At 55.3% G+C, this 137,226-nt stretch overlaps 8 protein-coding genes across 11 annotated transcripts; 4 read left to right on the forward strand and 4 right to left on the reverse strand.

Moving 5' to 3' along the window:
• Positions 1–324: 324 nt before the first annotated feature.
• Positions 325–42,527, forward strand: SEZ6L (seizure related 6 homolog like). Of its 2 annotated transcripts, none has more exons than XM_059485401.1 (17): positions 325–526; positions 25,709–26,413; positions 27,031–27,164; positions 31,325–31,517; positions 31,988–32,173; positions 32,888–33,053; positions 33,763–33,929; positions 34,846–35,040; positions 35,111–35,249; positions 37,865–38,061; positions 39,094–39,288; positions 39,505–39,696; positions 39,897–40,091; positions 40,380–40,412; positions 40,534–40,648; positions 40,780–40,882; positions 41,131–42,527. In XM_059485401.1, exons 1-17 carry the CDS (start codon positions 457–459, stop codon positions 41,158–41,160), a joined length of 3,015 nt encoding a protein of 1,004 aa, XP_059341384.1. In that variant the 5' UTR covers positions 325–456; the 3' UTR covers positions 41,161–42,527. The 2 variants fall into 2 exon arrangements, with proteins under 2 accessions (XP_059341384.1, XP_059341385.1); XM_059485402.1 differs by having other exon boundaries at positions 40,537–40,648.
• A 6,680-nt stretch (positions 42,528–49,207) lies between these two features.
• On the forward strand, positions 49,208–55,861 carry ASPHD2 (aspartate beta-hydroxylase domain containing 2). Its single transcript, XM_059485292.1, has 3 exons — positions 49,208–50,087; positions 52,236–52,349; positions 54,441–55,861. The coding sequence occupies exons 1-3, from the start codon at positions 49,208–49,210 to the stop codon at positions 54,548–54,550; spliced, it is 1,104 nt and encodes a 367-aa protein (XP_059341275.1). The 3' UTR covers positions 54,551–55,861.
• Positions 55,862–58,037: 2,176 nt separating this feature from the next.
• HPS4 (HPS4 biogenesis of lysosomal organelles complex 3 subunit 2) lies at positions 58,038–72,785 on the reverse strand. Its single transcript, XM_059485306.1, has 13 exons — positions 72,751–72,785; positions 71,740–71,830; positions 70,968–71,111; positions 69,462–69,569; positions 68,249–68,365; positions 68,051–68,145; positions 66,483–66,555; positions 65,772–65,805; positions 64,717–64,813; positions 63,380–64,250; positions 60,969–61,101; positions 60,604–60,712; positions 58,038–59,081 (listed from the first exon to the last, which is right to left on the reverse strand). Exons 1-13 carry the CDS (start codon positions 72,783–72,785, stop codon positions 58,910–58,912), a joined length of 2,079 nt encoding a protein of 692 aa, XP_059341289.1. The 3' UTR covers positions 58,038–58,909.
• A 128-nt stretch (positions 72,786–72,913) lies between these two features.
• SRRD (SRR1 domain containing) lies at positions 72,914–75,485 on the forward strand. Its single transcript, XM_059485309.1, has 7 exons — positions 72,914–73,050; positions 73,121–73,161; positions 73,241–73,371; positions 73,923–74,021; positions 74,403–74,557; positions 74,785–74,830; positions 75,105–75,485. The coding sequence occupies exons 1-7, from the start codon at positions 72,914–72,916 to the stop codon at positions 75,309–75,311; spliced, it is 816 nt and encodes a 271-aa protein (XP_059341292.1). The 3' UTR covers positions 75,312–75,485.
• Positions 74,850–84,359, reverse strand: TFIP11 (tuftelin interacting protein 11). The gene is made up of 12 exons (XM_059485305.1): positions 84,077–84,359; positions 83,401–83,554; positions 82,599–82,755; positions 82,287–82,414; positions 81,668–81,820; positions 80,497–81,006; positions 79,593–79,699; positions 79,191–79,359; positions 78,752–78,995; positions 78,039–78,181; positions 77,413–77,578; positions 74,850–76,874 (listed from the first exon to the last, which is right to left on the reverse strand). The coding sequence occupies exons 1-12, from the start codon at positions 84,271–84,273 to the stop codon at positions 76,519–76,521; spliced, it is 2,484 nt and encodes an 827-aa protein (XP_059341288.1). The 5' UTR covers positions 84,274–84,359; the 3' UTR covers positions 74,850–76,518.
• A 266-nt stretch (positions 84,360–84,625) lies between these two features.
• TPST2 (tyrosylprotein sulfotransferase 2) lies at positions 84,626–100,605 on the reverse strand. 3 transcript variants are annotated; one of them, XM_059485159.1, is made up of 8 exons: positions 100,539–100,605; positions 98,897–99,044; positions 92,795–92,860; positions 88,687–89,589; positions 87,062–87,260; positions 86,274–86,324; positions 86,110–86,158; positions 84,626–85,140 (listed from the first exon to the last, which is right to left on the reverse strand). In XM_059485159.1, exons 3-7 carry the CDS (start codon positions 92,803–92,805, stop codon positions 86,129–86,131), a joined length of 1,194 nt encoding a protein of 397 aa, XP_059341142.1. In that variant the 5' UTR covers positions 92,806–92,860; positions 98,897–99,044; positions 100,539–100,605; the 3' UTR covers positions 84,626–85,140; positions 86,110–86,128. The 3 variants fall into 3 exon arrangements, with proteins under 3 accessions (XP_059341142.1, XP_059341143.1, XP_059341141.1); XM_059485160.1 differs by lacking the exons at positions 92,795–92,860; positions 98,897–99,044; positions 100,539–100,605 and adding an exon at positions 90,180–90,264; XM_059485158.1 differs by lacking the exons at positions 92,795–92,860; positions 98,897–99,044; positions 100,539–100,605 and having other exon boundaries at positions 88,687–89,916.
• Positions 100,606–101,704: 1,099 nt separating this feature from the next.
• Positions 101,705–105,124, reverse strand: CRYBB1 (crystallin beta B1). Its single transcript, XM_059485263.1, has 5 exons — positions 104,984–105,124; positions 104,127–104,245; positions 102,488–102,620; positions 102,222–102,364; positions 101,705–101,885 (listed from the first exon to the last, which is right to left on the reverse strand). The coding sequence occupies exons 1-5, from the start codon at positions 105,122–105,124 to the stop codon at positions 101,705–101,707; spliced, it is 717 nt and encodes a 238-aa protein (XP_059341246.1).
• Positions 105,125–109,209: 4,085 nt separating this feature from the next.
• CRYBA4 (crystallin beta A4) lies at positions 109,210–110,808 on the forward strand. The gene is made up of 5 exons (XM_059485339.1): positions 109,210–109,248; positions 109,354–109,472; positions 109,648–109,789; positions 109,887–110,029; positions 110,661–110,808. Exons 1-5 carry the CDS (start codon positions 109,210–109,212, stop codon positions 110,806–110,808), a joined length of 591 nt encoding a protein of 196 aa, XP_059341322.1.
• The last annotated feature ends 26,418 nt before the right edge of the window (positions 110,809–137,226 follow it).

Raw genomic sequence — 137,226 nt, forward strand, 5'->3', positions numbered from 1 at the left:
TGGAGACAAGGGGCAGTGAGATGGGACAAGGGCCAGGCTGATGGGGGGCCTGCAGTGGGAGCACTGACCAGAGTGGGGGAGGACCGGGACTCGTGGAGGGGGAAGAAGCCGAGGAGGACGGAGAAAACCGCGGTGCTGCTGCGGGAGCCGTACCGGGGCTGCTCGCTGGGGCCGGGGCGAGCGGGGGGAGCCGCGGGCGGGGCCGGAGCTCTCGGCGCTGCGCGGGGGCCGGAGCGGCCGCCGGCGCCCTCCCCCGCCGCTCGCTCCGCGCTCCCCGCGCTCCCCGCTCCGGTCCGCCCTCCGCCGCGCCCCCGCTCCCTCCGCTCCGCTCGGCTCCGCTCGGCTCCGCTCCGCCGGCAGCGCCCGCCCCCGCCCGGCCCGGCCCCGCTCGGCTCGGGTCGGATCAGATCGCATCGGCTCGGCTCGGCTCGGAGGCTCCGCCGCGCCCGCCGCAGGATGCCGGGGCCCCGCGGGCTCTGCCTGCTCGCCCTGCTGCTGCTGGGCACCCCCGCGGCCCCGCGGCCAGGTAAGCGGGGCGGAGCGGGGCTGCGGGGCTCCCCGGGGCTGCCCGGGGCCCAGCGCCGCCCGGCCCGGGCAGGGGGCACCGCCCGGCGCGGGGGGATGCAGCCGGGACCGGGGAGGGGGCGGTGGGAGCGGGGAGGGCTGCTGGAAGCCACCCCCGATGGGGGGCCCCCCGCTCCTGCTGCTCCCCGGGCCGGGATGAAACTTCTGGCATTGCGGAGAAGCGCAGCGGCACCGGGAGCGGGGCCCGGCGGAGCGCGGGGCTCAGCACCGCGGGGCGGACAGCTCCCGCCGCCGGGAGCGCTCCGGGAGCCGCGTCCGCGCCGGGAACCGAGCGCGATCAGGGGGCCGCGGCCTCCCGGGAGCCGCGCCGGACCCTTCCCCTCCCTCCCGCAGGGAGAGCAGCCCCGTGTGTCCCCAACCCTCCGTGTGTCCCCAGCCCTCCGTGTGTCTCCAGCCCCCGGTGTCCCCAGCCCCCGGTGTCCCTCTAGTCTCCACTCCTATGTCCCTGCTGTGTTCCCGCCCCACGGTCTCGGTCAGGGGGTGTCCGTGGGGGCTGAGTGTTTAGCCAGGGGCTCTCTGTTCGTCCCACGTGTCCCCCGTCCCCACGCAGACCCGCTCCCTCTCCCAGTGCCACGGTGCCAGACCTAAGAACGGACTCCGGGATGCGCTCGCGGGTGACTTGGCAAAGTCACCGCAAACTCGCCTGGGGCTCGGGGACGACTGAAGCGGCGCCTGTGCCCAGCCCCTCGGCAGCGCTGGGATGCCAGGAAGAGGCAGCCGGGTCTGGGTGGGGTTCCCAGTGTGGATTGTTCGTGGGAGAAGGGAGAGGTCGGTGTGTGCCGGCGCTGCAGTGAGCTGGGGCCTGAGGCTGCCCTCCGGGGCTGGCAGGGTGTTTGTAGCAAACACGAGCAGCTCCTGGTGTCAGGAGTGCTGCGCGGTTCTGTCTGCCCTCTCCAGTCCCTGCTCTCGTGGTCAGATTGCGTTAAATGACTTTGACTTTTCCGTCTGAAACCCGGCTCTCCAGACAGGGACTGTGTTACAGAATCCTCCCTTTCTGGGCAGCAGAACAGAGATGGATGTAGAGGGTGGCATTTCTCGCTCACCTGCATGGGTTTGTGCTCTGTGTACGTGCACAAACCTGTGGAGGAATCAGATGTGAAGTCCCTGCCGGTTCTGGCATCCTGTTCCAGCCTGGGGACACACAGGGAGGCACGTTCCTCTGGGGTGTTACACAAACCCAGCTCTGCTCTGGGCTGCTCTGTGTGAGACCAGCAACCATCCTGGGCTCCCTGGGAAGCAAAGCCAGCAAGCACAGGCCCAGCGAGGGCTCTCAGCTCCCTCAGTGCCTCGTGTGCAGAGCCAGGAGGGCTGCCCCAGTCCCACTGGGAGCATCAGCAGGCAGCCCAGCTCCCGGGAACAGGATTTGGCACAATCTGCCATAAATCTCATGGTGGAAGAACACAGCGTGCTGAACTCCTCTTTCCTTGGCAGAGAGAGGGAGCTGATAAATTGTTGACCCTTTACAAGGTTTGGTGAATTATTGCAGTGAAATCCCAACTCCTGCCTACTCAGCCTGGAGCCCGTGGCGACGTGGCAGCTCTGCCCGTGCCTGGGGGGAGCCTTGTCCATCTGTGTGGAGGGGGACAGACAGCCAAAGGCCCAGAGCAGAGAATCCTGCTGTTCTCCAGCTGGGGAGAAGCAGGATCAGACCCTGCTGAGACAGATTGCTGTGCTCCATCTGCTGCTCTTTCTGTTCGTGCATCCAAGAAGAAAACCATCTTCACATGACTTGCACCCATCGGGCGCTTGGCTGGTGGCTTTGGGTGCTCTGCACTGGTGAAGCCATTTAGATCACCAGAGAGGAGGTGTGAAAGCCTCTCCTCTGCTCTCAGCATCCGCTCACACCCACCCACGGGCGCAGAGCAGGCAGCAGAGGCACGTCCCTGCACAGGGACTGGTGCCAGGAGGCTCCGGGCAGCCTGTGCTGGAGCAGCAGCACCCTGAGAATGTGGGCACCAACAGGGGCATCTGTTTGTACCCTGGAATGATGGAGGGGGCAAACTGTTTGTACCCTGGAATGATGCAGGGGGCAAACTATTTGTACCCTGGAATGATGGAGGGGGATTGTGGGCAGCTGAGTGTACACAGGGCAGCACTGCCCATGCAGGGCACTGGGGATGGCAGGGGCACGGCTGAACCCATGGGAGATCCAAAATAGAAATATTTTGGTTTCTAAATGTATTTGGGGAGTCCAATACAGGCTGTGATGAGACCAGCCTGAGGCTGCAGTGCTGGGAGCAGAAATGCAGCTGAGGGTGCTGAACTTGGGCTCCTCCACAATCCCCAAAATCTGCATCCTCCCTTCTCATCTTTGATGCATGGGGACACTCCTGGGGTGGCTGTCACAGCCCAGGAGCAAGGACAGAGATGCCCCTGGCTCTGTGGTGAGCACAGCACCACAGGGGGTGTTTCCAGAGGATCAGGTGTGTCCGGCAGGAAGGAAAACCGAGCGTGAACTCAACAAGTGCGCGGTGAGCTCTCGCGGCAGCACCCCGGGCAACGAGATAACAGCACAGAGCCAGGCTGCCAGCGCAGATAACAGCGATGGGGATTGTCTGATGGAGAGCTATCAAAGGCCATGGCAAATGGCTCCTCTTCCTTCTCTCCTCCTTGGCAGAAAGGACGAGGAGAGCCTGGATCGGGAGTAAATGGAATTAGTCTCTCTCAGCCCTCTGCTTCTCCGGTATTTTTTGCCGTTATGAATATACAAAGATGCCATTTCAAGCGCAGCTTTGTGGATGTCACAGTGTCACAGACATTTCCTTCTGTACATTTTTAACTTCTCCTTCACTGAGGAATGTGGGAGCAGGATTTAGGGCTGAGGAGCCAGGCTGCGCCGAGTCAGCTGAATGTGCTCCCTTGGCATCCAGAACGGCAGCAGAGATCTTGGAATAGCAAAGCATGGAAAAAGGGAAGTGTGTGATCCATCCCTTGCAAGTCAGGTGGTGCTGGGTTCGGAAGTTAATGGGTAATAAGTGATGGATGAGGCAGAGGAGTGCCAGGGCATTTCTGGAAAGGCGATGTGGGCATCAAAATGGGCTGGTGTGAGCATGGTCCATGCTGCCAGCAGGCAGAGATGTTCCCTGGGTATTCCAGGTCAGTGCCGAGTGCTGGGGTGCTTTGTTATCCCATTTTGTACAGACAGTTGTTTTTTTTTAATGAAATAGGCTTTGTCTGATTAAATAACACACAGCTTTTGATGTAGACTACAAGCAGCCTCAGAAATCTGTGTATTTTCCATCCTCTGTCACTGCGATGAGCGCAGCTGCTTCCAGTGGGCTTTGGGATCAAAAAAAACCCCCAAACCAGAGTAACCTTCTGTGAGCAATCCAAAAGTTATTTACTTGATGCGATTTTATTTCCTCAAATATTTGAAAGTGGTTACTGAGCAGTAAAATAGGCTCCAAGGAAATCCTGTTACAAAACACAGGCTCTGTTTTAATTAGCATGACGTGAGCGACACGGCTGGAACCGGGGCTGCCACCGAGTGCATCTTTCAGGAGCTCGGAGATGTCTGTAGGAAACACGGCGTGAGCACCGGCTTTCCAATTTTCCAGTCCATCAGGAAGGATTTGCACTCTTGTCAGGGCTATGAAATTGCTGGATGTGGCGCTGAGAGTTGTGTATGTCTTTAACCACTTGGCTCGCCAGGGTGCTCTGCGAGGTGGGGATGTGCTTGTACCTGTCAGGGGAGGAATAAAGGGACAGTGGCACCCCAACAGCACCCAGCCCTTTGGCCTTGTCAGGGATTCAGCAGGATGAGCACCAGGATGAGCCACACTGGGGACCAAAGGCAGCACCTGACAGGCCCCTTCTGGAGGGCAGAATGTGGGGCCAAAGCCAACGCTGCCAGCACAAACCAGGGGGCAGAGGCAGAGTGAGGAAGGCTGGTGGGGTGAGAGAAGGTTTGGCATCACTCTGGCTCGGCCTGCTGCCCTTCAGCTGCTGCTCAGAGCTGTGTTCCACATCTTTCCAGAGCCCTTCCCAAAAGGAGCTGCTCCACGAGATGGCTTTTCCTGCTGCTGCACGAGTGAGTGCTGCCGGATTGATGGGGTGCAGGGAGCAGATCTGCCTGGTGCAGGTGCCTCAGCTGCTGTCCCTGCAGTGGCAGGGAGCTCAGGAGAAGGGCTCTGCAGCAGGAGGTGCTCAGAGGGGGAAGGTGTCCTTCATTCCTGCCAGCTCCTGGCTGTCTGTCTCCTTTCACAGCTTGTTAACCGACAAGTTGTTAAGGATGTTCTCGCTCTGTCCCACGGGGCCGGCCCTGCTCTATCCACATCCTGCTCCATGCACATCCTGCTCTAGCCACGGATAAAAATACCTGCACAATGCAAAAGGCAGCCAGAGAGAGGAGGGAGAGCCTGCCAGAGGAGCAGCCCTGCAGACACCAAGGTCAGTGAAGGAGGAGGAGGAGGAGGTGCTGCAGGTGCCCGTGGTGCAGCCCAGGGTGAGGCAGCTGTGCCCCTGCAGCCCATGGGGATCCACAGGGGAGCAGAAATCCACATGCAGTCCATGGAGGAGCCCGTGCTGGAGCATGATCCTGGCAGGATTTGTGTGTCCATGCAGAGAGGAACCCACACTGGAGCAGGATCCTGGCAAGATTTGTGCGTCCATGCAGAGGAACCCACACTGGAGCATGATCCTGGCAGGATTTGTGTGTTCATGCAGAGAGGAACCCACACTGGAGCATGATCCTGGCAGGATTTGTGTGTCCATGCACAGAGGAACCCACACTGGAGCAGGATCCTGGCAGGATTTGTGTGTCCATGCACAGAGGAACCCACACTGGAGCATGATCCTGGCAGGATTTGTGTGTCCATGCACAGAGGAACCCACACTGGAGCAGGATCCTGGCAAGATTTGTGTGTCCATGCAGAGAGGAACCCACACTGGAGCAGGATCCTGGCAGGATTTGTGTGTCCATGCACAGAGGAACCCACACTGGAGCACGTTTGCTGGCAAAACATGATCCTGTGGAAGAGATCCAGGCTGGAGCCTGAAGGACTGACTCTATGGGATGGATGAGAAGCCCTTGGAGGACTGCAGCCTGTGGGAAGGACTCAGGGTGGGAAGTTCATGGAGGAATGTCTCTTTGGTGGGCACTCAGGATCCATCCAGTGCCAACCCAGCACATCCACAGGGTCAACTGTGCTGTTGGGAAGATGGGAAACAAATGAATCTCTGCTGCTCAGCTCTGTTACATCTTGGATTTCATCAGTAAGGATTTCCAGAATCAGAGGAGAACCATGAGCTGGGTTGCTGGAGGAGCCAACAGGAATCTGGGGCTGAAGGGCAAAGCTGGGAGCAGGGGATGCTCATCTTCCACCCCAGAGAGGGATGAGCTGTGGGTGCCCTGCAGAGCCCTGGCACTGGCTCAGAACCAAGTGCAAGTGTTGGTTATCTCTGCCTTGATCTACACCCCTGGTCCCTGAGTTTGGGGGATTCTTGAGCAGTGCATATGACCTGGGTCAGCCCCAGGACCCCCCAGAAACCAGGGGATGTCAGGGAGGATCTGCCAGGAGCTGTACAAGTGGAGGCTGTGGCTGGTGGGGAGCTTTCCTCTGGCATTGTGAAGAAGTCACCACTCCTTGTCCTGGTGTCATTGTTGGGTGTCACTGCTGTGAGATAAGGAGGAGCCCTTTGAAGGGTGCTGCAGGGAGGGAGTGTCACACTGCCACAGCTGCACTGAGTTCCAAATTCTGGGCTGGATCCCTGATTCTGCTCCTGGGGAGCGAGCAGGGGCACCTGGATCCAGCTTTCCTGGGTTGGGAACCCTGTGCTGCAGTGCTCTGTCCCACGGTGGCTCAGGGCTGTCCCTACTCAGGGCAGGATGGTGTTCCCAGGGTGCTGAGGAGCTGATTTCCCCTCTCTTCCATCTTTTTGCTTGCTGGAGCTCCCACCAGTGGTGCAGCTGCAGCTGGCCCCGCTCCCAGGGCATGGCCCCGACTCAGACATCTCTTTTATTCCTTTTTCTTCCTTTTCCTTTCTCTGGGAGGAGGCCAAAGCAGCAGCTGACCAGCCCTGAGCACTGCCTGAGCCTGGTGCTCTCCTGATGCACAGAGAGGAGGCTCTGCCTGCATCCCCAGCTCTGCCTCCAGCAGGGGCAAGCACGGATTTGTCCAGAACTTTCTCCCTTTTCCTGGCCCCAGAAAACCATGGACTGCAGTAAATTTCCAACCCCCAGAGGGCCCAGGAGGCTGGGCAGGAGCCTGGCTCTGTGCCTGCTCCATGGGGGTGAGGAGAAGGCACTGGCACCCCAGGACAGATGGCTGCAGCAGGAAGGTGCAAGGAGACTCGATGGAAGCTCAGTGCAAGCTGCTGGCGGTGCAGGAAGGGATGGGATGAGCAGCCTGGACACTCAGCCCCGGCTCCCAAGGCACCATTCCAAGTGCAAAGCTTCAGTCTAGGAAGGAGATTTGGTGCCAAACGCAAAGGCATCCAAAAAACTCGAGCGCGACAGAAGGGATAGCTGTGGGATGGATCCCAGAGCGGCGTCATCTGCTCGGCAAGGAGGATCCTCACTCTCGGCCCCGGCTCTCTCTGTCTTGCACACAGGGCTGGGATGTGCCAAAAGCAGCAGCTGAGGGGGCCAGGAGCACCCCAGGGAGGGTGGCAATGCAGGGGGACCACACCAAACGGGGTCACTCAGGGATGTGCTGCATCCCAAGGGCGAGGGAAGAGCCACAGGGGATGGGGACGGCAGGGAGGAGGTTCAGGAACAGCAAGGGGAAATGAGGGAATGTTCTGGAAAGCAGTCATTTCGGGGCAGCCTCCGAGCCAGTCGGAATGGCTGGAAATATTTAAAATTCAAGAGAGAATCTCCATCTGACGTTTTTGGGTGGATTAATGGAGCATGGCAACATTTTGTGGATGAGATGCTTCATCGCGGGCAGAGTGGTGGCTGGGGGACAGTGCTGAGGACATGGCTGCTGATGTCCCCTCTGCCACCCTGCATCTCCTCCATGTTGATGGGGCTGCACAGGAACGGGGCTTGCATCTCCTGATGCTGATTTAAATGCAATTTCAGTTAAAAAAAAAAAACAGGCTTTTCCTGACAGTCCTGAACTTCCATTTGCAAAGATACCAAGTTCCCTAAACTGACAGACCACTCTGGCATGAGCCCTGAGAGCTCCCAGTGCTCCCAGCACATCCCTGCCCACTGCAGGAGAAGCGGCAAACTCCTTTTTTCTTGGCAAAGTCCTCTTGGACACATCCAACGACATCCTTGGAGAGCTCAGACTATTCCCAGCACTGTCAGGGTTAATCTGTTCTGGTGTAGATTCTGGAGCAAGGCTGCCCAAAGCAGCCACCCAGAGCAAATCCATCCCAAAATCTGGAGCCCCAAGGGAAGGAAAGGCTCCTTTCCAGGGCACACAGCCCCCACCAGACAATGTGTCTCCCTTCACTCCTTATCCATCCCCATTATCCACGCAGCAGTTTTTAAATTGCTGCTGGACACTATATTTACATAAATGTGCGAGCCAATGAGGTCTAAAACCCTGGTGAGCCCTAAATGGTGAATTAGGTGTTTTTCGGAAAGAGGATTTTATCAATTTACTGCGAGTGCAAATCAACGGGAGCAGAATTTACAAACCCATCAGAAAAAGCGAGGTGACAGTTTGGAATTAATCCTCTGCCCCAGGCACAGGATGTACCTCCACAAACATCTCCCAGCATAAATATATTTGAGAAATAGTGGAGGAAAACGTAACTCCCGATGCCTGAGCACGCTGGCGGCGGCGGGAGATGAATGGAGTTAATGTCATCGGGAAGGTGCTGCCGCCTCCTGCTTTATTTTTATCCAAGACTCAGCGCCCAGCCCAGCCTGCACTGAGATATTGCAGTTTGTCTTTGTGCCAGAATTTCCCCCGAAGAAAACCTCCCCGATAATCGCTCTTCCTCATCTAGTCCTTTGTAGAGACAAAATACAAAAGAAAAATAATAATTTCATACTGTTCCTCCGCACCCCTTGCTGCTGGAGTAGTCCTGTGGGGGGTGAGCGTCCCCTCCAGGATGGATGTGGCTGGGGGATGGATTTGGGATAAGAACTGCCACTTTTGGGGCCATTTGGTTGCAGGGATCAGGCACAGAGCGATGCTGCTGGTGCTGTGCTCCTTTCTTGGGGAAACCAAACTCTGGCACCTGCTGGTGCTGCTCCTTCCTTAGGGACCGAGCACAGCACCCTAAAGGCACAGAAACCCCCAATTCCTGCATCTCCCAGCGGGATGGGGATGCTCTGCTGTCCCCCGAGGGGCTCCGAGCTGCCACGGAGATGAAATCAGCGAGGCAACAACCAGTAAAAGCCAAACTTCTCAAGCTTTCTAATCACAAGTAGAAAGGCTCCTTTTCAGCTTTTGTTTCCAGCTCCCGCGGCTGCCAGCGGCAGAGATGGCTTTGTTGTGGAGATGGCTGTGAAGGACACAGGCTGTGTTCCCATTTAGGAATGCATTGAGGCTTTCCTGGAATTCATTAGGAAAGGTAGGGAGGGAAGGGTGTAGCAAAGCAAGGGTCCTTGCTGCTCCCCAGGGGAAGAGATTTTCAGTTTTTCCGCTGCAGAACGTCTTTGGCAAGATGTGAATTTGAGGGTGGTTCCGTTCCTACAGCGGGGCTCATCTGCAGCAATTGGGGATGGGGAAGGGGAAGGGAAAGGGAAAGGGGAAGGGGCCTGCCCTGCAGTTGTTCCCCAGCATCACCAGGTTCTGCTCCCCCTTGGACCCATCCCTGTATTCTGGGCAGCTCTGCTAGAGCTCAGAACGGAATCATGGAATGGTTTGGGTTGGAAAGGGTCTTGAAGTTCATCCAGTCCACCCCCTGCCATGGACTCATCTCATTCCACACCTTCCACTGTCCCAGGTTGCTCCAAGCCCTGTCCAACCTGACCTTGGACAGTTCCAGGGATGAGACAGTCACAACTTCCAGGGCCTCGCCACCCTCACAGGGAACAGTTCCTTCCCAAAATCCCATCCATCCCCGCCCTCTGGCAGTGGGAAACCATTCCCTGTATCCTGTCACTCCATCCTTGACCCCAGCCCCTCTCCAGCTCTCCTGGAGCCCCTTTAGGCACTGGAAGGGGCTCTGAGCTCTCCCTGGAGCCTTCTCCTGTCCAGATGAGCACCCCCAGCTCCCCCAGCCTGGCTCCATGGCAGAGGGGCTCCAGCCCTGCACCCACGGAGTGATTGTGACTCATTGTCCCCCCAAGGGCACAACCTGAATTGAGTCACACATTCACCATCTCCTTCAGTGGCTCAGGTATCCACTCCAGCTTCCATAGGGGAGGGCTGGATTTCTCCACATTTCCATCCACATGCACCAAACCAGCCTCAGGAGGAGAATCTTTGTTAAATTATGCAGTGTTACATCTCTGCTCCAAACCAGAAACCCGAGTGAGCAGCAGGGGCAGGAGCCTGCCCAGAGCCACTCACCTCAAACAGGGGGTCAGCTCTGAAAATTCCTTCCTCGGTCCCCCAGCTACAGCCCAGAGCTTTCTCTCGTGGAAAATCCAGGTTTATGTTGGCATCCTGCTGCTCATAGAAAATCAGGTGTTGTGTTTATCTTGAGCCAGCAGCCTCGGCCTGGGGCCTCCTGCCTCCATCCAGCTGCTGCTCCAAGCAGGCTCTGCTGCCCCTCAGGGCTCCTGCCCAGCACCCAGGGCAGGATGTGACCATGGTTTGGTTGGTGGCACAGCCCAGGAACCCTCCAGCCCCATCCCTGAGTGCTCAGCATCGTGTGTCAAAAAGGCAGTGCTTAAACCCAGATTTATGTCTCAGATGTGCCTGTTTTAATCACACTACACTGCTATCAAAAGGACATTAAAAATTATGATTACCCTCCAGGAGCATAAACAACGGCAGCAGTGACAATCCCCTCGTCCCAGGCGGGTGGCACAGGCGTTTGTGTAATTGGCCAATTCATTACCTGCTGGGGAGAAGAGCCAGGTCCTTCCTCTCACCACATCTCCCCATCACCAGGGCGGGTCAGAAATAACATCAGGAGGAAATCTGCCCAGCCAGGAGCCACAGCAGAGCAAAGAGCTGCCCAAGAATGCTCTGCAGCAGGTTCAGCCTGTCCCCTGAGGCAGAGCTGGGGGTACCAACCACCCTCCAGGGGTGAGATTTAAGGGCTTTCCCTTAGCTCAGCCCAGCTGTGCTTCAGGAACAGCCAGCCCACCCCTTCCATGGGTTTCTGGTGTTGATGTTTAGGGAGTTTTTGGGGGTAGAGGAAGGTGACATTGCCTTACAAGGGTGATGCCTTTCCATCAGCATCCTGGAGCTGTTCCCAAGGTGGAGGTGGTGGCAGCAACGCCCCATGGGCACAGGGGAAGGTGACACAGGAGGAACATTCATTACAGAGCAGCTCACCAAGTCCTCTTTGCTTGTTGATGATCTCCTTTTAGCCTTCTATTCCTCAGTTTTGGGGAATGCAGGGGTTTTGTGGGTGCTGCAGTGGGCACAGAGAGGGGTCTGGGTGTCCCAATCACCATCTGGGCACAGCAGCCCTCAGCCAAGCATTGTCCTCTCTGCTCCCAGTGTTCCTGCACCCCCAGCACAGCCTGTCATTATCCTTTCTGATGGAATTCAGATCAATCAAACAGAATAATGGAGCTGAGGTCAAGGGAGGCTGTTCCTTCCCCGGGGAACAAGGAGCTGCTTTCGTCAGGGAGCCAGCTTAATTGTTCTGAATCTGAGAAATTATGAACATGCCTGGTAATTGTGTGTCCTCCTGTGCTGGGGAGGGAGGAGAGCTTTGGATGGGAGCATGGAGCAGCAGGGCTAAATCAGCTTTGAATCCCCCCCCAAAAAAAAACCCTGGTTTTCAGGGGTTGATGGTGCCACCCATACTGGACTGGGAGGAAACTCTGCCTGAGGATGAGGAGGGATGAAGATGGATGTGGAGGGATGCAGGAGGATGAGGAGGGATGAAGGAGGATGAGGAGGGATGGAGGAGGATGAGGAGAGATGCAGATGGATGAGGAGGGATGAAGGTGGATGCAGATGGATGTAGTTGGATCTGGAAGGATGCAGGAGGACGAGGAGGGATGCAGATGGATGAGGAGGGATGCAGGAGGATGAGGAGGGATGCAGATGGATGAGGAGGGATGGAGGAGCATGAGAAGGGACACAGGAGGATGAGGAAGGATGCAGGAGGATGAGGAGGGATGCAGGAGGATGAGGAGGGATGCAGGAGGATGAGGAGGGATGCAGATGGATGTAGCTGGATCTGGAAGGATGTGGGGGGATGTGGAATGATGCAGGAGGATGAGGAAGGATGCAGATGGATGGAGATGGATGCAGGAGGATGTGGAGAGATGGAGGAGGATGAGGAGGGGTGCAGGAGGATGAGGAAGGATGCCGATAGATGTGGAAGATGCAGATGGATGTGGAGGGATGCAGATGGATCTGGAAGGATGCAGGAGGATGTGGAATGATGCAGGAGGATGAGTAGGGATGCAGGAGGATGTAAAGGTGTCTGGAGCAGCAGCCCCAGCACCCAGGACCAAAGCTGCTCCTCACCATGCAGCAGGACCCTGCCTCTCTCCTGACATTCTGATGGCTAATGAAAACACATTTGCTATCTGTATTAATTAAAATAAAGTGCAGCAGCTCGTCATGAGGCTCTGTGGGAGAAGCTGTACATGGGTTATCATCATCCAGCACAGCATCGTGCAGTGATGGAATTAGTTCTGCCAGGACATCTTTAAAACACAAATCACTGATGGCTGATACAGCTGACAATTAATTCTATAAAAACCAGAGTCACTGGGAATGAGGGGAGGGCTGGGCAGCACCAGCAGCAGCCCAGGAATGGGCTCAGGGTCTGGGACATGGAGGGGGTGAAGCCTGTGCCAGCCCCAAAGTGCTGCTCTGCCCCCAGAACAGCTCTGGTTTTAATGACAAAAATTTTAAACAGTTAAAAAAATTGAATTTCAGCCATGTTTTGTCTGAAAAGGGGTTTGTTTCTGAAGGATGAGCCAGTGCAGGGCACAGCTGAGGGCTGGATGTGCTGGGGGTTGCAGTTCCCACTTGCAGGATGTGCCAGAGGAGCTGCTCTGCTGCCACCCCCTAAAACTGGCCTGACTTGAAAAGGATCCAGCAATGAAATGCAGGATATTGCTAATGAAATGCAGGATATTGCTAATGAAATGCAGGATATTGCTCTTTTAGAAGGAAAACCCAAGGAAAGGAGGGGGTGACAGCCTGGATGGGGCTGGGAGCAGCCTGGCCTGTGCAAGGTGCAAGGGGAGGAGCTGGATGGATTTACGATCCATCCAACCCAAACCGTTCTGGATTCTCTCTCTGATCACACCTGGCACCACTCCAGGCTGTGGAGGAGCATTTGGGAGCCCGGTGTGCCCCATCCTGGGCAGTTCTGAGCTGTGCCAGGGCCCAGGGATGGCAGCAGGGATGGGAATGGGGGATGCTGGGCTGTGCCCCGGCTCCTGGCAGCCTCGGTGATCGATGGAGCCCAATAACCGTGATAAGCAGAGCCATCAGTAACCCTGCCTGGCCCTGCCTTCCCCATTGCCAGCAGCAGGGCCCCTCCCCAGCTGTCAGGAGTCATTAGGCACTGGAGCTGCAGCGTTTCAGAGCAGGCAGCAGGGTCCTTTCAAGGGCACCAGGCAGCAGCAGGTCCTGCACGGTTCCTACGTGGCCAAAAAGGGGAAATTGGGAAATGGCTTTGCTGATAAAGCAGCAGAAGGGATTTCAGAAAAAGGGGTTCTTGCAGTAATTCCACAAGGAGAGGTTGATTTGTCAGAGTTCAGCCCAAATTATGACCGAGCAGACCACAAACTAATTAAGATCCTTAAGGCTGGGATCACAGAACGGGGATGGCGTGTCACACCAGCAAACCAGGTTGTAGTCTCACCCCTGATCCTTTGGGAGCTAGCCCAGAGGGAACATGGAAACACTGAAAAATCTTCTAAAACACCTAAAAATGGTAGTAATAGGAAAGGGAGTGACTGACATCACACAATCAGCAGTGAGCAAATGTGAAATCTGAAGGGAGAAAATGCAAAGAAAATCAAGAAAGAAGATTCCCCCTGCAAGCTGGGACACACCGATCCCAGTGCCTGTCCTGAGCCCTCTCGGTGCCCAGGAGGGATAAACGGGCCCAGCACAGGGGCTGGGAGGTGCAGGGGGTGAGGCACAGCCTGGGGAACCCCCAGACTGATCCATCCCCTCTATGTGATCCCAGCAGCTGCATCCCGTGGTGGGAACAGCCCAGGGGAGGCATGGAGAGAGCAGAAAACTCCGTGTGTGCCCTGTGCCCGGTGTCACCTGTGCCACCCTCACTGCTCTGAGGCACATCTCCACCTTGGCAAAGTGGCCAGGACCTGATGGGCTTCAAATCTTACCTTGAGATGCCCCAGGGCAACTCAAAAACACCAAAATAAAATCTTTTGGGGCATCTCTGGGCAAACCCACAGAGGTGAGCAGCCATGGGCAGCAGAGCTGAGGCCACAGGGGACAAGTGACAGCCCCGAGGTGCTGCCAGCCCCTGCTCCTGTCTCAGAGTCTGGACTGGAGCCACGCTGTGATTCCTGTTACATCCTGTGAAAGAAATATAAAGAGCTGCCAAACAGATTTAGCAGAGGCAGCTCAGCTCTCCCTCAGCTGCTGCAGGGGGAGTGTGATGGTGTTCACAGGGGTTTGAGGATGAGGGAAGAGATGAGGATCTGACTCCATGTTTCAGAAGGCTGATTTATTATTTTATGATATATATTATATTAAAACTATGCTAAAAGAATAGAAGAAAAGGTTTCATCAGAAGGCTGGCTAAGAATAGAAAAGAATGATAACAAAGGCTTGTGGCTCAGGCTCTGTGTCTGAGCCAGCTGACTGTGATTGGCCATTAATTAGAAACAACCAACATGAGACCAATCACAGATGCACCCATTGCATTCCACAGCAGCAGATAATCAATGTTTACATTTTGTTCCTGAGGCTTCTCAGCTTCTCAGGAGGAAAAATCCTAAGGAAAGGGTTTTTCATAAAAGATGTCTGCGACAGGGGAGCTCAGGCAGGAGCTGAATCCTGCAGCTGCCCCAGGCAGGGAGAGCTGGGCTGTGATGCTGCTCTGCTCACCTGCACCTCAAATGTCACATTGTCACCTGGAACATCACATTGTCACCTCGTATTTCCAGTGGAGTGCCAATCCAACCAAACCCAGCTCTGCAGACAGCTGGGACAGCAGGGGAGGTTGGGAATGGTCACATATCCCATGGATGTGACTGCCTGGGAGTGGGAATGTGTTGTGGCCAGACAGGAACAGTCAGTGATTGTAACCAGGCTAAACTTTGTCTCTGCAGATGTTTCAGGGCTGTGTGTCCAGAAAGTGCTTCCCAGTGCCCCCAGAAGCAGGGATTTTGGATGAGCCCACTGCTGCATCCCTGCCAGGGCTCCTGCATCCCTCCTGGGTCCCCTCCATCACCCAGAGGCAGTGCCAGGGCACAGCACCTCTGCCAAGCATCCCTTGGCATTCACATCCTCTGAAAAAAATTCCTTCACCCAGAGTTTTTCTCCTGGGAATCTGAGAAGCCTCAGAGAAAAGGGAAACAATTCTTATCTCATTTGCTTCTCCTGTGTTTTGCTCATGTAAAATGTGTTTGGAGATTGTTTACCCACAGGTGATTGTTTAATTGGATTCTGGTTTGAGTTGGTTTCACTCTTTGGCCAATTGGGGCCAAGCTGTGTCAGGACTCTGGAGAGAGTCAGGAGTTTTTGTTATTATCTTTTTAGCATTCAGTATCCTTTCAATATAATATAATATAATATAATATGATATGATATGATATGATATAATATAATATAATATAATATAATATAATATAATATAATATAATATAATATAATATAATATAATATAATATAATATAATATAATATAATATAATATAATATAATATAATATAATATAATATAATATAATATAATATAATATAATATAATATAATATAATATAATATAATATAATATAATATAATATAATATTTCTGAGGAGATGGAGTCAGATTCATCATTCCTTCCTGCCTGCCATTGTGATCCCTGCAAATACAAGGGCAGGGGACACAGCAAAGCAGAGCCAGCCTGGCAGGACCCCCAGGATTTCCCAGGATTTCCCCTGGCATGGCAGCAGGAGCTGCTCTCCCAGGGCTAACCTGCTCCCAAAGGGTTAATCCCAGCACTCACTTCTCCAGATCTGCTCCGCTGCATCTTAACAGTGATGGGAGATTAATTATTTGAGCTGCAGAGAGCTGACTAGAACGGGGTTTTGTAGCTAAATATACTCTCTCTTTAGGAACCCATTTAATTTTATGCCCTGATGTAGACGGCTGGGCTGGATGATTGGTGAAGAAAGAAGGAGCTTCTCTTCCCCCTCTTCAATTTTGAGCCTGAAAAGCTGCCAAAACACTCGATTTCCTCTCCCCAGGTGGGCCCTGAGCAGTGAACATTCCAGCTGGGGAGCCCAGGAGAGGCACAGGAGGGATTTGCTTCTGCTCCTCCATCCCTCTGGCTGCCCCTGGATCCCTGGAAATGTCCCAGGCCAGGCTGGAAGGAACTTGGAGCAACCTGGGACAGTGGAAGGTGTCCCTGCCCATGGCAGAGGTGGGACTGGATGATCTTTAAAGTTCTTTCCTAATGAACTTCCAAAAAAATGAATTCCCCCTTGAACCCAGCCTGCTAATTCCTTTCAGCTGGGTCTGTCTGCAGATGTGCCTTTCTTACACTTGGTGTCATAAAAACCTGTGATAAACCCAAATTATCACCTGCATCACAGTTCCTCTCTTCCTAATGGCTTTGCTGCCCTGCTCCCTGCTGGTCAGGAATATCAGGATAATTCCTGTTTTCCATGAGCTGGGGACACAGTGGGACAGAGATGCTTCAAATCTCCTGATTCCTCCATAGCTGGAGAACCTCTTCAATTCCTCTTCCTCTGCTGCTGCTCCTCCCACATTCCTTGGGGAAGGAGCTGGGCAATTCCCAGCTGAGCTGGGCTCATCCCTGGGGATTTGGGCCACGCTGGGGGTGATGCTGCAGTGAAATGTCACACAGGGTCTGTGGAGCCTGGGTACCATGGGCAGGTGCCCCTGTCGCAGACGTCTTTTATGAAAATCCTTTCCTTAGGATTTTTCCTCCTGAGAAGCTGGGAGGCCTCAGGAACAAAATGTAAACATTGATTATCTGCTGCTGTGGAATGCAACAGGTGCATCTGTGACTGGTCCATGTTGGTTGTTTCTGATTAATGGCCAATCACAGCGAGCTGGCTCAGACTCTCTGTCCAAGACACAAGCCTTTGTTATCATTCTTTGCTATTCTATTCTTAGCCAGCCTTCTGATGAAATCTTTTAATCTATTCTTTTACTATAGTTTTAATATAATATATATCATAAAATAATAAATCAAGCCTTCTGAAACATGGAGTCAGATCCTCATCTCCTCCCTCATCCTGAGACCCCTGTGACTGCTGTCACATGCCCCAAAGCCACAGGTGAGGAGGTGGCATGGCCAGAACAGACACCTGGGAGCCAAAGTCTCATTGATTCCAGCTCCGTGGAGCAGCAGCGGGGAGGAAAATCCATTTTCCTCCTAGCTCGGAGGAGTGTGTAATTTCCCAGCATTGTCAGGGCTGTGAGGATCGTTGGAGCATTCACAGCTCCTCGGGAGCACCGGCAGAGGGGGGAGAGCTCTGTGAGTTCAATTCCTGAATTCCTTGTGCTGCCCTTGCTCCCCAGCCCAGCCAGCCAGGCACGGGCAGCGTGGGTTCTCCAGTCAGGCACAAACAGGGTGGATTTTCCACTAAAGCAGCTTTCCAGGAGGGTTTGGCTGTTGGAATATTGCTCCCAGATGCAGCAGTGTCCATGTGGAGCCCAAACCCCCTGCTCCCACCTGGACCAGGAGCCTTTCCCATCTCATCCCAGGGCTGGGAGCAAGTGTGGGTGTGGGTGTGTGGTGTCCCCCAGACCATGTCCCAGCTCTGTGTCCCCTGCCAGCACAGCAGGTCCCTGAGCCCCTCAGGGCAGCTGGAGCTGGTGAAAATCCTCCCTCCCATCCCTGGAAGTGCCCAGGGCCAGGCTGGACAGGGCTTGGAGCGACTCAGTTTATTTGTTGGTGACCCTGCCATGGCACAGGGGGTGGATGACGTGATATTTGAGGTCATTTCCAGCTCAAACCACTCCAGAATTTGGTGATTCCATGATTCTCTCCTCTCTGCCCTGCCCAGCAGAGATGGGTTTGCTGCTGGGAGCAGGAGCTGGGTGGGCAGTGGGAGCAGAGCCTGGTCCTTCCTGGCCATGGCTCCTCAAGCTGGGGACCACTGCCAGCATCCTCACTCACCCAGTAATGAGGGGTTTCCATGGCAACCTTATTTGAGCATCTCGAGTGACACAGATGTAAATTTTAAAATGAAATATTCAGACCACAGTCCTGTGAGCATAAATAAACCCCTGCACATGGGCAATTTTTAACAGCATTTTAAAGCAGATCCACAACTCCCCAGGGCCACAGGAGTCTCTGTGGCATTGGGAAATTCATGGGAATAAGAAAGAAAAGCATCCTGACCTCCTTCTGCCCCAGGAATCCCAGCTGCATTCCCAGCCTGAGTGCAGAGCAGCAGCAATTCCACGAGCTGTTGGTCACACCTGTCCTGGGCACAAAGGGACAGCCCAGGAGGGACAGCCAGGTGTCCCCTGGGATGGGAGGAAAGCAGCTCCAAACTTTCTTGGCCTCTGGTGCACTGTCTTCCTGAACAAAACCTGGGCATCTTTTTCCTTCTATGAATTACTCCATGGAACAGTCCAGGTTTTCCCTTTGGAGTCTGGAGGCTCCCAGCATTTCCAGGCTGTCACCTGCACTGGGACAGGCACCTCTCCTTCATCTTCGTGCCAGAGCGGGGAGCAGCTCTCTTTTCTCCCACAACAAGGGGAACATTCAGCAGCAATCCATCCACAGCCCTCCTGTTAAAAACCAGAGCAGGCTCCTGGTGCTAAAGCGATTTCAGCATTTATTGTAAGAAAAAGAAAGGCCTAAAGCAAGGGTGCAGAGAAGGAGCGTTCCCTCGAGGATGCTGCAGCGCTGGAGCTTCTTGATTCACAGATTCAGTGGGTCAGAAGTCCCTTTTTATCCTGTTTTTTGTCCCTTTGGATTGGTTTCTTTTTGGATCCTTCATTTGCGTGAAGGTTTAAAGGTGCTTGATTGGCCCATGACAGTTCTGTCCAGGCTGGCTCGTGGTGCAATTTCCTCAGGTGTGTTATGGTGTGTTGAGTTCCCTGTTTCTTATAAATACCTGTTGGGGTGTTGATGGTGAGAGGAATAGCAGATTTGTCTTTCCAAACAAGCTGTGGGTCTGCTGGTAGATAAAACCAGCACTGGGAGATGAAAGAAACAATGGGAAGGGTTCCACTGATTGATGAATGGAAAAAGATATTTGCCTTTACAAATAAACTTGAGGTTTGCTGGCAAATGAAATTGGGCATTGAAAGATGAAAGAAACAATGGGGAAGAAAAACTCCTAAATTCCATAATAATTAAAAATTAAAAAGGAGGGTTATACATTAGAGGGAAATCTTTGGTATCAGGTGTTTTGGGAAGTCTGTACCTCTCAAGTACCTCGGTCAATGGGGAAAGAGAGAAGGGAAATGTGGCTGGGAAATTGGGATAAAAAATAGGCTGTGTCCTCCAAAAATTGGACAGATCCCAGGGGAATGCCCATGGCCTCTCCCTTTATTGGAATAAAGCCAAAAAGGGCTGCTCTTTTTTGTACATAAACCTCTGATGTTTGTGGATTAATTTTTGTAACAATGGGTCCACAGGATGAGGTGAGATGAGAATTTGGGTCCAAGTTCTCAGAAGGCTGATTTATTATTTTATTATATGATATTATATCTTTTTTATTTATTACATCATATTATATTATTGTTAAAACTATACTAAAGAAAGGGAAGATATACATCAGAAGCCTGGACAAAAATGACAATAAAAACCTGTGGCTGACCAGAGAGTCTTGACACAGGTGGAATGTGATTGGCCATTAATTGAAACCAATTCACATGCTGGGTAAATAATTCTCCAAACCACATTCCAAAGCAGCAAAACAGGGAGAAGCTGAGACTTCCCATCTTCCCAGGAGGAAAAAAAATCCTGGTGACGGATTATAAATAAATTAAAATACCATAGTGACAGCCACTCTTTTAAGCCCCCTTTTACAATATAACAACCCAACCAACAGCACATGCCTAACGATCTATCAGCTGTTTCCCAACAGTTTCTAACCTGTTTTTAACGCTCCCGTCCCCGTCTCGCCTTTGCTGGGAGAGCGGCTCCGGCCCCGGCTGCGCTCCCGGAGCTCCCACGGGCATGACACCCACATCGCATTGCTACGCTTGTATTTGCTTAGAGGGGGAGCTGGCAGGATGCTCTTGAGGAAAATGTGTAGGTTTTTTTTTTTTTTCCTTTCCTGTTGGAAAAAGTCGATGTGCTGGAGCTGTAACTGCAGGAAAAGCTGGGATTCGCTGCTTGGAGGGAGAGGCTGCATCCACCTGCGGGGACGTTTGGGGAATGAAAGATTGTTTCAATTAAGGGTTTTCTGCTCTTCAAGATTCAAGGGCAAAAGCATTTAAAATCTGAAAGCAAACCAATCACAGCCGAATGTTTTGATGGAGACAGCCTGCTTTGTCTCAGTAGTCCCTTCCCACCCAAACCCTCTGTTTTCCTCCCTCAGGGTGAAATGTGTGTTGTACACACTGGAAGTCAACATGAGAAGAGGTGTGAGGGCAGAAGATGCCCAGGGTGCCCCTTCTCAGCCCCCAGCCCCCCAGTGATGAAAGATTACACCAGTGTGACCATGTTCACAGGGGTCTTAGGATGAGGGAAGAGATGAGGATCTTGACTCCATGTTTCACAAGGCTTGATTTATTATTTTATGATATAGATTATATTAAAACTGTACTAAAAGAATAGAAGAAAGGATTTCATCAGGATAGCTAAGAATAGAAAAAGAAAAAATGATAAAGGCTTGTGGCTTGGACTGAGAGTCTGAGCCAGCTGACTGTGATTGGCCATTAATTAGAAACAACCACATGAGACCAATCACAGATGCACCTGTTGCATTCCACAGCAGCAGATAACCATTGTTTACATTTTGTTCCTGAGGCCTCCCAGATTCTCAGGAGGAAAAAATCCTAAAGAAAGGATTTTTCATAAAAGATGTGACACACCAAGACCCGGCCTTGACCTCCCTGATTTATCCAAGATCTGGATGAACTCATTGTGATCCCATTGCTCCACAGAGGTGCATGGCAGCTCCTGCCAACCCTCCTGCATCAACCATGTGGTAATGGGGAATTCCAGGGGCCTAGCCTGCATGCAGATGGTGCTGGGCAGTGCGGGATAAATCCCAGCTCCCCACAAGGCCTTGGATATGATGCCAGCAGCATCTCTGGGCAGGATTACCCCAGCCCATCACCCCTGAATGCACCTGAGCCCGTCACACAGGCAGAGCTGAACACCACCACTAATAGTGCCTGGATCAGCTTTACTCATTTCTGCTACAATCAGATCCTAAACCCTTCTGGACAGTGATTCCTGAGCCAGAGCAATCCTGCTGCCCTCCCTGGAGCGAGCGCTCAGGGCGATACCATCGGCATTAGTAACGGGAGCTGCGATAGAGCTACTCCTGCTTCGGCTCTTTCGGGAGCACAGCAGCGAGACGAGGCCTTTGTGATAATTCCAGCAGCCTTTTATCAGGCATTTGCAGCTCTCTAATTCCTCTAAACCCCTCTGGCTGAGGTATCTTGGCAATCAGATTCTCCTGGTGCCACCGGAGCCGCAGCCGCGTGTTGGCCACGGGACGTGGGCCCGGCTGTGGGTACTGGGGACACTCTCGCATGGGGATGAAGCTTTGGAGCTGGGGAGAGGATTTTGGGGCTGGGGAGGAGATTTTGGGGCTGGGGAGGAGGATTAGGTGCCTCTGTGCTGTTGCTGCTGGGGTGGATGTGTGTTGGTACCCTGCCAACACCCAGTGCGGTGTCTGTGTGAGAGGAGATGCTCCAGGAGCTGCTGCCCTGCCACCCCTCCTGTCCTGCTGTTGGGTCTCTCCTGCTGCTTGCCACAAGTTAAAGCATTAATTCCTTGATCACCTGGTGCCCTGGAGAGCCTGGTGCCACCAGCCCAGCTCTGGGATGGGTCTGTGCCCCTCTGGCAGCTCCCACACACAGCCCAGGCTCGGCACCGGCACTTCCTCCTCGGCTAAGTATAAACTGTGGGGGCTGATGGAGACATCCTCCCTCCCCGGAGCCCAGCTTCCTGCAGGGTTTGCACACACCCAGGCACGGCCCAGAATAGGCCTGGAGACCAGCTGTCCTTCTCTGATAAGGTCACTGTGTGCTCCAAACTGTCCTGGCCCTGCCTGGCCCATCCTGCAGGAGCAGCTGCTGTGCCCACGGGCAGGGCACAGAGCCCCCTGTGCCACCCTCGGGGGCAGCGAGGGCTGCAGGGTCACCACCGAGGTTTCCATGTGTGAAAAACACAAATCACTTGGTTTTTGTTAAATTTTAAATGTTTACTAATAATACAATATTACTAACAATAAATGCTATAATATTATAATACTATTATAATTATAATATTATAATTATTAATATATATAATTGATATTATTGTAATTATATTTTAGTAGTAGTAACATTATTTATTTTTATTTTACTATAATATTTATTATAACAATATAATATAATATAATATAATATAATATAATATAATATAATATAAATAATATTACTACTACTAAAATTATAATATAATATAATATAATATAATATAATATAATATAATATAATATAATATAATATAATATAAATAATATTACTACTACTAAAATAATAATAAAAATAAAAAAATAAAAAGTTTACTACTAATGAAATTGTTATAAAAATAGCAATATCATTAGAGTAATAATAATTTGGATAATTTGGATAGCACAATATGAGACAATAAAAAACAAAGAGTTATGGACGGTCCAGGTACCTTTTTCTGGGCAAAATAAGGCTGAAAAAGGACCCATGTTAACAGAGGATTAACCCTTAAAAACAATAGCCTGTTGCATATTTATACATCTTATACATGATGCATAAATTCCATTCAAACACAGGATTCTGTCTGGTCAGTGTCAACTTCTTCCTCTTAATCCTAATAACTCTTCATGGCCCAGCAAGGCAGGAAGAAGTTAGTTTCTTCTGATAAGAGAGCAATAAATTCTTTCTCTCTGAAAGATTTAGGTGTCCTGTGGCTGCTATCTCAGTGCAAGTCCTTTCTTTAAAAAAAGTATCTTACACAGCATAGTTTTTATTTTAACATTATGTTATAACCTAAAACTATATTTAACATGTTGCTTGAGAAAATTAATACAGCATAACTTTCTAACGTAACACATAGAATATTCTTTTTAATATTTGCAAAAAGCCAATCATAAAATACATTTTTTTCACACATGGGTTTGGAGAAGGCTTTCCAGTGCCAAACTGCCCTTGGAGAGCTCCTGATCAGATACATGACAAACCCCTTGTGCATCTCAATAGTGTTTATTTCCTATTTCCAGATTAGATCAAGGTCAAACGTGACCATTTCTCTTCCAGCAGCTCTGGGTTGATCACTTGTGCAGAGCAGGATGGATTTTGGCAGCTGAGGAGGGTCCTGTGTGGCCACGATCACCCCATGGGCCTTGGAGGTGGTGGAATGGCTGTTGGAATCCACAACAGTGGAAAGGATCTCACCAAATCCCACCCTGGCCCTGCAAACACGGAAACCCACTGCAGTCCTTCCTTAAGGATGGGAATATTCAGTTCTGCTTCCCAAAAGGGCTCCAGGCTCCAGGGCTGTGGGGGCTGTGGGGCAGCACCGAGCTCCATGGGGAGGGAGGTTTGGGGATGGTGATCAATCAGGAGCTGAAATCCACAATCAATTCTCTTTCTGATAATGTGGAATAAGCCCTTATTGATCCCCGATGCCCTGTGCCTGCCCCTCCCCTGCTCCAGCCCTCTCCCCGTCCCTGGAATGCGTTTGCCCTTTACGAAGTGCGGCGTGTTTAGTGGCTCATTAAGGAGTCGCTTTACAGAGTGTTTTATTTCATGCTTTGTTAAGGACAGAATCGAGTAAATGCATCCTGGCAAAGGATCTAATAAGGAATTAGTCAGCTTTCCAAAAGCATAAAATATGGTTTAAAGGCACAATCCATTAAGAATTAGGGTTCACATGACAAATAACCCGGGGATGCAGGGTTGGTGTTTTTTGGGAATGTGTTGGCTTTAAGGACTCGGGATCCTTGACTGTCCTACTGTGAGCTGGTGCCCCAGAATGTCCCAGAATGTCCCACCTTGTCCTACCAGCCAGCGAGCCCCCTCCCTGTGCTTTCTCCCCTGTCTCAGAGCTTCATCCTCTTCCATCATGGACAAAACCTTTTGCTGCAGAGCCCTAAAATTGTCACCCGGGCCATAGGAGAGCAACCACCCACTGCTCCTCCTGGCCTTGGGGTGGGAGAGGAAGAGAAGAACCCTGGACAGCCCTGCAAAACTTCTCAGGGAAGGAGAGCTGCCAGTGGCATGGCCTTGGGGACATTCCACCCCATCAGCTCATGGCAGGGTGCCCATGGAGGCCCCAGGGTGGGATGGAGAGAGAAGCAGAGACACCAAGAAACAACCAGAAGGTGTGGAAGCTCCTGGTGTGAAAGCTTCTGGTCCCCCAGAAGTGTGGGGACACTGAGGCACCCAGCCTTCCTGGGGGATGATTATTCAGAGCTGGCACAAGGTGATGGTTGCAGATGATGTGTGTGAAATGCCTCTTAATGCGCTCAGGGAATGGGTGATGGATTTGCTGAACCACTTGCTAATTAAAGAATTAATGCTTTAACTTGCGGCAAACTGCAGGAGAGGCCAGGAAGCCCTTGGGGAGGTCTGGGACAGGTTTGCTGGTGGCTGCAGCAGGGTGAAATGGCTTGTCCCAGAGACAATGGACCTGCCCAGGCACCAGCAGAGCATCCAAGGACTCTCCTGGACCAATGAGCAGTGTAGGGACTGCCAGAGTTTTGGCAGCTCCATCCTTCAGGCTAATTCAGCTTTTGCCTTTTCCTGTTGAGTTCCTTATCTTTGGTTCTTGTCAGAAACTGCTTCTGTTTTCCAGGAGATGGAGCAAAGTCAGTTTTCAGTGCTGCTCAGTCCCTTTGCACAGGCTGCTTGTGCCCTCCCTCGTTCCCCCTGGGCAGTGGCACCCACAGTGTCCCTGTGTTTCAGGATTCACGCTCAAAAGCTCCATTTTTTCCCCTCCTTTTCATTCCAGTCCTACCTTAATTAGCAGAATTTGAAACAGAAAACATCAAGTTAAATGCAACCCAAGAGTTGTGCTTTTGTTTAAAGTTACTGCTGAGGTGAGCCCAGGTTTATCTGGAGTCTGCTTGGAAAGGAAACCCTGACTGCTGCTCCAGGCTCCATCCCATGGAGAGCTGGTGCTGTGGTGGCCACACATCCTGGCTGCCACCACAGGCGTGCCACAGCAGCTGGAGCTGCTTTAGGGCTCAGTTGTTGCCTGGCCAGCAATGGGGCTGGGGGTTTGCAGACCCCCTGTGCCCACAGAGGGACAGACACCCTTCATTCCATGGGCTCCAAACCCTCCCAGGGGACATGAGGGGGCTGGAATTATGGTCTTTAAGTAGCGTGCATTAAGTGCTTTCCCTGGCAACTGCTGTTTCCATGGAAAGCGTTGACTCTCGGGCGCTCCGAGCTCTTTGCGGCGTCTCACAGAGCTCACGGTGAATTCCAGCCCATGGATCCAGCCCGGTCACCCCACAGCAGGGGATAAATCTGTATTTGTGCAATTACCCCCTGGCCAGAGCTGTGCTGGGTGGCTTTGGTCATTGGCTATTTCCTGCCCATCCCTGTTCCCATAAATGTTGGGTTGGGTTTGCCCAACACGGCGGTGCCTGGAGGTGGGTGTGTTGTGCTGTGGGGGCCGCTCGTTCCTTCTTTGGGAAGTGGTGGGTGTTCCTGCAGCATCCCAGGGGGCTGATTTCACACCAGCAGCACACAAAATATCTAATTTCATGCCCAGCTTTGCCCAAGTCCCACTTCTCCCTGTTTCTTGCAGACAGCGGATCGGGGGCAGCGCTGGTGCCGGCCAGTCCGGACCCTCTGGCTGTGGATGAACCCCTGGAGAAGATGGGCGGTGGAGCTGCAGAGCTGGGGCACAGCACTGGTTTGACTGGTGGAGCTGAGGGTTTTGGGCATGCTGTGGGTCCAGATCCTGGAGCTGGAGAGCAGGGGCAGGGCACTGCCCTCAACCTCCTGCCAGCCCCAGAGGAGACCACACCACTCCTGCCTACGGCCACCGCTGCCCCCAGACCTGATGCCAAACAAACTTCCCCTGTTAAGAAAAAGCCACCAGCTCTGAAGCAAGTGAACACGGGAAGGAAGCACCCAAGGCTGAAGCCCACCCCGGCAGGGCCCCCTGGGACTGCCTCCCCAGCCAGCCCACGGAGCTCCAGGCTGCCCACGGCCGCCCCAGGGCTGCGGGTGCCAGCAGAGGACACGGAGCAGAGCCCCCCCGAGCTGCCGTGGGCGGAGCAGGCCACCACCAGCCACCCCACACTGCAGATCTCCCCTTCCAGCCTGCCCCCAGCCCTCCCTAACAGCACAGAGGATGCTGAAGGGGCTCCCACCGTGGCTCCAGCTGGTGTTATCCCCACCAAGGGTGTGGAGAGGGATGTGCACGCCTCTGTGCCGGAGGAGAGCCAGGAAACCACCACGTCCACCATTGTCACCACCACTGTCACCACCACAGAGCCCACCCCAGGTGAGCTGAACATGGGCATAGGGCTGTGGCACTGGTGGGGAGCACAGCACAACTGTGTTCAGGCAACCCTTCCCAAAATCAGGCTACTGCTCAAGTTTGGGGGGTGCCTAAAATCTTCTGCTCTTCATTCACTTAGTGATTGGAGGGATGAAACACTTGTCCTTGCTGGGAGACCTGGGAGAAGGCTTCAGGAAGAGTTTAGACCTCATTCTAGTTCCTAAAGGGACTTCAAGAGGGCTGGAGAGGGAATTTAGACAAGGCATAGAGTGTCAGGAAAGGGGGAATGGCTTCCCACTGCCAGACGGAAGGGTTAGATGGGATTTTGGGGAGAAATTCTTCCCTGTAAGGGTGGGGAGGCCCTGGCAGAGAGCCAGAGAAGCTGTGGCTGCCCCTGGATCCCTGGAAGCGTTCAAGGCCAGGTTGGATGGAGCTTGGAGCAATCTGGTTCAGTGAAAGGTGTCCCAGCCCATGGCAGGGGTTGCGCTTTAATGTCCCTTCCAACCCAAACCACTCGGTGACTCTGTAACTCCATGGGATCACTGATGGGGCCGGGATTGCTGGGTTTTGGGGTGTGGGAGTGAAATGCCCTCGGTGTGACCCTGTTTGTGTCCCCTCAGTGCTCTGCAGCATGAGCTTCCACGACCCTGAGGGCTACATTGACTCCACGGATTATCCCCCCCTGCCCCTGCACGGGTACCTGCAGTGCACCTACAACGTCACGGTCTACACCGGCTACGGTGTCGAGCTCCAGGTGAGCCCTGCCCTGGGTGTACCCTGCCTTGGGTGTCCTCTGCCCTGGGTGTCCCCTGCCTTGGCTGTCCCCACAGCCAGACCCACTGGGTATTGTATTTGTTGCCCCCAGATGAAGGAAGGAAGGATAAATCTGACTCCACGTTCTCAGAAGGCAAATTTATTATTTTATGATGCTATTAATTAGTAATAATTAATATTATTAATTATTAATTAATATTAAGTAAAGATATTATAATAATTCATATTAATTAATGATATTAATATATGCATTATATTTAAAATATCAAACTATACTATACTATACTAAAGAATCCCGAAAGGATATTTACACAATGCTAAAAAGATAATAATGAAAGCTCCTGACTCTCTCCAGAGTCTCGACACAGCTTGGCCCCAGTTGGCCAATAAGTTAAAACAATTCACATCAGAAACTCAATGAAACAATCACCTGCTGGATAAATGTTACAGACATATTTTATGGAAAATCCTTTTGTTAGGATCTTTTCTCCTGAGAAGCTGAGAAACTTCAGCTTCCCCATGTTTTGCTGCTTTGGAATGTGATTTGGAGAATTGTTTACCCAGCTTGTGAAATTGTTTTTACTTGATGACCAATGATAATCACCTTTGTTGAGGCTGTGAGCAGTCACAAGATTTTATTATCATTCCATTCCTTTCTATTCCTTTCAAGGCTTCTGATAAAATCCTTTCTTCTATTCTTTTAGTATAGTTTTAATATATAATTTTATTTTAATATAATATATATCATAAAATAATATGAAACATGGAGTCAAGATTTTTGTCTCTTCCCTCATCCTAGGACCCCTGCAAACACCACTACAGATAAACAATCTCCAACCAAATTCCAAAGCAGCAAAACACAGGAGAAGCAAAAGAGATAATAACTGTTTTCCTTTTCCTCTGAGGCTTCTCAGCTTCTCAAGAGAAAAATCCTGGGCAAAGGGATTTTTCCAGAGAACGTGAATACCACAACTGGTCACTGCAGCAAATGATGCCAAGCCTTGGGCACCTCTGCCCTGGGCATATTCACCTGATAAAATATCCCTTTCTGGGGAAAAAATAGATCTTTTTTCTGAGGCTTTGTAATAAATGAACTCAATGAGGGAGCTGGAACATCCTGAATGTCAGTGATGATCAAACTCTGTAAATGTCACGCAATTAATTTAACCAAGAGGCGCTGGCAGCAGGTTGTTAAGAGGCACTGGGTGGGATGGGGGCACCAGCTCCCTGCCCTCTGCACCCCCCATTGTCAGGGAGGGGTTTGGGTGGCTCTGAAGGTGCAGGATGCCCAGGAGGGCAGCCCAGGTTCCTTCTCTGGCTGGGGCAGGTGCCCAGTAAATGCCCACCCATCAGAGCAGGGGGTCTAACTAAGCTGATGTGAATATTGCACCGTCAGCTCCCCCAAAACGAGCATCCCTCAGCCTGGTGAGGCTGCAAGCAGGGCTGGGGACTCTGCCCACTCCAAACCCTGTCCAGGTGAAACCAGCCCAGGGTCTCCATGCTGTTTGCAATCTTTTCTTCTCGTGATTTCCCCATATCACCATTTGCATCTAATTTAAATCCCCGCACTTTGTGTAATTAAAAGTGTGCATTAAAAGGAGCAGGAGCTCCAGTGGGGTTGTCCCTGCTCTCCCCATGGTGGGCACAGGCAGGGGCTGGCCCCAAGGCCACCGTGGCTGCCAGACCTGGTGGGAATGTTGCCCTGGGAGCAGCAGTGGTGCAGGCTGAGCATTGGGAGTCTGAGCAGCTCAGCCACTTCTCCACGGCAGTGGAAAAGTAACTGGACACAGCAACTGTCTCCTCAGATCCACAGGGTGCTAAAGAGAGGCTGCTCTGCTGTAAATTCGCCTCTGTCCATAATCCATCAGGTGACACCACTCCTGACCTCGCTCTGTTGCGAGCTGAGGTTTTAATGGAGCATAAAATTGGCCTCTCCACCCACCCCCCCCCAAGCTTTGCATTTTGCTTTGCCGAGGCTGTGGAGCGTTGCAGACAAATTAAATCACAACAGCAGGTCGGGGCTGGTGGAGCATGGCCTCATCTGCAGCTGGCAGTGCCCTGTGCTGCAGGAGGTGAATTCCAAAGGGAAGGCACTGGATAACCCGGGGTGTGGGGTGTGGGGTCCCATCAGAGGGGTTTGGATTGGATTCCCAGCTCCTGTAGCTGCGTCTTACCCTGGAGGTCTCATTAAAGGCTCTGCAGGAGCAGAGAGAATCCCCTGGGACAGGAATGGGACAGCCTGGTGGTGGCAGAAATGCCTGTGGCACTCCAAAACTGCTCCTGCAGGCACTGGGAGCAGTGCAGGAGGACACGGGGACACTTCTTTTGGAGCCAGACCCTCACTCACTGCAGGGAGGACACAAAGCCTGGATGTCAGGCACGGTCTGGGAAAGGCTGGGAGCTGCCCTGGGCTGTGTGAGAGCTCAGGGTCCCTGCTCAGCTCACTGCCCCTCTCTACACCCCTCTCAGCATTCCAGGGAGAGCTGTGTCCCTGCCTGTGCCACGGCAGCCCTGGGAGCTGGGAGCAGCCAGCTCTCCTTGGTGAAATTATATTTATTTTTAAAATTCTTGAATCTTCTTGGCAGGAGATAGAATTTCCCTGAAGAGGTTTTTTTCCCAGTGGGTGAGCCAGGCTGGCAGCCTGACTGGAGGATCCCTGCTGCCTTCCCAAGGCTCTGGAGGAGCTGCTGTGGGTGCAGGCAGCGACTGAAGTCAGAGCCCGTGCTCCCAGCCCCTGGCAGGAGCTCGCACATATGGTCCCTCTCGCAGGGCTGACGCTCCCTGGCACGGGGCCACGGCAGAGTCTGCACTCCCTGCTCACTCCAGGCTCCTCTGGGAATGCCAGCCTGGTGCTGGCACAGGGAATGGCACTTGTGACACCCTGCTCCCCTGGTTCCGCTGAGGTGGAACTGAGTGTGTGTGTGTGTGACACCCAGCACTGATCCCCAGCTTCCTCCCTTCTGCAGGGCTCTGCCTGCTCCAGCTGCTCCCCCAAATCCCCTTCCCAATTTCCCACAGTGATTTGGCTCTGTGTCACCAGCTCTGGAAGGACCCAGCTGGGGAACAGGTTTGGCTTCAAGCAGAACAAAATCTGTTAGAAACACCTTGGAAAAATCTTTGCAGGGATCCAGACCCAGCTGGAGACGCAGAGCTCTGTCTCAGTGGGAGCTGGGGAAATTGCTGGCATCATATGGAGCCCGCTTGGATCCCTGGACTCCAAATAATTCACCCAAATAACACTTAATCAATGCCATTTATTAATAATCAGATCTGAGCCATCCCACCAGCCACAGTGTGTGCTGGCCATGCTGGTGGGGGGCACGTTTTGGGGACAATATCTAAAAAAGAAGAAATGACCCAGGGCAGGCTGGGGGTCAGAGTTGCACATGGCCTGTGCTCCAGAAAATGCTTTTCCCTTCCAGGACCCAGCTGGAAAAATAAGGCAAGATCAGCTCCTTTTGGATTGAAACATGAGCTGGGGTGAACCCAGGCATGCTCTGAACTGGGCTGGGGTGAACCCAGGCATGCTCTGAACCAGACTGGGGATGTTAATCCAGTTTTGCAGCCAGGAACGAGTTTTTCCAGGGATTTCCTTCAGGAGCAGGCTCAGGATGCTGAGGCTGGGGGTGGCTCCATGCAGTGCCCTTGGAGCAGGGCACATCCCAGCCCCGTGTGCCAGGGGGAGGTGGGCACGGCAGTGACAGCAGCCACAAATCCCTGCAGTCACAACATCGTCGGGAGCGCTCCCAATCACGGCTGGGCTGGTGCTAAATATAGAGCCCGGGGCCTCACACACTCAGGGAAACAAATGGTCTGATGAGCATCTTTCTGCTGAAATATGAGCCCATTTATTAAGCTAAATGGACGTGAAATGTAAATGTGAGGTTACTGCTCAGCTATTTCCAAATAATAATTAAAGCCTTTTGGAACTGCTCATTAGATGCACTTGCTGTGTGGCTCCCCGAGCACTCCTCAGTGGGGTGAGGGATTCTGGGGAGGTTTCCTGGTGCATGGGGTGGGTGGTGAGCACCAAAGCCTGAGGAATGCCCTGGTTTTGTGGCAGCACTGTGCTGGTGTGATGATCTGGGTGTGTGTGATGGGCTGGGATGTGACCCTGGGGTCCCCACTCTGTTCCCGCAGGTGAAGAGCGTGAACCTGTCAGATGGGGAGGTGCTGTCCATCCGTGGCGTGGACGGCGATGCCCTGGTGGTCTTGGCCAACCAGACCCTTCTGGTGGAGGGCCAGGTGATCCGCAGCCCCACCAACACCATCTCCGTCTACTTCCGCACCTTCCAGGACGACGTGGTGGGAACCTTCCAGCTCCACTACCAGGGTGGGTAATGGAGGGGGTTTGGGGTCAGTCCCGCTTGGCTGCAGGGTCAAATCAGCAGGCTGTGCCCCCACAGACCAGCCACACTCCTGTTTCACCCTCTGCCCGTGGGTGTTGTGCTCTGGGCAGAGGGTTCAATGTGCCCTGATGTCCCCAACCCCAGTGCTGGCTGCGCCCCTCACACTCATCTTGCCCCGTTTCTGTCCCCATGCAGCAGCTCCTCCTGCACACACTCACACTGCCAGTCTATTTTTTACCTCGAAGAGCTTTAAAAAATAAATGAGTTCCAGCAAATTATTTTTAAAATAGAAACTGGGTCTGGGCAGGAGCAGTAACAGGTGGGGAAGCGGCGGCACTGGGGGGTTGGTGGTGCTCTGTCGCTGCTCTGTGTGACACGTGGGCACATCCAGCACGTCCCCACAGGGTGGCTGGGAGCAGCTGGGCCCTGAGCTCCCAATGTGTGCCTGTTCCAGTGTTTATGCTGAGCTGCAACTTCCCACGGAGGCCTGACTTTGGGGATGTGACGGTGATGGATCTGCACTCGGGTGGCATCGCTCACTTCCACTGCCACCTGGGCTACGAGCTGCAGGGCCCCCGCATGCTGACCTGCATCAACGCTTCCCGGCCACACTGGAGCAGCCCCGAGCCCATCTGCTCAGGTACTGCACATCCCAGCCCCGTGCTGGGAAACTGGGCCCCACTGAGGGAAACATGAGCCCCTGTCTTTGCCTCATGAGATGAATGCGGTCCTGGGATGTACCAGTGGTATTTTTGCCTGATGTCCAGGAGAAATGATGAGGAGGACTCCATCTTATCAGAAGGCTAATTGATTACTTTATTATCCTATATTGTATTACATTGCATCTAAACTGAATCTGCCAAGCACTCAACTGCACTCCCCTGCACAGCATCTCGTGACTGTCAGCTCACAGTCCCAACACACACACCTGGATCCAATTGGTCAGTGAATCAAAACACTCACATCAGAATCCAATTATCAATTCCCTTCAGGTGAATAATCTTCCACAATGCTTTCCCCTTGTGAACAACATAGGAGCAGCAAATGAGATAAGAATTGTTTTTCCTTTCTCTGAGGTTCAGAGAATGTGAAAGCCAGGAATGTTCTTGGGAAGAATTGTGCCTTGCTTTTCCCTGTGAAGAGAAATGTGGCGACAGGGAGGGGGTGAGGGCAGTGCCTCAGGTGGTCAGGCAGCAACAGCAGAATCTGTCCCCTCGTTGCGCAGCAAGTGAAGGGAAATTAAGATTTTGTATCTGTGTGTGAGTATAAATATGTACAGACAGAGCAAAGCAGAGCCCAGGCAAGAGGTTTGTGCCCTGGGAGCACAAATGCCACGTGCCATGCTGTGTTGCAGCTCCCTGTGGAGGGACAGTGCACAATGCCACCATCGGCCGCGTGCTGTCCCCCAGCTACAGCGGGAACCAGTCTGGCAGCATGTACTGCGTCTGGGCCATCGGGGCCCCCCCGGGACAGAAGCTGCACCTGCACTTTGAGAAGCTCCTGCTGACTGAGAAGGACAGGTGAGGCTCCAGGAGCTGTTTCTTCACATCCCTGGGACTGCAGAGAGATCCCAGGGGGCTTCTTCTGCATGGGGTGAGGAGCAGGGCCTATTGCTGGGCACTAAATATAGAAAAAATTGAATTATTTGGCTTGGGAAAGCCCTCTGAGATCACTGGGTTCAATTGTCTCCCAGCACTGCTAAGGCCACCACTAAACCATGTCTCCACATTAACACAGCTGTTAAACCCCTCCAGGGATGGGAACTCCACCACTGCCCCTGGCTGCCTGTTTCAATGCTTATCAGCCCTTTTGGGAAGGAAATTTTCCCTGATATCCTTGATATCCAGTCTAAACCTTCTCTGACACAAGCCATTTCCTCTCATCCTATTCCCTGGGAGCACAGCCCGACCCCTTCAGGCTGTCCCCTTCTGTCAGGGAGCTGTGCAGAGCCACAAGGTCCCCCTGAGCCTCCTTTTGTCCACGCAGAGCCCCTTTCCAGCTGCTCCTGATGGTCCAGCCCCATCCCCAGCTCAATTCCCATCCCTGAACGCACTCCAGCCTCTCCATGGTCAGGTTCTCATGCGGACAGCCTCTTTCGGAGAGAAAACCCCAAAATACACCAAAACCTGGGAGCCCCCAGTTTATCCCAGCTGCTCCAGCTTCCCCCCCTCGTGCCCGGGTGGGACTGAAGGGCACTGTGCTTGTGTCCCACGGCCCTTGTCCCCGCAGGATGGTGGTGTACAGCGGGGACACCAACCGCTCGGCCGTGCTCTACGACTCGCTGCGCGCCGACAGCGTCCCCTTCGAGGGTGTCATCAGTGACGGCTCCTCCATCCGGATTGACTTCCTCGCCGAGGAGCCTGCGGCCGCCACCGCCTTCAACATCCGCTTCGAAGGTGCTGTGTCCCCGTGCTGGGCCCCAGGCTGGTGCCTGGCTCAGCCAGAATGGGGCAAATCCGGTGTTTTGGTGTCTCCCTGACTCCAGCTGTGGGTTGTGGTGGTGTTCACAGGGGTTTTAGGATGAGGGAAGAGATAAGAATGTTGACCCCATGTTTCAGAAGGCTGATTTATTATAATAAATATATATATATTTATTTTTATATATTTACATATATATTTTACATATATTATTTATAATATATGATATATAATATATAATATATAATATATATTTATTATATATAATAAATACAAATATATATAAATATATATTTCTATTATATATTTATTATAAATATATTATATATAACATGTATAGTAAATTATCTATTATATGTTATAATATATAATATATATAATATATATAATATATTATATATATTATATATATTATATATATTATATATTATATATTACAATAAATATTATAAATTAGAAGGCTGCTTTATTATTTTATTATATATAATATATTATAACTATACTAAAAGAATAGAAGAAAGGATTTCATCAGAAGGCTAACTAAGAATAGAAAAGGAATGATAACAAAGGCTTGTGACTGACCGAGACAGTCTGGACAGCTGGGCTGTGATTGGCCATTAATTAGAAACAACCACATGAGAGCAATCACAGATCTACCTGTTCCATTCCACAGCAGCAGATAATCAATGTTTACATTTTGTTCCTGAGGCCTGTGTGGCTCAGAATGGGTAAATTGTTAGTCCTAATTGCCTGTAGAACATTCCCTAGAAGAGGCCATTCATGCAGGCGGGGATGCAGGGCTCAGGTTCTCATGGGGACACCAGCAGGGCCTGGGGAAGCTCAGTGAGAAGGGAGCAGCTCCGTGTCCCTACAGCTAACAGGGATCTCTTCCAGCCTTTGAGCGGGGCCACTGCTACGAGCCCTACATCCAGAACGGGAACTTCACCACCTCTGACCCCACCTACAACTTGGGCACCACCGTGGAGTTCACCTGCGACCCCGGGCACTCCCTGGAGCAGGGCCCTGCTGTCATCGAGTGCATCAACATGCGGGACCCCTACTGGAACGACACGGAGCCGCTGTGCCGAGGTCAGCCCTGCCCCTGGGCACTGACTCCCCTGGGTCCCCGCTGAGCCCTGACACCCCTTTGTCCCCACAGCCACGTGTGGAGGGGAGCTGACGGCTGTGGCCGGGGTGATCCTGTCCCCCAACTGGCCCGAGCCCTACACGGAGGGGGAGGATTGCATCTGGAGGATCCATGTGGGCGAGGAGAAGAGGCTCTTCCTGGACATCCAGCTGTGAGTAGCTCAGGGGCTCAGTGTCTGGGTCTGCCCCAGATGTGCTCCTCTCATTTTGCTGCAGTGTCCTGCTCTGCTCACCTCCACCATGGAATCACAGAATCCCAGAACAGTTTGGGTGGGAGGGACCTTAGAGCTGATCTCCCATGGGCAGGGACACCTCCCACTATCCCAAGTTCCTCCAAGCCCCTTCTGACCCGGCCTTGGACACTTCCAGTGATGGGACTGTTAGTGTTCAGAAACACATAATCACAAAAATGATTATGTCGGTGCTTTGTATTAAGAGCTCTGGGAATCAGGGGTATTTTCCACCCAAATCTGACTCCAACTATACATTCAAGATGAATATGATTTTATATTCTATCATTACATAACTTTCATGTTAATTATTAAACTTATATTGTTCTATTGTATACATAGATTTCAGCCAAGCATAGCCCCCCTTAAATTTCCAACATAGTTTCTCATGATTCTTCTTATGATTATATAATAATTATATTTAATTACTAAACAATCATCACATCTAACAATTATATCATTTATCATACTGCTTATGCAGGTGCAGCGATCTGGGAAAACACAAAGCCTAACATTTTCAGAGTCTATCTTTAACATTTTCCAGGGCTCCACTATCAGGGCAGCCACAGCATATCCAGGCAATCTGTGCTAGGGCCTCACCACCCTCACAGGGATATGCCCTGTTCTCCCCCTCAGAGCTTCCACAATCCCCTTTGATACACTTGGCACCCTGGGCAGGACTGAGTGGTGCTCCCTGAGTTCAAAGCACCATTAAACAACCCACAGCAGCAGTGAATTGCTGCTCCAACAGCTTTGGAATTCTCCACAGGGAGCGCTGCCACAGCAGCACGTGGCCATGTGCTTCTGGAGTGACACCCAGCACGTCAGGAGCTGGGTCATGCAGGGTTAGGAGAGCCTGGAGGCATCCATGGGATGGAAACAGCTCAATCTTTGGGCTGAATGTGAAATACAGGCACCAAGGGAGCAGAGCCACTCAGCAAGCCAGGCTGAACATGCTGGGGTCAGAGGGGAACGGGATCCAATGCCAGGCTGAGAGTTCTTGGCATGGTAATGCTGCTGCTGCAGCAGGAGCCTCCTTTGATGCTATTTTGGGTTTTCAAGAGGAGGATGTGTTTCAAGTAGAGGCTTAGAGTCATAAAGATTTTAAAGCTCCCCATAAAATCCCAAGTGGGAGCTCCCAGCACACCTCTCCCAGCTCTGTGGGTGCTGGGACTGAGCAGAACTGCAGGCCAAGTGATTTGAAGTCATCAGGCATAAATGTCACCGAGAAAATCGTGTTTGACAGAAAGCAGAGATTTACTACAAATGTCAGCTTGCCATGGGGATTAGCTGGGCTCCCTCCAAGAACATTCCTAATAAAATGTTCGGGGATCAGCTCAGGCATCTCCTGTGTGGCTGGGAGCATCCACAGGGAAGGGGAAGAGGTTTGTCCTTGTCCCAGTCCCTCCCGTGTCACTGCTCCCAGCCCTGGGGAGCTTTGCTGGGGTGTGGACAGGACAGGACAGCGAGCAGGGAAGGGGTATCACTGCCCACCCTTGGGTTCAATGTGATTGTTCAACCACTCTGCCAGCCCTGGGCACCCCTCCCGACACCAGAGCTGTGTCGCCTGGCGTGTGCATCCATCCCCTGCATTGTCCTTGGAGCGGGGGGAAAGCAGCGAGCCCCCCCCCCCCCCCCATCCCCTTCTGCTCCAGAGCAGCCGCATTCCCGGGGTGGATGGAGGCTGCAGCCATCCCTGCCCGGTGTCCCCGGCTGTCCCCGCCATCCGCGGGCCGCCACTGCGCTCTGGTGGCCGCGGGGACAAGCGCGGCTCTTGTGGAGTGGCGCTTGCAGGTGCGGGGTCCCGGGAGCCGGAGGGACGGAGGTGACCCGGAGGGAGGTGACCGGGCTGTCCCTTGAGCCCCCCACTGCTGTGTCCTGTCTGGGGCTCCCGGCACACGCTGCTCTCTAACTCGCGGGTTGCTGTTGATGATTGCTGCCCTGACATGTGCAGGATGTCTCTGCTTCGGCCCACGCGGCTGAAGAACGAGTCTGGACTCTTCACTTTTCGGTCTTGAGGTTGTTTATTCATTCTTATCTATAAAATTTTCTTTCTGTCCAGCCAAGATCTGCTCAGCAGGGCAGCCACAGGCACTCTGTGTTGTCCTTTTATACTACAAACTATGTACAACATATTTACACTTAATTCCCAATACCTATCACGCATGTTAGACAGTGCACTTCTACTCTAAACCAATTCCAAAGTGCCAACATCACTGCAGAAAATGGAGAACAAGAAGAAGAAAGAAAGGCCAGACATGCCCAGATTCCTCCATCTTGTCCCCATAACCCCCATAGCAAAAATCCTAAAATCTACATATTCACCCTGTGACAATTTTATTATTACACTATTCAAACCTGTGTGACTTTCAGGTCCTCATACAAAGCTGGTAACTTGCTCCAGGGGTCAAAATCAAATCCGCAGGTGTTTTGGGCTGCATGCCAGGGTCTCCAAGCCCCCCGGCGGGGTCCTTGGCAACTCTGGACACCCAGAGGGATGCACTGAGTTCTGACATCTAACCAAACTCTCCTCTCAGCCTGAACATCACCAACAGCGACATCCTCACCATCTACGACGGGGATGAGCTCTCCTCCCGCATCCTGGGGCAGTACGTGGGCAGCAGTGGCCCCCAGAAGCTCTACTCCTCCAGCCCCGACCTCACCATCCAGTTCCACTCGGACCCTGCTGGGCTCATCTTTGGGAAGGGGCAAGGATTCATCATGAACTACATAGGTATGGGGAGCAGGGTGCTGTTGTGAGGATGTGACACACAGCCAGCCCAGCATGTCCAGGTGCAGGGGCTGGAAGCAGGGAGAGTCACTGTGGCACCAGCACCCCCTTCTTATCCCACCCTGGACCTTCTGCAGGACCCCCAGCCCTCTGTGCCAGTCACTTCTGGGGTGTCCCTGTATGTATCCCCTCCTCCAGGCTGGCAACAAGGCAGGTTTGGTCCCTGTTAGCCCTGGGGGGAAGAAATTGCTGGAAACAGGGATGAAGGATTCCCACAGACACCCTGTCAGGCGGGGGTGGTCACTGAAGCCAGACCCTGGGTGGGCTCCTGAGGTGGATGTCCCCATCTCTGTGCTCCAGAGCAGCTCCTGGAGACATCTGTTCCATTGTCCTTCGGGGCAGCTGTGCCTGCCAGGCTGGGCCTGTGGGTGCCCACGCCATGGACAAGGGCTATGAGGGGCATTCCATCCCCATGGCTGCCTCTCCCCCACCCTGCTCCCCGTGCCAGACTCCTCCAGGCACGTTTTCCTTGCACTGCTGACAGCCCTGGCTACGACAAAGAGAGTGAGCTGCAATGCAGAGCACCCAGAGGCTGCAGGGCCCTCCTCGGTGCTCTGCAACACACGGGGCTGGGGAGGGGAGGGCACAACCCCTCACTGGGAAAACCAGCCTGGGGGAGGCAGGGAACAAATCCTCCCATGAGCAAACCAGCTGTGCAGTGACTGTGGTGCTGGCCTCTCTCCTGCACCCACAGCTGGAGCTGAGCCTGGTGCTCCCAAGTTATCCTGACCCCATTTTCACCAGCCCAGCCCTCTCTCTGCCTATAGGGTCAGGGCTGGGGAGGCTGCAAAGAGCCCCTGTCCCCCACAGCTGCCCTTCCCTGTGCCCAGGGGATGCTGCCTGCAGTCCAGCTGTGCCATTTGTGGGGCTGTGGGGAGGGACAGGATCTTGGGAAGAGCTGTGTGTCCAGCTGGGGTGGCTCTGGGGAGGGCTGTGCCAGGGGTCCTGCTCAGCCAGAATCCCTCTTGGCTGCAGAGGTGTCCCGCAATGACTCCTGCTCTGACCTGCCCGAGATCCAGAACGGCTGGAAGACCACATCACACACAGAGCTGGTGAGAGGGGCCAAGATCACCTACCAGTGTGACCCGGGCTATGACATCGTGGGCAGTGACACCCTCACCTGCCAGTGGGACCTCAGCTGGAGCAGCGACCCCCCCTTCTGTGAAAAGAGTAAGTGCCCACAGGAAGGGGCTGCTGTCCCTGTCCCACAACCTGTGACAGTGCTGGTCTCACTCTGAGGGGCTCCCAGCTGCAAGGGGTTCCTGCTCCAAGGGGCTCCAAGCTCCGAGGTGTCCCCAGCTCTGAGGGGCCCCCAGCTCCAAGATGCCCCCAGCTCTGAGAGGTCCCCACTCCAAGGTGCTCCCCTCAGCCCTGCTCTCTCCCCAGTCATGTACTGCACGGACCCAGGGGAGGTGGAGCACTCCACCCGCCTCATCTCGGACCCGGTGCTGCTGGTGGGCACCACCATCCAGTACACCTGCAACCCTGGCTTCGTGCTGGAGGGCAGCTCCCTGCTCACCTGCTACAGCCGTGAGACCGGCACTCCCATCTGGACCTCACGGCTCCCGCACTGTGTCTGTAAGTCTGGGTGCTCTCTCCTGCTCCCCCTCAGCCCAGCTTCTCTCTGAGGATTTGGGTAGCACTTTCCTGCAGCCAGGGGATGGTGCAGATCCTTTCCTCTGGAAGCAGAGGGAAGTGAGAGCTTGTGTGCTTCCTCACTGCCCCCAGGCTCCTCCTGTCCCTCGGACTCACCCTGGATGTGTTTCATTCCCTTTCAGCTGAGGAGTCGCTGGCCTGTGATAACCCAGGGCTGCCAGAAAATGGGTACCAAATTCTGTACAAGCGCCTCTACCTGCCAGGAGAGTCCCTGACCTTCATGTGCTACGAGGGCTTTGAGCTGATGGGGGAGGTGACCATCAAATGCATCCTGGGCCAGCCATCCCACTGGAGCGGCCCCCTGCCCATCTGCAAAGGTAACAGGGAAGGGGAGGGGGACAAGGGGACAGCCAACACCTCTGTCCCCAGCCCGGGACCATGGTCTGTCTGCAGACTCAGCTGGGAGCAGAACTCAGATGAGCTGGATCTTCTCTGGGTCTGGGCTCTGCTCAGTCCTGGCCACATCTTGCATCACTGGGAGTTCCCAGCATGGTTTGGGACCAAACGGGGTGGGAGATGCCAGGTTTGGGTTTCCCAGCAGGCAACAGCTGCCAGCACCCAGCCAAACCCAGCTACAGACCAGTAACTCTCCAACTCTCTTCCAGTGAACCAAGACAGCTTTGAACACGCTCTGGAAGGTGAGTGATGAGGGTTTCCTGGAGGCACAGCATCCTGGTGGAACCTGGGAGGAGGGGGAGAGGCAGAGAGGGAATCACTCGGTGCCTGCAAATGCCACCACAATAGATCTTGTCCTTTCAGTAGCAGAAGCTGCTGCAGAGACATCGCTTGAGGGGGGAAACATGGCCCTGGCCATCTTCATCCCGGTGCTGATCATCTCCCTGCTGCTGGGAGGAGCGTACATCTATCTCACCAGGTGGGGCTGCAGGGGCTGGCACACAACAGGACCAGCATCGCCCTCCCAGCCACACTCCCTGGGGCGCTGGGAGGAGCTGGGATGGAGGGATGCGGTTCTGGAATCCCCAGTGACCCCGCCTCTCCCCGCAGGTGTCGGTACTACTCCAGCCTCCGCCTGCCCCTCATGTACTCCCACCCCTACAGCCAGATCACGGTAGAAACGGAGTTTGACAACCCGATTTATGAGACAGGGGTGAGTCCTGCCCTGCCTGTCCTCCCTGGGGATATTCCTGAGGGGCTTGGGTGACTGGGCAGCCATGGATGAGTCCAGCCAGGCTCTGTGGGAACAATGGGATGGGAGGCACAGGGGGCTGTGGGGTCCTGGCTGCCAGGGCATCACTGGGAACAAAACAACACCCAGGATCTCTCTTGCTGCCTGGGAATGGGGAGACGATCCTGAAATGCAGCTGCTGCCCTCAACTGGCTTTTCCTTGCTTGCAGGAAACACGAGAATACGAGGTTTCGATATAAGGACAGTGGTAAGAGAGTCTCCAGCAGCGAACTTAATGTGCTCTCATAGAACTTCCTCAGTAACTAATCCAGAGACCACTTGGAGTTTGGTTGGACCCCCGGACCTGCTGTTGTATTTCCTTTTGCCTCTCTATTGAAGATTTTACTGTTTTCTTCACTGTATTTATTCTATTTAAACTGCGATAGGTGTGCTGCCCAGCCCTGGGCACAGGCAGCAGCTGGAGCCGGGGCAGAGCAGGGTCCTGGTGAGGCCAGGGGGGCACCACGGGGGCACTGCTGTGTCCCCTTCCATGGCAGAATGTCCCCCTCCATGGCGGAGCGTCCCTCGGCACTGCCCACACACACGCAGGGGGATTTTTTGCGGTTCTGATGTTGTTAAAAATTAAAGATGTCTCCATTGCAAGAGCCTGCGGTTGATTGCTGGGAGCTGAGGTAGCACAGGGTCCCCCCAAGGGTCCCACCTGCAGCTCCTGAGGGGCTCAGGCGGCACTGGCCCAGGGACTGTCCTCGCTGCAGGGCTCAGGGACAGCCTGGCACACACGAGGTACGTGCTGCTTTCTTTTCCCACTTCGCTTTGGATGTGGAGAGGCAGCCAGCCAGGATCTGGGGTGATGCTCTGTGGAGAAGCACCAACCTGTGGAGAGTGCCACCCTGCCACTGGGAGCAATGGAAGTCACCCTGGAAGCCACCTTGGAGTGAGCAGAGCTCCCAGCTTGTGTTCCTCTGCTCTGTGCCCGTTGTTCCTCTCCAGCAGCACTTCCCATCACCCTGCCAGGATCACCCCGACCCAGCCAAGGGTGGCTCTGTGCCCCTGGCAGCATCTCAGGGTAAGCAGGATGGGCTGGGCTCCCTGGCTCCTGCTGCAGGAGGGGCCCTGGTGGGCTGTGCTGTGCAGGGGATGAAGGTGGAGCTGTTGGGAAGGAGAGGCAGCTGGGATGTGTGGAGGCTTCAGCACAGGAGTGCTGTGGGGAGCAGAACAGACAGAAATCGCCCTCAGCCCCACCCTCACCATCACTCCCTTACTGCATCACCCCTGCCAGAGCCACACAGCAGTGGGGACACAGACCCCAAAGGGCCACCACTGTCCCTGCTGTGTCCCAGCCAGCCCCTGGGAGGGCAGTGAAGCCACCACCACGTCCTTGGCTGCTGGTGTCCTTCTTTTGTCCTTGTAGAACAATGGCGAGCGCAGGAGGCCGGGGGAGCTCGGGGTGGTTTGGTTGGTGCAGCTCTGCAGTGTACAGCTGGGCTTTAGGGGTTTTCCTTTCAAAACAACGAATGTGTGTTTGTAATTTGTAACGGTTAAAAAGGAAAAAAAAAAAAAAAAAGAGGAAAAAAAAAATTGTGCCAAAAAAAATGTACGAAGCATTTCATTTCCCTTCATACATGTCTGTTTTTATAAGAACAATGTGAAAATTGCTGGGATTAAATATTTTTGAACATGATAAAGTAGTTCCGTGGGAAACTCTAGCATTCAGTATAACCTTGATAACAATTGTTCTGTATTTTTAAATGTCTGAAATCAGTTTGCAGATGCTCTGGCTGCAGGCAGGGCAGGGTGAGGGCTGGGTACACTGCATGCCCTGCTGTGGGATGGTGGCCCAAAGCCACTGGCTTGGCTCTGAGTGCCAGGTCCTGCCCTGGTGCAGCCCCACAGTGCCCCCTGCTCCCTTGGGATGGAGGTATCTGAGCCCTGCTGGGACATGAGGTGACCTGGCACGGCCCTGGGGACATCTACCCTCTCTGGGTCACTCCACAGCATTGCCCTTGTCATGCCAGGCCAGCCCAGTGATGTCTCACAGAGTGGGTGGGGGACTGGGTGCTGCGCTGAGGCACTGGGAGTCCACTGGAGACCCTTGGCTCTGTCACAGAGGACATGCAGAAAGTCTTGGGGAGCCCTGGTAGCCCAACCCCGTTGGGCAGGGGGTCTGTGGGGACTCATTCTGCCTGTGCCCTGCTCACCCCTTGGCCGCCCAACAACCTGTGGCTATCACCTGGCAGCTGCCCCACCTGCCCCTGGTGTGCACAGGGCTGCATCCCACACAGAGCAGGCAGGCACAGCTTAGGAGAATCCCGGGGCTGGGTGGGAAAAGTCCCCCCCCTGCTCCCTGGGAGCTGAGCTGCTCCGGTGGGGGAAGAAACGGGCCCCTGCGAGGTTTTCCTCCAGCATCAGGTGTGGGCAGGGCAAGGTCCTGCTCAGGGGAGCCTGAGCACGGCCCTGCCAGCTCAGAGAGCGTGGTGGCAGCACGGTGACTGTCACCTCGCCAAGGAGCAGCGCCACCCCAGCTGGAGCAGCATTCCCTGATGCCAGCAGCCCCAAGTGTCCCTGGCAGCGGGGAGGGACGGGGATGCTCAGCCCATACCCTGGGGAATGCCCGGCCGAGGAAACCCGGGGGCTCCCATCTGTCCCTGCCCCTCCGCACCCACAACAATGCAGCAGCGCTGCCCTCCCCGGGCGTGCTTTTAACCAAGGTTACGCTGTGACATCGATAATGGCTTTGCTCAGCAGCTGCCAGGCTAATGCACAGGGGGCGAGGGAGCCAAGGCTCTGATGCAGAGCATTCCTGGGGGAGGGAGATTGGGTTATTTTTGGACGGAGATTGCAAGAGAATTAAAATGAAGGGGAAAAAAAAAAAAAGCCCTTCATGCTGCCGTTCCTCCTCGGTGACGTAAAGCCGGAGCCAATCTCTGGCCTCAGGCGATGTGCTGCGGATGGAGCTTTGTCTGGGCCCAGCAGCCTCGGCCACATCGGCCTCACCCTCCCTGGGGCAAGGCAGGGGCACAGCGGGGCCGTGTCACGGCAGTCACACGGCTGAGGGACCCTCGAGGTCAGGGATGGAGCAGCAGGGACCCCTTGATTCCTTGCAAGCTGCATTGGAGGCTGGTGAGGCAACAGCATCCCTGGCCAGCCTGTGACAGGCACAGCATCCCTGCCCTCTCCAGGCCAGGCACAGCATCTGTGTTTAAATCGGGCACAGCATCCCTGCCCAGCCCAGGTCAGGCACAGCATCCATGCCTGTTCCAGGTCAGGCACAGCATCCCTGCCCAGCCCAGCCCAGGCACAGCATCCCTGCCCAAATCGGGCACAGCATCCCTGCCCAGCCTGTGTCAGGCACAGCATCCCTTCCCAGCCCAAATTTGGTACAGTATCCCTGCCCAGTCCATGTCAGGCACAGCATCTCTGCCTTCTCCAGATCAGGCACAGCATCCCTGCCCAGCGCAGGCACAGCATCCCTGCCCAACCCGGCCCAGGCACAGCATCCCTGCCCACTCCAGGCCAGGCACAGCATCCCTGCCCAGCTCAGAAGGCTGGGAAAAGCCCTGGGATGCACTTGGCACAGCTCTGCCAGCGACACCCTGGCAGGAGCCCAGTCTGTGGGCAGCCTCCTGGCTCCAGTGGTTCCTTCTCCCTTTTCCTGAGCTGTCCTCCTGGGGCAGACACTGCCAGTGTCCTCCCCTCAGCTGTTGCCAAAAGTCTGCTTGTGTTCTGCCAGGGCTGGGATTTCCTGGAATGTTTATGCTGGAGCTGGGGCAGTGCTCCTGGAGGGGCCTTCCATGTGCTGAGGAATCACAGAATCATGGAGTCATTGGTTTGGGTTGGAAAGGACCTTTAAAGTCATCTTGTTCCAACCCCTTGCCACAGGCAGGGACACTTTCCACCACCCCAGGTTGTTCCAATCCCCATCCAACCTGGCCTTGAACAATTCCAGGGATGGAGGAGCTCCCTGGGCAGCCTGTGCCAGGGCCTCACCACTCCCAGGGAAGAATTTCTTTTCAATATTCTATCTAAACCTATTCTCAGTTTCAAGCCAGTCCTTGTCCTGTCACTCCCCACCCTCTCCAGCTCTCTTGGAGCCTGCAGGAAAGCCAGGCTGATCTGCAGGGGAGAGATGAGTGGTGGAGCTGGGGACCAGGGGCAGGTCCAGAGGCAGCAGAGAGCTCAAAGGCAGTGGCAGGGGAGGAAGGAAGGGAGAGCCCAGAGCGGCGGAGCCTGCGAGTGCCGACAGAGGGATGTGCTGTCTGCTAGGAGCACAGCTGTGCCTGAGCCTGGGGGTCTGGGAAGGAGCAGAGTGGAAAAAACTCCCATTCCTTTCACCCTGCAGCACACAATGCTGCCAGGGCCCTGCAGCAGCACACCGGGCTGGGGAATGTGCTGGTGGGGACACGGGGGAGCAGCAGGAGCAAGCAGGAGGCAGAAAATGTGCCAGGTTGGAAAGCAAGGTGCATTTTAGGACTGCCAAGGATGAAGCTGCTCAGAGGAAGCACAAGCACACCTGAGGGGCTGTGCAGGACAGCTCTGCTTCCACTTCCAGAGCCCTGAGCAGTGCCAGGGGAGGATGCGTGGGCACCGGATGGCAAAATCTGCAAAACAAGGCAGGGCTTTCCTTGTGTCCTGTGGTGGTGACACGTGTCCCACACGGCTCCACGTGGCACGGCCACAGGGCAGGGCAGGGCAGGGCAGCACTACCAGGGCTTTGCCTGGACCCGGGATCTGCTTGGACCCGGGATCTGCCCGCGGGCAGCTCAGCTCAGTCACTCACCTGGAACCTGGGTGATGGAGGAGGAAGGACTGAAACTCTGGATCCCCTGGGGCCCCCAGAACTGACAGCATTGGCTTAGGGGAACAGGAAATGGGTTGGGGAGGAAGAAGGCAAGCAGGAGGACTCAGGGCAGTTTCTTCACTAGCACTAAAGAGTTGTAAAGGGATGCTCCAAGCTGGGAACAGTCTCCCCCCATCCCTGGTGCCGCAGCACACCCTCACATCCTCGCTGAGGCACTCCCTGGCTGCCTGCATCCTGGGCATTGCCTTGCTGGGAGCTCCTGTCCCCTGCATGCCAGATGCATTTATTCTTGGACGCAAGCAACCCCTGCAACCCGAGGGCTGCAGCACAAGGGGCCGGAATCCCCGGAGCCAGTGCTCCCTGTTCCCTGAATGCGTGTGCTCCCGCATCCCCGGAGCCAGAACCCTGCACATCCCGACTGCTGCATCCCTAATAGCCCGTGTCCCTGGAGCCAGTCCCCATTCCCTTGGTGGCTGCATCCCTGCGCGCTCCCACCACTGGGGACCAGCATCCCCAGACTGCTGCAGCTCCCGGCGCCTGAATCCTGGGAGCCGCTGTCCCTGCGCGTCCCGCTGCACCCCCGGTGCCCCCGCACCTCCCGCGCCCCCGCACCCCCGCGTCCCGGGGTGCCCGCGGCCGGGATGGGCGCTCCCTCGGGGATCATCTCCGCCTCCTCCCGAGCGCCGCTCCATGCCCGGGACCCCTCCCGAGTGCCGCAACCCCGCGGCTCCCCCGCCCCTGCGGGCCCCTCCCGGCGGCGCGGGGCGGGAGCGCGGGGCGGGGGCGGGCGCGGCGCGGGGCGGGCGCGGGGGCGGGCGGGCTGTGCGGGGCCGGGGCCGCAGCTGCCGCCCGGCGCGGTCCCGGCGGGGGCGGCGCGGCCCCTCCTGCCCGGGCTGCTGGGAGTTGTGGTCCGCGGCGGGCGGCGGCGGCGGAGCGGAGGGAGCGCGGCCCCGCGCGGCCCCGCACGGCCCGGCGCGGGCGGCAGGTCGGTACCGCAGCGCTCCGCAGCGCATCGCGGGGGGGGGCGCGGGGGCGCGGGGCGGCAGCGGGGCCCGCGGAGGGGGCGCAGACGGAATCCCCCCGTTCCCGGCCGGGGCAGGGGCTCGGCGTCGGGCGGGCCGGGTGGCAGCGCGGCGGCAGGTGCCACCGGGTGATGGGACAGCGGCGCGGCCGTGCCATTGCCACGCCGGGTGATGCGGCCGCAGCGGTGACACCCGCTGACGCCGCCACGCCGGGTGACACTTACTCTGGTGGCACCGGCGGGGTGGCACGCTCGGGAGAGGGTGAAGGGAGCGCCCGCTGCTCCTGTTCCGGAGTGGCAGCGGGCATCCCGCCTCATCCCAAGGCTCCTGCTCCTCATGCTGCTCCCAGAGGCGACACCAGCCGTGCCGAGCCGAGGACATCCCCGCCACGCGTCCCCATCACTGCAGGCCCACGGCCCGGGGACCCTGGCTGGGCTGAGCCGAACCCGCTGCCTCCAGGAGATGCCGTGGCCAGCACGGAGTCACCGAGATGCAACTTTGTGCTGCATCGAAGCCTCTGCCTTCCTTATGTAACACGGCTGCTGCTGGCACGGTGCTCGCCTCCACGTCCTGCACAACTTCGGTGCAACGTGGAATTGATCTCCTCTCCCTGGAATGGCTCTGCCATCATCATTATCTGAGGAGCCTTTTCTGGGATCTCAGGCCGGGAGTGCTGGATGTGACCCGTGTGGGTGCAGGGCCGTGGCTGGGAGGTGACAGCACCCACCGGGTGCCCTGCGCAGCCCCAGCCACAAGGTGTGTGTTGGGAGCAGTGTTGATGTTTGGGGCCCTGCTCCAGCGCTGGCACAGCCCGTCTGGGGGTGGGTTTGGTCAGGTTTGCAGTGGAGTGGCTGTGCTGGAACAGGAGGCAGCTCCTGGGCTGGTCCCACGGATACTGTGCCCAGAGAACCCCAGGGCTCTGCAGCAAGGGGCTCCTGGGCTTTCTGGGGTCAGGCAGGCAGTGTGTCAGCATGGGTGCTTGGATTTCTTGCTGCTCTGATGGTTTCCCCCCGATCTGAGGTGTTGGCTGCATTCCCTGGGGCAGCACTGGGGCTGTGTTTGTGCTGTGCTGCCCTTGCAGGGTGTGACTCTGACCTGGGGACCCCGAGGCTGTCGGACACCCCAGCTCTGTTCCCCTTTGTGTTCCCATCAGCTCTGACCGAGCGTGGCTGCTGTGCCTGATCAGTTCCCTTTGTAGGGCAGGAGCCACCCTGAATAAACATCACCCAGGGCTCTGCTCCTTCCCTGACATGCTCCAGTCCTGCAGGTAGCAGGGGGTTGTCCAGCACGGGGGTTGTGCTGGCTTCGGGGGACGTCCCTGGCACCGACTCTGTGGTTGCACCCTGGGAACGGAGGCCTGGGTGGGAGAAGCGGGAGTGTCTGGAGGGATGCCAGCCGTGGAGATGGAGGAAAGTTATCTTGAGATTCCCGGGAGGCTGTGACATGCCACGTGGACTGCAGATCCTGGGATGGGGCACGCAGGCAGCACGCTACAAGGAAGTAGGGTGGAGGGAGGTTGGGTGTGTGGATGTTCCTCCCTGGGGTGTAGCACTGCCTGAATCCCAGGTCTCCAGCCCTGCAGCAGGGTCAGATCTCATCTGCAGCCCGTCTCCATCACCATTGATAAGGAAATGCACGTTGAGAGGCTGCAGGACCTTGGCAGGAAGGGCTGAGGAGGGTTTGGATGGCTTTCCTGGCTCATAAACCCATCCTGCTACTTAGTGAGTGCCCTTACTAGTGAGCTGGTGAAATCAAACAAGCCAACCTGAGCTGCCCCTGCTGCCACCACCCTGACCTGCTCCTCTTGCCATGTGCTGGCCCTGTGGCCATGTGCTGGCTGAGCTCTGGGCTCTCCCACAGCTTGGTCTGGGGAGGGAGAGTCACTTCAGAGCCATCAGATGGATGGGATAAGCTGATGTGCTGCCAGATAGGGCAGCGAAGTGTGTACTCTCTGTGTATATTCACTTAGCAGCCAGATTTCAGACATGATAAGGCAGCAGCTTAGGAGAGAAACTGAAGGACGAGCAGGAGGGGACATGGTCACTGGGACAGTGGGAGATGGAGTCTGGGTCTGGGCCTTTTATTTGGGTATTTGTGGAAGATGCTGTTGAGAGCACTGGGGGATTTACTCAGCATCCTTGGGCCCCTTATCCACCATCCCCTCCCTGAGGAGCCAGTCCCAGCTCACAGCTCCAGCTGTATCCTGTGCACTGACCCCAGCAGGGACCCCACAGGACAGCCCTCTCCCTAACACCTCTGGGTTTCTCTCCCCAGAACCTCCCTCCAGCACTGCCTTTCAGCATGATGGACCCAAGAACACCAGCGAGGATTCTCCAGCCACGTAGCTGCTGACCCAGGGGTGCTGCCGGGCACCGCTGCCAATGCAGAGCTCAGGGCAGAGCAGGGCAGAGCCGCCGCTCCGCTCGCCCATGGCAGCCCCTTCCCACCGCGCCCTGGCCCGGCTGCATGGTGTGGGTGCCCCTGAGCCCCACGAGCAGTGACCGCCGGGCCCCGCTGCGCGCTCCCAGCACCACCACCATGTCTTTGGAGTGGCTGACGGACTGGAGCTGGTCCCTGGACGGACTCCGGGATTTCATCGCCACAGGCATCCAGTCTTTCCGCGACTGCGACGCCACGGCCCTGGTGGCCGTCGCCTGCCTGCTGGTCCTCTTCGTGTGGTACTGCTACCACGTGGGGCGGGAGCAGCCCCGCGCCTACGCCACGGTGAACGCGCTGATGCAGAGCGCCGAGGCCAACGGGGTGCAGAACGGCTTCGTGTACTGCCAGTCGCCCGAGTGCGTGCGCTGCTCGCACCACGACGGCCTCAACCAGAAACTCTACCACAACCTGCAGGAGTACGCCAAGCGCTACTCCTGGTCCGGCATGGGCAGGATCCACAAGGGCATCCGTGAGCAGGGCCGCTACCTCAACAGCCGGCCCTCCATCCAGAAGCCAGAAGTATTCTTCCTGCCCGACTTGCCCACCACGCCCTACTTCTCGCGGGACGCTCAAAAGCACGACGTGGAGTTGCTGGAGCGCAACTTCCAGACCATCCTGTGCGAGTTTGAGACCCTGTACAAGGCGTTCTCAAACTGCAGCCTCCCGCAAGGATGGAAAATGAACAGCACGCCCAGCGGGGAGTGGTTCACCTTCTACCTGGTGAACCAGGGCATGTGCGTGCCCAGGAACTGCCGGAGATGCCCACGGACGTACCGCTTGCTCGGGAGCCTCCGCACCTGCATTGGCAACAATGTCTTTGGGAACGCCTGCATCTCTGTGCTGAGCCCGGGCACTGTCATCGCCGAGCACTACGGGCCCACCAACATCCGCATCCGCTGCCACCTCGGTGAGTGTCCAGCGCTGTGGGTCATGTGTCAGGAGGGTGGCAGGGTGCAGGAGCCCCAAAAAAGTCTCTGGCACTCTGTGCTCTTGGGGCTCAGACAACTTTGGCCTGAGGAAGGTTTTGGGGGCTTTGATGGTGACAGTCCCTGGGTTCCTGACATCTCCAGCATCTCCAGATCAGCAGCAGGAGGGTTTCACCTCCTCCTCCTGCTAACCCTGGGCTGTGAACTCTTTCTGGTGTGTGATATACCAGCTGCTTTTTCATAGGGGTCTCTGAACAGCCCCCTCTCTGCAGGCAGGTCCCTCTCCCATGCTGGGATGTAGGGCAGCCTGGGGTGCTGCTCCAGGACTGTGTTCTGCCACTGGCAGCTCCCCTCTCCTGGAATCTCGGATGCTCTGCACGGGACACGGGTAGATGGGAGCACAGAGATGCTGCTTTGGGGTTTGCAAAGCTGCGAGTGAGGGCAGGGATGTCCCGGGGTGTCCCCTGTGGTGGGTCAGGTGCTGGGCTGGTGGCACAGTGCTCCCTGCAGGCACGGGGAGAGCCCACATGGCACAGATGGCTGGGCTGGCACAGCACCGGCCGTGCCGGGGGAGGCACCGCATGGGCCCGGCTGGCAAACACCAACCGCGCCTGTTCAGCCAACAGCTCGGGTAAACACACCCAGGCACTGCTGGCCATTTGTGGGGAATTGTTTTCAGAGCTGATCCCAGGAGCTGCCCTTGCTGGTGCCAAGAGGAAACTTGTCACTCACCCCTCTCTCTGGGGCACTGGGGAATGTGCTCCCCTCATGAGGGGCTGGGAGAGGTTCCTGGGAGGAGCCAGTGGGCTCAGGTGATCACACCTGGAGCACACATGCCCTGGGCAGAGGAATGACATGGATCATTTGATTGTCCTTCCACTGGGACTCAGCACTGGGCCAGGGGAACACTGACACCCCCACTTTGGTGCTGGGAACACAATTCTTGCTGTGCCCAGGGCATGGATGTGTTAAGACACAACCTGCCCTTTCAGGCAGCTGGATTGCAAAGCCAGCACAGCCATCAGTGGGGCAAATCACTCCTGAGGATTTACTCCAGGCACAGGCAGCTTCCATGGGCCAGGGCAGCATCCCAGCATATGGGTGGGATGGAAGGGCTGCAGGTTGCTCCCTCCCTGCATACCCCAGCAGCTCAGCTTCCCTGTTCCAGCATCTCCAGCTGAGGCTGTTGTGCAGGGAAATGGCTTTGGATTTTGCAGCCTTTGAAACAGCAGCTTTGTAGTCCCAGCTTTCCCGGGCAGCTGGGAGTCCCTGCTGCGCTGGCTGGGTTTGGCATTGCTCTTGGATCCGTCCTGCTCGTTTGCTGCATCGTTACCGTTCAGGAGCCACGTGAGCCCTGACCCCTTTCTCCACCACGGCCACATCTTCAGGGCAGGATGCCTCTGCAGCAGCTCCAGTGTCCCCAGCACTGCAGGGGTGACAGTCCCGGGGCAGGAGGTGATGGGATCTACCCCTGTCAAACTGCTTTGGTTTGTGCTGATATTTTAGGAAAAGACCCATTTTATTTCTGTGATTGTCCTTCATGTGGCCCTCACAGAGCTGCTTCCCTATGAGCGTTTTGTGACTCCCCCAGACTTCTGTCCTTGCAGCCCCATGGGTCACCCTGAGGCAGCACCTTGGGTGGAGACTGAAGGATGGGGCAGGTCCCTGGGGAGCTTGTGGCAGAGTCACAAATGAGCCCCCATTTTCCAGCCCCAGTACAATTCCTGCTCCCCAAGCCTTGCCTGGGGCAGGGTCATTGCTGCAGGGCTGGAGGAAGGAGTAGGCAGGATTTACCTTTGGTCCTGAAGTTGGAAAATATCCCAGGAGCCTGGCTCCCTGTGCACACCTCGGGGCCATGGGCTCTGGGGACTGGAGAGCTGTTCCAGATATGAAAGTAGTGCCTGCAGTGCTGAGCTTGCTGGGGACAGTGAAAAGGCAGGAGGGAGCAGACAGGGAGTGAGGCAGGGACTGAGCTGCTCCAGGCTTGGGGTTCAGGTCACTCCCTGCAGGGGAGCAGCCCCTCAACAGCAGCGTGGGGCTCACACAGAGCTCAGTTTGCTGCCTGCTGCCCCACTGCAGGGAGCTGGGCAAGACCTGACCCTCCCTGTCCTCTCTCTTTGTGCCTGAAGGTCTGAAGACACCCAGCAACTGCGAGCTGGTGGTGGGGGGCGAGCCCCAGTGTTGGGCTGAGGGCCGGTGCCTGCTCTTCGATGACTCCTTCCTGCACACGGCGTTCCACGAAGGTGAGTTCAGTGTGTGGGGCCTCATGGTGTCCCCTGTGGTGTTGGGGACTGGGGATGAGTCAGGGGGCACCCATGCCCAGTCGCTTCTGCTGCCCCAGTGTGGCTGGGTCCCTATGTCCCGAGGGGCTCAGGGCTCTGGCCTGCCCTAAGTGGGAGCATTCCTGTCCCTGGCATGGCAGGGCTCCCCATTAACTCACTCCCTCTGCCTCAGGGTGCTGGGATATCCTGGCACCCTTTCCTGGCACACCCCTGGAGCCCCTCAGCCAGCCCATGGCTCGCTCCCATCCCGACTTGCTTGTGGGCCCAGCACAGGGCCTGCTGATCCTCTCCCCTCATGGCAGCTCAGTTTCCTTCACCACCAAGCTCTGCAGGGCAGCTCTGGCTGTGGTGCCACGGCCTCCACCTCCTCCTGCCCTCAGAAATCCCTTTTGTCACCCAGGCAGGGAGCAGAGTCCATTGCCAGCCCAGCAAGGCCGAGCCCCGGCCTCCATGCTGCTGAGGGAACAGCACACACAGCCGTGTTCTCAGTCTGACCAAGGGCATTAGGAACTGCCCAAATTCCTTCCTTGCTCTGTCTGCAGCCCTGCTGCAGCTCGGTGCTGGCAGGCCAGCAGGGGAGCAGTCTTGCTGGATTTCTGGATGGTTCCTGCTCCCTCCTGACGGGGCCTGTTCCGCTCCAGCTCTCCCGGATTACCCGGCATTAGTCGCCCGTGGCATGAAAGCATCAGGCAGAGCTGCTCTACACAGGGGAGCATGCAGAGAGAGTGGGAGAACAAAAGCTGTTGCTTCCACATCAGACCTGCTGTGGGATTGGGAAGCACAGCCCCGTGCAGGGCCGGGAAGGCCGGAGTGGCGCAGCAGCCGCTCCCCACACAGATCCAGGACGCAGCTGCACGCAGGCCTTGCCTCAGGAATCCTCAAATCCCAAAGCAGGCCTGGCTGGGAGGAGCATGCCCCATGTCCCTGAGTTCTCAGTAAGCAGGTGGCACTGGGGAGGTGCCTCCCTGCCCTCACTTTGTGTTTCCACCCCTACTTATTGGAATATTACCAATATAGCTGGACGGGATGTGCCTAGGTTCGTCTGGGCCTTGCTGCTTGACCAAAAGGTGGCAACTGTGGTGTTTTCACCTCAGAGACACCTTTGGCTAGCTGGGTGCTGCAGCTGGGCACTTGAGACAAGTCCAGACATACAGGAGCTCAGGTTTACCTCTGATAGAGAAGCTTTAAGGTGAGGATGAAGGAAAGGAGTCGGTTCTGATGGAGATTTCAATCCAGAGCTTTATTCCTGGCCCACAGCCCTCTGAATGCAGCAACAGCTCCAACAGAACTCCCTGAACCACGTTGTTGCTGTTCCTTTTAACTCTGGGGAGAGGGGCAGGGAAGGGGCACAGAGGGCCACCAACCAGGTAGCAGGAGGAAGTCTTAAGGGACAAATGATACCTGGATGGCTCAATGTCCTCCAGGGGGGGAAGGCATCTTTTGAACTCTGCCATTCACTCAGCACCTTCTGGCATGCCAGGACTGACAGACAGCACTCAGCAGGGCTCAAGGTGGAGGAAACGAGAGGTGATTGACACACCTGGGGAAGGACTGGGGTATCACAGACATCTTTTATGAAAAATTCTTTCCTTAGGATTTTTCCTCCTGAGAAGCTGAGAGGCCTCAGGAACAAAATGTAAACAATGGTTATCTGCTGCTGTGGAATGCAACAGGTGGATCTTTGATTTGCCCATGTTGCTTGTTTCTAATTAATGGCCAATCACAGTCAGCTGGCTTGGACAGAGAGTCCGAGCCACAAGCCTTTGTTATGATTCTTTCTTATTCTATTCTTAGCTAGCCCTCTGATGAAATCCTTTCTTCTATGCTTTTAGTATAGTTGTAATATAATATATATATAATGAAATAATAAATCAAGCCTTCTGAAACATGGAGTCTCTTCCCTCATCCTAAGACCCCTGTGAACAGTCACACTGAGGAAACTGAGGCAAACCATGACATCACACCGCAGCACCCCCAGGTGCCCCAGAGGAAGGTTTGCTGGGGTTGCACTGGGGTGTCTCCCTGCCCTCACTGTGTGTTTCCACCCCTCAGGTGCCCCGGAGGAAGGTCCCCGCGTGGTGTTCATGGTGGACCTGTGGCACCCCAACGTGGCGGCGGCCGAGCGCCAAGCCCTCGACTTCATCTTCGCGCCGGGACGATGACGGCGCTGCCCGGCCTGGTGGGTTCAGGGCAGCTCTGCCGGGGCCCTCTCCCGGCTCACGGCCTCGGTGCTCCCTCCCGGGGGTGTTGTAAATGGAAACTGTGACGTGTATCCGCGCCCATCCTCTTCCTCCATCGTTGGCTTCAGGGATTCTTTTGCAAGCGCCGGCGCCTCGGCCCCGCCGGGGCTTGCTGCCCCCCCTGCTCCGTCGTGTTCTGTTGCTAACTGTGTTTTGCGGTGTTCAGAAGTAGAGTAACAAACCCAAGGGTGCTCGTTTGAATGTAATGTAAAAATTTTCCTCGTGGTCATCAAAGGAACAACACACACACACACCATAACAGCCAACCAGCCTGCCCTGCCCGGGATGGATGGACTGATGGACACTGGGGGCTGCCATGGGCACTGTGCTCCCCCCAGGTTGGGTGTGATGGGCTGGGCAGGGCACAGCTCTGCTCACAAAGAACCCTCCCGGGGCTCCTGCTTCCTCCTCCATGTGCCAGCTGGGGCTCCCCAGTCCTCCTGCCCTCAGAAATCCCTTTTGTCACCCAGGCAGGGAGCAGAGTCCATTGCCAGCCCAGCAAGGCAGGAGCCCTGACCTCCACCCTGCTAAGGGAACAGCACACACAGTCGTGCTCTTCAGTCTGACCAAGGGTGTTTGCAATTGCCCAAATCCCTTCCTTGCTCTATCTGCAACCCTCAGTTTTCCCAGCTCCCAGCTAGGAGGCCCTGCAGGGGCAGGGATGCTGTTTGGAAACAGAGAATGGGGGTTTTGTCTGTCTGAAGGAAGAAAGGAGGTCACCATTCCTTCTGCTGCTCCATCTTCTCCTTTCCTCAAGCCAGGGCAGGCACACACTGTGGCAGCTCCCATGGACCTGACACCACAGGACAGATTCCCAAGGGGGGGTTAATTCTGCAGCCTGAGCAATGAGGTCCTGCCCACCCAGGGACCACCACGCTTTTCCTGAAGTCCCCCTGTCTGTTTTGGGGTCTGGGGGCTGGTTTATAACAGCCCCCCAAAGCACAGTGTGTGGTGGATGCTCACAGCTCTGCCTGGGGACCCTCTGCCTCTGTGCCCTGCCCGGGAGGGACCAGCCCTGTCCCCCAACAACTTCTTTACAGACTTTTCAGTGAGTCAATTGCAAGAGGAGGCAGAGATTTCAAATACATCTGAGATATTTTTTACACCCGTCTTGTTACAGACTACCTGAAGTGCATGATTTCTACACGCATTGGCTACCTGGACACAGGCCCTGGGGAAGCAGGCTGGCTCTGTCCAAAGGTTGGTAACATTCATACAGTGGATAAGCAAAGATTATCAATAAACAGTTGTGCTGAAAACAGAATGGGCTTTGCCTGCTGTTATAACAACTCCAGGGTCAAGCAAACAGCAAAGGGTCGGGTCCTGCTTATCTGGTGGGGAGAATGGCCTGGAAAGAGCAGGAGCTGCAGGGTGGGAGGGGGCACAGGCCTGTTTGCCAGGGATACAGTGAGTGTGGCCAGTGCTTGAAAATACCCAGCCCATGGAAACTCTGTCCTGAGCAGTCACAGCCCCCCAGGCCTGGATTTGGCCAGGTTGGATGGGGCCCTGAGCAACCTGGTCTAGTGGGTGAATCCTTGCCTGTGGCAGGGACTTGCAAATGGATATTTGAGGTCCTTTCCAAAGCAAACCATCCTGGGATTCTGTGATGTCAGTGGAGCCCAGGCTGCCAAGGAGCACAGGGAGCATCTCCCACAGCCTGCTGGTGGGGGACACATGTGGATTCCAGCCCTGCTGCCTGGCCCAGTGCAGCAGAGATTGTCCCCAGCCATCCCCAGGAGCAGCTGCAGGCCCAAAGCTCCACACAGAAGCTATCAGCCTTGCCAGAGCATCCACAAACCATTTCAGGAATTCCTTCCAGCTGCCTGCACTGATTCATCAAAGGCAGCAGCTTCCCAGGAGCATCTCCAGAGCAGAGGGTGCTGCTCAAATCCCACTCAGCTGCCTGCAAACCAATGCTTCACACCCTTAAGCACAAAGCCAGCTTGGCAGGGCAGGAATTGCTCCCTATGAGCCCCCCTGGCAGCACTCAGACAGGCCCAGCTGATGGAGCAGATTAAAAATGCCCCATTTTTAAGCATCCTCTCCAGCACAGCCATCGCCCTGCGGGCTAGGAGCTCTCCGTGTGCTGCTCCCTCCTGACCAGCACAGGGCTGGGTGGGCAGGCAGGGGCTGGCTGGGCAGATTCAGCCTGAGCAGCTGAAGGAAGGAGCAGAGCCAGCCCAGCTGTTCCTGGCTGGCAGACGGCTCAGCAGATTGCAGAGCAGGATCCCTGACGGCAGCAGGCAGGAGCATCCATCCGCTCTGTGCTTGGCTGCTCTGCCAAATCCCCCTCCTGTCCCTCTCGGGCTTCTCCGTCCACTTCTCTGTGTTTCCTGCTAGAGCACACAGCCACTTCCCAAGCACTCAGGCAGGATCTAAGTGGATCTCCCCGAGGAGCAGAGCAGGCTGGAGCTGCTCCTGGTGCTCCAAGGCTTCCTCTCCTGGGAACTGCAGAGGGAACCCAGATCTGCTGAGGGACAGGCAGAGCAGCATCTCCCAGAGAAGTCCCTTGGCTCAGCTGAGCAGGGATCCCAGAGCACACAACCCTCATCCCTCCTGCCTTCTCCCACCCTGATATTTTTCCTTGTGATGTTTCCTGTGCTGCCTCCATAACCAGAGCAGTGGAAGTGTGCAGGGAGGTCACCAGGGAAGCAGCACCTTACCTTGTGCCATCTTTCACATGGGTGGAACTGAAACAGGAGGTTGCCAGGGTGGCTCCAGCTCAGGCTTCCCAGGGAGTTTTCACTCCTACACTGCCAACAGGCTCCTGACAGTCCTTCCATGGCCAGGATGGGAGCAGTGCCACATGACTCTGCTCCTGCTGAAACACCTCCTCAGCTGCCAGGGCTGCCAGCCAGGTGGCATCTGTGCCCAACCACCCCTGAGCAACCAGCTGGCTCGTCCTCTGGAGTCCTTTGAACTTCCCAGCAATGTCTGAGGAGCAGCCCTGGGATGACAGAGCAACCTTGGGAATGGTCTGTGCTGGAGTGGGAGCAGAAGCTGTGGCAGTGGTGACCTTCCCATGCCCAGCTCTGATTCAGCACCTCCCCACGTTCATGTCTCTGCTCACCATCTCTTGGTGACCCCAGTCACACATCTATCCACCAGGAACCTTCCAAGCAGCTGCTCTGCAGGACTGATTGAACCAACAGGCTCTGCCTGTTCCACCCCAGCACTGCAGGAACCACCCCTGGAGGAGGTAAACAGGGAACAGCTCCCACGACCCAGCCCATCAGGAACCACAAACATGACAACAACGTGACTCTGGCTGCTGGGATGAGCCTTGGAGACTCCTTTATTTCCACAGTCACACTCAGGGGTGTGTCTGCACCAGCAGCAGGGTCCAAACACAGCTATCCATCCCTCAGTGTAAGCAGCCACCACCACAGGTCCCCCTGGCCACCACGGATTGGGGACACTGTCAGAGCAGGAAGGGGACAGCAGCTGAGGGGGTACAAAACCTCTTTGGTCCCACCAGCTAAGAGGCAACTTTGGGGTCTGCAAAGTGTGGGCAAATAGAGCAGTAAGAGCAGTGAAGTGAGGTCCTGCAGGAGGAGGGAGGGAGCACAGGCTGAGGGACACTCACACCACCATCACCATCACCCAGCCCCTGGGAGGCTGCACATCCATGTGGGCACAATGAGGGCAGGGCTGGGCTGGACCATCACCGACCAGGGAGGTGTGGAGGGACAGGACATCCCTCCAGAGTCACCTGTGGTGTAAAAACCTCCTGGGAGCACCCAGAGGGGGATTGTGAGCTCTGCAGCTCTTGTTCTGCTCCCGTGTGACAACAGGCAGGCACTGCTAAGCAAGGTAAGGCATAACGTCATGGAAGGATCATTGCCATGGATTAAGGGACAGAAATAAAGCCAAAGTCTGACCAGGGCAAGGGCAGGCACACACAGTGGCTGACTGACATGTTTGAAAGGCAGCAGTGCCTGGGGGCTGTGTAACTCAGAGCAAGGTGAGGTTTTACCTCAGATCAAGGCACGTGGGGAGTCTGCAGAGCACCAAGGAGTCCCTGTAAAGTCCATGTAAACCAAGAGCCCCAAGATGCTGCATTCTGTCCTCAGTCTTTGGTAAATGCTGTCAGTGACACCTGCACCAGCCCAAAATGTGCTTCAGGAGAGGGCAAGGAGTGTCCCTTCCTCAGGGCCAGGCAGGCTGGAGACCCCAGAGAGGCAGGGCAGTGCCTCCTGCCTCTCTAGGCACAAACAGCTGAGATTTTCCTTCCTGGAGATGAACATTGACAGGGCTGAGCTGTTGTCTGAGCACAGCAGCTCACAGCAGGTTCACCCCATGCTTCAGCAGCTTCTGCTTGGCCTTGCTGGGCAGGCTGAAGGCGCTGTCATGAGGGTTGGGGACGCCTGAGTTGCGCAGGGGAGCTCCCAGCTGCTGGAAGTAGGTCTCCTGGACAGGATTCCTGCAGGCATACACGGCTGTGGAGGCGTTCCTGGAGGGGCAGGGAAAGGCAGAGGTCAGACTGACACCTTTGGGCAAGATTCACAGCTGGGCACTGGGATCCCAGGTTTTGAGAGGGATTTTCATGTGTTTCAGCATGGGAATATGGAGCTGAACAGGCACCAAACTCCTGAAGGCCACAGGGAACCAGACCCAGCTTCTAAAGGGTCCTGGCATCCTTAAAAGGGACAATGGGATATGACAGAATCATTTAGTTTGGGGAAGACCTCCAAGACCATCAAGTCCAACCTGTGACTGAGTCCAGCTCAGTGCTCTGGACTGGGTGACAAGGTGGGGATTGGTCCCAGGTTGGACATGATGCTCTGGGAGAGCTTTTCCAAACTTAATGATTCTGGGATTCTGTGTTTGGCCACACTCCAAAGATTCCCCTTGCTGCCAGCCCAGCCCAGCACACCACGAGTCTGGAACACTCCTTGTGCCTGACATTCCTCCTCTGCCACTGCTGCTGGCCACAGCCAAATCCCAGCACAGCACCTTGCAGCAGGAACCACTCCTCTCACAGGTGTGATGAGGCTCAGACAAGAGTCAGATTCACTCACCACCAAAGCTGTGATTAAAAACATTAATTAAGACTAAGAATCCCCCCTCCCAGGGTATACCCTGCAGGAGGGCTGGCAGGGAGCAAAGCCAAGGACCCTGGATTCCTCCTCGAAGGAGGAAAGCAGCAACTGCTATGTTTGCTGACACCCTTCTGTGACAACTCTCCATAAAAGAAAGCAGTTTTAGTCATCTTGTTACTCAGGCTGATTCACACATGGAGTTGCTTTTTTCGGGGTAACAGGGAACATGCCAGCTTAGCCAGTCAGTTTAGGATTGGATTTAAGCAGCCAGCAAAGCTCTGAAGTGTGTGATTCACATTCCCTTGGCAAGCAGTGCCAGAGTTACTGTGTAATTCCCAGGAGCATCTTTATTTCATCATGTTTTGGACAAACAAGCAGGACCAGGTGGGTGGAATCTGTGCACTCCCAGCTCAGCTGAGGAAAGGGGTGTCCACTTCAGCCATGGCCTGGGAAAGGGTTCTGGATGTCAGGAAAATCTCTGGGTTTTGGGAAGGGCTCTGGCTGGGATAAGACCATCCTTCCTGGAGCATTACAATTGAGTTTGCCATGCACATCACAGAGTGTTTCCAACCCAACAAGCCGTGCAAGAAAACAATATCTAGGTTGCCAATTCTGGGCGCCTCTGGCTCCCTGCCGAGACACAAATTTATTAGGAACAGCTAAATTTAAAACTGTGTCTTAGAACCTCACAGTGCCAGGAACTGGCAATTGTGTGAGTGTTGCATCTTAATCCAAGCCATGGCACCACTCAGCTGTGCCCTCAGCCCACCCTCCTGGTGCCACTGCAGCCTCTCAACACCCAGGAACCCATAATCAAAGGAAATCCAGGGAATAAAGCAATGTGACTGGTCCTGGGGTGTGGTAACAAAACCCAGCCAGCTTTGGAAAGGGGTTGTGCCCTTCTGGGACAGGAGGGTTGTGAGCAGCCCTTACCTGATGATGACTTCTGAGGCCGTGGGGAGCTGGCTGAAGTCAGAGTGGATGAGGGTGGCTGCTCTCAGGAAGTGCCGGTCCAGGGGCCCGGGGGTGTGGGGCAAGTTGGCTAAATAACAGGAGAGAGGGGTGTTAAAAACCCACTCTGCAGTGTGCCCCTGTTCACTGAGCAGGAAAAGGCTCTGGAGCTCACCATACACAGCTGCAGAACACAGCTGGGGACACCCCCAATCCCAACAGACAAAGATCCCACAACAGGGCCTTTGATCTGGCTTAGAAATGTTGTCTGAGGCTTCAGAAAAGGCTCCCATAAACCCCATTCTCCTCATTGCTCCCTCCTGCAGGCCCAGAGGATGAAGGCTCACCTGTGAGGACGTTCTGGACACGGTCATAGTGTGTGAAGCTGTAGTTTGTCCTGGCTGAGGCTGAAGAGTCCTTGGGCAGGGTCTCCCTCAGGTGAACCTCAAGGCCATTTAGGGAGGCCAGGCTGCTGTGGTACTGCAGGCAGAGGGAAAGGAAAAGCTCAGAGCCTCACCTGGGCTTCAAGGAGGTTCTGGAAGGAGTTCAGGTGACAGAAGGACCGGACCCTTCCTCGCTCTGCTGTCCAGGCTCCCACCTAAAATGGCTCGGAAATTTTGGATGGAACAGACAAGTCACAGAGCTCCCAAGGGAGGGAACAGAAAAGTCACAGAGATCTCAAGGCAGTGATGGGGTTCTGGGCAACCTGGTCCAGTGGGAGCTGTCCCTGCCCATGGCAGGGGTTGGAACAGGATGGGCTTTAAGGTCCCTCCCAACCCAAACCAGTCTGGGGTTCTATGACTCAGAAAAGGGCCCTCCAACCTGACAATCACCCTTTAAGCCACCTGATGCTACTAATTACAGGAAAATGCAAGGCCCCATTAATTTACCATCAACCATGACTCTCCAGGGCTCATTTCACATGATTTACAGCCCCAGCAAGGGACATTCCTCTGCTTACACCGGGCAGCACAAACACACACAATAAAGCACTGAATGAATGCCAAGCTGCTATTCTGGATGGATTTTCAGTAGTCCAGAGGCCCTGGTCATGCTGAGGCTCCCTGGGCACAGGCAGGGCATAGGCAGGGGTCCCCCACCACTCCTGGGAAGATTAACTCCATAATCCTCACCCTGCCAATGAGCTTTTCCCTACTGGGGAGAGGATCAAGCCTTTGTTCAGCAGGATGGCAGTGCCTGGCCTATCCTTGACCCCTGTCATGGCACAGATTTTCCTTTTCGTGCAGTGAAATGAAGGGATAAGACCTAAAGAGCAGCAGGAGGTGAGGCCAAGAGCCTCCCACTCCACAGGGAAAGTCTGGGATGGAATCCACCCTCCCAGAGGTTCACAGCTGCACAAGCAGCATATTTTACCCTTCTTTGGTGCCATTTGGGGGCCTCAAAGCATTCAAAAAACACATTAATAGTAACTAAGCTTTGACATCCCTGAGAGTGGAGGATCATTTTTAACCTACAGATAAACAAAGGGACAGACAAGCTGAGGTTGTGCCTCAAATCCACCAGCAGCAGAGCCCAGCTGCTCCTCCTCGTGGGACAATGGGGCATGCAGGGCCCCTCTCCTCAGGGATAACACACCTGCACCCATGGGAGGGTGTAGCAGAAGAGCCCAGGCACAGCTGAATTCCAAGGGAATTGAAAACAAGGGAATGTGAGATGGAAGCAGGATGTCTGGGAAAAGAGGAGCCTAAATGGAATGAGAGCTTGTCAGTGCCAGGGCAAGACATCAGGGAAGATGAACTGTGCAATCCCTGTGCAATAGGGATTCCTCTCTCCAGCCTGACAATTCCCACCTGCCTGTGTCCCCCCTGCTGTTCCAGACAAGCAGAAAGGGGACAAAGTGCCACGTCTGGTGCAAAGGGCCCTGCCTGCACCTCAGGGCTCAGCTGATCTGGCAGCAATCCCAAGGCAGGCACATCAGCCCTGCTGTGCAGAGCAGACATTCCCCAGCTCCCAGGTGTCCCACAGCTCCGAGGGGAAGGAGCAACCTTGAGGCTCTGCATTAGTCTGAGCTTCCCTCCACCTTCCAGTCTGGCTGGGGAAGGAAATTAGGTTGTTCCTATGGCAACTGGCATATCAAACAGGGCTCTGCAGCTTTGACTCAGCTCCTGGTAGGGAGGCAGAGGCCAGGCAGCAGCTCTGCAGCTGATGCTTCACAGGAAACACGGGGGGCCAGCACATCCTGCCCCTGCAGGGTGGGAGCGGGAGGGAGTCTGGGCACCCAAATCCCACCACAGGGAGATTAGGGATTGCTCTGGTGTTACCCAGGTGCAGTGCCCACACGGCATCATGGCATCCCTGTCCCCAGCCCCAGGGAGCAGCCTGGAGGCTCCCACAGCCAAGGGAACCCCTCTGGGTCCTGCTGCCAACCACGTCTGCGGTGCTCCCTGAGGGAGAGGCGATGACACACAGGCTGGGGCTTTAACACACCCAAAAACCACGGAACCCACGGGGATCCCCAGCGAATCCCAGCTCCAGCAGAGGCCCCTGGCAGCCCGCGGGTGTCTGTCACACCCCCACGCTCTGCTCCGAGCCCGGCAGTGCCAGACAACAGCAGCAGCACCGGGAGCCGCCTGTGAGACACGGCTGGCCCCGCTCCGCTCCGCCAGCTCCCACGCAGCCTGCCGAGCCTGCCACAGCTCCCAGCAGGTGATGGAGGCACCAGGAGCACGATTCAGCACTGCCTGCTCAGCTGTGAGCCCCGTGCCCCCCAGCAGCGGGGCAGAGCGTTCCCACTCACCACGTCCTGCACGGCGCCGCGGTCGCAGCTCAGCCGCTCCTCAGCCAGCAGCGACAGCACCAAGCCCTGGATGCAGTGAACGTAGAGGCTCAGCTGGGCTGGCTCGCCCCCTGTGCCACCCAGCCTGTCCCTGCTGCCTGGACACGGCCTGTCCACTGCAGGGGCATTGGGCAGAGCCTCCTGGAGCTCTGGGAGCAGTGGCTGCCTCCTGTTGTGGAGCTGTGTGTGTCCAGCAGGGCCTGGACAGTCCAAGCCCCAGCCGTGGTCACCAGCTGTGCTGTCACTTCCCCCAGACACACGGTCCTGGCTTGCAGTCCATGGCTTGTCCTCCTCACTGGATTTTCTCAGCTCCTGGGCAGGAGAGGGAACAGCTGGGCTGTGGCTGACTGAAAGGGAATTTTGGGAAGCACAGTGACCAACGTCAGAATCCACAGGGGATTCCCCCTTGTCCTGGCTCTCCTGCTCGCAGGAGTAAGGGTTGGGAAAGGAAAAACCTTCCAGGTATGGACCTGTAGTCCAAGTACATTCAGTCTGGAGTGAGGAAGGGCTTGGGAGCTGCTCTGCGTCGCTCTCTGAGGGGAAGGATATTTTCCTGCTGAGCTCTGAGCTTTCACTGCTTGCTTCACTCAGGTTTGCAGCTGAAGAATCCCTTGTGCCGGCTCCCATTCCAGAAAAGTCCATCAGAGGACTTGCAGGGCTGCTTAGCTGCACAGCATCTCCAGGGGCAGATGTTTCTGATGCGTCCTTATGGGACTTCTGCACCGAGATTCCATCCAGGGCTTGGTTTTCACGAGCTCCTGTTGATTCTGGAACTGCCTGGGAGCAGAGAGCACTGTCCTCTCCTTTGGGGCCTGCTGGGGACATGGGTGACCTAGAGGGAGATGAAAAGTGGATGAAACACTGAGCAGGATCTGTGTGGAGTTATCCCATGGCTGCTAACCCCACTGGCTCCTGGCACTGATCAATGGCTGATCACTGATCAATGGCTGATCCACCCCTGCTACAAGGAGACCTGGGAAAAGGATGGGCCGAGGTCTGACACAGGTGAAAAGCCTGGGAATCTCACCCTGCAGGCTCCTGGGAATGTCCCTGCCTTGTCCACAAAGCTGTGAGCTGAGGGCCAAGAGCTCCCAGCTGCTCTGGGGAAGCAGCTCTGCTCCAGGCTGCTCCCAGCAGGAATATGGATATGGAATTCTGCCCAGCCTGAGGGGCTCAGGCAGCTCCAAAGGCAGTGACAGAGCCTGAGTTAGCTCCAGGGAGAACAGTGACAATGGCAACAGGGACACAATGTGAGCTCCTGCTGTGAATCCTGCCCCTGGGTCAGGCTGGTCTCCTACCTGGCCATCCACTCCACGGGGAAGTCCTGGAGAGCAGAGACCTCCTCTGCAGTGAGGAACACGGGCAGCACTCGGACACCCGGCGGCAGCAGAGGCTCTGCAAGAGCAGGGGAGGATTCAACAAACATGGTCCAGCTTAAAACCACAATCCAAACTGTCACAGACATGTTTTATAAAAAATCCTTTTGACAGGATTTTTCATAAAATATGAATTATGAAATATTTTTCGGAAAACTCTTTTGACAGGATTTTTTTTCCTGAGAAGCTGGAGGCCTCAGAAATTAAATGTAAACATTGATTATCTGCTGCTGTGAAATGCAACAGGTGCATCTGTGATTGGTTCATGTGAGTTTTTTCTACTTGATGACCAATCAGAGGTCCAGCTGTGATGGAATTCTGGTCAGTCACAAAACTTTATTATCATTCTTTTCTATTCCTTTCTAGCCTTCTGATGAAATCCTTTCTTCTATTCTTTTAGTATAGTTCTAGTACACCATTTTTTCTTAATTATATATCATAAAATAATAAATCAGCCTTCTGAAACATGGAGTCAAGATTCTCATCTCTTCCCTTATTCTGGGACCCCCGCAAACACCACCACACCAAACTCCATGATCCTGCATCCCAACTGAGCTGGGCAGCCTGTTCCCAGCATTTTCCCATCCCTCCATGCCTGACACAGTTAAATTTCCCCTCAGTGTCTCCATCCTGGCAGATCATCCCCACACTGATGCTGAGAGAGAGGGGATGGCTGGAGGTTTGGACTGCAAGCACCAGCCATCTGTTGTCAGGGGCTGGCAGTGGCCAAGTGGCCACATGAGGAACTGGAACTAAGGCTGGGAATCTGCAGAATCTGGAATCAAACCCAAAAGAGCAAACCCCAGCAGAAGGAGCTGGTTCTGATCACACAGCACAGGCTGGCTGGTGGCAGCAACACCCTCTGGGATATTCTGGAGCTCCTCCAGCACCCAGCACAGCTTGGGTGTGAATCCCAGAGAGCCAGCCCGTGCTCCCATGCAGGGAAGGCAGCCCAAAGGATGCAGCTGGATGCTCACCAGGCTCCTGCAGCTCCTCAGCTCCAGGCTCACTCTGCAACAAAAGCCAAAAATCAGCTCTGTGCATGGATCAGGGACACCAGGACACCTCTGTCACCCTCCCAGTCCCCCAAGGCTGCAGCAGACCCCACACCACCCTCCCTAGCAAACTCTGGGACTGTTTGGTGCTGGGAAGTGTTTTGGTCCTTAGGGAGCTCTCAAAGCCAAGGGGAGCTTCCCAAGAACCAAAATACACCTAAAATTCAGGACAGAGCCCAGATTTATCATCACCACCTGCTCAGGGAACAGAAATTCCCTTCATTCAAGCAGAAGAAAAGCAAAGGTTGCCTTTATATCTGCATACTGATGGCTTTTATAGAACATCTTGATCACATACATACTAATTTTTGACAAGTTTTAAAGCAAATGAAAACTGCTGTTTGTCAGAGACTCATTTGGTGGATTTCCCAGTAAATACCAAAACTTGTGTAAAAAGCCAGTCAAAACACCACATAAATGAGAACTCATGAATTCAGTAAGACTGAAAAAAGAAAGCTAATTCCTAGTGCAGAAATATTGGAACCTTTTTAAATCATGAGTAATAAAAGCTTTAAGCATCATCACCAATATTTGTCCTTCCCCATGGTGACACATGCCAGATCTGTGTGACAAGAGCTCCCACAGCACATCCTCACGGGAATCTGCTTTCAGGGAATGTGCTCAGTGCCATACCTGGCCTGGGGACTGGCTGCCCTGCAGGAGGACTTTGGCAGTGAGTGGAGGTGGCAGCTGGGTGCTCACAATCCTGAAAGGACAAAGCAAAGTCAGACAAGCACAGAATGGTTTGGCTTGAGAGGGAACTTCCAGATCATCAGCTCAGACAACTCTGATGGCATTTGGTGACAAAATGTCTCTACCAGACAGAACCAGAGGCACAGTGTGACACACCCTGGTGCAGGACAAGGCTCCCAAGTCCCTCCTCAAGTCAAATGCTCAGGTCCCTTCACTCTCAGGTGCTGCAGTGACTCACTCCAGTGTCCTGCCTGCAGCTATGAGGTCACTCCCTGGCAGATGCTCTCCCTGTGGCACATTTCCAGTGCCTGTAAAAGGTGTCACTGGAAAAGCTCATGCCAATGAAAAATGGCACTCGAGCGCTGCTGCCAAGGAATTCTCGGAATTCCCCACCTCCTGTCTTTCAGGGCCACCTTGGAGGCTTTCCTTGAAGTCATTCAGTCATCTTTGATTGAAGGAAGCTGGAATTTCTCATGGGGAATCCTGACTCATCCCCCTGTGCACCTCCTGTCAGTACAGACAGTGGTGCTGGGCAGCAGGTCAGACAAACCCAGGGACACATGGACACACCTGCACTGAACTGCACACCTGTAGAGGGAACACTGCTGGGAGAGCACAACATCCACTCATCTCCCTTTTCCTGGGTGACTTCTCCCTAAAAAGCCTCAGAAATTCACTCCTCACACCCTGCTGAGTATCAAAAACCAGCAGATTTCTACTAAAACCCAAATCATGAACTCCTTCATGGTGATGAGCACAGATAACCTTGGAGAGACTCCAAGGGCCTGGAGTGGCAGGACAGTGAGGCAATGGACTCAAACTGCCACAGGGCAGGGTTAGATGGGATATTGGGAAGGAATTCCTCCCATGAGGGTGGTGAGTGTCACTACAGGACACGAAAAAACACAAGCGCACGCCGCTGTTCTCAAGGTGAAGGAAAAAAGGGAAGTTTAATTTCTGACTCTAACATTTATAGTTTTCCAAGAGTGACAGTGGATTGGAGGGTGACAGTGCCACCTCTCCAATGACACTGGTCAAACCAACAGCCCATCAACTTCCTCCTCCTCCATAAAGGAGTGCAAAACAATGAGTTATTTACAGAAAAGTGTGTGAGAAAGTTCACTGCAAGAATGTCAACATCAGAAGGCTTAGAAAATCTTAAAAAAACAGGGTGACACTGTGAGGCCTTGGCATAGGATGCCCAGAGAAGCTGGGGCTGCCCTTGAATCCCTGGAAGCGTCCAAGGCCAGGTTGGATAGGGCTGGAGCAACCTGGGCTAGTGGAAAGTGGGGGTGGAACAGGATGGGATTTAAGATCCCTTCCAATCCAAGCCATTCCATGATCCCACAATTCCACAAACCACTCAGTCTCAGTGAACACAGACAAGCCAAGCACTGCCTGGCCTGAAGCTCTTGAACAACCAAGAGCAGCCCTGGATGCACTCCAGGATCCAAGCCCTGGAAAGGGGTGGATTTAACCCTCCAGGGAACAAACCTCTGGTTACTTACAAGCCTTTGTAGAGGATGCAGCCTGCCAGGACATGGGGAGAGCGCTGGCATGTTTGCAGGATGAGAGCTGCCTTCAACAGAAGCAGGGGATCCACCTGGGCAGGGAGAAGCAGTGAGGCCACAGAACCCTGGGAAAGCTCCAAACAGCAAATAAACAAACACAGTGGCTCTGGGGCACTGCACAGGACAGGCTCTTACCTTGGTTTTGTCCAGATGCCAGAGAGAATTGAAAATCCTGTGGAGGTCACTGGTGTTTTTTTGGATGTGCTCAATGTACCTGTCCCACGCCCTGCTCAGCTCCTCCTGGGAAAATGTCTGTGGGTGACAAAACCCCCACAAACACTGTCACTGCAAAGGGTCTATGCACTTGGGATGGGAGGTGCAATCCACAAATAAGGTGGATAGGTATAGGTCAGGGAAGATAAGGTCAGGGAAAGGTGGGAGGCAATACTGAGGGGAAACTCTTTAGGGTGAACATCTGGGAAAGGTTCAGCAGAGCCCCACAGGGCCTTGGAGCAATGGTGGGGATGACCTGCTCACTTTTCTAGGTCCCACTTCTTGGGACCCTTGGCAGGAGGAAGGCAACACTGCAGAGCTGGGACACCACGGGAAGTGTTTGAACCTCCCCAAAACCACCGTGTCCCCAGTGCCTCATTACCAGGTCCCTCATCATCACGTCCCAGTCTCTTGTTACCATGTCCCCTTGTTACCATGTCTCCAGTCCCTCGCTACAATGTCCCAGTCTCGTTATTGTGTCCCCACATCCCCAGTCCCTGGTTACCGCGTCCCAGTCTCTCCTTACCGTGTCCTCATGTCCCCAGTCCCTGGGTACAGTGTCCCAGTCCCTTGTTACTGTGTCCCCATGTCTCCAGTCCCTCACTGCAATGTCCCAGTCTCTTGTTATTGTATCCCAGTCCCTCATTACCATGTCCCAGTCTCTCCTTACCATGTCCCCATGCCCTCAGTCCCTCATTACCATGTCCCAGTCTCTTGTTACAGTGTCCCCATGTCCTCAGTCCCTTGTTATCATGTCCCAGTCACTTGTCACCCTGTCCCCATGTCCCCAGTCCCTCGTTACCATGTTCCAGTCCTTCATTACCATGTCCCAGTCTCTTTTTACCATGTCCCAGTCCTTGGTTACTGTGTCCCAGTCTCTTGTCACCCTGTCCCCACGCCCCCAGTCCCTGGTTACCATGTCCCAGTCCCTGGTTATCGTGTCCCAGTCCCTGATTACCATGTCCCAGTCCCTTGTCCCCCTGTCCCCAGTCCCAGTCCCTGGTTACAATGTCCCAGTCCCTCATTACAAGGTCCCAGTCCGTGGTTACCAAGTCCCAGTCCCTTGTCCCCCTGTCCCCAGTCCCTGGTTACAATGTCCCAGTCCCTTGTCCCCCTGTCCCCAGTCCCCGGTTACCGTGTATGCCCCACGCACGGGGCCGTGGTAGAAGGTGAAGAGGCCGATGAGCTGCTCCAGGAGGCGCCGGCAGCTCACGTCAGCCAGCTCCACAGCACAGCCCAGGACCTGCAGCACACACAGCAGGGCATGCAGGGGCTTGTCAGACAGAACTCGGGCACGACAAGTGAGAACAGCTCTCATCACTTTCACACAAGGACAGGCAGCTCTGTGCAGGCAGACACCCCTCGGAATCACAGTGACAGGAAAAGGAAATGCAAACATACCCACACAAGAGCCCTGGCACAGACAGGATAAATAAATATCAGAGATGCAGAGCTTCAGACACACTCCCTTCCCACGTTAGATGACCTAACTTGGTGCTTTAATAGCTAAGAACATTTTCCTGAAAATAAGCACTTCAAAACATTCTAATTAACTCATTATTTATATTATGATGATGCTCCATCTAGTTTTTGAGTTGCTGAAACAGAAGCGGCAGTGCCAGTTAAATGGGGCTGGCTGGCCTCAGCCCAGTTCCCAAGGGATGGTTTGGGACACTTTTATCACAACTGCCACACGCTGCTCTTTATATTCTAAATGCCTGTGGACACTGACAAAGCTCTGGGGATGCTGAGGGTGAGAAGGAAAGAACAATCAGACTATCAAACAGTGACTGTGTCCTTAAAAACTGCAGCATATGGAATCCTGTTTATCCCCCATCCCTGGAAGTGTCCAGGGCCAGGTTGGACTGGGCTCCCCATGTCCTGGCAGGCTGCATCCTCTACAAAGGCTTGTAAGTAACCAGAGGTTTGTTCCCTGGAGGGTTAAATCCACCCCTTTCCAGGGCTTGGATCCTGGAGTGCATCCAGGGCTGCTCTTGGTTGTTCAAGAGCTTCAGGCCAGGCAGTTCCTGGCTGTCTGTGTTCACTGAGACTGAGTGGTTTGTGGAATTGTGGGATCATGGAATGGCTTGGATTGGAAGGGATCTTAAATCCCATCCTGTTCTACCCCCTGCCATGGGCAGGGACACTTTCCACTAGCCCAGGTTGCTCCAAACCTCATCCAGCCTGGGCTTGGACTGTGTCCTTACAAACTGCAGCACGTGGAATCCTGTTATCCCCCATTCCTGGAAGTGTCCAAGACCAGGCTGGACTGGGATAGTGAAAGGTGTCCCTGCCCATAGCAGGGGGTGGAACTGGATGAGCTTTAAGGTCCCTTCCAACCCAAACCAGTCTGGGATTTTGGGATTCTCTTTCCAGCCAGGAACATCATAAGAAATCCCTTTGGGTGTGGGCACAAAGATGAGGTATTTGAAATTTTTCTGCAGGATTCTGAAGTGACTGCCAGGCTTCAGAAAACAGAATTTAAATTATGAATGAAATGAAATTTGTGCACGGCAAGGACCCTCCCCAGCTCTCCCTGGGTGCAGCCCACACCCTGAATAATAAACCCTCACTGACTGATGCCATCCTTCAGCCCCTGGCTGTTTTCACTCTGTGACCGCTCTGGGGCTCCTGAACTCACCCACAGAAAGTCTCCATCCACCACCACGGCAAACTTGAGCTTCCTGAGGCGGACCAGGCTGGGAGGGGCCCCGGAGATCTCGGTGAGGCAGCGAACAACCCCGGCCATCTGCCCACACAGCAGCTCCTGCTGCTCTGGGATGGTCTGCCAGGGAGAAAAGACTTTAATTTCCCATTAAAAGAACTCAGAAAAAAAGAAAAAAAAAAAAAAAAAACCACTGCTGTTTTTAGGTGTAAATAAAAAGTAATTATCATTTCAACTCAATTTGCAGAAAGGTTTGTCAGGAATTTGCACAGGCTGCCCAGTGCAGTGGTAGGGTCACCATTCCTGCAAGTGTTCAGAAAATGTGTGGGTGTGACACTTGGGGACAAGGTTTAGTGGCACTGGGTTCATGGCTGGACTTGATATTATTCCAACCTTAACAACTCTGGGATTCTATAAATCAATCACAGTAGAACAGGCAAATTTCTGGGAGAAAAATAATTGGGTTGCATTTTCCAGGCAGCACAAGGGCCTGGGGCTTATGGAGAGAAACTTTCATCCCTGGTGTGTGTTTGTTCATGTCACCAGGACAGAGCTGGATTGTGCTGTCCTGTGCCCTGAGAGCCCAGCCCTGCTCCACCTGGAGCTAATTGATAATTGGGATTTCTTAAAAAAATTCTTAAAACTTTTTTGACTATTAAATAAGGATTAATCCAAACCACCCGGAAGCCTGACCCCTCCCAATCCAGACTGATCAGCAACCCTTTACAGGTAATAAAGCAGACATTACCTGGGGAGGGTAAAAATAACAGATGCCAGCACTTGTAGGATCCCCTTCCTCCTTCACTTTTGAGCCATCATAAAGGAAAAAGTAATTCCACCTGAAAAACATTGGCAGAAATGATTGTGTATTTGAAAACTGTTACCCTTCTCTCTCTCCTGTCTATTTGTACAGAAAAGCAACAAAAAGTTTTGCAAATGGAGAGATGTGATTCTTTGCACAATCACACTGAGTTTACACCCAAAAGCAGCACCAAAATGTCCCTCATTACTAAATTTGACCACTTCTGTGGGTTTAAAATAGGTTCTACAACTCCAACCCTCAGATATGTGGAAGGAGAACTGGAAATAAAGTGAATTTGTGGGACATTGCACCCTCAGCACACGGGACAATGATAATTAAGAGAGTACAATAATTATTATAATTATCGAGAATTATTATCCACGTGCATCCCAAGCAGCTCCCGGGTGCTGCTTGCACCGAATAAGCAGGAGACAGCAGGGTCCCTCTGACGATGTGATATCATCCTGCTCAGAATTTCTTGAACGCACATATTCAGAACACTCTCCATCCTGTCCTGTCACTCAGCACAAGCTCGGAACAAGTTTCGTGCAGGAGTTTCCCCGTAGGACCAGCCCAGGTCTGGAACGAGTTTGGTGCGGGGGTTTCCCCATAGGACCAGCCCGGGTCTGGAACGAGCTTGGTGCGGGAGTTTTCCCGTAGGACCAGCCCGGGTCTGGAACGAGCTTGGTGCGGGAGTTTTCCCGTAGGACCAGCCCGGGTCTGGAGCACAGGATCGCTCAGAGCTGGCACCGAGGAAGCCGCGCAGCTTCCTCGGTGCCAGGATCCGAGGCTGGATCCGCTCCCGGCCCGCCCCTCCACGGCCCGGGACGGAGCTGCTGAGCCCCGGGAGCCGCCAGACCTCACCCACCACCGGGGGCAGAACCAGCGAAGGGCCGGAGGTGCTTCCCGGGGCACCGGCACGGGATGCGGCGGGCGGGGAGCGGGGACGGGGCTCACCATGGCGCGGGGCCGGGCGCGGCGGGCCGGGCCATGGCTGCGGGGCTGCGGCGGCCCGGGGATGCTCCGCGCCGTTCCGGGATGCTCCGGGATCCCCCCGCTCGCTCCCGCCGCCGGTTCCGGGAGCGCCCCCGGTCCCGTGACCGCGCACGTGACCGCGCGCATGGCGGCGCTGGCGGGAGGGCGGCGAGCGGGGCGCGCCCGGCGGCGGCGGGGCAAGAAGGAGGAGGATGATGAGGAGGAGGAAGGGGAAGGCGGCCCCGGAATAGAAGCGGTGCTGCGGCGGCTGCGAGAGGCGCGGTGAGTGCCCGGCCCCGCTCCGTGCGTTCTCCCCCTACCGGGCCCCGCTAACGCCGCTCTCTCCCCGCAGGGACGATCTGCTGAGCTCCGGCTTCTGGGCGGCGAGCGCCGGTGAGTGCGGGGAGCGGGGGGTGCGGGACAGCGGGGACAGCGAGCCCCGGCCCCTCCGCGCTGACCCCGCCGCCCGCAGGAGCCGTGCGGGCCCCGCTGAGCTCGGAGCCGCCCGCCCGCTGCGTGTGCTACGGGCTGGGCCGCTTCGGGCGCTGCCCCATCGCCCGCTACCAGCTCGCCTTCCTGCTGCTGCTGCTGGACGAGCTGAGGGTGAGCACCGGCACCGGGGGGAGCAGCGGGGCAGAGTAGAAATTCTGCTGAGATGGAGTAGAAATTCTCCAGAGTAGAAATCCGTTTTGATTTAGGTGAAATGTACGTCTTAGAGTCTGTGGTTAGGAAACATAGCTATGTAACCTGACTGCAAAGCCTGGGCTCAGAGAAACTGCTTCAGTGAAGTACAGAGATAAGGCGGGAGACAGAGGGTGATAAAGAGAGACAGAGAGACTGCTGTGAGAGCAGGTCAACCTGACCTAGCAATTCTTTTTGATAAAGAAGAACTAGCTGCAGATGCCACGCGAAATTCGTAAAAATGAATATGTATGAACCTACTGTGAAATTGTATGTCTATATATTTGAGAGGGGGATAAAAAGGGACCTGAAGTTCCTAGAAGTACGCATATCTTTTAAGGAGAGTAATCTCCACATGCGTCCGGCGCTGTAATAATATACCGGCTTAACAACTTTCCCAAAGTTGTGGAGTTTTTGGTTATCTCCTTAAAGTTTTTGGTTATCCCCGCAAAGCAATGCCGCTGTCCCCGCAGGTGCTGCCCGCACGCTGTGCACTGTTCGACCCGGCCTTCTCAGCGCGGGAGGCGGCGGCGCTGCGAGCGCTGGGGCTGTGCCTGCTCCCCGAGAATGAGGTGAGGACACCCCCGGGTCACAGCGTGAGCGCTGGGGCTGTGCCTGCTCCCCGAGAATGAGGTGAGGGCACCCCCGGGTCACAGCGTGAGCGCTGGAGCTGTGCCTGCTCCCCGAGAATGAGGTGAGGGCACCCCCGGGTCACAGCGTGAGCGCTGGAGCTGTGCCTGCTCCCCGAGAATGAGGTGAGGGCACCCCCGGGTCACAGCGTGAGCGCTGGAGCTGTGCCTGCTCCCCGAGAATGAGGTGAGGGCACCCCCGGGTCACAGTGTGAGCGCTGGAGCTGTGCCTGCTCCCCGAGAATGAGGTGAGGACACCCCCGGGTCACAATGCGGGACCCGTGCATGGGGCTCGGCTGTGATGGGCTCGGTGTTCCCGGGCAGGAGGGGAAGCACGGCATCGAGGGTGTGACCACGCTGTTCTACATGGTGCACTGCGGGAAGGCCCTGTACAACAACCTGCTGTGGAGCAACTGGAGCCCAGCGGCGCTCTCCAAGCTGGTCATCATCGGGAACAGCTTCCGAGGGATCGAGGAGAGGTCTGGGCACAGCCTGGACAGGCTCTAGTGCCTCCCACCCTGCTTTCCTCTTCTCTGTCCCCCTACTTTATTGCCTCTAACAGAAAATTCCCTGTTTTGTGCATTTTTGCTGCCATAGTTTTCAGTCATGAGCCCTTTCCCCTCTCCTCTGTCCCACCCTCATGCAGAAAACCTGTCTAAATCCACAGGAATGTTGTGTCTAACATGAACATCTTGTGTTATTACAGATTGCTGTCCAGAATCTTGGAGAGAGATTATTCTTACATAGCAAAGGTGAGGCAACAGTTTAACATTATCATTCCATGTTGACAACACCTTTTAATGAGAAAGGAAATTAACTGCCATTGGAAAGAGGGGGTTATTTTCAAAAGCTTTTTCCTAGACACTGTAATATAAAAGCTAATCACTGTAGGATTGTTGAACTTCTGCAGAACATCCTGCACACAGGGGCTGAGGGTAATGCAACACCATTCTCCTCCTCACTGGCTCAGCTCTGCAGGAAGGGGCTGCTGCATTGTCTGTAACTTTTTCCCCAAATGATCTTTAGGTCTTGAAAGGAGTGGAGGAAGTGGCACTCCCCAGTCACCCACGCTACCTGGACACCTTCAATGACACCTCTGTGCACTGGTTTCCCTTGGATAAACTGCAGGAGCTCTCCCCTGAGGTCTGGGACTTTGTGGAAGAGCCAATGTACCAAGATTGTGAGGACCTGGAGATCATCAGGAAGGGGGAGGAAGCTACTGCCAAGTCCTGACCATCCCTGTGGTGGCAGGGCTGGGATCCACATCTCTTCCCATGGAAGCTTCTGTGCAGCTAAGATGGAGCTCAAGTAGCAACTGTGGCATCAGGCTCTGTCCAAAGTGGCAGCACCTGAATGCTGAGGTGATGGGACATTTTTGTATTTTATTTAATAAAAAAGTGAAGCTGAGCTTTGATTTACACTCACTGAACTCCGGCAAACTAATTCCACCAAAACCTGCCTTGGGAGCCATTCACACTGCAGTGACTGCTCTGATTCCCTCCCCTTCCATAATTCAAAGGCTTTGCATGTCCTACACACATTGCAAAGCATCAGGAAGGGGAAATTATCAGAGGGGTTTGTATTGGGAGGTGTTGGGGTCTGGTTCCCAGTGCACACTTGGAAGTCCCAGCTGTCATTGCTGCTGAGATCAGCTCTTGATCAGTCCTGAGAACAGCCAGGTTGCTGCCTTCAGAAAAAAAAGCCTTCGTGTTCCTTCCCTCACCTCTGTGCCCTTAACCACTGCAGTCCCACAGCAAAGAGAGTTGGGACAGGTCCTGGCTGTGTGCAACAAAGAGGAGCCCACTGTGTGAGGGATGCTGTGGGGACAGTAACTCACTGCCAGCACAAACTGTGACATCTGTCACAGCTAGAGACTCAGGGGACTCAGCTAGGCCAGCCCTCACTGAGCAGAGAATGTGATCCCTCCTAACCTGCTGGTAAACCTCTGTCCCAGGAGGCAATTACAAATGTCAGCACTGCTTGTTCTCCCTTAGGCTGGCTTCCTGGGTTGGCAAGTCTGGCCTTCCACCCTCTTACCACTGCCTGAACAGCTCTTCCAATAAAAGCACCCTGGCACCCAGCTCCAGTGTCACTATTTACAAACCTGGAACTTTATTCTAAGGGTCACCCAGGGGCTGTTCCTGGGTGGTGACTCACTCCCCAGCAGGGCCTAACTTGGCCATGTCTATGAGGCTCTGCAGCGAGGTGGGCACCCAGATCTTCTCTTGCAGAGGCCTCACTTGGCCATTTCAATGAGGCTCTGCAGCAAGATGGCACCCAGATGGTCTCTCCTTGCACAGAGGCCTCACTTGGCCATGTTTATGAGGCTCTGCAGCGAGGTGGGCACCCAGATCTCTTGCACAGAGGCCTCACTTGGCCATGTCTCTGAGGCTCTGCAGCAAGGTGGGCACCCAGGGTGGTCTCCCCTTGCACAGAGGCCTCACTTGGCCATGTCAATGAGGCTCTGCAGCGAGGTGGGCACCCAGGTCTTCTCCCCTTGCACGAACACCACGCCCCTGTCGATGTAGATGACGATCCTGCCGAAGGTGTAGAGCTGCTTGCCCTCGTGCCTCTTGCCGATGACGGGCATGAAGACGATGTTGTGCTCCTCGGCCTTGGTCTGGATGAGGTCCTTGAAGTTCATGGGCACGGAGCCGGCGGCGGCGCCGATGCCGCGCTGGGCCATGTTCTCGGCCTCGCGCCGCTCCTGCATGGCCTCGTACTGGAAGTCCTTGCGCCGCTCCGTGTGCGTCAGGTACGCGATGTTCTCCCGGGCACCCGGCTGCATGTACCCACCTGGGGGAGAGAATGGGGAGAAAACCATCCTGAGCTGCTCACCTCCATCCAGGACATGAATTGGAGTGTGGTGGTCAAGTGTGGGCTCAGAAAGGGAGCTCTCAGTTTGGAAAAGAGGGCAGATTTCAGGTGCTGCTCCCTCAGGCACGCCCTTCTCTTTTACACCATGTAACTCCCAACTATCACTTTTAGGTTGTAGGGAGAATCATGTGGAAGGGAACTGCTGGCTCCCTTCACCTCACCATAAAGAAAAAAGCACCCAGTAATGACAGCTTTAGAAGTCAAGCCCTAAAGGATGATGTCTGACTGACAGGGCAAGGCTGGAAGAGGATCAGTTGTTCAGTGGCCCAGGAAGCCACCAAAAATCTGCTTCATTGCAGTCCACAACTATTGAGCAGCACCTCAGAGTTGTTCTTTAAGGACAGAGCAAGGCAGAGCCCACTGACTTTTACTCATGTGAGTTCCTGCCATGCTGCCCCAATCAGCCTCCCAGTGCTGCCAGCCCAGAGCAGCAGAGCCACCCCCACGAGCCACCTACCCACGCTGGAGGACACAGCCCTGTTCATGATGTCAAGGGCTTCGTTGAACTTGTCTTTGATGGAGGGATGTGCCAGCACCTGGTCTGAGAACATGGACTTCCAGCCCAGGTACCACTTGGTGATCTCTTCGTAGTTGGGGCTGTTACTGAGCCAAGAGCAGAGCACCTGCAGAGCATGGGACAGGTCAAAGGCAGCACAGGGACATCTATGCAGGAGAGGCCCCTCTGCCACAGAATCCCAGAGTCATTTGACATGGAAAAGACTCCACGAGTATCGAGTCCTATGTGTGACCAATCACCCCCTTGTCAGAGCACTGAGTCCCACATCCAGGCATTCCTTGGACACCTCCAGAGATGGGAACACCACCATCTCCCTGGGCAGCCCCCTCCAGTGCCTGAAGACCCTTTTGATGAGGAAATTCCTCCTGATGTCAAACTTAAATCTCTGCTAGCATAATTTACCACTTGGTTTATTACTGTCCGTAAAAGGAGGAACTGTGGCAATGACTACTGAGCTATGAGTGGGAACCAGCCCAGCTCAGCACCAGGGTAGCAATTCCTGGACAGGAATCACTAAAACACTCCCCAGTTAATCAAACCTCTTTCCTCAGCCCTCAGTGTCTCACCTGCAGCCACTTTGGGAAGAAATGTTTCTCCAGCAGCCCAACGAGGCTGGAGACAGAAATCATCCCCTCCCAGTCGATCACCCAGTAAAAAGCATCCATGTGCTGCTGGTGAGGGTTGATGATGAGCTCATTCAGACACATTCCTGGGAAAGGAGAGGACAGTTAGAAATGAGCCTCACACTGTTTTATCAGTGCCCTGACCTCTTTCACCACCAACACACAGAACTTGAGCAGCACCTTCTTGTTATCCTAAAGGACAGTGGGGATCTTTGGCTGATCCTGCCACAAAGTGGTGCATTTCCACTCCCAGGGATTACAATTTGCAGCCAGAGATGAGAAACGGAAAGCACTTGACTATTTTTTAACCTTTGAGCCACTTTGCCTTACAAAACTCATGGTGAAACATTAAAACAGACCAAGGAATTCAAGAGTAACAGAGAGACATCTTACAGGCCGGTCCTACCTGACAGCTCTCAGATATTCCTACCAGCTGGAGATGGATGATTTATAAAAAAATAAGACAGAAAACCTAGAGAATAACCAGAGTAAGTCATTGTATTTTTCTAATCTTTCTGCTTCTGCTCAGAAAATCAGAGGCACGCTTGGTCTAATTTCAGTAACAACAATCTCTGATGCAACACTGGCACCCACATTAGCAAGGATCTTTCCTTTCGGGGGGAAGGCACCACTGCCAGCACTGTCTATTGTCTCACCGAGTTTAGGCACGATGTTCTTGACCATGAAAGCCTCCCAGGAGCCAGGAGTGAACACATCCTTCCAGGGCTGGAGGATGAGCTTGGCAGAGGAGTCGCTGGGGTGCCACTTCTGCAGGGCATTGGCCAGCTTGTTGCGGATGGGCGAGTAGAGCGGCTCCAGGCGCGCCTGCATCAGCGGCAGCCAGGGGTGGATCCACGAGTGGATTGGCACAGTGTCCGTCAGAGGGTTCCAGCTCTCCACCTTGGGGCACAACAGCAAAGATTAACTCAATCCAGCCACCAGCAGCAAGTTTTTATGAAGCATAAAGAGCTCTGATGCAACCCCCGACTCCTCAGTTCATCAGCAGAGGTTGCACACTGGTGTTTGGGAGTTCCAGCTGGAATTCAAACACTGGTTCAGAGCGTGGCTTTGCTCTCCCCTGCCCTCTTCTCTCACCTCCTTCTGCAGCTTGGGGAAGATGAGCTGATCCAGAATGTTATCCAGTATCCACACAGGGACAACGTTCACCCAGCTATCCAAGAAATCCACCATGGATCCACAGTTCCTCGGCTGCCACCGCGCCACGATGTTCCTGACATATGGCATCCAGATCTCCCACATCAGTCTGCCAAGAAACCCCAAATAAATCAAAGTGAAGCTCAAAGCTACAGCCTGGGCCTAAATAAACTAAATGGGAGCAGTTAGTTAAAGCTGCTTATTTTCTATAGCTGCAAACTGGATTTTAACAGGCCCAGCAAGGGAATCCTCAGGAAAAGCTCCCATGTGTCTGCTCTTTTCTATCCCTGAGGAAGCAGCACAGGAAGATGATGCACAAAGTACAAATCATTTGTTCCTTACCTGTGGAAAGCATCTGTTGACAGGTCCTGCCCACTGTGGGATAACAGCTGATCATTTTCCAGAAGGCTCTTCCACTTGGCTATGATCTCTGTGCCATATGTACAGTCCTGGGAATGACAGGGCACAAATGGTCTGTATCCCTTCCCATTAATTCCAGCTGGGATCTGCACAGAGCAGGCTGAGGGTGTGCTGTGCACAGCCAGCCTTTTCACCTCCTCTCAGGGCAAGCCAGGAGCTTGCAGTCTTAATTCCAGAATCCCACAATCATTGAAGTTGGAAAAGAACTCCCAGACCACTGAGCCCAACCTGTGCCCCTCCCCACCTTGTCACCAGCCCAGAGCAGTGAGTGCCACATCTGTAATTTCTTAAATGACTTTTAGTAAAGTCCTGCCAGAGAAAAATCCCACCTTACAGTATTAACACACCTGCAGGGAGAGGACAGTCTGAACTTTTCCAGGTGTACAGAGAGATCCAGACTCTATTCCAGCCTAAATGGCACTGAGGACAGACTGTGCATCTCTGATACCTGACAGAGAAACCTCTCCTGCTTTTGCTAAAAAACAACAGCTAGAGATTTGTTTTTCACCAAATTTTTCATCCCAACACTCATAAAAGAGATTGGTTTTAACCTTACAAACTCCTAAATTTTTACCCAGCAAATGTCTGAGAGTGGGGACAGTAGAGAGTTTGATTTTGTCTCTTTTCTTTTTCTCCAGACTGATCAGGAATTTAGAATCCCAGAACCCCAGATTGGTTTGGATTTGCAGGGACCTTAAAGTTCATCATGAGATGAGCTACTTGCCATGGGCAGGATCACCTCCCACTAGACCACACTTGGGACAAGGTAACAAAGATGACTGGAGCCATCAAGTGAGAGCTGCAGATAACTCAAACCAACACACACCTTGAGGGGATCCCAGTTCTTGAAGTATTCCTTCATGAGAGGATAAACTATGGCCACTGCCAGGTCCACCCTGTCTGACATCCTGTACTCCTCGTAGTACTTGTCCTGCAGGGTCTCAAAGATCTTTGCACACTCATCCAGGGTCAGAGGGTTCTCACAGCCCGGCTGCATCCGCCTCTCACACTCCTCCACCATGTCCAGCACCTTGCTGAGGTTGCTGATGGCCTTCTCCTCGTGGGACAGCACCTCAGCCATCTTCTGGATCTCGTGGCTGAGGTTGACCACCATGTCCCTCTCGTACTGCAGCTGCCGGTCGCTCTGGATGATCTCCTGCTCCGTGATGTCGATGAGCAGCTGCAGGTTGTGCTCCAGCTCGGGCAGGGCAAAGCCCTGGGGCTTGGAGTCCTTGCCCAGGGGCTGCTGGGGGCTGTCATCAGGGATGTTGTGCTTGTGGCTGATCTGGCTGTAGCTGTAATAAACCTTCTGCTCCCGGCCCGTCATGTCGATCACCTGCCAGCACACAGAACGAATTCTCTAACAAAAAACTCTCAGCTTCAAAAAATGAGAAAATCCCTGACTCCAAATTGAAATCTGGAGATTTCCAAGGACCTTAATTACCCCAGGAGGCTGCTAACATACACTGTGTGAGAACAAGGGGATTGCCTCCACAATGGCCTTCTCCAGACACAACAAGTCAGAACAAATAAGAGACAATCTCCTCACCTCATCCCAGTTTCACGGAATGATTCTACAAGCAGTGATCTTGCCATTAGTTACTGCACTTAGAACTTCCATAATTTTACAAAGATACTTTAATATCAGATTCATATTATTGAGTTCCCTTACTGTCCCTTTGAGGTAGAAGATGGTTCAAACAATCCCAAAAAGGACAACTGTGCTTTCAGAAGAGGGTGAGTGTTGATTATGACAAATGTGAAACAATTAAACTTAAATTGCAATTAACCCTCTACATATACTGACATTTAATCTAATTTGTCACCACATCCATGTGACACAGAGCTGTTACATGTTTCAGGGATAAGCTCCATGAGGCTGCACAGGTAGTTCCTAGGACTGGCTTTACTGAAGTTACCGGTGCCTAAAATGTGCTGCTGACACCAAAGGGCCCAAACTGTTACTCAGGGGTCACCTCTTGGCTTATCAACCTCACCTTGACCTGAGACAGCTCCTTCTGAGGGGCTGCAAGCTGCTTGCTGATCCTGCCCTTGGCTTTCAGCTCTTCCACTGTCTTGTAGCTGTACTTGGGCTTTTTCTTGCCTCCATTCGGGTCCTTCCGCCACTGGCTGAGCTCCTTCTGAAATTCCTGGACAAAAATAGTAGAGTTGAGGTGGCTGCTCTTTGTCACACCTCAAATCTGCCTCTTTTTACAGGAAAATAACCACCAGATCAATGAGGAATGTGTACAGGAAATAAATGGGAAGTGGAATAGCTCATGCCAAGCCAGCCTGGATGCTGTGGGCCAGTCACCCACCCTATGGATTAAATGAACAGGATGTTTCTGATCTTTTTTTAAATTTAAACAAAAGACAAAGATTATTTATGTGGGGGACTCCTCAAAAGAGGGATTCCAGCAAAGCTACTGAAATAGAGTGAGCCAGAAACAACAAAGAACATTATAGAGACAAGGAAGATCTGCCTAAACAAAATCAATGTGCTCTGTTTGGCTTCATCTAAAATGAGCCCAAACAGTTTTCTCTGACACAGAAATTAAGAAAACTGAATTTTGCACACACAGCACAGCAGGGAAACAGCAAGAACCCCAGAAATACCTCCTCAGCTTCCTCTTCTGAGTCCACCACAGGGAAGTCCTGCAAGGACTGCGTGGTCCTCTCGGAGCCGTAAGCGCCCACAGCACCTTTGCCTTTCCTCTGCTTGGCCTCGATGGGGTTGATGATTCCTGGCAGGATGGGAATGGAGTCAGCAGGAGCAGTTTGTGTGCTGCGAGAGAGCTGAACAGCCAGGCTTTCCCTGTGAGTTACCAGATCAGCACCAACACCCTCCCTGGCACTTCTTTAAGGAATCCAACCTCTCCCCCAAATCTCCAGTTAATAATTATAAACCACCAAACACACTGACAGTACCTTGAGCATTCTTCCCCAGACCCCTTCCAGGGACATATCCCATCTTCTGGAGAAGCTTCTGCCCAATTCCTTTAGTGTGTCTCTCCCAGCTGCCAAAATCCACAAAGGACTTGGAGCCTCCTACGAAGCCTTTCTGGCTGGGCTTGAAATTTCCACCCTGTCAAAAACAAACACAGGCTTCAAATAACCAAAGTGTGCAAAACTCCCCTCAGAAGGTTCTTCCCACACCGCCCAGCTCACTGGAACCTTGCTTGTGCATCCATGAAGCACCTGTGGAGATCCCTGAAATTCCTCAGATGGGAAAGGAAAATCCTGAAAAAACTCTGGCTGACAACCTGACAGTTCTCAGGATCCACCACCAGATTTAGCTGAAGCTGATTCCTGATTCTTTCAGGTTTTAATTGAAAATAAGAGTTTGAGTTTTAATCTGTAACATGCCTGGACTTGTCTGTTCTGTGAAAGTAGAAAAATAAAGTCTCTGAAAGGCAGGAAACCACAGGAATTCTCTCCTTTAAACCTCCACTGGCCAAAGGGAATATTGAGAAAAATGAAAAGACTGATTCATAAGGACACACAGTTATTATATAAATGTACAGTTGTACCAATGATTTATTATCCTGATTTTTGTTTTATCAATGATACAAAATCCAGAGCAAACACTTCCCTTAATGACACATTTGAGTCTCTGGTTTAATTATTCCTCCGTTTTTTTTGTACTCTATTACAGCTTCACTGCCCTCAACCACAAGCCTGAATTTCATAAACATAAACCAGAGAACAGTAAATTTCCTGGAGAACTCACTGTCTTTAACTTCTTGGGCACAAACTCCTTGGGAATCTCCTCCTGCTTCACAGGCTTCTCATCATCATCCGAGTCCTCATCCGAGAGCTCCTCGGCCGCCGCCTTCCTCAGCCCAGCGCTCACGAAGCTCACGGGGGCCGAGTAATCCCTGGAGCTGCAAAACGAGAGGGAATTCTGCTCATTCCTGCAGGAGCCTGGGGGCTGCCGTGCCTTACACCCCCCAAAAACCGCGATATTAAAGGCTGTCAAGCTGTTTAACCTTGCTTTTGCCAGGCAATCCCCATCCTCCCGCCAGCGCTGCAGGGAGAGAGCACAGGGAAAATCTCTACAGGTGAGGGGGTCCCGAGGGCAGCCCGGGTGGGTGTTCACAGTCTGGAAAGGCCCAGGGAACGGGGGGAAAGCTCCAGGGAATGGGGGGGGAGCTCCAAGGAACGGGGGAAAAGCTCCAGGGAATGATGGAGCTCCAGGGGACGGGGAAGATCCAGGGAACGGGGGGAATCTCCAGAGAATAGGGAGGATTCAGGCAACGAGGGGAAGCTCCAGGGAACGGAGGGAAGCTCCAAGGAACGGGGGAGTTCCAGGGAATAGGGGAGCTCCAGGGAACGGGGGAGTTCCAGGGAACGGAGGGAAGCTCCAGGGGTCCCTGAGCGGGCCGAGGGTCCCAGCCCGGCCGTACCGCTTCCCTCCGAAGCTGGGCCGCTCCTCGTCCGAGTCGCGCTCGGCCCACACGCCGTAGGTCGCCTCCTCCTTGGTCTGGCGGTGTCGCTGCCGGTGCGGGTTGAATTCGTTCTGCAGGTCCCAGTCCGACACCTCGAAGCTCTCCATCTCCACGCCATCGTCTCCGTCCGTGCCGTACAGGTGCGACATCGACATGGTGGCACCGCCGCGATGCCCCGGCCCGCTCAGGGACCACAAATCCCCTCGGGAACTCCTGACCCAAGACCCCCGGCTCCCTCAGGAATTCCCGACCCGGAACCCCCGGCCCCGCTCACGAACCCCAGCACCGGCCCCGGCCGCGCCGCCACAGCGGATGCGCCCCATTCACTTCCGCAGCGCGCAAGCCCCGCCCCAAACCACAGAGTTGTCAGGAGCGGCGCAGCCGCGCCGGTAGCGCCGCCTTGTGGCCCGGCGGTGTACAGGAGGCGGAGCCCGCGCGATTAATAATTAAAATATTAAATATCAAATCAACACTTTAATGGTGTCCAACACCGTTGATGGGGGGGGGGGGAGGGGGGCATATATTAACTCTGCAATAGCCTCTGCAGGGTCGGGGATGGGTTAGGGCGGAGGGCACACGCACCACAAAGGCTCTGCAGGGCCAGGGGGCAGTTCCTGACCCTGGGAGTGGGGAACAGCAGGACCGGGGCGGCTCTTCCCGATCCCAGGAATACGGAACAGCGGGGATGGGAGGGCTGTTCCCCACACCGGGAACGGGGAACAGATCACGAGACACAAACGCGATGTACAGAGTCCTCCAGCCACGGCACATGTAATGTCCTGCCATGCCGTTCCCCCACCAGCCCGGGTTTCCACAGCTGCATTCCCCACAGAGCGCTGGGACCGGCCGGGGACGTTCCCGCCGTGGAGCGCGTTTGGCCTTTGCAAATAAATGCAAATACATTCCTGGAGCGCAGTCATTTGGCAACAGTAGGAGCAAGCAATATGCTTGGAGAACAGATTTCCACGGGCCCACTGCACACTTCGTCCTTCTTGGGCAAACAACAGGCCATTGGCAGCGTTCTGGAAGAGACAAAACACACAACCTCAGGGGCAGGGTACCCTCAGGAGCAGGATCCCCTTGGGAAAGATATCCTCGGGAAAAGGATCCCCTTAGGGAAGGATCCCCTCAGGAGCAGGATCTCCTCAGGGGCAGAATTTCCTCTGGGGAAGGATCCTCTCAGGACCAGGATTTCCTCAGGGGCAGAACCTCCTCAGGGAAGGATCTCCTCTGGTAAGAGGATCCCCTCAGGAATAAGATCCCCTTGGGAGCAGGATCCTCTTAGGAACAGGATCTCCTCAAGAATAGGATCCCCTCAGACCAGGATCCCCTTGGGATCAGGATCCCCTCAGACTAGCACAGCAAGGCCTGACTGAAGGTTTAAAATGCCCAGAAAGGAGCCAATTCTCAGCCCAGGACAAGGGAACACACAATTCCTGATCTTCCCTCAGTGCTTCTGATCTTTTTCTAGCCCAGCCATCTGCTTGTACACAGAAAGTTGCTCTTAAAGGATCAGTTTTAGTGCCAAGAATGGTATTTTATGCTTTAGCATGGAGGAAGAACATTCAACACATCAACAGTTGTCTCTGGAGCAGCAGCCCAAGGCAGCAGCTTTGTTTTCCATCATGTTTTCCTTTGTTTTCTATCCCCTTCCTCAGGTCCATGGCACGTCTTTGGAGGCAGCTGGGGAGCAGCTCAGCTCATCCACACATTCCATGTGTCCCTGCTGCCCGCGGGGACGGGCTGCAATAGCCCTCCCAGGCGGCTGAGTTTCATTTTGCAGCTTTAATCCCGTTCCCAGAGCTCAGGAAAAGAATTCCTTACAAATGGTCCCACTCAGCAGCATTGTGTGGGAAGATCTGAGGCGACTATGAGGGATCTCTGTGAGGGAACCCCTGCTGATCCACAGAAATCACACAAACCAAGTGCTGGTCCTGGAGCAACACAGGAAGATTTGCCCAAATTCCAAAATTAAGTAAACAGGGTCTTACCTGGAAATCATTAATTTTCTTAGTGAGAAGATGATGTGTTCTGAGTCACCTGGAAGAGCCCCAGAAGAGAAGGGTCAGCTCTGAGCCAGCATTCCCCAGGGAAGGCAGCAGTGACCAGGTACCCTGGTGTGTCCCAAACCCCCAAACCCTCAGGGTGCTCTTACCTGCAGGTGACCTTTGAGATTGGCCGGTGTTTTATAATCTCCCTTTAAAACCTGTGGGAAAGAGAACCTGGAGTGACCTCCTGGGGCAGTGGAATCACCTCTGGGTCACTGCTGTCAGCCATTCCCAGCCTTCCAGGGAAAAAGCTGCACCTTGAGTGCTCTGTCCTGCTCTCTCCAAAACAGACATAGAGGGGCTGGAGCGTGTCCAGAGAAGGGCACAGATCTGGAGAAGGGGCTGGAGCAGCTGAGGGAGCTGGGAAGGGGCTCAGCCTGGGGAAAAGGAGGCTCAGGGGGGACCTTGTGGCTCTGCACAACTCCCTGAGAGGAGGGGACAGCCTGGAAGGGGTCAGGCTTTGCTCCCAGGGAACAGGGACAGGAGGGGAGGAAACTGCAACAAACTGTGCCAGGGGAGGCTCAGGTTGGACACCAGGAGGAATTTCCTCATGGAAAGGGTGCTCAGGGACTGGAAGGGAGGTTTGGAGTCCCCATCCCTGGAGGTGTCCACGGAACATGCTCCATGTGGCACTCAGTGCCCAGGTGGGGAGGACTTGATGGTTCTGGGAGGCCTTTCCCAACCTGAGTGACTCTGGAATTCTGTGATTCTGTGATTCTGTTTTTCCTGTGTGAATCTATTCCCCTCTGTTCCATCCCAACCCGGCTCAGGAGCTTCCCTTGCTCCGGAGGGCTCGGTGAGCTTCCCTTGCTTCCCAGCCTGGCTCAGGAGCTTCCCTTGCTCCGGAGGGCTCGGTGAGCCCCTGGCCTGTCCCCTGCATGGCAGTGCCACTCACCCTGTGCGTGTTGTTGACAACCAGGGGGTCGGGGTGGCCGTAGTTGGGGGGGTTGGCGTAGGGGTCGTAGCCCAGCCTGGCCAGCATGGGGGCGATGTGGGCCATGTCCTGCAGCACATCCCCCGGGATGTGCCCGATCCATTTGGATAACGCCTCCATGTTCACCGGCTTGATCACCTGGTCTGTTGACCTCTCTATCCTGGGGAAAATAAAGGAAAAAAAAAACAAAACACACAATGGTTGGATTTCATGCATGTGCTGGGCTCACACACAGCTCGTTGCCACCTCCACAGAGAACCACAGGATGGAATCTTAAGTCCATCTTAAATCCCATCCTGTTCTACTCCCTCCCATGGGCAGGGACACCTTCCACTATCCCAGGTTGCTCCAAATCCTGTCCCATCTGGCCTTGGGCACTTCCTTGAGTGGGGTAGCCACGGTTTCTGTCCCTCACAGCCCTGCTCTGGGGAAGCAGACCCTGGCAAGGGGTTCCACAGCCCCAGAGGCTAGATCCTTCTGTTTACAATCATGGAATCATTGAGGCTGGAAAAACCCTCTAAGACAAGTGAGTCCAACCATTTCCTCAGCACTCCTAAGGCCACCACTAACCCATGTCCCCAGCTGCCACATCCACACAGCTTTTAAATTCCTTCAGGGATGATGACTCTACCACCATTCTGTTCTAATGCTTAATTACCCTTTCAGGGAAGGAATTTCCCTTTTTATCCAACCTAAACTTCCTCTGGCACAACTTGAGGCTGCTTCCTCTTTTCTTACAGGAGAGATCTATCCTTCAGTGGGATAGAGGGTTTCACCTTGACACCTTTGCTTATCAGAGGAAAACTATATAAGATGTGTGGGCTGTAGCACAGATACACCTGGTGACCCCTATGAATATTCAAAACCTGATCTAAGCAACCTGGACCAATTTACTCTGAGCAAACAGGGAAGTAGAGCTGGCTGCAGTCCCAGGGCATCCTGGAAAACTGGAGCAGCTGCACATCCCCCCGTGGCTCCTGTGCCCTCACCACCAGGGCACCATCAACTGATACAGAGACTTGGATAATTCCCTTACACGGCTGATTAAATTTTGCTAAGCCTGACTTAAGCCTCCATTTAGAAAAGAAACAGCATTAAAAGAGGAAGAGAAAGTGGGAGAAGGCAAACACCCCCTACACATGGAAAGGGCAGGAGGGAGTGCTGGGTGTGCCTCCACTGGGCAGGTATTGCTTTTATTCTGCAATACCAACCCCAGACCTGGCAAGAACTGCAACTCATCATCATTAGCAGCACAACTAATCACACCAAGGAGCCATCTGAGGACGGGTGGAGAAAGAGACATTAAAGAGCTCACGTTTCAGAGCAAGCAGTTCTTTGCAAATTAAAGACTGAAATAATTTCTGCAGTGTCAAGAGAGATTAAACAGTCACCTGCTCCTGAAATCCTTGCTTGACAAGCTGTTCTGTGGAGTACAACAGATTGGGAGCATTAAAGCCACTCAGGAACACAAACCCCACTGCAGTACAATGTGCTGTCAAAATCACACACAAACACCAACAACGGGGCTCTGTCCTATTTTAGCCTGGTTGGTGCAACGAAAAGCTGAGGAAAGAGCCGAGACTCACTTGGAAAGGGACACCCCACCGGGCTTCCCGATGAGCTCCTCGTGGTGCAGCACCGAGTCGCTCCAGGAGATGTCCAGGAACCTCATGATGTTCTGCATGGACTGCTCGGGGTGCAGCACCAGCTGCTCGTAGTAGACGGGCAGGCAGCGGGCGCGGCCGATCTCCAGGCACTGGGAGTACATCACCTCGATGGCCTTGTTCCACTTGGTCAGGCAGTCCCGGTAGCTGTTCAGGTCGAAGCCGGCGATGGTCACCTTGCGCGTGATCATGGAGTGCACCGAGGCGCGCCCGTCCCGCACCATCAGCAGGAACTTGGAGTTGGGGAACAGCCGGGACAGGTACACGGAGGATTTCAGCGTGAAGGGGTCCTTGTTGCACAGGTACCTGGCGGGCTCGCCGTGCTTGGCGATCACTTCCAGGATGAAGGCCTGCATGGCCGCGTCCAGCACCTGGTCCGTCACCCCCGCCTCGTCCAGCCGCATCTTCTCGCGGCCGGACTTGGACCAGGCCTGGCGCATGGCCAGCACGCGGGGGATGATGCGGGTCTCCTCCCCGCAGCGCACCTCGGGGTGGGCGTCCAGCATGGCCCTCATCAGCGTGGTGCCGCTGCGGGGGACGCCGCCGATGAAGATCAAGGGCATGTCCTTGCTGTAGCGGTACTCCACGTGGTTGGCGTCCACCATCACCAGCTCCTCGTTCTCCGGCCTCATCAGCCTGTGCCTCCTCTCGCTCAGGACCTGCTGGCACTCCAGGACTTGCTGCCCGAGGTGCAGGGTCACCATCAGGGCCGCCACCGAGCCCAGCAGCAGCAGCACCCTGCGCGTGGTGACCCGCATCCTGCTCTCCTGGGCACAGGCTGGGGGCTTCAGCTCTCTGCTAGTGAGTGTCCAACCCCACGGGCATCTGCAAGAGAACAGCACTGTCAGAGCAGCCATGGGATGCTGACACCATCCCAGATTTCATCACCTCCTTCACTTATCAGCACCTCATTTCATTTATCAGCACCTCCCAGGCTTGGTGCCCTACACCCAGCAGGTAATTAAAGTCTGCCTCAGTGCACACCCAGAGAGAGAATTTCTGCATTGTGCTCCCAGAAACACAGGTTTGCAGCTGGAGCAAAGCTCCAGGAACGTTTTGGAGAGGAGGGGCACTGTATATCCAGAGACTCCTTAAAACAAAATCTTCACAGAGAGCCTGCTCCATCCCAGATGAAGCCCAAACCCAAGCTGAGGTTATTCCTCCCAAACCCAAGTCAGCACTCCAGCACTGCTCACCTCCCAGCCACCTGCATCCTCCCTACATTTTGTTTAGTTTAACCCTACGGTCACAGGGGAGGGGGAAGCTGAAATAAGAGAAAAACAAAAGCCTCTCATGCCAGCTTTAAGGGTCTGAGTCAGGAGAAACCGTTAGAATGAAACACGGAGAGATTCAACCATCTGAGAGTGAACAGCCACACGCAGCGTTCACCACCCTGCCCTGCCTCGGGAACTGACCTGACAGAGAAATCCGTGAAACTTCATCTGGCACCGAGACTTTTCGGGGTTTTCCACGGCTCGGCAGGACATCCAGCAGGAAGGCTGCAACCTCTGCAAGTGCCCAGCTCAGCTGCGTGCCCGGAGGGACTCCCGGGAATGCTGGCACCGCTTCCCACCCCCTCCCCCCGTCCGCCCCAGTTGCGAGTGCAGGTTTTGCAATCCTCCCCTGGGCTCACCCCGGGATTTCCAGTTCTTTGTGATTATGTGGCTGGGGCAGGAGCTGAATGGAGTGGAAGGAACGGGCCGTCCATGGATTCTGTTTTGCTGACAGGCCAAAGAGCTGCTCCAGAAAAGAGTTTCCCCCCACAGCGAAGGAATACATTGTGCAGCAGCCCATGCGGAGCAGGGAGCAGGCAGGAGAGAGCCTGGAGCTGGGCAGCTTTCCTGCTCCTCCTGCCAGGCGCTCAGGGACTCCTCTGCTCCCCACTTCCAGTCCCTGACATCCCACTCCACCATCCTGGACTCCACTCTCCCTTGTTGTGGGAGGGCATCCTCTCTGCCAGCCCAGGGATGCCCTCCCACAACCCAGCAGCACAACAACATCACCACCAAAAGTATTTTTGTGGTTCTTTACTCCCTGGTCCACCCCGACCAGCTGCTTGGTAACATACATGAAGCTAAACAGCCTCAGCTGCACCCCTAGGTATGAGATAAAGTGGGTGGATTTGTTGGGATGTAGATCAGAGGGACATCCAACAGATCTGGCATTTTTGCAGCGCCAAGCAGAGTCAGGGCCATTAACAAGACAAGTGCTGCTCCTTCCTGCTTTCTTCATCTGTTTCTGTCATGTAAATATATTCAAATATTCACCCCAAAATAATTGCAAATGCCACAAGACCCATTTCAATGGATGGCAGAGGAGCAGGCAGGATTTAGGGCCAACTGGAATAATTAGGGCAGTGTAGACCAAGACAAGCTAATTAGCAGCAAAGGCTGTACCATGAAAGGAGGGTGGAGCACAGAAGTGCTCTGTTCTCCAGGAGAACCAGCTGACAGGGAGCAGTTCCCACCGAGATGCTCCAGCAGCTCCAGAGGGAACAAAGGGACTCTCATATTGTGTTCCATGGGGCTGCCAGCTGTGCCAGGGGAGGTTCAGGTCGGACATCAGGGGGAATTTCCTCATGGAGAGAGAGGTCAGGCCCTGGGAGGGGCTGCCCAGGCAGGTGGTAGAGTGTGATAGTTGTTGTCTATCTACCTAGTGCCTGGGGGAGTTCTTTGCTGTCTAAGGCAGTGCAGTGGTGCCCCAGAGAGTTTGTGTTCACTGCTGGTCATGACACTCTTGGGTCAGTGACTCGTGCTGGGCTTCAATTTTCTGCTTTTCCTCTGCTTTTGTTCCCTTGTTCTTACAGTAAGCTCTTCAGTGAACAGTGCCCAGATAGGATAAAGGGCTGCTGTTCAAATAAAACCAGCAGTTTATAGAATTTTAATTTCCAGCATAATTAAAACACTCCCATGTAAGGCAGAAACGCTGCTCGGAGCTCTTGCTGTGATCTGGGACAGAATTTTGTTTTTGTTGTTGTCATAGACTTAACCATAGGATTTGTTCCCTGTCTGTTTAGGCCATCTTAGCCAAATTGCCCGTTTAAATAAATTTTGCAACAGAACATCAATGAGTGCTTAAGTCCTGAGGTTTCTTTTTGAAGCTCTTTTTGAAGCTAATAAAGTGCACTGTTACAGGCTATATACTCCCAAGAGAAAGACTTCATTTGAGACAAGGTGAAACTTCAAGGCAAATACAGATGTGTAGATGGCACAATGAGACAGAGCTGGTTCTCAGCTCTTTTGTGAGATTCCCCACCGAGAATTTCCTAAAATTTATGGGCCTCATTAGTCTGTGAGGGAAGATGGATGGGTCATTTCCTCCCCAGCAGGCATTGTGCTGGAATCAGGGTGTAATTAGGTTCCAGAGACAACACCCTTTCAAATGCCCAAGCTGGCTCTGAGAGCTTCCCACTTGAGCAGGATTAGGGAGCTCTCAGAGCCTACTCTGGCAGGGAATGGTGACATGGGAGCAGAAAGCAAAGCACCAGCAGCAATCCAGGGCTGAAACCCCTGAGTACAGCTTGGACACAGCAGGACAGGGATGTCACACAGGGGCAGGGGCACGTCCCTGGCCAGCATCAGGGGGCTAAGGCTGCCTCCAAAGAAGAAGCAGTGGAGGAAGCCATGTTGTGGCAGTTTTGTGTTCCCCTTGGGATGCCTTTTGCAGTGTGCCTGGAGCTTGGGGCTTTGTGGTTTTCAAAACCCCAACCCTAGGTGTAACCCTAACCCTAAGCAGAGCACTAAATCAGCTTGTAAGTCTGGCACCCAGAGTGTGGGGGAGAATGGGGACCAGTGGGGACGTTGATAGCAGAGTGACAAGAGCTCCTGCAGGCAGCAAGTCTTCTGTATTCCCATGCTGATGGGACTTGAGCATGAAGAAGGCTGACACTGTGTCGTGCCAGCTTGTGAAAGCAGCACAGGATCAATGTGGCACCAGTGGTGGTGTGGACAGATGTGCAGCATCATGAGACAGATGTGCAGCAGCCACCCAGCCTCCCAGGGGAATCACACATCCAGCAGCTTGCTCTTACCTTTTCCCCATACGGTCATGGTGCTTCTAGTTGAGCTTCATGCTGAACCCCTGGCCACCAAAACACCTGATGGGGAAGAGAAGCCACCGTGCTGATTTGTTTATTTAGCACACACATCCACTCCCCTCCTCAGCACCTTCCCCTCCTCCCCACAGCCTCCCCTGAGCCCCAGGGAAAGGTGTTCCTGCTGGAGCTGGTGGCCCCAGCTAATGGCAGCTCTGGCAGCTGGACTTGGCACACCTGCCCTGCCACACCAGCACTGTTCACAGAGCACAGCCAAGCCAGGATACACAGGGGGAAGCAGCAGGGCTGCTGCTCTTTTAGGAAATGCAGCCTGCTGGAAAGAGAGAGGCCTCAGGGGGACCTTAGCAGCCTGGATGTTTAAAGCCCAGGGGATGACAATCCAGCTGGGCACAATTCCAGCACACACTGGCCGCCACAACAGCCTTGACCAGAGGAAGCAGCTCCAGACTCGCCTGCTGCAAATGCTGAAATCAGGCACAGGTCAGACTATGACCAGAGCCCCCAAATCAGTGACAGTGAAAGGAGATAGAGCCCAGAGGACCTGCAGGCCTGGCAGGACCTCCTGGCTCCAGCCCCAAGAACAAAGCTCTCTCCAGCCTCACCACCAGCCAAGGCAGCAGCACTAGCTCCGCACAACATGGAAATCCCACCAGGCTGGGAACCAAACCTCTGGTCACTGGGTTTCCCACAAGGACTGCTCCATGCCAGGGAGCACAGCAGCCTTGGCTGGAGCCATCCTGCAAGCACAGAGCATCCTGGAGACAGTCTGGGACACGGAGCTGCAGCAGAGCACCCCAAGGGGCCAGGAGCTGGCGGATCACCAGATGTCACTCTGCTCCCAGGATCACAGCATGGACATGGGACCATCTTGGGATCACTGCTGCTGGGACATTCCCAGTCAGCTCCCCCTGGCTGTGCAGCAGGTCCTGGCCTTGCAGGATGTTCCTGAGAACATTTCCAGGAGTGACACTAATGGCTATTCCAGTCTCCTCTCGTGCCATTGAGTGTCACTGTCCCCTCCGCCTCAGCATTAAAGAGAAACCAGAGGGAAACTCCACCCAGCAGGAACTCTACAAGGGCTTATCCGCAGCGCAGGCGCTTCCCTGTGAGGCTTCCTGCTCAGCCTGGCCTCCATGGACTACAGGATTCCAGCTCCAGACCAGGCTGCAGCTCCACAGAGCAGCAGCTGCATCCCTGGATGTGCTTCTGCAGTGCCCTGAGTGCTGAGGTGCAGGGACAGAGATGGTCCAACAGCCCACCCAACTCATCTGCTCCAGAAACAGCTCCAGATCCTGCCCAGGCACAGACACACGGACAGACACACAGACGCACTTGTTTGTGACTTCCTTCCTGATGCTGTGCAGGGCGTCACCACCAGCTGGGCTCCAACCACAGCTCTGACCGAAACCCAACCAAAACCCCTGAATCAAACCCCTGACCTTGGCACCTGCACTGGGAACGGGTAAAAACCACCCCCGGAGCAGCCCCAGAGTCAGCACAGCACCCTCAGCAGGGAGGAAACACCATTTGTTAAAGTGTAACAAACAACTACAGAAACAGTTTCTATGAGAAGCCCCGTATGATCTAAAGCTGCATTTTTCTTTAAACCATTCCCAGAAATGAGTGTCATTAAGTGCAGCCTCCCCAAAAGATGTAGGTGTGGCCTGGAAAATTTGAGCTCAGTTTGCTGGTGCTTCATAAAAGGATGAGGATCTGCAGACGCCCCTGTGGCGGAACAGCAGCAGAAACTGTGGTCAGCAAGAAATGTCCCAACATATCCAGCTCACATCTTTACAAATCAGCAATATTTAATTACTGAATTGATAGTCTCCAGTTCATTTACAAAAATAAACACAGCTTGCCTGAGGGCCGCTGCTTCATCCCAACCTGAGCTCAGTCCAATGCTGACACTGCTGATGAGAGCTTTGCTCCTCCTGGATGCTGCTGCTGGCAATTTCCAAACACTTCCCAAGTATCTCTCTTAGCAGGACTGGAATGCAGTGAGCATGGAGCATGGGGCATGGAGCATGGGGCCAGCCCCAGTCTCCACCAGGAGCACACAGAGGCACCACAGGGGTGGCTGTGGTCACTGAGTGCAGCGTCAGCCCTGTTGCACAACCCACAGCTCGTGCTCCTCCACCCTAGCACTGCCCAGACTGGGATTGATCCCATGGGACAGTGGGGACAGAGTCCAACCCACCCACCCCAGTGGTGGGACAGGGGCTCTGTACCCATCTCTGCTGCAGGTGTGCCATGGCTCTAAGCCTTGGAGGGAAGATATGAAAATTAAACTGCTGCAGCACTCAAAACAAAATCCCACAACAAAAAGAAGCTGCTGTCAGCCACCACGTGGCAAGAACAGCACTACTGAGAGCAGGACGGGTTTGGTGACTAAAACTGAAGCTGCACTGCAGGTCATGAACCCAGGGCATCCACTGGAACAGAGGCCAATTCCAGTGAAAACACAACCAATCCCAACTAAAGCACCTGGGTCTGGAGCACTTTGGAGTTCTGTGTCCCTTGGAAAATCCCCAAACAGCACTGACAGCCCTGTGGTTTACACTTGCACCACTGCCATCATCCCAGGGAAAAATAACAGTCAAAAGAGTTCAGGGATGAGTGTTCAAGCAGCCACCTCAGCACCCAAACCACACAGAGGCTGCTCCAGCTGCATCTCAGCACCCAACAGGCTCAGGGGACAAAGGGGAATTTATTCTCACTGCTGAGTACCAAGAAAAATAAACCAGCAGAACCTGCTGCCCTGAGGATTAAGGCAGTGTGTGCCAGTTTCAAAACTTTCTGGCTCAGAAAAGTCTGCCAGGTGAGAGCCCTGAGCCACACCAATCATTCCAGCTGAGCATCCCAAAGAGCCCAGCCAGGGATGGGGCACTGTGTGCCAGCCAGCTCCAACAGGCTCTAAATCACATCAGCAAAGGATCCACAGACATTTCACAGCACAAACAGACTGCTGGTTTATCGCCTCAAGGCTGTTATGATTAGCAAAACATTTTATTATCCTGCTCAGCAGTACAGTGTTCCTCAAACAATAAAAATCCCACCAATTTACAGTAACTCCCCTCCGCCCATCCCTCGTTCCAAGCAGGGCGACAGCATTTTATCATCAGGAGGTGGAAACCTCAGCACTCACCCTGCCAGCCTTGCAGGGACACTGCCTTCAGCTCAGAGTGGCAGATTAATTATGGAATGCCCATGATTATGGAATGCCCATGATTATGGAATGCCCAAGGAGGAAGCTGCTGGCAGGACACAGGGATGGAGGCACCTCCCCACTCCCCAGCACCTGGCACCGTGTGCCCGCACCGCAGCAAGGCTCAGGCACGTCAGACAGCTTGTGCTGAAACAGGACACGAGTTCTGCACTTCAGAGGGAGCTCTTGACTTTTAATTAACCCACAGAGCTTCACCTTTCCTTAATTATTCTGCAGTTGTTGCCTCAGGGGGACAAAGGCAAAGCCAGCACAGGTCCACTGACAGTGACACTCCCACGTTGGCTCCCCTTGTGCCCTGACCAGTGACTCCACTGTCCTGCTGGAGGAAGGAGCTCTAGGAAAGCACTGAGCTCTCCCCCAACTCCTCTTGCCCAGGGAAGCTGTGGTTGCCCCATCCCTGGAAGTGTCCAAGGCCAGGCTGGATGGAGCTCTGAGCAACCTGGTCTAGTGGAAGGTGTCGCTGCGTGCAGAAGGGGGTGGAACTAGAATATCTTTAAGATCCCTTCCAACCCAAACCATTCCGTGATTCTGTGATTCCTCTCCATGTCTTTGATCAGATCCCTCCAACTCTCAGCCCTTGTCCAGGGTATGTCCTGGGGATCCACATGGGAGAGGGGCACTGGGCAAGGGGTGTTGAGGGTTGCAGCCCCCCTGTTCACTCACCACACTTCATGCAAACACAGCTCTTTCCTCACAAAACTGCACAAATATTCCCTTGCAGGCATGTGGGTGGTCAGAGCCTGCCATACAACAGGGAGGAAGAGAAGTCAGAGGAACTGCTAGAAAAAACACCAAGTATCTTCAAAAAATATTTTCCCAATCCACACGCCAAACCCTAAGTCTCAACAAGCTCCATTCTTGCATGCACAAAGATCAGGATCTGCAAATAAAAAATTGTTTCTGCAAGACAAACCCCAAAACCTCAAATTTGCTTAAGAAACAAAATCAAAGTGTTTTATTTCCCCATGCAGCAGCAGCAGCAGCCCTGGAAGCACTGCCTGAGGGCAGGGCAGGGCAGCAAGGATGGAGGTGCCACTGCTCACCCTGCAGGCAGGGATGGGAGAGGGGACACTGCTCCCCATCTTCCCCAGCTCCTCTGCTCATTCTTGTCCTGTTTCCTGCAGCTCCCTCAGGAGCACAGAACCAAGCACAGACCAGCCCCAGGATCTCCAGCAGTGCCCAGCCATGCTCAGCACAATGGATGCCATAAAGGCAAACATTTGGCATCTCCACAAAGCCAGAAACTTTGGGAAGCACCAGCATCCACTTCAGCCATGTGTGTTTGTGGCCTCCCACTCCCACCCCAGCGAGGATGGGCAGTGACCACTTCCAGGCCCTGGCACGGGTGAAGCCCTTGTGAAACCACCGGTGGAAGAAACGGAACCGGCGCCTTCCGAGCCTGCGCCGCTGCTGCCTCATCAGCCAAAGGACCCAGAACACACATCCGAGCTCCTTCCTGTCTGCACAGCCCAGCTGGAGCCCTGCTCCTCCTCTGCTGCCATTGCATTTGCAAACACTGGGCCACCAAGGCCTGTGCCCGTGCCCTGAGTGCCACCCGGCCACGCTGGCTCACAGCCAGCTGTGAGCACAGCTGCCCGAGGGGGTGGCTGTTGTCTCACCCCCACTGCAGCTCAGCCACTGCTGGCAACAGCTGCTCACACCACAGGATCCCTCCCAGCACCGAGCAGGAACAGAAGTGCTGGAAAAGCTTCCCCAGCACAGCAGCCTGAGGCTCCAGAGCCAAAATGCCCGTAGCCATTCCTCCGTGGAGAAGCACCTGCATGCTTCAGCCCCTGCAGAGCCCTCAGTCTCACTCTGGGGTCACTGCCTGGGAATGCACAGTGGGAAGCAGCTGCTTGCTTCACTTCCGAACGCTGCGTGTTGAGCAACCCCCGCTGTTGCTCTTGTTTGATGTCCCTGGGAGGGGACAAGGGGCTCCTGTGGCAGGGCCACCCTCCTGCCACACCGTGAGGCACCACAGCACGGACTGGGGACCAAAAGGGGGGAAAAAAGGCATCATTTACCTTGAGAAGGGGAATCTTTGAGAGAATTCCTGCAGGAATTCTGGAGGCAGACAGGGCTTGGAAAACAGAGTGAACCAAAGCAGGCAGCCAACACCAGGGCTAGCTTCTCCCGGGTTCTGTGTGCCCGCTGCCTGTGGAATCTGGAGGGAAACGTGCTCAGCCAAGGCATGAGGCTGAGGCTCCTCAAGGCATCACAAATTCATCACAAGGCACATCTGCATGGTGCCAAATAAAACCACCTGCTGGGGGTTTGTTTTCTCTCTCCAAAAATCTTCTTGACAGTCCCCGCATTTTAACAGCGCTCCTGCCATCCCACACATCCCCAAAGGCTCAGCGTACCCAGAATGCAAACTGCCTTTGGAAAAATCTTAAAATAGCCACAGAAATTACTAATACCGTTTGTAAAAAGGCAGAGACAGCAGTGGCATGAGCCTGACCATGCTGGTGAGCCCACCACTGTCCGGCAGAGACCCCAGGCCTCAGCCTGCCACATCCCCCCACAATGAAGCCCCCCAATGCCAGCTGCTGTGGGCGATGCTGGGGAGGACTCACACAGTGCCCAGTTCAGCTGCTGTCCCTCAAATTCCAGGCTGACTCCACACAGACCCTGGGCTCCCCTCGGGCTCTGCAGCACAGCTGCTCCTGTGGTGCCACATGCAGCAGCCTCGGGGCACCAGCTGCCGCCGGCATGTGATGGCAAACCCCACTCGCAGGCGCCCGCGCTGGCACTTGACAGCTCCCCACGAGCAGCCTGCAGCATCCCCACAAAGCACACAGCAAATCTGGAAACCTGTTGGCACCAATCATTGGGATCTCCCCACTCACCGTTGCTCGGTGCCTGAGCAGGAGGGAGCAGCACGGCTGTGCTGAGGGAGGACTCTCCTCCTGAAACCGAGTCCAAGCAGCCAGCAGGGCCTGGCACAGGGAGGCGTCTGAAGGGGTTTCAAGCTGTGAGATGACTTTTGGACAGAGCCTGAGCACACAAACAAACACAGAGAGGGACAGAGCAAAGGCCTCTGTGATGCAAACCATCCCCTGCCTGCCCAGGAGGGCAGCCCAGCTCATGCTGCTAGCCCCAGTGCCAGCAACTCCAGCCATGAGTCCCAAGGAACTTGAGCTGGACAAAGGGTGGATGTCACATCCCTGCCACACAGGGCACAGTAACAGATGGGCACTGCCAGGAGAGTGCCAGTGCTTTGTGTGGGCTGCAAGGTGCCAACGCAGCTGCTCAGAAGCCCATCTGCACCCCTGCCAAGGGACCCACATCCCACAGCCACCCCGACCTACATGCTGCCAACACCTCTCAAGCCTCAGCAGAGGCTGATGCTCCCCAAGACCCGCAGGTGCAGCCTCCCACTGGGCACCCACCCTGCCCAGGCCACCACGCTCATCCTGCTATAGATGGGCAGTCCCAACCCTGGCCGAGCTCTGGACACCTGGACAGACAGACAGCCCCAACCCATGGGTGCCTCTGGGTATGGCAGTGCTCAGGTTATGGGGGCACAGCTTGGTGCTGGGCTGCCAGAGGGGTGCCATGGGAGGGGGGAGAGGGCACCTTGTACCAAAGAGCAGAATGGGAGGACAAAGGTACGAGGAAAACCCTGCACTGAGCACCCTGTCCCACCTGCTGTGCATCCTGCACTGTGTTCTGTGCACTGAGCACCCTGTGGGCACCTCAGCAACCCTGCACTGTGCTGAGCACCCTGCACCCAGCACCACGGTCTGAACTGAGCACTGAGCACCCTGCACTGAGCACCCCGCACCGAGCATCCTGTACTGGGCACCCCGCACGGAGCACCCAGCACCGAGCATCCTGTCCTGGGCATCCAGCACCGAGCATCCTGTCCTGCCTGGGCATCCCGCACCGAGCATCCTGTCCTGGGCATCCAGCACCGAGCATCCTGTCCTGCCTGGGCATCCCGCACCGAGCGTCCTGTCCTGCCTGGGCATCCCGCACCGAGCATCCTGTCCTGGGCACCCAGCACCGAGCATCCTGTCCTGCCTGGGCATCCTGCACCGAGCATCCTGTCCTGGGCACCCAGCACCGAGCATCCTGTCCTGGGCATCCAGCACTGCTCTGAGCACTCTGCACCGAACACCGAGCACCGAGCACCACTGTGTGTCCCCAGCACCGAAAACCCCGCACCGCTCCGTGTCCCCAGCACCGCACACCCCGCACCGCTCCGATCACGCATCCCCGCCCGGTGTCCCCAGCCCCGCGCACCGCGCACGCCCCGCACTGCGCACCGAGCATCCCCCGCCGCTCCGCGCCCCGTTGGCTTCGCCCGCGCCGCCCACCGAGCCCGGAGCCGCTACCAGGCAGCGCCCGCCGGTCCCGGGCGCCGCCCGCCCGCTGTCACCTGCCCGCCGGCGCGGCTGTGGGCACAAGCGGCGGGGGCACACGCGGTTCCCGGACCGGGTCGCTCCCCCCGGTGCCGCTCCCCCCCCCCCCCCCCGCCGCACTCACCGGGGCCGCCGCCGGCCCGGAGCGGCGCGAGACGCGGCGACGTCACGCGCACGCGGGGCCGGGATCCCCGCCCGCCGCTCCGCGCGTGCGCCGCGCGCGCCGGGCACCGGGCGGCACCGAGCCCGGCACCGAGCCCCAACACGTGTCTCTGCCCCCTGCCCGTCCCCCTGCCGGTACCGGCACGGGTGGACCCGCAGCCCTCCCCGCCAGTTACCGGGAGCGCTCCGCACCGCGCTGCCCGCGGCCTCACCGTTATCCCCGGTCCCCGCCCCTGTCCCGGTGCTGCCTGTGTGCAGCGCCCCGCCGTCACTGCTGTCGCTGTAATTAATCACTAATTAGCGGCGTGGGAGCGCAGGGGAATGCCACCCGAGGTGCTGCACCGGGAGGCAACGGGATGGGAAGGGGGAATGAGGCCGCGAAGAAATGCCCGGGGGGGAGGGACAGCGTCCGAGGGGGGAAAAAACTCCTTGAAAGTGAATCGGTCATTGATTGACTGCGATATCGGCTGTTAATTAGTGCCCAGGTGGATCCCGCGGGCAGGGACCCAGGACCCCTCGCAGCCCCCCGAACCCGCGGGTGTGGATAGAGCCAGGAGCCCACCCTGACTCCATGGACAGAGCCGGGAGCCCGTCCTGATTCCATGGACAGAGCCGAGAGCCTGCCCTGATTCCGTGGACAGAGCTGGGAACCCGCTCTGATTCCATGGACAGAGCCCACAGCTCGCTCTGATTCCATGGACAGAGGCAGGAACCTGCCCTGACTCCGCGGCTCTCGGGGCACCCCGAGTCCCCCAAGTGAGAAGGTCCCCACCACCGCTGCTGGGGTCAGGCTGCAGACCCTTTGCCACCCTCTTCCCCCGCACCAAGGCTCTCCTGTGTCCCAGCCCCAGCACGGGGAGCTCCTGCACGACACCAATTCCCTGGCAAAACCCCCTTCCCCCGTGTCCCACCCCGCTCCAGCGCAAGGCTGGCCCATCCCGAGCAAGCGATTCATGCACCACGGACCCCCGAGCAGTTCTAATCTTCTGGTTTTTTTTTAATTTGCCTCACAAGGTAGAGTACATCCAGGGAATGTGCAATGTACAAGGAAAGTGCTGGGCAGGCGAGCGCGAGGGGAGGCGGGGGTGCCCCACGGGGCCCGGGACTCGTAGCTAGCAGGCAGCACGCTCAGTCGGAGGGCGCGTCGGGGGTGACAAAGGTGCCCTTCTGGTCCCACTGCATGTCCCGGATGCGGCGGATGGACTGGATCTGGGGCTGGAAGGCAGACCACTCGTTCCAGTGTCGGAAGTCTCCGGTCTCAAAGAGGTACTGGTAGCCTCTGTAGCCAGGGTACTGGTACCCGACCCAACTGTGGGGAAAGAAAACACAGGGCACCTGAGCGGGGTCAGCCACTCCAGGCAGCAGCCACACGGCTGGTGGGTGTTCAGGGGGGCTGGCATGGCCTCCCTGTGCTGGCCACCAACCTCTGGGGGACAGGGCACACCACTAGAAACATCCACACCACCCAAAACAGCCACACCACTAGAAACAGCCACACCATCCAAAACAGCCAATGCTAACCAAAACCGCCACACCACCAGAAACAGCCATGCCACCACTTTCTGGCTGCCTGAGAGCCCACGGCAGCTGGTTAGGGAGGATAGGGAGCCTGGCATGAGGCAGCTGCCACTGCAGCCCAGCTTACGTTCCACTGGGCACCTGCACGCTGCCCACGCGGTCGCAGAAGCCATAAGCCCAGAGGCTGGGCACGTCGTCCTCCTGGATTTCCATCTTGTTGCCCTTGAAGTCAGCAGACTCGTAGAGGGAGATTTTGTGGTCCTCAGCCTCCTGGGGATGACAGAGGGAGGGTGCTGGGCAGTGTGGCCGAATCCCTGGGGCTTTGCTGCAGTGAGGCATTGAGCACACAGCCCTGGGCAGATCCCACCAGGCTCTCTGCTCCCCAGCACTCACCATTTTGATGGGACGCATGGACATGAAGCAGTCGCTCCGGTAGCTGCTGGACCAGGTGTCCCAGCGAGGGTACTCGCCCTTCTCCAGGATGAACATCTCCCCACGCATGTTGGCCTGCTCGTAGGCCACCCAGCTGGGGAGAGAGGTGGGCAAATAGAGGGTCAGGTGCCACCCAGCAGTTCCCCTCCTGCTCAGCCAGCTTGTAGGACAGTGGAGGGGTCTCAAAAAACATTGTGGCCCCACCACCCTGCTCCCACCTCTCTCCCAGCCCAGGCACTGCAGCCTGTGCAGAGCCAGTGCTGATCCATGGGCTCCTGGCTGGAAGCTCACTGGTGTGTGAGTGTCCAAACCTGCAGCAGGCACCAGCACTCACAGTGCTCCTCTTCCTCAGCTGGGGAGCATCAGGACCCCTGCACAGCTGGTGACCCCACAGAGTCAGCTCAGGACTCTTCTGTCCCTCCTGCCTGGGCTGTGTAATCCTGGCACCCCGCACGCCTCACTGCTCCAGTGCCAGCCAGCGCTGGCACCCATCCCACTGCTGGGTGTGGGGCTCACCCAGCTGCAATGTCACCTCCTCAGCAGAGCCACGAGGTGCTGAATGCTGGGAATGTCATGGGTGTGGGGCTCCAGAAGCCCCCAGCACCACAACAGTCCTGCATTTGCTGCTTTCGCTTTCCCTGCAGCACAGCTCTTCCTGCAGATGCCAGCAGGGGTTTTCCTGCTGGCAGGAGATGTGTTCAGGTACCCCAGGCTGCATAGCCTCAAGCTGCCTGCTAAAGCTCAGCTTTGTTGTTTTGCTTTCATCTTCCTCTAAGCACATTTTTGGGTGCAGAGTTCCATCAGTGACTCTCAAGAAGCTTCTAAGGACCCCTATAACACCCAAGATCTCTGTCCTCCCAATTTCACCCTTTCTGCACCTTCCCAGGTATCATATCTGAGCTCCTTCCAGGCTGCTCCATCCCCCATTTGTTTCAAGAAGAGTTGGATATTCTGGATTCCTAATAAAAAAGTCATAGGTGCTGCATGGTGTCATTCCAGGTCACCCTCCCAGACCCTCAGGGATGCTGTCAGGACAAGCCATGCACGTCCTGTGCATCCTCCCCACAGCTCTACCAGCCCCCCTGCATTCCTGGCCACGCTGTTTCCAGCCAGGCACGGCACGGTGGGATGCTCTTTCAACATGGAGATCATCTGTCTGCCCAGTTATCTGCTTTGGGGATCGTTTTTGTCCCTGCCTGTGTCAACAGTTCCCACGGCTTTGCGACCTGCCCGGCCCCCTGTTGCTGCTCAGCTGCCTGGGTGCAGGCAAGTGCTTGTCCCCGCCTGTCCCTGTTGCCTGCTCCATCCTGGCCCAAGGATCCCACCTCATTTCACCTTGACTTCTCTAAAATCTGCAGGTCCATTGTGTTCCATGCACAGCTCCAGGTGGCTGAAATGATGGACACCTCTGGTCCCCTTTTCTTTGCATGTGGCCCTGGCCTCCTTCCCACCCATCCTGGTAATCCTGTCGTCCTCAAAGGAGATCCAGGATGCCTGCTGTGCTCCTGTGCTCAGGGAAAGGTCCCTGAACATCACATTGTTCCCACCCACCAGGAACATCCTCAGGGTCACAGCCCCCTCCATGGCTGGGGTCACTTACGGTCCGGAGGTGACAATGACACTGCGCACCCGGTCGAAGCCACGGTCAGCCAGGTTCAGGCACTCGGCGGTGAACTCCATCTGCCTGCCCTGGAAGTTCTCCTGGTCGAAGACAACAATCTGGGGGTGCAAGGAGAGGGTTGGATGAGCACAGGCACGCTCAGGGAGGGCAGGCTGGTGCTGGGTGACCAGTGCCTGAGCCTTCTGCTCCATGTGTCCCCCTCAGCTCTCCAAGCCTTCCTGTGGTTTCTCCGATGTGGTGCCTGCCCGTGCTGAGCTGGGCTCTGTGCATGGGCATGCCCCAACAGCTGTTCCTGCTCCAAGATGGCCTCATCTGCCCCTGGTTTTGCTGCTGCTGGTGCCCACAGTGGTGGGAAGGAGCTGCTTCTCCAGGTGCTCTGTCTGCACCTTGGCCTTCTCAGCCTGGCACGGTGTCACCAGAGCCCTCGCATCACTCGCCCTCCCGTGCCAGCCCTGCTGCAGTGCCTCAGTGGCATGCTGGCATCACTGTGGCATTTCAGCGCTGGCCTTGTCACCCCTAGTGTCCCCTCCACCTCCCCACAGGACCCCTGCATGCAGGAGGTGACCAGAGGGAGCAGGTGACAGCAGCCAGCCCTGACACCACAACCCAGGGGAGAGCACTTCCCAAGCCTGTAGTCCCCAGCAAGCTGTCCTGGCCAAGGCACCTTCAGGCTGTTCCTCCTGCAGCATCTGCCCAAATCCCGTGCCTGCTGTGGGACAGAGCAGGGATGGCATCACCCACACTGCCACAGTCCTTCCCCCTGGAACAATGTCCTCCTGCCCTTGTCCCTCAGCCCAGACCGTGTCCCTGCACACGAGGGGAGCCACAGGGCTTACCCTGAAGGCTTCTGGGGAGGGCTCCTCGCCCTTGCTGTTTGCGACAGGAGCAGGGTCGAGGGATGGGGTTGGAGCAGGAGCTGCCTTCTCCTTGTCATCCGCAGCCTGGCCGGGAGCAGCGGGTTTTGTGGTCTCAGACATCGCGGTGGTGGGCTCAAGTCTGTGACAGGGCACCAGCAGCAGGTTAGAGGGAGGAATGGATGTGGGCACCCACAACCCGCCCCAGGAAGGGTAATATCTGGATGGGGTGGGTGGGCAGGGCCAGGAGAGGAGATGCTGGAAGGTTCTCCAGCAGGCACAGGCAAGGATCCTGCCTTCACCAAGGGGATCACAGGAGGTCCTGGAGTCCACACTCTCCTCCTGTGGCCAGGAGAGCCCTGAGCATGGTCCTGGAGTGCCCGGGCATGGGGCCTGATGCTGTGCCGGGCACCGGGGCCATCCCGCACGGGGAGCACCTGGGAGCCCGGGGGGCACCGGGACGGCATGTGAGGGGTGGGAAGGGGACAGCCCTGGTCTGCTGAAGCCCTGCAGCTGGCACCTGCTGTGGCCCCACAGGTGAGTGTCAGCAGCAGCTCCCCGGGAGTGGAGGGCAGTGGGATGTGCTCCCAGACGTGACCACCACAGCGGTGACCACGGCTTAGACCCTGAGTTTCCCTCTCCCCACCTCGGGTCCTCTGCAGCCCGGTGTCCAGGGACTTTGTCCTCTTACCTGGGCAGCTGCTGCTTCTTGTTGGAGTGAGCGGGCTTGTGTTTCGGGGCGCCGCGAGGCCCCCACTTTATAGCCTGGCAAGGGCAGACCCCCGGGCGGGCTCACAAAGGAACTGCCAGCTCATCAGTGTCTGCGCGGCCGCCCAGTCATCACATCCTGCAAAGCGCTGGGCGAGCTGGAAGCCTCTCCCCGGCCCCGTGCCCAGCCGCTGAACCCAGCACTTTCCTTTGTGCCCCCGGCACAACAGAAGACCTGACCGTGCCACTTTGCATCGCGCCCGGCACCCGCTGCCCCGCGTGCGGCCGCCCCGGCAGGGCATATATAGCCCTGGCATGGCCCGGCCGGCACCGGCACCGGCTCAGCAACAGGAACACCTGCCCTGCCCAGCGGCCCGGGCCCGCAGGGACACCCCGCTGCCAGCCCCGCTGTGTCCGGTGCTCCCCTCCAAACACTGAACCTCTCAGATGCTTTGAGCATCACCCCGTGCCCACAGTGCTGCCCTGGAGATGCCAGGAAGCGAGACCTGAGTGTTCCGAAATGCTTCAGGAGTCAGGATTTTTCCAAGCGATGTGTAATCGAAGCTGACATTTTCTGAACCACCTGAGCGCCTGAAACAGTGTTTGTTCTCTCTTGGGAACATCCCTGCTAGCTGGCAGGGTTCTTCCTTTGCTTTTTAGCCCATTTTCCCCGTGCTGTGGTGGCCCTGTACCACCCCTGGTTCTGCCACCATCACATTCATGGTTTTGGGGCATCAGCTCTGTCTGACTGGTGCAGGACGGCTGTGGGGTGGCTGGTTAGGGATGCATTGGCACCAGTCTCTGCAGCAGCTCTGGTGCCACATCTCCCCCACTCTCTGGACCTTCCCCTGAGTCCCTCTGAGCCTCTGATCATTTTTTTGCACCTCCACACCCCTGTCCAGCACCCCCAGCTTCCCGCAGCATCCAGCACCAGCAGTGCCTCACTGGGGAGTGTACGGGCACAGGGCTCAGAGCCCCGTGTGCTGCCCTCCTCTTTTGTTCCTCTCATGTGTCACCCAGCAGTGGTGGGATCCAGCTGCACCCTCTGGGCCATTGCACAAAATCCCCGACAAAAAGAATGTATTGATCCCTTCTTTTCCCGAGGTTTTTCAGGAGGTGTCCTGTGCCCGTGACAGAGCTGGGTGTGGGGTCTGCTGCCCCATCACCCTGGGCACTGGCTCAGTCTGGTTCTCACCTTGATACTGAGCAGTGTTTTATGATTCATGATCTCAATTTGTGCTCATTTCCATGGTTTTTATCCAGATTTCTAATTTAATCTGCCCTCTCTTCCCCCCAGAGCCAGCACGGGTGCTCTCCCTGTGCTGCCTCCCCTGTGCCTCCTGGGCATTAATCAGCAAGTCTCACCCACCCTCTGCTCCTGACTCTGCTTCCTCTCCCAGTCCCCAGCACCTTTGAACCTGGGTGTTGGAAAACCAGCTCAGAGGGGTTTAGCTCTTCTCCTGAAGGCTGCTTTGCTCCTTACTGAGCATTCAGCATCCCTGTGGGCTTCCCTGAGTCGGGGCTGTGGCAGGGATCAATCCTTGGCTATTCCTGAGCCCCCCAGACACAAAATCTCTGCCCTGCCATGGACCCTGTGCCCTCACTGCACCATCCCTCCCTGGCACAGAGATGCACAGCTCCAGCACAGCCCTGGCAGCAGATGGACAGAGCTGGCACAGTGTGGCCACAGAGGGCACGGGCAAAAGGGTTTGCTCTGCCCTGGTGAGTGCCACTGCCTGTGGATCTCCTGCTGCTGCATCCCTGCCTGGCACTGAGTGCCACCATGGGGGCTCCAGTGACTGTGTCACACTGCCAGGACACGGCGTGGACAGTGAGTGAGTGGTGGTCACTGTGCTGGTGGCCAGCACAAGCTGAGTTTAGCTCAGGCCACAGCGAGAGGCCAGGGACAAATTGTGCCAGTGCCAAGAGGGCTTTTGCTGGGGTTGCAGGTGGCAGGGACAGCCCGTGCATCTCTGCTGTGCCCTGGGGCAGCCCGTTGTGCTGAGCGTCCCCAGCTGCCCTGCTCTGCCTCCCCCAGGGTGCCCGGGGCTCACAGGGCTGCTGCAGCTGCATGAAGGGGATTCTGGCTCAGCCTCCTGGCAGTTTTCTAGCAAATTCTGTCCCAAAACACAGCACTCCCTGTGGACATGGGTTTTCCCATTGGGCTCAAGAGCCTCCATTGCCTGCTGCCTGCTCTGAGGGGCAGGCTGGGTGGGTGCCTCTGCCCAGCCTTTGTGGAGCCCTGGCAGCACCCCAGGATGATTTGTGAGGTGTGTGGGTCACTGTAAGGTGTTTTGGTCCCCAGAATGTGGTGACAGCAGAATATTTCCAGCACACAGAGGCAGGAGGTTGCTGCAGCTCTTCCCAAGCCATGAGCTGCACCTCCAGCCCCTCCCGTGCCTTTTATACCCCCACCACCACTTTCCATGCCCCTGCTCCCCACTTCTTTTGGTGTCCATGGCTCTTGTGTGCCCAACCTGCAACGAGCCACCCTGGATTTAGGGTAGAGCTGCTCTGCCTGTGCAGGGAGAACAAGTGGAGACGTGTCCTTCCTCCCACTTCCCAGAAAGGGGTGAGGAAACCTCCCCACACCCCCAGAGCAGGCAGCGCTGCCTGCGGGCAGGGGGAGCGCTGCCAGAGCTGGGACACAGCCCCAGCCCAGCCCCATGCCAGGGAGGGCACATGGCAGGATACTGGCAGGGCCTGGGGGCGATGCCCCAGCCCTGGAGCTGTGGGGTGGGGGTCAGAGCCCGTGCCTGGTGGGCCAGCTCCATGTCCCGGCTCATCAGCGTCTCTGACACGGCGCCTTTGTTCTGGCCAGTCCCTCCTCCCCGCCATGTGCTGAGTTAGGGGTTTCAGTAATGCTCCCCTGGGCTCCGTCTCTATCTGGAGGCTATAAAAACCCAGCTGGAGGCTGCTGGACATGTCACCTCCCTGGGCACCAGTGCCTCACCCCAGGTAAGCTTTGGAGCCTGGGGCAGCTGCCCCGTGCCCATGGCAGGGCCTGGGAGTGAGCAGCTGTGGGAACAGTGGAGGAACATCCCAGATCCAGGGCTAGAGCTCTCCTTGGCATTGGGAGCTGTGGTGGGAGTTGGGGGACTGGGGGCTGTCCCTGTCTGTGGCAGTGGCAGGTGTTGATGCTCACTGTGGGCACAGCTGACTCTGCAGCGCTCCCAGCTCAGCACTGCCCTGCCAGCACCGGGGCTTTGGCTCAGGGATCTGCCAGTGGGAGGAGGAGTTTCCCTGGGCACGGGCAGGGACGTCTGCCAGGGCCAGGTGCCCACTGGGCCAGGTGCCCGCTGCTCCACATGGCCCTGGTGGCAGCTCCAGCTGGGCAGGGAGAGCCACAGAGCTATTCATCTGCTCCAGCATGGAGCAACCCTCTTGTTGTCCCCCAGAGTGCTGTGAAAGGGGGACAACAAGGGCTCCTGAGGTCATTTTCATCTGGGCACAGAGGCAGCTTGAACTGTGCCCTTCCCCTGTGCTCTGGCAGAGCCACCATGAGTCACCGCTGCAAGAAATCCTCCGGCCTCTGGAAGGTACAGGAGCCTGGGCAGGACCAGCACCATGCCCTGTGAACCTCTGGGAATGGGGCCGCAATATTTGCACCCCCAGAGCCCCCTGACTCCCTCCATCCCCCCCAGATGGTGGTGTGGGATGAGCCTTTTTTCCAGGGCAAGAAGCACGAGTTCACCACCGACTGCTACAGCACCCCCGAGCACGGCTTCAGCACCGTGCGCTCCTGCAAGATCGAGAGCGGGGCGTGAGTGGGGGTCCCGGGGCACTGCCAACCCCCGGTGCTGCGGGACCCCACGGATGGCAGGGGGGTTGGAGCAGTGCCTTTTGCTACCCGAGCTGCCTCCCGTGGGCACCGCTGGGCACCGGCTGTGAGCGGGGCGGTGGGCGCGCCGGGGGTCTCACCCCTCCCGCCCCGGCAGGTGGGCAGGCTTCGAGCACTGCGGCTTCCAGGGGCAGCAGTTCGTGCTGGAGCGCGGCGAGTACCCGTGCTGGGAGGCGTGGAGCGGCAGCAACGCCTACCACGTGGAGAGGATGTGTTCATTCCGCCCCATCGCCTGTGCCGTGAGTGTCCCCGCCCCGGCTGCCCCCGCGGGGCGACCCCCGGAGCCCACCCCTGGCCACGGCGGCAGTGCCAAAGCCGTGCCCGTCTCGGCCGCAGGACCACGGACGGAGCAGGTTGATGCTCTTTGAGGAGGAGAACTTCCAGGGCAAGCGTGCTGAGATGAGCGATGACTGCCCCTCGCTGCCCGCCCTGGGATGGGGCAGCAGCACCGTGGGCTCCTTCCTTGTCCGCTCCGGAGCGTGAGTACCCGGGGCGCGCAGAGGGGCCGAGGGTGCTCTAGCAGCCGGCCGAGGGTGCTCTGGCAGCAGGGCTGAGGGTGCTCTGGCAGCAGGGGTGAGGATGCTCTGGCAGTGGGGCCGAGGATGCTCTGACAGGGAGGCTGAGGATGCTCTGACAGCGGGGATGAGGATGTGCAGGCAGTGGGGCCAGGGATGCTCTGGCAGTGGGGCTGAGGATGCTCTGGAAGCAGGGACGAGGATGCTCTGGCTGGGGGGCTGAGGATGCTGTGACAGTGGGGCCGACGATGCTCTGTCAATGGGGCCGAGGGTGCTGTGACAGCAGGGCTGAGGATGCTCAGGCAGTGGGGCCGAGGATGCTCCAGCTGAGGGGCTGAGGATGCTCAGGCAATGGGGCGGAGGATGCTGTGACAGTGGGGCCGAGGATGCTGTGACAGTGGGGCCGAGGCTGCTCCAGCTGAGGGGCCGAGGATGCTCTGGCAGTGGGGCCGAGGCTGCTCCAGCTGAGGGGCCGAGGATGTTCTGGCAGCAGGGCCGAGGATGCTCAGGCAGTGGGGCCGAGGATGCTCCGGCAGCTGCGGGGGCTCCGTGGTGCCACCAGCCCCGGTCACCGTCGCTCTCTGCTCTGTCGCAGGTGGGTCTGCTCGCAGTACCCGGGCTACCGGGGCTTCCAGTACCTGCTGGAGAGCGACAGCCCCGCGGGCGAGTACAAGCACGTGCGGGAGTGGGGGTCCCACGCGCAGACGGGCCAGGTGCAGTCCATCCGCAGGGTCCAGCAGTGACCGCGCTGCCGGAGCCCCCCCGCCCGGGCCCCATCTGTCCCCTGAGCGGGGACAAAGCTCAATAAAGGCTCACTTGTCCAAGGCGGCGCTGGCAGTTGGGGATGAGGGCCATGGGGGTGCGCGGCCGGGAGTGATGCCACTCCCGGGGCAGGGATGAGGTGGAGGGGAATTTTTCTGCCCAGGTGCAGGGGCTCTGCAGGACCCCCGCATCCCACCACCCCACAGACACCATCTGCTCTTCCAGCACCTGCCAGGAGCTGAAAGGAGCTGCAGGATCAAGCGAGTGTGCACCTATCCCTGCATCCATGCAGACCCATCCCAGCACTCTCACCCATCTGTACACACCCCTGCACCCATCCCAGCACCCATCCCTCACTCCCACACACCCAGTGTGCAGCCAAAGCTGGAAATACAGCCGGGAAAGGCTGCTCTGGAAAAAAAAAAAAATCCTCATTTCAGAAGAGCTCTGGAGGAAATGTTTGATGTGGTGAAAATGTCCCATGCATGACATTTGCAGCAGCAAGGCCACCAGCGGAGGGAATGCTGCCCAGCAAGGGATTCTCTCCGCAGGAAATCACAATTAAAAAGCCTAAATAGAAGAAGAAACAAAAAGTTGTGGGATGGGCTGAATGAAACCATCCTGCGCCCCAGGGCAAACCCATCCGGGGCCGGCAGCCAGGGAGACCCGAGGAGCAGAGCGGAGCTTCTGTCACCCCCCGTCCTGGGTACCCCCTGTCCCTGCTCAGCACAGAGCCCTGGGGGGACGCGGGCTCCGGGAGCGGGGCCAGCACATGGCCGGGCACGGTGGGCAGCTGGCGGCGAGACCAGGGGTCCCCGGGGAGCCGGCGGGGACTGGAGAACAATGCGGGAGCCCAGCAGCTGCAGAGCGCTGCGGAGGGGCTGTCACAACCCCCGGACGGGAGGGGAGCTGTCCTTGGACACGGCTGTGTCCCCAAGCCGGGCTGCTCCGTGTGCCATCCGTCCCCACCTCATCCTGCCACCACGTCCCCAGGGCTCCGACAACCCTTATCCCCTTGTCCCGCGTCCCCTGGGTCACACCCGAGCCGTCACGGCAAACGATGCCTGGCAGAGAGTGACAGCGGCATTTGCAGCGACAAAAGAGTCCCCAGGGTCTCCCGCAGCGGGAGCGATGCGGGGAAAAGGTGGCTCGGCCGCATTTCCAGCATTAAAATTTCATGCGAGTTGCAGCATCCTCCTGCGCCGTAGGTAGGGCCGGGGGGGCCGGGGGCTGCTGGAGGAGGAGTTTGCTCGGCCGCCTCTTCCTCGGGGATGCTCTGGGAAAGCTCCAGCACAAAGGAGCTGCGCGGCGGGCAGGAGCCAGCGGAACGGGAGCCCCCCAGCCCCAGCCCGGCCCCCCGGGAGCAGGTAACGCACCGCGGGCGCGGCTCCGCTCCCTGCGGGCCGGGATGGGGTCTGGGGAGCAGGTAACGCACCGCGGGCACGGCTCCGCTCCCTGCGCACCGGGATAGGGTCTGGGGGCTCGGTGGGGCCGCCCCCACCTCCGGGATGGAGCGGGGGCGATGTCACCCCGGGATTCGGGGGGTCCTGCGGGTGTCGCTTCGGGAGGTGGGGGGCAGGCGGATGAGGCTGCTGCCTCCCCTCCACGCCCCCAAAAATACCCCTATTCTCAATATAATTTTCCCTGGTTGTAAATAACCCCAGGAGAGTCCCCTCCCGGCAGGATCTCGTCCTTCCCTGGGGGGAACAGCCGGGGCCCCCTCCCTTTGTTAGGGCAGGAGCAGCCGCGCATCCCGCTCCGTGTTCCCGGCACATCCCGGCCCGGCGGGCGATCCCAGTAATCCCGGTGATCCCGGTGATCCCGGTCCTGAGGCCCTCCCCTCGGACACCGACTGCAGCCCCCTCTCCAAATCAGAGCTAACTGCTGCACTGCTGGTTTGTATTTTTTTTTTTTTTTTTTTTCAGAATCCTCATCAAGAATAGGGCTCCTGCCAGGTAAATGGATTCTTGCCTGATTTTCAATGCTCCTGGGAGGTTTTGTAGCCAAAAATGCTGGCTTAGTGCTTTGTCTCGAAGCCCCCATTTTCTCCTACAGCTGATGGTCCCAGGCGGGGGTTAGAGGCGAGGCAGGGCCAGCAGCCCCAGGGCACAGCCCAGCCCTTCCCTCCCCTCCGCAGATGTTAACCTGGCAGATGCTCTTCTTGCGGAGCCATTTTCTCTCCCTCATTGTCTCGCAGCCTTTTGTGTGTGCGGGTAGGTCCTGCCCTGCGAGCCGAGAGGAGCCCAGAAATAATCGGATTTTCAGGCTTTGCGGGCTTGCAAGGAGCCTTTCACACGCTGACGCCCCTTTTCTGCCAGGGCTGCAGACAAAGGCAGCAGTGCCTGGCACCCCTGCAGCAGCACCGGAGCCTGGGCTGTGCTGGATGGCAGTGAGGGTCGGGCAGAGCTGGCAGGGCACAGGGCCGGGGTCTTTGCCCACCCTGATCTGGCGGCTCAGGGTGCCCGGATGCCACATCCCAGAGATCATCTCTCTGGGATCTGTTGTGCCCTCATCTCCCTGCTCCTGCCCGCAGTCGAGCTTCTGCTCCTCTTCCTCCCTCTCTCCTCACTCGAGGAGGGGGTTTAGCCCCATTTAATTCGGGTGTCCAGCCCCAGGGCCACTGTATGTGCCACCCACGAGTGTGGAAGAGGCAGCTCAAGCCCACGCCCAAGACGAGTCTGCCCAAAAGTGTTTTTCCCTCCCTGTCCCTTGGGATGTTCATTCCCAGGCCGCAGAGGCCATCCTGCCCCAGCACAGGCGCCTCCCGCCCAGATCCAGCTGGGGATCCATGTGCCAGATGCTCGGTGCCATCTCACAGCCCATTCCCGCTGCTCCCACCGCAGCTGGGCTGCAAACACCACCAGGACGTGCTGTCCCCACGGCAGGGACTGTCCTGCCGGCGCTGTGGTGACAGCGAGCTGTGAGAAGCAGGAGCGGCTCCAGCTGAACTGCAGAGTCATCACAGCCCCGATCCCCCGGGACCTGCTGCTGTCCTGGTCTGCCCGGGCAGGCAGGGCAGGGCAGGGCACAGCCACGGGCTGGATGCTGGCACTGGCCACATGTCCCCAAGTCCCCGAGGAGATGGAGCAGCACCCACCACAGCACTTCTGTGATAACCAGTTGCCCCAGTTTAACCAGTGCCTGTGGAACCACAGGGTCCCAGACTCAGTTTGCCCCACGGCAGGGGCAGAGGTGGCAGCAGAAGTGGCAGTGGCAGTGGCAATCAGTCCCTGATTACCTCACTGGAGGCAGGGACAGTTTGGGGCATTGCCACCATTTCTGGTGTGGTGGTTCCAATGTCCCCCCCTGTGCCTGGCTCAGCTCCTTCACCCTTCAAGGGGACAGGGACAGGAAGGTCTGTGCCCAACCCTCCTGCCAGGCTCCTGGCTGGGCCCTGCCTGAGGACGGTGCCCTGTTTCTCTCCTTTTGCTGCGTTGGTTGTTTCTTTTGCAGCTGCTAATGACTGACCTGAGGTCTGTTCACACAGTCCCCTCGCTGCCCCACAGAGCCACGTGGAACAGGGGACATTGCACAGCACTCCTGTAGCTGGTGACCACAGGTAGGACTCTGGGGAGGGGACACAAGCAATGGCAGCCCTGTGTTCTTCCACTCCTTCATTAGAAGGGAGGTGCTGGGCAGTCAGGATCATCCTTCCTCCTCAGGCCCCCATCTCCTGGAGGGTTCTCCCCAGGCCCCAGGGGGGTGCAGGGGTTCACACCATCCCCAGGGCCCCCTGCATGAGAGGATGTGTCCCCCTTGTGTGCCCAGCAGTGGGGAGGGGGTGGCTGCCACAGCCCAGGGTCTCACAGCATCTCTGCTCCTCAGTGTCACCACCCTGGGGTCATGGCCCAGCTCCTGTCTGGCCAGACTGACCATGTCCAGAGGGGAGCCAGGCTCAGGAGCTGCCATTACCACCAGGACACGATGCCAGAGCCGGGCTGGCCCCAGCAGAGCACCCTGGTACCCTCTGCTGTGGCGTGGAGCCACCAGCCCGGCCACTGCGGGGGACATGGCCCAGGAGATGGCTCTGGTGACACCTGAGGACACGGGGCTGAGCATGCACACGGTTCTCCTGCAAGGTGCTGAGGTGTCCCTGCCTCCCACTGCTGCCCCCAGGCCTGTCCCCTGCCCTGAGCACAGAGCAGGAGGAGGGAGAAGGAAAAGGGAGTGGGGGCAGAGCTGTGCCAGCTCCTCATGGTGACACGACGGGCACAGAGCCCACAGGGGCTCTGTTTGTCCCCACTGACCCTGCCCTTCCCTCTGGCTTTCTGGAACACCTGGTGTGTGGAGCCTGGGCAGTGAATCCTGCTGCCATGGCCTCTGCAGTGCCCTGTAAGGGTGGGACCCTGTCCTTACCAAGCAGCCACTCGGGCCCGTGTCCCCACACAGGGACAAGGACAGGGTGCAGTGGGCTGGGGGCACACACAGCTCATGGCAGGTATTACAGCCTTGAAGTCCAAACTGGAAAAGTGTCTCTTGGGGACCAGAGGAGCTCGTGCTGTGGGAGGAGGCGACCCAGAGGCACACAGGGCAGAGGCTTTCCTGAGTGCCCCATCCCAGCCCTGTTTCCTGGGGCACAGTGCAGCCCTTGGAGCATTGCTCAGCCCCATGGAGAGGCAGCTCCTGATGGGGAGGGGGTAAAATGTGGGTCACCTTTGCTCCATGGTGGCTTTCCCTGCTGGACCTGCACGTGCAGTGGGAGCTGGGGCAGCCCTGGAGCAGCTCCTGTGCTCTCTGCTGCAGCCTTACCCCAGATACCAGCAGTGATTCTTTCACCCTTCCTCCTCTGCTTCTTGAGCTCCTTTGGGGTCCTTTAGGCACTGCTGGGGCTGTGTTCTCCATGCATCCTGTCTCTCACCTTTCCCAGCACCAGGGGTGGGAAGCCCATGTTGTGAGGGGCCTCTGGTACCTCCCTGGCAGGGATCAGAGGGGCAGGAGCGTGCTGAGCTTTTCATTCAGGGACAGGTTCTGCTACACCAGCTAAACCCTCCACTAACACCTCCCCAAATACCAGCACCCAAAACCGCCTCCTGCTCTTGTGAGCCAGAGCCCTGCTGCTGGCAGGCCTGGCTCTGCATGCTGCCAATATTAACCTACTAACCTGCTGGGCCCCCTGTGCCCTCCCTGGGACTGCCACAGCCCCTGGCACACGGACTAACCCACTAACCAGCCCAGCGCATGCCCTACTAACCCACAGCAGCCCTGCCTCGTGCCCACTAACCACGGCAGCAGCACTGCCTTTAAAGGGGAACAGAAAAGCTGGGAAAAGGGTTTGGAGGTGTCAGTGCCAGGCTGCACAGGCAGGGACAGGCAGGGACAGCCCTGGAGAGAGGACTGGCTACCCAGGAGTGGTGTTGGCAGCTCCAGCATGTGCAGGCAGCTCCAGTTCTGGGCAGGGAAGGGGACTGCTGGTCCCTGGGCAGGAGAAGGGAGCAGCATCCCCTGCTCTGGGCAGGAAAGGGAAGCAGCAGCCCCTTCCCCAGGCAGCAAAGGGAAGCAGCAGCCCTTGGCCCGAGCAGCCCTCGGCAGCACGAGGAGAGGAGAGGAGAGGAGAGGAGAGGAGAGGAGAGGAGAGGAGAGGAGAGGAGAGGAGAGGAGAGGAGAGGAGAGGAGAGGAGAGGAGAGGAGAGGAGAGGAGAGGAGAGGAGAGGAGAGGAGAGGAGAGGAGAGGAGAGGAGAGGAGAGGAGAGGAGAGGAGAGGAGAGGAGAGGAGAGGAGAGGAGAGGAGAGGAGAGGAGAGGAGAGGAGAGGAGAGGGTTTCTCCCCACATGCCCTGCCCAGCTCTGCCTGTGGAGCCTGTTGCTGACTAGGAGCCTAAAACGGTTTTATCAGCAGAAGCTTTTCAGTTCCTTTTTAAGCCAGTAGATCTCTGTTACTAACACATTCCTGAACTGAATTAAACAAACTAACCATTGCTGCTTTTCTCTTCATTTCTCCTGCAGTGTGTGTGTCCTCTAAGGCAGACCAGCGCCCTGCTTCTGTTACTAACCTGTTCTTCTGTTCCCACTGTACTAATCCTCCCTGACTGTTTCTCTCTTGCTACTAACAACTCTCTTTGCACTTTGCCTCTCGGGTGCTGTTTGCCATGACAAGTGACAGTGGCTCCTCCTGGACTTACTCACCTGCAGCACTCGATTTTCCGTGCTGCTGAGCGTCCCTGGCTCCCGTTTGGTACCATGGCAAAGAAGAGAGATGCTCGGCCTGGGGCACTTTGAATATTTCTCTCTTGGCCTGTTTTCCAACAAATTTCACGTGGCACAATGAGGAGAAGAGGCTGAGTGGCAATAGGACAGTCCAAAGCCATTAATGGCTGTAGAGACCCAGCAAACCCAGTTTGCAAAGAGATTCAGCCACAGAGCAAAGCTGTTGCCATGAGCCTGAGCTCGGGGCTCTCCTGAGGCCCCAGGTCACCTGTCATGGGCAATGTTCTCGTGCAGCTCCCAGCCTTGGTGCTCCTGGGCTCCTCTCTTTTCCCCCACTGTGTCTCTCCACAGTTTCTCTTGTGCCTGGTGCATGTGGAAGCCTCTGCTGGCAGCGTGGCCCTGACTAACCCAGCTCTGTGTCACCGTCCCACTGCGGGCTCCCCTGGGCCCAGACAGGGACAGGGGTGGGCAGTGGGCGTCACAGGGGATGGGGGCACAGCCTGGCCTTTGCTTTCTGTCCAGATGAGCATCCCCAGCCTCTGCAGGGACCCTGCCAGGGTGAAGGATCGAGGCCCTGGCTCGCTGCTGGGGGTTTGGCACATGGCAAGGCACTGATGGCATTCAGGGTGCCATGACCAGGGGGACAGAGCCCAGCTGTCCCTGTGTGCTAGCAGAGCTGTCCTTGTGCTGCTGGCTTATCTGGGAAGACATCCCAGACCGTGGCTGTTGTGGGGTCACAGCAGCTCTGTCAGGGGGCAGATCCAAACAGGGCCCAGCTCTGGCTGCTCTCTCTTGGCTTTGCCCTGTGCTCTCTCTCTTGTGGCCACGGCTTCCCCAGACCTGCTGTGACTGGCTGATGTCACTGTCACCGAAGGCAGACCCAGAGAGGTCTCCTGGGTGGCCCCATGACACTGCCACCTCCCCGGCTAGGCACTAAACCCAGCTTTAGCTGGGGGGTCTCTCTCCAGCTGTTGGGGTCCCCTTCCCACCCAGCTCTGTGTCTGTCCAGCCTCCACCTTACCCCACTAATCCCCCAATGCCACCAGGATGGGGTTTAGGGCTGATGGAAGGGGGAGACAGGGGCAGAGTGGGGAGCACAGGGCAGGAATGGGACAGGAGGACAAGCCAGGGTAGGCCCAGGGTGGGCAGATCAGGGCTCCTGCACAGGACAGGAGCACCACCAGACCCCCCTTTCTGCTCCAGAGCAGCCCCTCTATGCACAGGGGGACTCCCCAGGCTGGTGACCCAGGGGAGCTGTGGGACCATGAGTCACCTCGATGGCAGAGGATGCAGCTGGCAAGTGTCACCCTGCACAGTGAGGACAGGCCACCAGCGCCCATGGGTGGCTGCTCCCCCTCAGAGCAGGGCAGGAGGGCAAAGAGGCTCCACCAAACAGCCAGGTCACTCCTTTGCCCTGCTCCTGCACCTCAGGGCTCCCTGTCCCTGCTCCCCAGTCCCCGTGGCTGGCAGGAGTTGATCTGTCTGTCTGTCCATCCCTCTCTGCTGTGTGGAGAGGGGCGGGATGTGCAGCCCCCCTTCCAGCTGTGATGGTGACGTGTGGCCAGGGCAGCCCGGCAGTGACAGGGGCAGAGTGGCAGCCCTGGGGACACTGTCCTGCCCTGGCTGCTCAGGGCTGCCCCTGCTCTGCGGGCACAGCCACGCTGGCCGGGCACTGGCCACGAGTCCCATAGGTCACCACAGCCCCGAGGATGTCCCCAGAGCCCCGAGGATGCCCCCAGAGCCCCGAGGATGTCCCCACTGCCTGTAAAGTCTACTGTGAACATGGCAAGTGTGCAACCACCTCGCTGTCGTTGTTTTCTGTCTCTGTGCAGTGTGGGGGGCTGAGGGACCCTGTGAGGCCGGGCTGGGGGTCCCCAGCTCTCATTGGGGGGGGGGTCAGGACAGGCTGTTCTCGGGGGACCGGGGCCACCGGGGGTGTGGTGGGATTGGAGGGGCCCGGGGTGGGCGGAAGGGAGAAGGAGGGTGGGAGAAGGAGGGTGGGAGAAGGAGGGTGGGAGAAGGAGGGTGGGCACACCTGGGCATCCCCGGGCACCTCCGAGCACCCCTGGGCACTCCCGGGCAGCCCGGCTGGTGGCTCTGGGGGCTCGGTGCCATCACCCATTGCGGGGAGCGGGGCGGGCACGGAGCCCCCGAGCCGGGGCAGCGCTGCGGGGGCTGCGGGGGCTCTCGGCGGTACCGGGCCGGGCTCGGAGGGGGCGGCAGGTGGAGCTAGTGCTCCAGCAAAGCCCGGCGGCCCCGCTGATTCCCTGGAAGTGCCCGAGGACAGGATGGATGGGGCTTGGAGCGACCTGCGGTAGTGGAAGGTGTCGCTGCCCACGGGCGGGAAATGGAAGGATTCAGGTTCCCTCTCGCCTTCTTCCATCACAAACCATCCCACGGGTCTGCGATTCCACACACAGAGAGCAGAACGCGGCTTCTGCCCGCCTTTCTGCGGAGGGGGAGCCTGCACACCCCCGGCTCTGGGGAGGGGTCCCGGCTCCATCCCCTCCCGGACGAGCTGCCGCGTTTATTATCCGGCATTCTGCGGTGTCACAGCGAGAGCCCTCAGCCCGTGCTGACACGAAAAATTCGTTCATTTGCATCAAATTGCGATTCTGTGGGATGGATCCGGGGCGTTTTGGGGAGAGGCTGCGAGCGCGGGGCTCTGCCACAGAGGGGCCCTGCGAGAAGGGCTTTGCCGGAGGGATCGGGAATGCCCCAATCACCTTTCCCAAATGCCCCAATCACCTTTCCATATACCCCAATCACCTTTCCATATACCCCAATCACCTTTCCATATACCCCAATCACCTTTCCCAAATGCCCCAATCACCTTTCCATATACCCCAGTCACCTTTCCATATACCCCAATCACCTTTCCCAAATGCCCCAATCACCTTTCCATATACCCCAATCACCTTTCCATATACCCCAATCACCTTTCCCAAATGCCCCAATCACCTTTCCATATACCCCAGTCACCTTTCCATATACCCCAATCACCTTTCCATATACCCCAGTCACCTTTCCCAAATGCCCCAATCACCTTTCCATATACCCCAATCACCTTTCCATATACCCCAATCACCTTTCCCAAATGCCCCAATCACCTTTCCATATACCCCAATCACCTTTCCCCGTTGCCCCAGCGCTGCTCCCGGCCGTGCAGCTGCCGAGGGAAGCAGGCATGGGATTCAGCCCAGGCAGCAGCTCCACGTCCACATCTCTGCCCAAGTCACTGCCCTGCACGGGATCAGCATCTCTGTTCCCACTTCTGCAAATAGGGCATTAAAAACCCCACAGATCTTCCCCTCCCTTTCAACCGGCAGGCGCATGCAGCAGTTCTCACAGTCACACCCTTATCCAGATTTTTATATCGTGGAGCTGTATCCCGGGAAGCATCATGTGTTTGCTGTCCCCAGCCCCTCACAGGGACACAGCTGGGCTTTGTGCCACCTTAAATGGGAAAAGCCTCTAACTGTGGGCATCCCCCTGCAGCAACTCCCCTTGTCCCGGGCACTCAGCGTGCCTGCCCACCCTGGGCAAGGAAAATCTCCCTTAACCCCATCCTGCCCACCGTCTGCAGTCCCCTTTTCCCCCAGCTAGCTCTGTCCATTCCATATCTTGCAGCGAGCAGAGCCAAGAGCCACACGTGGAATACTGAGTGAGGCTGGAGCTGAAGGCAGGACATCCTGGCACATCTTGAAGCAATTAAAGTATCACTTACAGAGCTCTGGTCCTTCCCTCTTCCACCCTGCAGAACAAGGCAGGGGCTGGGGCTTGGTTGGGCACCAGGATAAAGCTTTCAGCTGGCAGAAAGCAGGTTTAGGTTGAGTGTCAGGGAAAAATTCTTCCCTGTGGGGGTGGTGGGGCCCTGGTTGTGGCTGCTCCATCCCTGGAGTGTCCAAGGCCGGGCTGGACAGGGCTTGGAGCAACCTGGGATAGTGGGAGGTGTCCCTGCCCATGGCACGGGTGGCACTGGATGGGCTTTAAGTTGTCCAACCCAAACCATTCTGTGATTCCATGTCATGCCAAGAGGTCCCAGATCCTGATTTCTCTGGGATCAACCATGTTTGGGCTCTTCCTTCCTCTGGGAGCAGCTCCAGGCCCGTGCAGCCACACTCTCATTAATATGTGGGATTGTGAGGCGATCCATAATTAGATGCTAACTGAGTTTTCTCTAAGTTGGGTGAGGGAAGGTCACCAAGGTAGGACTGGAGTCAGCTTATTGTTATTATCAATCAATAACCTATTTATTTTCCAACATTCCTATTAACCTCTGCGAGCCACTCGCTGTTTCCCTATGAAAGGGCTGTGCTGCTGCTTTGCTGACTGGACAACTCTGATTGAAAATGGAGCAGTGACCCGACCCCAAAAGCAGAATCCAATTAAAATCATTTTCATTTGTAGATTAATATCTTTTAACATGTTCTACATCCCTTGCTTCAGCATTTCACACAGGAGCTGCTGCCTCGTTACACCAGCGCCCGTATCAGCGGTGCCATAAGAAAATAATTACAATTAATTAGACACGGAGACAATTAGGACTGTCCTTTTCCGGGGCTGGGGGACAGTGCCCAGCTGTGGTGTGGCACTGCCGTGGTGGCAGTGATTTGTGGCTGGTGGGACAGGGCTGTGCTTGGGGCAAGGAGGGGACAAGGAAATGTCGGTGTCTGGCTCCTTGTGCCCTGTCCAAGCACAGGGAAGGAGGGTGGGTCAGGGTCCCTGGTGGTCCAAACTGTGCTGATGGAAGAGGTCCCCAATCATGGGGTTCATCACATCGTGGTGGGTCCCATCCTTGTCCCCTCCCTGGTGCTGGGCACTGCTGAGCGCAGGAATTGCCGGACCCAGCTCGGTCTCAAGGTAAAGTCTATTATTAATAACGTGACTTTGATAATAAAAAGATGAAAATTAGGTTTATGGTTTGCCGACTGCCCTTTCCACGCTGTAATCATCCCTCATCCATATTCATGAGCCTCTCATTAGTAACCACTGCTTACAAGGCGGCTAAACAGCCCAACCCTTCAGCAGCCACCATCTCCTTAACTGCTTAACTTGCTCGCTGATTACCAACATCAAATTAACTCTGCAGAACGGATCTAATAAGCTTCCCGGTGGCTTCAAACCTCCTTGAAAATTGCTCTGATGTCTCCATGGGGCCCTATTAAAAAAAAATCCTTCCCCTGTGAGTGTAACAGGCAAAGCATCGGGGGCGCTGCCGGTGCCCAGCCCTGCTCGGTGCCCCGGGGCCGCTTCCCCGGAGCTCCCGCAGTGCCCGGCGGGGCAGCCCCGCTCCGTGCGGTGCCCCTGCACCGGGAACAGCTTTTGGAAATGACGAGCTGCTCGCCCTGATCCTTCGTTAAACACTCCAAGACTTAATTTCTCTGTTTGGTAGCTCGGGGGTTGTGTAACAAAAGAATAAATAAGAACGACCTTTCCATTTAATTACGTTTTTTTTTTTTTTAGATGTGGGAAATGCCTCGGCTCTCTGGCAGGGGGTGTGTGGAGCTCTGGTGATGTTTAGGAGTGAAGGGACCAAGCTGGTGATGCTGGCTCTGGTCTGGGCCAGGTTTGGGGACAGCCCAGGGTGGTGGGGACAGTGCAGGGGACAAGCCATGGGTTGGGGATGGCACTTGGCACAGAGCACGGGGGTGGCTCCCTGGCAATGAACTTTGAGCGTTTCAGCAGCGGCCATGTGGAGGAACGCCAGGGAGCCTTCATCCCTCATTGCCATGGCAACCGTGCACAGGGATGGAGAGCTGAGGGGCCTGGGGGATGCAGCCCTCGTGGTACACAGACCTCCATCGGGGGCGGCTGCTGAGACACCCCAAAACCCCTTCTGGCTGCACCCTTGGGGATGTCAAAGGCCTCCACCAGCAGATCCAGCCCATGTGGGGCTCAGAACGCCCTGGGTGCAGCCAGGTGGGATGGGAGATCCACCCTTGGCTGCATCCCCTTCTCCTGGGGGAGCTGTGCCAGGTGCCAGGCTGAGCCCCTGTGCCATGCCCCCTCACCCCCTGCCCTGCCTGGCGCTGATGGAGAGAGCTGCAAATTCCCACATCCAGCCCGTATTTCCTGCCTGCTGGAGAGAGCATCCTGCAGCAGGCACAGACAGGGAGATTTAGTGGGCAGGAGGTGGAGAATTTGTGTTTGAGCTCCCTGCTTGGTGCCCCCAGGGGCTGGGGGCTGGAGGAGGCAGCTGCTGGCACTGTGGCTCCTAAGTGAAGGACAGGGATCCTCCAGTGGGTCCTGAGCTCTGGAACCCAACCTTGGGGTGCTCACCAGAGCCAGCAGTGTCCCCCTGCATGGTTAGAGGGGTCAGGGACCAGGCTGTGTGCCCATTTCCTGCCCCAGGCTGGGCAGGGGATCCTGTGGCCCTGCTGCACAAAATTCCAGACCTATACCATCCATGTCCCACACCATCCCAGCCCTGCAGAAAATCCCAATCCTACACCATCCCAGCTCTACACCATCCCTGTTCCACATTATCCTGGTCCCACACCATCCCTGTCCTGCACCATCCCAGCCCTACAACGTCCCAACCCTGCACCATTCCTGTCCCACACCATCCCTGTCCAGCATTATCCCTTCCCACATTATACCTGTCCCACAATTATCCCTTTTCTGCACTATCCCAGCCCTACACCATCCCTATCCCACATTATCCCTGTCCCACACCATCCCTGTCCCACATTATCCCAGCCCTACACCATCCCTGTCCCACATTATCCCTGCCCCTGTAAGGCACACAGGCTGGGTCAGGGACACAAGTTCAGCAAATGAGGAAGGAGATCTTCATCCTCCTGCCCAGCCAGGAGAGCCCTTCCCAGCTGGCCCCAGCCCAGCTCAGAGCTGGGGCACCTTGGCAAGGCAGAATTCCCCACCCTGATCCCTCACTTTCACTCCACATCCCTCACCCACCACCCAATCCCTGCATATTCTCCCCAGATTCAGGCTGATATTAATAATGGCTTATTTCAAGCTTTCAGCCCACTTTTCTCTGAAGAAAATATTTATCCTGAGCTACATTTTCCATTTCTTTTCAATTACCCAGTGTGGATCACCGCCCCACAACTCTCCTCTTTAGCCACGAACACAAATCCTATTGCCTTCCCTCTTTCTGTGTATTTGCCCTTTGATTTAAGCTGCATTTTCTCCTGTTTTCATCAGTTCTGGCCCTCTCCTGCTGTATATCTCCCTGTTTATCTACTTTCCAAAGGCCTCCCCCTATTTCTCTGGCCTGGATCAATACAGCTGCAGAACCAACTGGCAGCTCCTTGCTGCTGCTGCCTGTAGTTTTTCTTAGGGGACTTGTCCAGTATTTCTTGTTAAGCTTCTGTCTCAGCTTGTTCCATTTCTCATTAGGTTTTAGCACTGGCATTGTAGTATTTCTTGCATTTCCATGCTGCCCAGTGGATCTCTTGGAATTCTTAATGTTGAGGCTTAAAGCCTCCTCTTTAGTGGGCTCCTGGGGTCCTCCCCAGCAGGCTGGAAGTGCTGAGCAGTGAGACACTTGGATTTTCAGGTGGAGAAAAGAATTCCTCTGGCTCCAAGCCACTTGGATTTTCTTTTCAGGTGGGGAAAAGAATTCCTCTGGCTCCAAGCTGGAGCCAGGAGCTTTTCTTACCAAAGAGGTGATGGGGATTTATTTACATTTTACAGTGTTTTTACCTGAGGCTGTTGTGGGTGGCAGTGCCAGAGGGTGGGGTAAGGATGGGATGGCTGGAAGGGCAGAGTGTGGCAGCTCCCCTCAGCTCCCTCTGTGCCCCCAAAGCCCAAATCCCTTCATCCCTGCCCACCAGCACACATCCTGCCTATTCCAAAGGTTTTTTTTGTTTTTTTTTTTCCCACCATCCCTCCCAGAATTTTCCTTCCAAGAGAAAAGCTGCTGCTAAAGCCCAGCCCAGCTTTGCAGCTGTCAGGAGCCAGCAGATGTATTGCTCTCATGGCTGCATCCCTGAGTATTAAACACGACGTGCAGCCGCCACCACGCAATATTTCCTGGGATGCCACAGCTCTGCAGGAGCCAGGCACTGTCCTTTAAAATCAAACCAATTTTTCCTGTCTCCTCCACAGAATAGTTTTATTTATCCACACTCCACCAGCTGTTACTGCAGGTTAACCAAAGGTTGTAAAAACACTTTTTAAACATCCTTTAACTTTGTGTGGTTTGCTCATCTCGGATTGAGGGTTTTTTCTTTATCAGGTTGGGGTAAAATAGGGAAATCTGGCCCTGCCCTTCCCTGCCCTGCAGAGTGCTCTGACCCTGGAGCTTGGAGCCTTCTTGGGGCTGTGGAGCTGCTCCACATTGTCTGGGAGGGATGGAGATACCAGGGATGGGGATTGAGGGATGAAGATTGCAAGGATGGGGATTGCAGGGATGGGGATTGAGGGATGGAGATTGCAGGGATGGGGATTGCAGGGATGGAGATTGCAGGGATGGGGATTGAGGGATGGAGATTGCAGGGATGGGGATTGAGGGATGGAGATTGCAGGGATGGGGATTGCAGGGATGGGGATTGCAGGGATGGGGATTGAGGGATGGAAATTGAGGGATGGGGATTGAGGGATGGGGAAATGAGGGGTGGAGATTGAGGGATGGGGAAATGAGGGGTGGAGATTGCAGGGATGGAGATAGCAGGGATGGGGATTGCAGGGATGGAGATTATGGGGATGGAGATTGAGGGATGGAGATTCCAGAGGTAGGGATTGAGGAATGGGGATTGCAGCAATGAAGATTGAGGGATGGAGATTCCAGGGATGGGGATTGAGAGATGGGGAAATGAGGGATGGAAATTGAGGGATGGGAATTGCAGGGGTGGAAATTGAGGGATGGAGATACCAGGGATGGGTATTGTGGGATGGAGATTGTGGGATGGGGATTGTGGGATGGGGATTGTGGGATGGGGATTGAGGGATGGGGATTGCAGGGATGAGGACTGCAGGGATGGATGTTGTGTGGTGGTTCACTCCTTGCACACCTCTGAATGCCATTTCTGTGCAGTGATTCCCTCATCCAGTAGGGGAAGGTGATGCTGATGGATGAAATCCAATCTCCTCTTCAATCTGATCGGGATAATTCACCATGAGCTCAGCAAAAGGGAATTATTACTATTATTATTATTATTATTATTATTATTATTATTATTATTATTATTATTATTATTATTATTATTATTATCATCATCAAATAAAAGTGAAATAAAGCTGCTTGAGAGCTGCTCTGTGATGGACCATCCACATCAATCAGGGGGAAACACATCACTGGAGCTCCTGCTCAGGTGTCCAGAGCTGCCCAGACCCTCGTTAGCTCCCTGTTAATGGGGACAGCGATGGCACCCTGGGGGATGTGGAGGGGAGCACAACTCTGGGGACAGCTCAGCGAGGTGGGCAGGGGGACAAGGGGGACAATGGGGACAGGAGGCATCTGACCCACTCCAAGGAGCCATGGAGCATCCTGGTGTTTGCACTCCTCTCCAATCCCAGGGCTGACAGAGATGTATTTTTAGCTGCTGCAGCACAATTAAGTCTTCTCGTTAGTCTCAGGAGGAGAGGGAGGCTGTTGGTTTACTTGCAAATGCTTGAGGTAATTCTCTAATGGCTCCTCCACCATTACACAGACTCTGTTTTCCATCTCTTATCATATGTAATCCCTAATGATTCCTCCGTTATGTCCTGTTTTATTAAAGCACCATTGAACTATAGCCTATTGATTTAGATTTCACAGACAATTGAAATTTAAATTGACTCCAAATTGAATGTCTCCATGCAATCTGTGTTCTGCACTAAAGATAGATAAAATGCTTCTATTTTTGATAACAACTTATAGCGGAGGCACATTTTAATTTCAGGAAGCGCAGAAGGGCGTCAGGATTTCCATGACAATGGCAGGTGGCCAGGTGGCAGCAGGTCCCTGACCCCTCTGGGCTCCTTCTGTCCCCTGGGGCTCGGGGGGAGCAGCGGGGCAGCGTGCACGTGGTCATTTGTGGTGGATTTGGAGAAAAAAATGGGACTTAATGCCTTGAAGGCTGTGGCTGGGGAATTCCTGGAGGGCTCTTGATTTCCTGAGCACCAGCTGAGCCCCCTGTGCTGGCTGCCCCAGGTTCAGTGGGTGCTTGGCCCTGGGATGCTTTTATAAACCACAGAACTGTGGAATCCCACACTGCTCTGGGTTGGAAGGGATCCTGAATCCCATCTCTGCCAGTGATGAATTCAGAAATTTCTGAATTCCACTTCTTCCAGTGCTGCTGAGGGATGTCAGGGGATGCCCCAGCTCCTGTCCCCAGGCAGGGACTGTGGGGATCACCCTTGCTGGCAGGGCTGTACCCATCATGCAATAAACAGAATGATCCCTGCTGGCACTGAGGTTGGCTCTAACACAGAGGAGGAGGCAGATGAGCAGAGCTGGTGGCAGAACCCTTGGTTATTTACACCAGAGCTCCTGGGAGGGAGAGGAGCAGGGTCTGGAGCTGCAGGGGTGGCCACACTCACCCTGAGCTCCGAGGGGACACCCAGAGATGGGTACAGGGAGTGAAAATTCATGGGCACAGGTCTGGGCACAGCTCCTGGCAATGAACTCCTGCCCCAACCAGCTGCACCCCCAGAGCTGGATTAACCCTTAATTAGGTGAATAAAACCTGGAAGACATTTGGGCTCTGGTGGGATTTTCCCCTCTGGTGCTGTGTCAGTTCTGCTCTGTGGGAATCCCAGTGGGATTCCTGAGAGTGTCCTCTGGATTGATGATCCTCTTGAGTCCCTTCCAACTCCTGATATCAGGAAAAAATTATTCCCTGTGAGCAAGGTGAGACCCTGGCAGAAGGTGCCCAGAGAAGCTGTGGCTGCCCCTGGATCCCTGGAAGTGGCCAAGGCCAGGCTGGATGGGATTTGGAACAATCTGGAACAGTGGAAGGTGTCCTTGACCATGGCTTGAAGGCCAGTCCCATCACTGCTCTTGGGGTCCCTGATTTTTCCTGAGGCAGAAACCTCTATAAGTTCTGCCATTCACAAAATGTTCCTGTTTCTCGCTCTAATTAATTAATTAATAATTGATCTTTCAGCTTGCCCTGGCTTCAGGGGTGTTCTCACTGGATTTGTTTGAGGGAGGCTCTTACTGTGCTACCACATCACTGTGGCATCAGCAACTGGGGGTGAAGTGTCCCCTTAAATTTGGATTTTGGGGAGCTGGGGGCTCATCCCATCTGCTGGGGGTCCCTCAGACCTAAAAGATGGGGTGGGTGAAATCCTTTTGGCGAATAACCTGCCCTGAGTCTGCTGAAATTGGTGCCAGGCCATTCCAGGATTTCCCAGCCATCGGGGCTGTGTGTGGGACCAATTCATACTGTAGGGGTGAAGAGCTGAAAAAACCCTAAAAAAACCCTAAAAAACCCTAAAAAAAACCCAAAAAACCCTAAAAAACCCCCCAAAACCCTAAAAAAAACCCCTAAAGATCCTGCTGGCATTGGTGCTGCCCACCTGGAAGGACAAAACCCCCCCAAACCCCTCTGCTGAAACCCACCTGCCTCTGAAACCCACCTGCATTCCTACAGCCAGAGCTGTCACCCAGTTTCTCAGGGCGCCGTGGTTTTCTCTGAATGATAGACAGTAATTAAAACTCAGCTAATAACCTCCTCACTCCTGACATTTCTACAGGGGTTTTCTTCACCATTATCTACATATAGATTAAAAATTGTAATTGGACCAGAGATAGGGTTAGAAAAATCCACCCCCTTTCCCACTGATCGTTCGCTGCTGAGTGACACTTGGAAATTTTATTTAATCTGAGGAAAATTGAGTTGAACTCCAGTAAAAGTTGAGTTAACGTGAAGTACCTGCGTTGGGTAGGAAATGCACTTGGCTGAGAGATGAAAAATAAAGGTGGGAAAGGGGGTGGAGCAGAAACAGGGATCACATTGATGTTTCCATACAAAAAAAAGTGAAAAAAAAAGGAAAAAATTGATTATGTTGGTAGCACCAGATGATTTAAAGATTCATTGGAAGCAACCAAAAAAAGTTTAAAAATGGAAGAATCAATGATGTTGGCAGCACCAGGTGCTTAAAGATTCATTGTGAGCAACCAAAAAAAAAAAAAAAATGGAAGAATCGATGATGTTGGCAGCACCAGGGGCTTTAAAGATCCATTGGAAACAACCAGGCAAGCTGAGAATTAATCCAGCCTCACCCAGCAATTCCCAAACTCTTGTCCCATGGTTGATGTTTTCCTGGAATGCCCAGCTGCCCACTGGGCATCCCAGGAAAGCAAAGATCCTGTGAATTCCCTGCATCTTGGTACCCATCCCAACCCCACAATGACTGCAGACACTTAATTATGACCTCAATAATTATCATACCACGGAATTAGTAATGGGATAATGACAGCATTTATTGGAAGCGGTGACATATTAACTAAGCGGGGCATTATTAATTGCAATGGTGAATTATTCTCATTGCCACTATTTCAATTCTTGTTTTGTCACTATTACATTTATGACAGCAATAATTACATCTCTAAAATACTCATTATTGGGAGATATACAGAATAAGTCTGGATAAATGCAGCAATTAAGGGATAATGCTCCTGGTGGGGAGTTGAGGAGCAAGAAATGGCTTTTTAGGCTGGTTTTAAGGGCTCTCCTGATGGAGATGACCTTTCACAGGATGAAGGCTTGGCACAGGGAAGCATCACATTGCCCCAAGACCCCAGGGAGGCCTGAGCTCATGGAGATGTTGGAGCTGGGATGTCTGGGGGTGTTTCCAGGATCAGAGGTGCCAGGGGTGCCACTCTGGGGGTCCCTGTGAGCTGGGGTGTCACAGACACATTCTGTGAAAAATCCTTTCCTTGGGATTTTTTCTCATGAGAAGCTGGGAGGCCTCAGGAACAAAATGTAAACATTGATTATCTGCTGCTGTGGAATGCAACAGGTGCATCTGGGATTGGCCTCATGTGGTTGTTTATAATTAATGGCAAATCACAGCCCAGCTGTCTCAGACTCTCTGGTCAGTCACAAGATTTTATCATTCCACTCTTTGCTTGCAAGCTTTCTGATGAAATACTTTCTTATATTCTTTTAGTATGGTTTTAATGTAATATATAAAATAAAATAATAAATCGAGCCTTCTGAAACATGGAGTCAGGTCCTCATCCCTTCCCTCAACCTGAGCCCCCTGTGAACACGGTCACACTGGGGTGCCCGGGAAAGGCGACTGAGGTCATCAAACCCAACCATCAGCCCAGACTCACCACTCAACAAGGTGACCACATCCAAAACATTTTCTGAACACTTCAGGGATGGGGGCACCACCACCCCCTTGCAATGCCTGACCACTTTTCCATGAAGAAATTCTTCCTGAGGCTCTTCCCTCTTCTCCTGTTGTTTGTTGCTTGGGAGAAAAGCCCGACCCCAACGTGGCTCCAACTCCTTTCCAGGGAGTTGTAGAGAGCAAAAAGTTCTCCTCCCTACAGTCCAGATCTCGACCCAATTCCTTCTCCTGTGCTCACCTCCAGGAGCCAGAACAAGGCTGTTTATCCCAGAAAGTGCTGTCCCCTCTTTCTCCAGCCTCATCCTGTTCTTTCCCTATTCCCAGCAATCCTCAGCTGGCTCCACTGTAAATCAAAGGCGACTCTGACCAAGGGGAGGGAATGCTGAGGAGGACTCCATGGATATCAGAAATCTAATTATACTGTAATTATATATACTTTAATGATATAATTATATATTTAAATTTATAAATTTATAAAATATATTAAAATTTATTTATATATAAAATAAAACGAAATGAAACGAAATGAAATGAAATGAAATGAAATAAAATATGATTGATATGATATGATATGATATGATATTACATGATTATATGAAATAAAAATATAATATAATATAATATAATATAATAAAATATAATATAATATAATATAATATAATATAATATAATATAATATATATTTTAAATATATATACTACAATTATAATATACTTTATTATACTATACTCTATACATTTCATCTAAAACTGCATCTGCCAAGCACTCACTCTGCACACACCTGCTCACACTCTGCACTGAATCTTGTGACTGTCACCCGACACACACACACACACACACACACACACACACACACACACACACACTCCTGGCCCTGACAGGCCAAGGAAACAAACCACCATCACTTTGGATAAACAATCTCTAGATTGCATTCTGCTTTTGCACAAACTCTGATGTTCAGAGAATGCGGATCTCAGAAACCCTCGGGAAGAATTGCCTTGCTTTTCCCTGTGAATAGAAACATGCCGACACGCTCCATCCTGCTCTGGGGGTCGCGGCCACCCTCGGCATCCCTCGCTGCTCTCCGTGTCCCGGGTGTCGCGGCGGTGTCGCGGCGTGTCCCCACACGGTGTCCCTCTTCGCCCGCGGCACGGCCCCGCCAGCGCCGCCATCCATCGAGGCCGCGGAGCCCGCGCCGCTCCTCCCGCGCACAGCGAGGGCAGAGCGGGCTCTTCAGGAGCGCCACTTTGTTGTCGGTACAAAGGAGTTGGGCTGTTAACACGTGTAAGGTAATGGGATCCCCCTCCCGGCTGCTGCCTGACGGATTACGCACCCCATTCATCTAAATTATGTCACGGGCGGCGAGCGAGTGGCTTCGTCTGCCCAAAGCCGCGGCCGGGGTGGCAGCGGGGACGCGCTCCGGAGCTCTCGGTCACCGCGGGACAGCCCTGTCTGTCCCCACCGGCCTGCCCGGCACCTTCCGCAGCCACATCTGGAGCTGGGAGGCAGCTCCTGAGCCTCCCCCAGCGTGGAGGGAGCTGAATTCCATCAAACCTGATCCCCTGGAGCCTGACACCTGCAGAAATGAGGCCCCAGTTAGCAGCAGGACTTGTACCCAGAGGTGGTTTGGGCACCTTGAGGCTGTGCAGGAGGGCTGGATCTGCCTGGGGAGGCTGCAAATTCCAGGAAAAACATTAAAAGCGGGATCACATCCAGCTAGAGGACCCCCTGCCCAGCAGAAGGATGGGAACACCAGGGGATATTTGGGCACAGCACCCAGGGGGTGGACAAGGGGAGGAAGAGCAGCAGGTGATGCTCAGGGTGTGCTGGACTGCAGGGCAGCACCCGCTGCTGCTTGGGGGATCCTTGCTGGTTTAATCCGCAGTTATTTCCCTTCTTTCCATCTGCTGGCTTCCCTGACAATCGTTAACGTGCGAATGGACTGATTTTCATGGTAATATGCTAAACAAATGCCTCTCTCAGTCAGATCGGGATTGCATCCCCCAAGCAGCCCTCGGGGCGCAGGGCGGGTGCCAGACCCCAAAAAGTGCTGCTGGTGTGGGGTGGGCAGGGTGGGGGGCGTGGGTCCTGCCCTGGCTCTGGCACAGAGTGGTTTTCCAGGTGTCCCAGGATCTTCTAGAAGAGCTGGAGAGTGGCATGGGCAGGTAGTGATAGGAAAAGAGGGGATGGTTTTAAACTAAAAGAGGAGAGATTTAGATTTGGTGTTGGGAAGAAGTTCAGAGGGCAGTGAGGGCACAGGGCGCCCAGAGAAGCTGTGGCTGCCCCATCCCTGGAAGTGCCCAAAGCTGGACAGAGCTTGGAGTAAATTGATCCATTGCAAGTGAAGAATTTCTTCTCCTTCTTAGTGGAGAATTTCTGCCTCTCGCCCACGTCAGCTCCCAGCTGCACAGAATCCCCAGGGATCACACCAGCGACAGCAAATTGGGTCCATCCCTGCTCACACATTCCACGCTGGGGCTCACCCAAAGGAAGAATCAAACTGGCTTATTTTAGAGATGAAGAAAGGAAGGAGAGGAGGGAGAGAACCCAATTTTCCTCCCAATTTGGTGCCACGCTGACGCCTGGAGATGGTGTCTAATTTGACAAGGCCGTTGGTCCTGCAGTGATGGTGTTTGACTAATGACAGGATGAACTCTCTGTCGGTGCTGCCTGCACTGGAATAGCCCTGGGCAATCACCCAGCCACATGTTCCAAATGTGGCAAAGGAAATTGTCTAATAAAGCGATAAAGTGAGGGACTCACTAAATGATTTGTCTTTTAACTATTGTAATGGATTTTTTTTTTCCTTAACATTGTTTTATGTTGGAATGCAAAAAATTATTACAAGTAATTAGAGTCATTTTGATTCGAACCTCTGCTTGGGCTCGACATATTTTGCATACTTCCACCCCATATAACAAGTCAGCTCATAAAAATGCAGGCAGCTCGGAGCGTGGCGGCTCAGGCGAGAGCCAGGGTTGTCTAAAACACCATCAGATCCTTTGCCTCAGCGAGGGGAGGGAGAGGGGGGATGCAGCACCATGTAAATTTATTTTCTCTCATTAGGGAGCAAGGAAGAAGCGAGTTCTGCATGGCCATAGAGCTGCAGCATCACCGCTCCTCTGGCACTGGCACAGCTCCCACTGCGGCTCCCTGGGCACCCACACCCCCAGGAGCCACCCTGGGAGGGGAAGGTTGGGTGTTCCATCCTGATCCTTCAGCATCCAGACACAGAGAGGTTCTGAGCAGGGATTTGTCCACCCTGGTTTGAGCACAAAACCTTTGGAGCACCTTGGAGGTGCTTGACAGGCATCCTCTCCCCTCTTTTTCTTCCCATGGACTCATCAGCATTTTAATAACGTGATAATGGATGGAATCACACGTGGCACAGATGCCCATCAGCCTGGCACACACAGCACCATTGGCCAGCCAGGAGTGTTCTGCTGGGGAAGAGGGAGAGCTGGGGAGCCAGAGTGAATTTCTGGAGGCAGCATCAGCCTCTTCAGGAGGAGTTTGGCACAGGGCAGCTAGCAGGAACAGGTTGGTTCTGCCCCAGCAGCCAGGTTTGTGCTGTTCCCTGTGCTCCACTTCCCGCCTGGCTCTGGCACAGCTCCGTGCCCTGCCCTGCTGCTTAACATTGCCTAGACTAGCCTGGATCCCTGGGACTGTGCCAGGGAGATGGTGCCATCCAGCTGGGTCCAAACCCTGCTTAGATCCCTGGGACTGTGCCAGAGAGGAAACAGTGCCATCCAGTGGGTCAGACCCTGCCCGGATCCACAGGATTGTCCCAGAGAGGAGATGGTGCCATCCAGCTGGGTCTAAACCCTGCCTGGATTGTACCAGAGAGGAGATGGTGCCATCCAGCTGGGTCCAAACCTTGCTTGGATCCCCAGAACTGTGCCAGGGAGGGGATGGTGCCATCCAGCTGGATCCAAACCCCACCAGGACTGTGCCAGAGGGGAGATGGTGCCCTCCAGCTGGGTCCAAACCCTGCTTGGATCCCCAGGATTGTCCCAGAGAGGAGATGGTGCCAATCAGCTGGCTCCAAACCCTGCCAGGACCGTGCCAGGGAGGTCCTGAGCCCTGCCTGTCCCCCAGGAGGGAGCAGGGCACGCCGACAGCGCCGTGGATCTGCTCCCCTCAATCAGATGGGATCTCTTCCCCGCCGCCCTGTGTATCTCACCCTGTACACAGCATCTCAATACCAGATCTTATTCTTTCTATTTGTCTTGTTTGAAAGCCCCTGTGTAAGAGAGACAATTTTTTAACTGGAAGATGGATTGCCTGGAGCTGTGCGACAGCAGGGACAGGAGGCAGGGGATGATGGATAACGTACAAATGATTAGAGGACAGGCCGCACAAATTCACATGGAGGAAAAAAACCTTCCTGGCAATGTCACGGCTCCCTCCCCTCTGGTCAGCGCTGGCACCAGCCCCTGGCAGTGCCCACAGCTCCTGTTTTGCAGAGCTGGGGGGTCTGGCACAAAGCCTGCAGGGCTGCAGGGCTGTACCAGGTGCTGCAGGATCCCTCCAGCCTCACAGTGGGGCACAGACAGCTCTGCCAGGGCTTCATCCCCACCTCAGCCCGTTCCCAGGGCAGCCTCAGGCTGAGAGGATGATGAGGGACAGAGAGAGGGACACCTTTGCTGCCCAACCACATCTCTGCCATGGTACTTGCCAAAGACAGGAGGTGCCACATGTCACCAGCACAAGGGTGGAGCTCCCCCTCCATCTGCTCACCCAATGCAGATGCTAGCACCTCTATCGCGCCTCTGCTCAGCTATTTTTCAACTTAAAGGGCTAATAATGCCTTAATAAAACTCTTTAATTGCAGAAAATGTCCTTTATTAAGCATAATCACCATATGGTTGTAAAGTACTTATGGCCACATCCGTTACCTGGGAAAGTGAGGCTTCTCTGGTGGCTCCAGCATTAGCAGGGTGTGTTGAGTTTATCCCACAGCACCCATATTCCTGCTCTGGAGATCAGAGGAGTGGAAACTGGTGTGGTGTTGGGTCCCCAGGATGAGGTGAGAGATGAGAATTGACTCCATGCTCTCAGAAGGCTGATTTATTATTTTATGATATTATATTAACAGAAAATTATATACTAAAACTATACTAAAGAAAGAGAAAGGAGAATGCTGAAACAATAATGAATAATAAAAACCCATGACTGACCAGAGAGTCCTGACACAGCTGGACTGGGATTGGTCATTAATTAAAAACATTTCACATGGAACCAATCAAAGATGCGCCTGTTGGTGTCAGGGATCCGTGCAGGGTGTCAGGGACCCCTTCAGGGTGTCAGGGATCCATGCAGGATCTGTGCAGGGTGTCAGAGATCCATGTAGGGTGTGAAGGGTCAGTTCAAGGTGTCAGGGACCCCTTCAGGGTGTCAGGGATCAGTGTAGGATGTCAGAGATCCATTCAGGGTGTCAGGGATCAGTTCTGGGTGTCAGAGACCAGTTCAGGGTGTCAAGGACCAGTCCAGGCTGTCAGGGATTGATTCTGGATGTCAGGATCAGTCTAGGATGTCAGGAATCAGTTCAGGGATACATTCAGGATGTCAGGGATCCATTCAGAGTGTCAGGAACAGTCCAGGCTGTCAGGGATCAGTGCAGGGTGTCAGAGATCTGTTAAGGGTGTCAGGGACCAGTCCAGGGTGTCAGGGATCCATTCAGGGTGTCAAGAATCCATTCAGGGATGTCAGGGATCCATTCAGGGTGTCAGGGACCCATTCAGGGTGTCAGGGACCAGTTCAGGTTGTCAGGGATCCATTCAGGGTGTCAGGATCAGTCCAGGCTGTCAGGGATCAGTGCAGGGTGTCAGGATCAGTTCAGGCTGTCAGGGATCCATGCAGGATCTGTGCAGGGTGTCAGGAATCCATTCAGGGTGTCAGAAATCCATCCAGGGTGGCAGGGATACATTCAGGCTGTCAGGGATCAGTTCTGGGTGTCAGGATCTGCACAGGGTCTCGGGGATCTATGCAGGACCAGTCCAGGGTGTGAGGGATCAGCGCTGCCTGCACAGTTCCATGCTCTGCCCCATTTCACCCTCCAGCAGCCAGGAACTGATCACTTTGTGCAGGAACAGCACCCCACAGACACAAAGACATGTCCCTTCCCAGGCCAGCCAGGCACAGGCCCCTGGGAGAGGTTTGCTGAAGACAAAGGGGGCTGCAGGGACACCTCTGCACCCCCTGTCCTCGCTGGAGGCTCGCTGTGAAGCTGGAGGAGAAGGAATTGCGCTCATTTTTCAGCTGCCGCAATTTTACGTGTAATTAAGTTTATTAATTGTGTATATTAGTGATGAAATGGAGACACATGACTGTGGGAGCCCACCCCAGCAGGCATCCATCTCCCAGACCTTCTCCTGGGGGAAACTGGAGCTCTGTCACACCATCTGCTGAGGGATCCAGTGGGTCCCTGGGTCACCCCACTGCTCTCCCTTGCCCTGGAGCAGGGTGGGTGCTGCTGCTCCTAAAACTTGTGGAAATTGACCCCAAAAATGCTGCTGGGACTATGTAGGGTGGGGCTGGGGGCTGCTGGGAGCAGAATGAGCAGAAGAACCCATCCAACCTGGCCTTGGACACTTGCAGGGATCCAGGGGCAGCCACAGCTTCTCTGGACAGCCTGTGCTCTCTTCTTGTCCCTCTCTTCTGGGGACAAGAAAAGAGATGGGGCAAATGTGGATAGGTGGGTGTGACCGTGTTCACAGGGGTCTTATGCTGAGAGAAGAGACGAGGATCTGACCCCATATTTCAGAAGGCTTGATTTATTATTTTATGATATATATTATATTAAAACTATACTAAAAGAATAGAAGAAAAGGTTTCATCTCAGAAGGCTGGCTAAGCTAAGAATAGAAAGGAATGAATAACAAAGGTTTGTGGCTCAGACTCTCTGTCCAAGCCAGCTGGGCTGTGATTGACCATTAATTATAAACATCCAAGATGGACCAATCACAGATGCACCTGTTGCATTCCACAGCAGCAGAT

The sequence above is a fragment of the Ammospiza nelsoni genome, chromosome 18, assembly GCF_027579445.1.
Source record: "Ammospiza nelsoni isolate bAmmNel1 chromosome 18, bAmmNel1.pri, whole genome shotgun sequence".
Lineage (NCBI taxonomy): Eukaryota > Metazoa > Chordata > Aves > Passeriformes > Passerellidae > Ammospiza > Ammospiza nelsoni.

Coding starts and splice junctions, on each gene's coding strand:
- CRYBA4 (XM_059485339.1), top strand. CDS start 109,210: ATGAGTCACCGCTGCAAGAAATCCTCCGGCCTCTGGAAG. Junction 109,790..109,886: donor TCCGCCCCATCGCCTGTGCC/GTGAGTGTCCCC, acceptor TCTCGGCCGCAG/GACCACGGACGGAGCAGGTT. Junction 110,030..110,660: donor TTCCTTGTCCGCTCCGGAGC/GTGAGTACCCGG, acceptor GCTCTGTCGCAG/GTGGGTCTGCTCGCAGTACC.
- CRYBB1 (XM_059485263.1), bottom strand. CDS start 105,124: ATGTCTGAGACCACAAAACCCGCTGCTCCCGGCCAGGCTGCGGATGAC. Junction 102,365..102,487: donor CCATGCGTCCCATCAAAATG/GTGAGTGCTGGG, acceptor TGTCATCCCCAG/GAGGCTGAGGACCACAAAAT. Junction 101,886..102,221: donor GTGCAGGTGCCCAGTGGAAC/GTAAGCTGGGCT, acceptor CTTTCCCCACAG/TTGGGTCGGGTACCAGTACC.
- SRRD (XM_059485309.1), top strand. CDS start 72,914: ATGGCGGCGCTGGCGGGAGGGCGGCGAGCGGGGCGCGCCCGGCGGCGG. Junction 73,051..73,120: donor CGGCGGCTGCGAGAGGCGCG/GTGAGTGCCCGG, acceptor CTCTCCCCGCAG/GGACGATCTGCTGAGCTCCG. Junction 73,372..73,922: donor TGCTGCTGGACGAGCTGAGG/GTGAGCACCGGC, acceptor CTGTCCCCGCAG/GTGCTGCCCGCACGCTGTGC.
- TPST2 (XM_059485158.1), bottom strand. CDS start 89,621: ATGGCTGCTCTGACAGTGCTGTTCTCTTGCAGATGCCCGTGGGGTTGG. Junction 87,261..88,686: donor GGTGGGGTGTCCCTTTCCAA/GTGAGTCTCGGC, acceptor TATTTTCCCCAG/GATAGAGAGGTCAACAGACC. Junction 86,325..87,061: donor TTGTCAACAACACGCACAGG/GTGAGTGGCACT, acceptor TCTTTCCCACAG/GTTTTAAAGGGAGATTATAA.
- HPS4 (XM_059485306.1), bottom strand. CDS start 72,785: ATGGCCCGGCCCGCCGCGCCCGGCCCCGCGCCATG. Junction 71,112..71,739: donor GTTATTTTTACCCTCCCCAG/GTAATGTCTGCT, acceptor TCTCCCTGGCAG/ACCATCCCAGAGCAGCAGGA. Junction 68,146..68,248: donor GGCATCTGGACAAAACCAAG/GTAAGAGCCTGT, acceptor CTCCCTGCCCAG/GTGGATCCCCTGCTTCTGTT.
- ASPHD2 (XM_059485292.1), top strand. CDS start 49,208: ATGGTGTGGGTGCCCCTGAGCCCCACGAGCAGTGACCGCCGGGCCCCG. Junction 50,088..52,235: donor CCGCATCCGCTGCCACCTCG/GTGAGTGTCCAG, acceptor TTGTGCCTGAAG/GTCTGAAGACACCCAGCAAC. Junction 52,350..54,440: donor GCACACGGCGTTCCACGAAG/GTGAGTTCAGTG, acceptor TCCACCCCTCAG/GTGCCCCGGAGGAAGGTCCC.
- SEZ6L (XM_059485401.1), top strand. CDS start 457: ATGCCGGGGCCCCGCGGGCTCTGCCTGCTCGCCCTGCTGCTGCTGGGC. Junction 39,289..39,504: donor CCCCCCCTTCTGTGAAAAGA/GTAAGTGCCCAC, acceptor CTCTCTCCCCAG/TCATGTACTGCACGGACCCA. Junction 40,092..40,379: donor CCCCCTGCCCATCTGCAAAG/GTAACAGGGAAG, acceptor ACTCTCTTCCAG/TGAACCAAGACAGCTTTGAA.
- TFIP11 (XM_059485305.1), bottom strand. CDS start 84,273: ATGTCGATGTCGCACCTGTACGGCACGGACGGAGACGATGGCGTGGAG. Junction 81,007..81,667: donor AGGAGCTGTCTCAGGTCAAG/GTGAGGTTGATA, acceptor GTGTGCTGGCAG/GTGATCGACATGACGGGCCG. Junction 77,579..78,038: donor TCTTCCCAAAGTGGCTGCAG/GTGAGACACTGA, acceptor CATGCTCTGCAG/GTGCTCTGCTCTTGGCTCAG.